At 36.4% G+C, this 144,179-nt stretch overlaps 4 protein-coding genes across 16 annotated transcripts; 2 read left to right on the forward strand and 2 right to left on the reverse strand.

Annotated features, from left to right (window-relative positions):
• The first annotated feature begins 1,203 nt into the window (after nucleotides 1–1,203).
• LOC128242817 (WD repeat and FYVE domain-containing protein 3-like) lies at nucleotides 1,204–66,604 on the forward strand. 12 transcript variants are annotated; one of them, XM_052960164.1, is made up of 71 exons: nucleotides 1,204–1,325; nucleotides 8,359–8,610; nucleotides 9,227–9,350; nucleotides 10,496–10,770; nucleotides 11,596–11,788; nucleotides 13,596–13,782; nucleotides 14,621–14,787; nucleotides 15,650–15,682; nucleotides 16,953–17,008; nucleotides 18,229–18,375; nucleotides 26,669–26,766; nucleotides 27,142–27,302; nucleotides 27,557–27,664; nucleotides 29,201–29,394; nucleotides 29,594–29,732; nucleotides 29,930–30,030; nucleotides 30,284–30,429; nucleotides 31,575–31,655; nucleotides 31,762–32,202; nucleotides 33,184–33,575; nucleotides 33,798–34,019; nucleotides 34,335–34,513; nucleotides 34,799–35,027; nucleotides 35,855–35,994; nucleotides 36,169–36,280; nucleotides 36,507–36,712; nucleotides 36,951–37,103; nucleotides 37,432–37,505; nucleotides 38,581–38,742; nucleotides 39,114–39,217; nucleotides 39,494–39,608; nucleotides 39,871–40,097; nucleotides 40,407–40,591; nucleotides 41,263–41,406; nucleotides 42,411–42,638; nucleotides 42,794–42,851; nucleotides 43,072–43,193; nucleotides 43,545–43,746; nucleotides 43,936–44,007; nucleotides 44,209–44,434; nucleotides 47,162–47,188; nucleotides 48,026–48,212; nucleotides 48,450–48,538; nucleotides 50,706–50,808; nucleotides 51,423–51,524; nucleotides 51,753–51,963; nucleotides 52,945–53,027; nucleotides 53,251–53,407; nucleotides 53,597–53,814; nucleotides 54,003–54,151; nucleotides 54,323–54,376; nucleotides 54,603–54,749; nucleotides 55,124–55,207; nucleotides 55,432–55,486; nucleotides 55,678–55,797; nucleotides 56,061–56,178; nucleotides 56,366–56,472; nucleotides 56,715–56,868; nucleotides 56,997–57,088; nucleotides 57,508–57,720; nucleotides 57,853–57,979; nucleotides 58,291–58,445; nucleotides 58,628–58,720; nucleotides 58,977–59,210; nucleotides 60,797–60,919; nucleotides 61,408–61,467; nucleotides 61,737–62,282; nucleotides 62,445–62,622; nucleotides 63,043–63,154; nucleotides 63,779–63,973; nucleotides 64,407–66,604. In XM_052960164.1, exons 2-71 carry the CDS (start codon nucleotides 8,413–8,415, stop codon nucleotides 64,525–64,527), a joined length of 10,815 nt encoding a protein of 3,604 aa, XP_052816124.1. In that variant the 5' UTR covers nucleotides 1,204–1,325; nucleotides 8,359–8,412; the 3' UTR covers nucleotides 64,528–66,604. The 12 variants fall into 12 exon arrangements, with proteins under 12 accessions (XP_052816124.1, XP_052816157.1, XP_052816131.1 ...); XM_052960197.1 differs by having other exon boundaries at nucleotides 42,411–42,614; XM_052960171.1 differs by having other exon boundaries at nucleotides 39,506–39,608.
• A 1,961-nt stretch (nucleotides 66,605–68,565) lies between these two features.
• Nucleotides 68,566–71,493, reverse strand: LOC128220938 (protein BUD31 homolog). Its single transcript, XM_052929400.1, has 4 exons — nucleotides 71,301–71,493; nucleotides 70,131–70,253; nucleotides 69,547–69,713; nucleotides 68,566–69,094 (listed from the first exon to the last, which is right to left on the reverse strand). The coding sequence occupies exons 1-4, from the start codon at nucleotides 71,392–71,394 to the stop codon at nucleotides 69,044–69,046; spliced, it is 435 nt and encodes a 144-aa protein (XP_052785360.1). The 5' UTR covers nucleotides 71,395–71,493; the 3' UTR covers nucleotides 68,566–69,043.
• Nucleotides 71,494–71,633: 140 nt separating this feature from the next.
• On the forward strand, nucleotides 71,634–84,551 carry LOC128220922 (28 kDa heat- and acid-stable phosphoprotein-like). The gene is made up of 6 exons (XM_052929399.1): nucleotides 71,634–71,781; nucleotides 78,545–78,654; nucleotides 78,925–79,059; nucleotides 79,961–80,085; nucleotides 81,529–81,680; nucleotides 83,889–84,551. Exons 1-6 carry the CDS (start codon nucleotides 71,772–71,774, stop codon nucleotides 83,906–83,908), a joined length of 552 nt encoding a protein of 183 aa, XP_052785359.1. The 5' UTR covers nucleotides 71,634–71,771; the 3' UTR covers nucleotides 83,909–84,551.
• Nucleotides 84,552–124,359: 39,808 nt separating this feature from the next.
• On the reverse strand, nucleotides 124,360–132,157 carry LOC128242503 (serine/threonine-protein kinase SBK1-like). 2 transcript variants are annotated; one of them, XM_052959675.1, is made up of 2 exons: nucleotides 131,851–132,157; nucleotides 124,360–127,526 (listed from the first exon to the last, which is right to left on the reverse strand). In XM_052959675.1, the coding sequence occupies exon 2, from the start codon at nucleotides 127,444–127,446 to the stop codon at nucleotides 126,412–126,414; it is 1,035 nt and encodes a 344-aa protein (XP_052815635.1). In that variant the 5' UTR covers nucleotides 127,447–127,526; nucleotides 131,851–132,157; the 3' UTR covers nucleotides 124,360–126,411. The 2 variants fall into 2 exon arrangements, with proteins under 2 accessions (XP_052815635.1, XP_052815643.1); XM_052959683.1 differs by having other exon boundaries at nucleotides 131,745–131,861.
• Between the last annotated feature and the right edge of the window lie 12,022 nt (nucleotides 132,158–144,179).

Here is a 144,179-nt window from a genome sequence, read left to right on the forward strand (position 1 = left end):
CATACAGACCTAGTGCAAATGACCTGTTGACGGCTTCAGCATCGATCGGCAGTCGTTCATGTACACAGCCTAAGCAACACAGATGTTTTAAAAAAAATAATTGTAAATATGCCCTATACGATAAGAGGCTTTGACCGCTTTGATGGCGTCACTTACCTGCGATGCTCTTATGTCCTAGGCAGTATCGAAGTAGAAGTAGAAGTTAATTTATAATCCAAGTGATATAATAACATAAGCTGTCACACTACCATAGAAAAATGGCTATTTCAATGGACGTTTCATTTTTTTTTATCTTATTTTCGCCAAAAAATATACTTTCTCGAAAGTAACCTTATTTGCGTAGTTTGGTAATTAATTTTGTTTATTGGCCAAAACAACCTTACAGGGGCTGTACTCCGTATGATAAAATAGCGAAAATAAAAGAATATTGTCGTAAACTGACAAACTTAGCATCGATGTGTACAATGCATTGAAAATTACTAACTACCACATAGTTTACACTTTATTCAAGTTTAGCAGTTATTTCGTATTTTTCCATTAAAAAAGATTACTGGGTATGTCTACCAGGTAGAATTCATTCCTTATGCGTGATTGGCTAGTCGGTGTTATCACGTGATATTACCGAGGTAGGTGTATAGTAATTATGTCACTTTTTAGAGTAAGCCGTCATAGCTTAGTGGATACGACGCTGGACTGCAATTTTGGCGACCCATTTTTAATTACGGACACTACGGACCATGGACATTACGGACCAGACATTACGGACCAGATTTAGGGACACTACGGACCAGATTTAGGGACATTACGGACCATCTTCGGAATCTTACGGACCATGATTTAAACATTTTTTTTTTAAAATTAATCACTCATTAGTTTATATCTGGTCCGTAATGTCTGGTCCGTAATGTCCATGGTCCGTAGTGTCCGTGACCCATTTTGGCGACACGGGTTCGTACCCGGTCTCCGGCACAATTTGTTTTTTACATTTTGATACTTTTTTTTACAATTATGATATCAAAGCGTAACACCTTCTATTAGATAATTGTCCTGAGATTCGTTACAGAAAAAACATTTTTTTGGTACCAATCTGGGGTACAGTCTCTTTAAATTTAATATTCTCACCAAAAATAAAATTATTTTCGCATGTTAGTAAAAATATTATTTTCGTGTTTGAGTCATACCGTTTATAGGGTATGCATCTATTGAGAACTAGCTCTACCAAATAAGAGGGCGCTGCAAGTAGGAAGTGAGCGATCGAAGAAACATAAATTTATTTTGTATTTAGAAATATATATTATTGTGGAATCCTTTACATCTTTATGCAGGTAAGGTACATGCTGTTAAAGATTTGTATTTGCTGTTATCTAGTATCAGACTGTACATACGTCACTCCGAGACAGATGGTAACGGTGCTATGTGGTTACAAATTAAATGCTTTCACTCATTCATGCTTGTCAAACGGTTGTCAAACTCCACTGCTTTCATTTTGCGTCTTTCAATATTTTGCTTGGAATGTAACAATTTTCAAGGTCTGTTTCTTCATTTGCATTTCATATCGCCAAGACTTTTGGAACTGTTGGCCACAGCCTAATGTAGTCTAAAGTTATAGATGTTCCTTAAATGTTCGTAAACATCTAAACGGGTTTGTCAAAAAACAAAAAGGTTTTTGGATTAGATAGAGGGAAGCACATATTACATATGTAAAACTGTTGTCTGAACCGTAATGCTTTGACAGTAAGCAATGAAGAATATTTTAACTCATATTTGTGAATTTGATATTTACTTTTTATGCAAGAAACTGATATAAAAATAGCCCTGAAGCAGTGGTCCAAATTAACACAAGCCTGCAGGCCCTGCACTGGTAAATTGACTTTTAGGCTTGCTCAAATTCCGAATATGGTATAGCAGGGCTTGTTAAAAAATTTGATGCCAAGCAATAGTGTAAGAATTCGGGCTTGTCAATTCAAAAACTTATTTCAATGATTGCTTTAGGTTAATTAAGCTCATTATTAAGCTCTTTTATAGACATAATATGCTATTACCCAATGTTTGGCCGAAATAAGCATCAAAACAAACTGAACGTGAAGTATTTGCCATACCATAGTATACTATGTATAGGACGCTAGCATAGATAGGACGCAGACAAAAAAAATGGTGAGAAAACGCGTAAAAACACAAAAGATAGGATGTAGCGGAAAATTTAGGTTGGTGAGGCATTTACAACATACTGGTTGAGAAGCAGTTTCCGACAGTTTTTAAACTTTTTTATTGAATTATTTATACGTGTTTAAATATCTACTAAAAGTGTTCACATTTTATATAACTACAGCTCAAGCTGCTATTGTCGATATATTTTTAACATGTGTGACGTCACATACAGTGTATCTAATAGGGGCGCAAAGAGGGTACTTACATTGTTTTGATTAGCTTGTGATGAGAAGCAGTTTCCGACAATTTGAATGCGGGGCATATTTGAAGTGCCTGTTGTGTCTTTTTATTATCCGTTTATTTAATAAACTAAATATAAGACTGTAATAAGAGAAATGATATTTAATTTTTTAGCATTTACGAAAAATTTAAACCTTAAAATTTACGACATTCAATTCATACTCGAAATCAGGCAGAGACTGTATATCAATGATTTTTTTTATTTCTGATGGAAACTTGTGTTTGTATACATTTAAGTGAATGTGGATGCGAAACAAACATGACACCGGTGTTCACAAATATGTACACAATGATCATCGTTTGTATAAGTCAATTAAGGAAAACCTTGTAGCTATTCAAAGATATGCAAATTAGGTTCACACGCATGCGCAATACGCTGCGCGTGCAGATCCCCCACGTGCAAGTTTGTGTACAAAATGAAAAATAAACATTAAACATTAAATAATAATAAAAGTTTCTTACGTGTCTCGGTAAGAATTTCAACTTTTGATTGCCTAGTTACCATATAGCTGAATTGTAGTACCTTCTTTATGAAGATCTAAGGAAGGTACGCGAAAAAGCGATTTGTCGGAAACTGCTTTCCGTCGGAAACTGCTTCTCAACCAGTATATGAAATCAAAAACAATAAATGTGTTTGAATATTGGGCGTATTTTGATATCTTTCTTTTTTTGGGATCGTATTGAATGTTTAATTTAAAATGATTCATTGAGAAATAAACTGAAAACAAACAAGAGTGCTTGCTTTTTTATAAAAAGGGACGCTACTCACAGAAACTCGAAGTGAGTCAAGCGCTTTAACTGGATTGAGTTATAACGGCAACGGAAATTGGAATATTAGGTAAACATCAATTAAACGTTGTTCACAATTTTCACGTTTCGATATTTTTCAAAATATTTTGTTGTAAATTACTGTTTTAAGATAATAATAAAGGAATGTGCATACCGCAACGAAGCATTATTGTCACTTTTTAACCTTTTCATAGTGCGAAGGTGTGTAAAACACCTGCTGTCTTTCATTAGAAAAACATCAATAGAACAAACTATTGCGATGTTATGGTTGTTTGTTCACACTTTACCATGTGTTTTAAATACTTAGCTGAGGGTTTTGACATTTTAAGAACATACATGCCCACTATATGATTTATATCATTGTTTTTTATGATACACCATCAGATGACGACGAATTTGAATTTGAGGGATAAATTTACATGAATTAAACAACGAAACACAAATGAGTTCGCTATTTCATAAGATATAAAATATACTGACGCTGCATCGAAACCTAAATAAGTCGAGTAGTCCAGCAATTTAGCCGGTCCCAAATACACAAATCATGCACAAACCTATATGGCTCCCTCGAGGTCATAATTTCACACTTGATCCCAAATGCGTGTTCCAAAATTAACAAACAATTGCTAGTTGTAAATGACAGTTTAAAGGAAATTTGATAAGGTGTGAAAAACCATTTATAAGTGTTTATGCATGACCGATGATAGTTGATAAGGATATTTGAAAAGATAATTATGAGTTTGAACAGTTTTGCGAGACAGACAGTATGCGCCAATCATTTATCCTTGATTTTGAGAAAACTTAAGTCTGACTAAGGCCATAATATGTACTGTCATATTTAAATGTTGCTTGTTTAGAAAATGTGCTTTTTGTAAAAATAAACATAACTATTTATTCATTTATAATTTTTTATTTTTTTTTACATTTCGTAACCTTTGAACATATGAGATTTCAACAACGCAACACATAATCGGTATCATAGTAAACAGTCGGTTTGACAATTTTAAACTTAAAAGACACTGAAAGATATTTCATAACAGACAGTCTGGCTGGAAAAATGAAACTCAGGTTGTTCGAAACATCGGTTCCCTCCAGGTTTCAGCTCGGACCCCAGCGTCCTCAAGCGATCGCAGTTTTACTGTATTAAGGGTTTTTACACATTTTCTCACCATTTTCTTGTCTGTGTCCTATCAATGCTAGCGTCCTATTCATAGTATAATACGGTATATCTAATATAAACTACAGCTGCTTAGTTTTCACTGGTAGATTCACGAGTTCCATGGTCATTTCTGCAGCACACCTCATGACAATCTGATCTATTTGTAGATTAATTTGTTAAAAAGTTATGGGCAATAAGCTTTAACTATTTAATTTAATTTATGAAGAAAAAGGTATCTGGATAAATCATATTAGAGCTTCAAAAACTTGTTTCTGTGAATTATGTTTTTTGTGAACACCTTGAAAATTTAGCATCCAGTCATAATGAAATTTGGTGATAGTGTTTATATTAAGTAGCACCAGCGATATGCCCATTTATATTGAAATATAATTGGCTTTTTTCTAGTTTTGGTATAATAATCGGACAAAGTTTTAATTATAACATGGTTTTGCTCCTTTTTTATCACAATAAGTATTATATTATTTTCTAGATGATGCATGCTTCCAGCAGGTGAACCATCCACTTTTGCAGAATTGTAGTAAAACAGAATCATTAAATTTACCAATGTGACTGCCAGCAACTTATGTTGATATCAATTTTTGATGCAAAAGCTTTATAATTACCATTTAAACATGAAACATTCCAGTAGTAGGGCTTTAGCAAGGATTTAAAAAGAGATGATGCTGAAAAATACCGCAGTGGGATAAGGACACATTATTTCAGGATATGAATAACTTAAACATTATGAATTTGACAAAAAATGCTAGGAATTGTGTTTAATTGAAGTAATATCATGTTTCAACTGCAAATATTTGAAGTTTGTATGTTTTTAATCATATCATGAGTTTTAATCAAAACCAAAGAAATATTTGACAGTCTTGGAACATTTCATTCTATGAGGGCAGAAAGGTGCATACACATGGTGGTCTCTATGGGGGCAGAATGGTGCATACACATATTGGTCTCTATGGGGGCAGAAAGGCGCATACACATGCTGGTCTATATGAGGGCAGAAAGGTGCAATGCTGGTCTCTATGGGGGTAGAAAAGTGCATACACATGCTGGTCTCTATGGGGGCAGAAAGGTGCATGTACACATGCTGGGCTCTATTGGGGCAGAAAAGTGCATACACATGCTGGTCTGTATGTGGGCAGAATGGTGCATACACATCCTGGTCTCTATGTGGGCAGAATGGTGCATATACATGCTGGTCTCTATGGGGGCAGAATGGTGTATGCACACACTGGTCTCTATGGGGGCAGAATGGTGCATACACAAGCTGGTCTCTATGGGGGCAGAAAGGTGCATACACACGATGGTCTCTATGGGGGCAGAATGGTGCATACACATGCTGGTCTCTATTGGGGCAGAATGGTGCATACACACGCTGGTCTCTATGGGGGCAGAATGGTGCATACGCATTCTTATCTCTATGGGGGCAGAATGGTGCATACACATTCTTATCTCTATGGGGGCAGAATGGTGCATACACATTCTTATCTCTATGGGGGCAGAATGGTGCATACACATTCTTATCTCTATGGGGGCAGAATGGTGCATATGCATTCTTATCTCTATGGGGGCAGAATGGTGCATACACATTCTTATCTCTATGGGGGCAGAATGGTGCATACACATTCTTATCTCTATGGGGGCAGAATGGTGCATACGCATTCTTATCTCTATGGGGGCAGAATGGTGCATACGCATTCTTATCTCTATGGGGGCAGAATGGTGCATACACATTCTTATCTCTATGGGGGCAGAAGTGTGCCACCAAATAGTACAGGGTGCAGTTCTCTTCCATAACTATTGAATTTACACAGTCCCTCTACAGTTATGGCTTTTGAACCTAATTCAATGCATGTGTCTGTTCCTGGGGATGAAAGTTAGCAATCATATATTTTAGATTCAGCTGATAAATTCATTAATTGTCACTTGATAATACACCAACTAGTGCAATCTCGTTCTGGGAAATTTGTTTGCTATGTACAAATCTCTTGGCTTTAGGTGAGAACTTGATACAAAGAGACAGAACATGTTTTAAACCAGTTTAAAGTCTGATATAAAACATCATTGCTTTGATAGCTTGTTTTTCTGTTCTATAAGATGGCTTTGCTGTATTGATTTTGTATATTTCCTTTCGGAGTCTTATAGTATTTCCTATATTGGAAAATAGATGGAAGTTATGTCACTTACGGAGATCTTGGTTAAATCTTTAGAGTTTGAGAGTGGAAAATTATCCGAAGTGTATTATCTGAAGCGTTTTAATCACAATTGTTTTAAGCTTAACTTGTTTTATTACATTCTTTTCGGTAACTTTATAAATCTCATATATACATGGTGTTTGTGATTGTTCTTGTTTTAGAATATAAATAATTTTTATTTGATTGTACACGGACAACATAAATATTGTCGTTGGAATAGAGATACTGTGTTCCTTTGAGATAGATGATAGTGCGTAATATTTTGACAGGTTTGTTTTCTCCCTCCTGATAGTATAGATTAGGTGTTGTAAGTCCATCTTTCCTTCTGACTGTCCATTCAGCCAACAACTAGGGTTAGGTGCTTTTTTGTATTGTTTCTTATAAAGCTCACAGAAACACCAGCTTAGGAGTTATTTTTACAGACAGAAAAACCTCATAAACCATTATATTAAATGTTTGTTCATCTGTCATTCTCTCCATCCAGAGCCATTACTATGTAAGTTCTTGACAGAAATGGATGCAAATTTAGTGGGAATAACCATAGTGTGTTGGTGAATGCCTAAGATTCATCGGGATCAGGTCAGTAACACAAGAGTTATTGCCCTTAAATGAATGAAAAAAGCTAAAATTTTCTGCCCAGAGCCATGTGTATTGTATGTACCAAATTGGCTAAAATGAATGAAACTTATTTGATGAGCATGTAACTACAGGCAGTGGTGCACATTCAAGATTTGTCTTGATTAGGACAGTAGTAATAGAGTTATTGGCCTTTAACTAATAACAAACATAAGTAACATTTACATGACAGTCAGTATTCTTTGTAAAATAGAAAACAACGTAAGATCCATGAATTATCACCTTTGTTCTTGTCTTGGATGGTCATTAATCACCATTACCCTAATACAAATTTTCATGTACTGTTCATTTCTGCATTATTCCATCAATTGGAAGTTGAATTATGATATTCACATTTAGTTTCTGCTATATTTAATGTTCTCCTATTGAATTGCAACTTTGAAATATTTGGTTCTTCGACAATGCATTATCTAGTGGGGGATATCAATTGTCAAATTTGCCTTTTCAATCAACCTTTATGGTAGTTTTAGTGTGAAATATTTTGTTTTCCGTAATGTTTTGTGAAATTTGCTTAAGGCTAGCTTCAAATTTTATAGTGAAAACTTAAACTTGCTTCTGAATTATAATCTATTCATGATTTTTACTCTAAAGCACATTATGATAGTAGAGAAGAATGTTGCGCAAAACTCATTATCTGAAGTATTGATTGATAAAATGCTGCATTTAATAGGTTCATTAACATTGTATTGATCATGATTCGCAAGCCAGCTTTTGATTGCCAGCTATATGTATGTAGATCACTTCCTTTATTCTCTGGATAATTCAGCAGAAATAATTCTCGTGTAAGTAACACTGATAGGCATAGATGGTGAATTGACTTTGGGTGTAAACTTTTTCCGTAATAGTGAAATGTAGGGGCATTAGTTATTACTAACTTATAACTATTGGTAAGGTTTGATGAACCAGTGATGTAACATTTTTCCATTTGTTGTCTTGAGATTCACACTTGTTAAGATCAATGAATTAGTTGCATTTTAGTTTTGTATGGTTAAGCATTTGTTTGAAGAAGTCCAGCCATCATGTCCTTATGGTCTTATCATTTGTAAAACTTACTTGTGACATCTGTTTTTTCTGACAGTTGCTTGAATGACTAACATGGGTAAATGTATTTACTTTCAGCATGATGTAGCTGCTAGTCTGCTTTTTCCTCCTCACTGATAGAGAGAGAGAGATATGAGTTTTATGCAGCGGTTGATAGGAAGTCGGGGCGGAGGTGCAGCCCAGACTGACCCCAACTCCCGGCCCCAGGACACCAGCCTCGGTCTGATGCACCTACGCAAACTGTTCACAGAGTTCAAGCATCCAGCCACAGAATACACTCAGAAAGACCAAGAGGAGAAGCTGTACAAGATGCTGCCCATCTTCTGCAAGGTCAGGGACAAACTGATCTTAAAGCCCATTTCATAATTGTAACAAAAATATGTTTTCAATACAGTGTGCTCATGGTCTTTTCAATAGCAGTTCAAGTGACATGATGATATTACACTGATAACTGAGAGATGTTTTTCATTAATTGAGAGATGTTTTTCATTAATTGTCGCGACTATTTTTAAATAAAACTCTCTCCTGAAAGACGAGTAGTCTATGCATTGAATAGCTAAGTGAAAAGAACTCATAGTACTGTATCCTGCAGGGATAACAGCTGTACTTGTGTGATGACAGAAATGGGTTGAAGAACAGCTGCTGCTTGGTGACAAGAATTTGAATGTTCATATGTTACATCATATTGTACGCATGTCATAACTGTCCTGAATCAGTCCAGGACTCCTGATTATATGGTATATCATACTACCGGTTATATTTATATACTGATAAATAGTGTTTTATGTTTGGCATATATTTAGCTGTATTTTTTTCATGGAGGAATTTATTGTTAAAAATGGAAATGAAGGTTGCTTGTGCCAACTTTCCGAAGACCGATGATAATAAAAGCTGTAATTTTATCCTTGCTGTATACCATTAACGTCATTTGGGCCTATTTTTGCAGATATTTGGTAATGTGCCAGCAAACTCAATGCAGGAGAAGTTTAGTGACATTCTGCAGTTCTGTTCTCATGTGTCCAAGCTGATGGTGACTGAAGTCAGGAGACGGGCCTCTAACCAGTCCACAGGTAAAGCAAATTCTGTAAGATAAAAAATTTATGAATCTATTTGCATGTCATAGTCCAACCTAGTGCTCTTTTATGAAAGAAGTTAAAAACAAAGAAAAAAAGGGAAAATATATTAGAGGTATCAGAACAATCCATACTCCGATTTTATATACTTACAACAGTGTTCTGCCAAGAATTGAAAAGGTGGGGCCGAATGGCCCAGCAGTCATGAAAATAAGGGGCCATTTTCAAAAGTGAAGGGCCATGACCTTTGCCAGGGGAAAAATGAAAACTTATAAATGAAAGTGTTTTATTTACCCATTATATACATGGTGTAACATCCACATGCATGTCTTGTTAATGTACTGGTTTTAAAGTTTTTACATTCAAAAGTAGTGAGTGCATTACTTTTCTTATGTTTTAAACAATTAGTGCATTTCATAGATTGAGTTTGTTCATCAAACAACAACCAGGAAAAGTCGGAGAGCCATCTTTTCTGGAATGACCTTGTTTCACTTTTTTTTGTCAGATGGATTTGCAGACGTTTTAGCATCGCAGTTATCTACCGGCAATGTATTAGAATTTTCTGCTAATATGCAGTCACTTTCGTTAATTGAACTGTTTGGGGGATTAATGTCTTTCGCGGTATTATTATTGCCGTCCAATATATTTGCTTTGTGTTTCTTATTGCCCAAATGGAGAAACAGAGTCTTCAGGAACCGTGAAGAAATCAAACATAGTTCGAGTTGTTTTCTTTTTCTCAGCCATGATGATGACATTGAATTTAGTAAAAAAAAACATACTACCCCTCGCGATTGGATAGTTACACGTATACGGACCAATGAAAATCGTTGTTTTATCGAATGAACGCTGTGCTGTAAAACTTCTGAAAAAGAAATCGATTAAGTCAAAACGGCTTTTCGATGAGTCATCACGATTTTTTCTGCGCCAATGGCGCAAGGGCGCGTCCTTGGCAGAACACTGCTTACAATGATATGTTGGTTTGTCAGAAAGACTTACTGAATTATCCATAAAAATTGACTTGCTAGACTGAGAAACCTGTGAAGATGTGAGCTCATCTTTCCACTGCCATTTATCCTGACATAAACCTTCAATTAAGTCATTCTATGACATTTGGTTCTTTAATGTTGTACTCTCTATTGTAGAGGAGGCGAGCTGTGCCATTGTGAAGTTCCTGGAGATAGAGTCTACGGAGGAGTCGAGTGCGGGCTGGATGCTGCTCACCTCCATTAACCTACTGTCTGTTGGTACCCAGGCCCTCATTGACTGTATGACGGCGGCCTCCCTCCCATCCACACTGGTCAAGTGTCTCTACCTGTTTTTTGACCTTCCTGAACTCGTTAACGCTGAAGCCCTGGAGGAAGGGTGTGAGTTTACACCTCAGGAGAGAAGGGTTCTGCTACAGAAAGTCTTTGTACAGGTGAGAACTGTAAAACATAGATGGAGATTGTTCTATGGATAATTCAAGAATCTGGATTTCGCTAATAATGTGTTATTCGATAAAATATTCTAAAAATCACTTACAGGTTATGGCTGTGTTATGATTAAGTTTTGTAAGCACAGATGTTGCATTATATAGAATGAATAAAATAATATCCCACTTCCTACATAAATGATTTCATCCAATTGGTTTAGAGCTGTGACATGATCATGGTGTTTATTCCATACACTCCAAATAAATTTCAAAACCCCAACATGGCAGACATTCCAGATTTCATGGGTAAAAATGTTTCATACCATCAAATGGATACTGGTATGTGTCTATTTCTCCTTAACAAGTGTAAAAGCCTTGAAAACAACAACATGAAGTATGGATATGTTCAAAAAATCCGGAGAGGGAAATCAAAATTCCATGCATAATTAAGACCGCATGAGCTTTGTAACAAAATTCTGGATTTATCTTACTTAAAGAAAGATGGTATTGCCAAAACATTCCTGAACCAAAGCTCATTAGTTTTTATCATTTAACATAGCAAACATGCTATTGTAAAACAAATATTCATAAAAAATTCATCCACGGTTCATCCGAAAAATCTAGCATTTATGAATTGGATGGTGAAAACTCGGCCAAGTGTATGTGAGACATATTTCTTGCACAGTAACTGAAAATGTATGAGATATACACGCCAAGTGGCTTTACACCACACTCAAGCTTCAAGCTTCTAACATTGTAACTAATAGTAGTCATGCACATGGACTGTCACTGTTAACATGCAAGTATATGACAATGCCAATGTGTTGTCAGGTGCTTGTTCGACTGTGCAACCAGCCATCCCCAGCGGAAGAGCTAGCGAGGAAGGATGACCTGAGCCTACTTTTTAGTGCTATCACAAGCTGGTGCCCTACCCACAATGTTGTGTGGAGGACTAGTGCAGGGGAGGTCCTTGTCACCCTCTCGAGACACGGCCTAACTAACAGTGTTACCAAGTACATACATGGTAGGTGATAATATGTTCATGTGTTATTAGTAGGTCTACGTCAAAAACTTGGCTATAAGAATGAACAAGTCATTTGGCTGGTGGACCTCTTGGTTGACTGGTGGGTGCCAAACTGGCGTTTTCCATCCAAGAACTTCAGCTAGGATTAACATAAAGGGATGATACTTTGTGTATTGAAAGCTCACGTGGAAATGTACCTAGGGATTGCATTTGTGGGGTCAAGGTCAAGGTTGCTGTAACAAAAAAACATGTTCTGCTTATTATTGAGTTAAGATGACGTATAGTGGGGAATTTAGTTTATTGCAATTTTATGGGTAGATATACCTTTGGGATGCATTTTTAGTCGATAGGGTCATAGGTCACTGCTACTAGAGTAGAAAAAAGGTCCTGCTCAATAACTTGATTTAGTAATGATGTATAGAAATAAAACTTTGTGTATAGCAAGCTCATGTGATTGCATTTTCGATTGGTGGGGTCAGGGTCAAAGTCACTGTTGCTTCAAATAAGTAGACATATCTTTATAGTTTTAATTAGGTATGGTGTTTAGTTATGAAACTTATAGTATAGGAACCTCATGAGATGAACCATTTGATGACTATGTGGTTGGTTAAGTTTAGGTCAAGGTCTCTTAAATAGGAAAATAGTGTTCAATCAATATGAAACCTGGTTTGTGAAAACTTACCTTGGGTAAGTTAGGGTCAAGGTCATTGTTCCAAACTTCAGTTCAATAACTTCAGTTAAAAAGACGTATAAAGATGGAATAAACTGAAGTTACAATCTAATGCAGATAATTTATGTTTGGTTTGCATTTTGGGTTGGTAGAAACAAATTAACAGTCAAAGCTACTGCTTGTGTTTCAAGCACCCAAAACTTAAATTTGCCAAATTTATCTTATTGCCCAAATGGAGAAACAGAGTCTTCTTAATGCATTGTTATGTTGTTACACCAGTTGATTTGTTTGCAGACTTTTAAGTTGCTTTGAAGGCATGCATTCAAATATGTAAGAAAAAGTCATTTTAATCAGCATTACTTTTGTTGTGTGTAATTTGTACGTCTTGAACACAGGCACTTTGACATTGTAAGATATCTATAGTCAAATGTCTACAATTCAGCAGTGCTAGACATGAGAAATGCCAGTTTCCATTAACCTAAAATGTGTTAAAGTAGATGGGTCGCCTGTAATCTTGGTAGTTTATGGGAGTCTTCAAGCCAATTGGACAATAAATCCCTGGATTTGATGAGCAGTTCTTGTAGTTCACTGATTTGGTACCTTTTTGAACATTGTTTTATTGATATTGACTCCAGTCAAGAATTCTTTTGTCTTTGGGATGTCTTGCCAGGAGAATGTTTCAGAAAGAATGGTGTTAGTTTCAGGGAAATCATGTTGTTTTTGGCATTTTAGTTTTAAAAATGAAGATTTGATATTGGGTTTAATTTCTCTTGCTGTATTAAAGTTAATGAGTTTTCTGATGTTATATCTCCCCCCCATGACATGTGTACACATAAAAAGGAAACTAAACAGAATTTTTTACCGGGATTTTTGAGCAAAGAGTGTCTATTGTTAATTTTCATTTATAATAATTGGACTTATTAAGTTCTATAAACCAAAGAAACATTGTATTCTAAACATGTCTCAAGCCAACACAGTTTTAAAATAAGTTGAATATTAAAGCAGTTTTCAAGATCATTTGTTGAAAAAGAATGTATACAAGCGCTTACAAATAATTTGTGCTCGTATATTGTTATTCATCTTAAAGTAATCTGTTATTTTATCTCCTTGACCGTTTTCCCCGTTCAATCTCTGCAGACAAGGGTTGTGTGCGTCACTGTGTGGAGAACATGCAGCGAGCGCAGGATTTATCTCCCCTGGACCTGGTGGAAATGTTTGTGACTGTGTTCTGCTTCCTGAAGGATTCCAGCGAGGTGTCACATGTTCTCCTTGACGACTTCAAGTCCTGCCAGGGATACACTTACCTGTCAGAGTTTATACTCAGGTATGGAATCCCATAAACATCATGAACAAGAAAGCATATTGATTAATTCTGTTAGGTAGTGAAGGTCTGACAACATGACTTTTCTTGCAAAGTTTTGCATTTAATTGTAAACATCTGCATTCAGTATGTACATACATGTACATGTAGACTCAAAGTGTGTATCTACATCATAGTTTAAATATAAATGTAATGGATCCCAAACTCCTGACCAAGCAGGCACGATCTTGATAAATCTTGTGTTGCATGTTCCTTCAAAAGGATTGTACTGTCACGCATGAAACTTCGTAAGGTAAGATGGTGAGCTTGGGCTGTTACGTAGAAAAGTAGTTGGTATTGAATAAATTAAGGTAGGGTTGACATATTGTAACCAAACTTGGTATATAAGAAGAGTTTATGGTCAAGGTCAAGGTTACTGTTAAATATTTAAATATAGAAAAATGGTTAGTACTGAATAACTTTAGTTAGGGTTGGCATATTGTAACCAAACTTGGTTTATAGGAAGAGTTTATAGAGACCTTTTATGGGATTGTGTTTTGGGCTCCGACAGTCATGGTCAAGGTAACTGTTAAATATGTCAATATAGAAAAATGGGTAGTACTGTTAATAAAAATAGAAACAAAACAACAAAACTGAATCACACAACAAAGGCTGAAGTTCTACTGTCAATTATTGAAAACTTGGTTTTGTTGCATTGCGACGACTTGTGTTTACATTTTAATTTGTAGTTTTTTATTGCTTTTGACAGGCACATATTACATCATAATTGTATTCATTTCTATGACAACTCTTGAATAACATTGACATACATGTACATGGATTTGTATGTTCTGGGTCCCAGATTGGAGTTAGATGTGAGTGAGGAGTCTGTGCAGGCACTACGGAACCTTGTGCTGCTGGTGGGCTCCCTCACAACCTGCGGATACGCTGAAATCAAACCATCCACCGCTGCCACTGGCTCCATCTACCAGATACCTGGCTTCACTCTCCCACAGCCTGCTGGTAAAGGTGAGCACAATTGGTGTACATTATCTGTTTTGAGAGACCATGTGTTTATAGTGTGCAAGCACCCTTGTAATGTGTGATTGAAAGTTTGGTTTACATGTTCAAAGAAATAATATGCTTGTTTTAGAGTTTGTTTTGGCTGTAATCATTTGAATTTTATTTCATTAGGAAATAGAACTTAGATGACATGCAGTAACATTTTAATGATAAAAATGGGTGGAGTGGGCACAGCAAATGAGCCCTTCTTAATCATTAAAATATCACTTTAGGTCATCTAAATGTTTAAGAATACAACCACATTGTTAATGCAAATTCTGACGGAGGGATTGTGTATTAATTGAGTGGCAGAAGGCAGACCTATAAATACCTGTGAAAGTTGAAAATTTTAATGATTAAGCCTAGTACTTGATTAATGATTTCCTTTCTGCAATTTCATTGGCTGAAATTGTAGGTTGTGTTCTCATTGCAATTTATTGAATTGTGTAAATGATTGTGAAAAGGGCAGTCCTGTACTAAAGAAGAAAGGATAATTTTGATTAAAAATGCATCATGATTTTATCGTTTTAATAATTGTCTGCATGTTGTAAATAATCAGTAGTCTCCCATTTTCTATTACAGTTGTGAGAATGTTTTGTAAGCAACAGTGGAAGCCCAGGTTAACTTATGGCTCCAAAAATCACTCCAGACAGTCTTATATTTCAAATAGTTCATATCCAACTTGTTTTAAAACCGTGTCATTTCCAAATATGGTGTATACTTACAGAATGCATCTTAAATCTGGGCTTACACTACTTTTTTATATAAATGTTCTGTGTATTAATTCTCTTTCTCCATGTTCAGCTGTTCATTGATATATATTTCACAGAAGTTGTTCATGTGAATGCTAGCCCAAGTTCCAGTTGAGTGAACGTACTTTTCCTTTATTCTAGTTTTCGCAGGTGAAGGTTTGCTTTCTTTCTGAGAAGGTTTTTGTGTGAAATGTAGGCCTTGTGCACATATCAATACCCCCCCCCCCCCCCCATGGAATGGAGTGGGATGGTGTGGGGGTTGAGGGCAGGGGATGATTTTCCAACTGTTTTGATTTTGACAGACCCAGATGGACTGCCTATCAGGGGATGGTATTTACAATTTAAGTTTTTTAATGGCTGGAACTTTGTCAATTGGAAGCATTTTGACAAAGCCACTGCCCCGGGGGTTATATTGAGACAGCAACTTTGGCTTTTTGTCTAAGTCTCATGTGTGTGCCTGATGGGGGGAAACATTGATGTGTGCAGTAGGGTTATGTAGTACTAGTTATTACATGGCTCTATCAGCCTCCCATCACTAGATTGTCTCATGCAGTGTCCAGGGGTGGTTGCTCTAACTGGTTGCCTCATACAAGGTCTGAGGGTGTTTGTTTTAACTTTACCTATTAACTTTACCTAACTTTTCCTGATGATTTTGTATCTAATCTGATCTTATTGAAATTGTCAAATTAGGGCTAGAACGTTTCATGTCTCATTTCAAATCAACAAGTATAGCATGAATACACATATTAATAATAATCTTGAATACTGTTTTTTGTGTAAACAAATACATATAGCTCATACTTAATTTAATATCTGCTAGTATTTAGTCAACATTTGTGCATAAACTATATTTCTGTAGAATTTATAACTGGGTGTTTGTAAATATCCGTAGAAGTAGGATTGGTAGCTTGGGTTATACTTCTGTATATTCATTTACATTTGAAAACTTAAAACAAGTTTTGTTTTGTTTGAAGACTCTGCTAAATCTTAAAGTGGTATTTTTCTTCGATATCTAAAACAACTTCAATTATAAATTTCAAAATGTAACACAAATAATTTAACTTGACATTTGTCATTTGATAATTTCATTTTTCTTTGTAAAACTGGTAGTTTAGTTATTTGGTGTTTGTGCAGAGATGAAATCATCTGAGTGCTGTTATGAAGCCTAACTTTTACAGTTGATACCTCAATATCATTGTTAACAAAATGTTTCTCAGTAAAACAGTGTCATTGTTAATTTACAGAAAGCTAAGCTAGTTTATGTCTTTAATGATAAATTAATTTGAAAGAATCTTGATAAATGTTCATTAATTAAGAAAAAGACTAACTTACTTCCAATATGAACAGTAACAAAAACCTTTTATATGATGTATTTTGCAGGTGTGAGTGTTCGCAATATACAGGCTTTTCAAGTTCTTCAAAATGTGTTCCTTAAGGTGAGAAATGATGTACTTATTTCTAACTTTAAAATTAGGTTGTTTTTTTGTGTTTATAAGGTCCTGAAAATAAAAAAATCTGACATTGAGAGATTTGAACAAATTTTATATGGAGCGGACCATATTGATGTTGGGTTTCAAAGTTAATGGCATGTTTTTGTTACATTTGAAGCTAACCTTGACCCAAGTTATAGGACCTGAATTTCCCTGAATACCATTCTAAATTTCCCTGAATACAATCCTCCTATAGAAAACAACAAAATCAATACCATTTTAATGTTATTATTTGGGAAGTCTCAGAGAAGCACTTGGGAATCCAATAAACGTAAACAGCATGAACTTGCAACATGAGCTATGTCTAGTAACACCTTGCTTGACAGAAAATGGAACTTACAGACATGATCGACTGGCTATGTCAATAGGCAAATGTAAGGAATTTTATTGCACTGTATGTGTACAGTATGGTATGTTTTTTCTTACATGCATGACATCAGCTCCTAAATCGCAGCTGTAGGGATGCTTTTCATCCGAATAAATTGCATTTTTTGAAGTATAGGGTTAAGGCGATTAGTTCATGTCAAAGAATTGGAAAAATAGACCCAAGAAAAAAACAAATGGCATGTCTGTAAGGGCATGCATGTTTCATAGGATATTTATGGTAGTTCAACTTGACAACTAAGATGTGAAATAAATGTGTCTGTGTAGAAAAATAATTTAATTTACAAGATGGGAATTGTTTTGTTCCAGAGATTAAAATTGTTTTTTATCTGTTAAATTGAACGTAATTGTATTTTCTTTAAACCAGTGTCAGCAATTTTGGCTCAATAATGCATTAACTTGTACTTTAACTGATGAAGGGTTAAATGAAGCTGAACAATTCATAGAACTGGGCCTTTCATTACTGACATTAGCAGACAAGTTTTATGAAACATAAGATAAAAGTCTGTTATGAAATATGTGATTTACATCACAGTTGATGATACTTGTGGAACTTCAAAATAATTATTTTCTTGCGCAAAACAACGGAATTGTACAGTTAATCTGCTGGCTTGTTAAGGAGAAAAGTGTTACATAACATTTTTTTAGTAATCTAGTTCTAGTGTTTGTCTAGTATTATGTATAATTCACTTTGTTATAATATGAAACTATGTTTATGAGTGTACACAATGTTTCTATATAAGCTATGTTATAGTATGTACCTTATGTGCTCTTTGTTTCAGGCACAGTCGAGTGCCCTGTGCAATACAATCCTAGACGTGATGAACAGCATTTATCACCAGGACAACGCCAACTACTTTATCCTCGTCCCACAGAACACACTCTCACAGTTCGCGGAAAAGATACACACCAAGTCAACAGACGTACAGGTAACATTCTGTAGAATTTTACATGTTTGAGTAAAAGTCACTTGAGAATATTTTTACCACACTGAGTAGAAGTACATTATCTACAAGTTTTACACTATTTAGAAGATCTACGCTATGTAGAAGCTATACACTAATTACACTTGGTAGAAGTCATACACTAAGTACACTTTGTACACTAGGTAGAAGCTATACACTAAGTACACTAGGTAGAAGTCATACACTAAGTACACTAGGTAGAAGTCGTACACTAAGTACACTATGTAGAAGTCGTACACTAAGTACACTATGTAGAAGTCATACACTAAGTACACTTTGTACACTAGGTAGAAGTTTTACATTATCTAGAAGTTTTACACTATTTAGAAGATCTACACTCTGTAGAAGTAGTATACTAAGTACACTAGGTAGAAGTCGTACACTAGGTGGAATTCGTACACTAAGTTCACTAGGTAGAATTGGTACGCTAAGTACACTATGTAGAAGTGCTACACTAAGTATGCGAGGTATAAGTCGTACACTAAGTACACTATGTAGAAGTCGTACACTTAGTACACTAGGTAGAAGTCGTACACTAAGTACACTATGTAGAAGTTGTACACTTAGTACACTGTGTAGAAGTTGTACACTATGTAGAAGTTGTACACTAAGTACACTAGGTAGAAGTTGTACACTAAGTACACTAGGTAGAAGTCGTACACTAAGTACACAATGTAGAAGTTGTACACTAAGTACTATAGGTAGAAGTCATACACTGAGTACACTAGGTAGAAGTCGTACACTAAGTACACTAGGTAGAAGTTGTACACTAAGTACACTAGGTAGAAGTTGTACACTAAGTACACTTTGTAGAAGTTGTACACTAGGTAGAAGTCGTACACTAAGTACACTATGTAGAAGTTGTACACTAGGTAGAAGTCGTACACTAAGTACACAATGCAGAACTCGTACACTAAGTACACAATGTAGAAGTTGTACACTAGGTAGAAGTCATACACTAAGTACACAATGCAGAACTCGTACACTAAGTACACAATGTAGAAGTTGTACACTAAGTACTATAGGTAGAAGTCATACACTGAGTACACTATGTAGAAGTTGTACACTAAGTACACTATGTAGAAGTTGTACACTAGGTAGAAGTCGTACACTAAGTACACTATGTAGAAGTTGTACACTAAGTACACAATGCAGAACTCGTACACTAAGTACACTATGTAGAAGTTGTACACTAGGTAGAAGTCGTACACTAAGTACACAATGCAGAACTCGTACACTAAGTACACAATGTAGAAGTCGTACACTAAGTACACTAGGTAGAAGTTGTACACTAAGAACACTAGGTAGAAGTTGTACACTAAGTACACTTTGTAGAAGTTGTACACTAGGTAGAAGTCGTACACTAAGTACACTATGTAGAAGTTGTACACTAGGTAGAAGTCGTACACTAAGTACACAATGCAGAACTCGTACACTAAGTACACAATGTAGAAGTTGTACACTAGGTAGAAGTCGTACACTAAGTACACAATGCAGAACTCGTACACTAAGTACACAATGTAGAAGTTGTACACTAAGTACTATAGGTAGAAGTCATACACTGAGTACACTAGGTAGAAGTTGTACACTAAGTACACTATGCAGAACTCGTACACTAAGTACACTATGTAGAAGTTGTACACTAGGTAGAAGTCGTACACTAAGTACACAATGCAGAACTCGTACACTAAGTACACAATGTAGAAGTTGTACACTAAGTACACAATGTAGAAGTCATACACTGAGTACACTAGGTAGAAGTTGTACACTAAGTACACTATGTAGAAGTTGTACACTATGTAGAAGTTGTACACTATGTAGAAGTTGTACACTAAGTACACTAGGTAGAAGTCATACACTAAGTACACTATGTAGAAGTTGTACACTAGGTAGAAGTCGTACACTAAGTACACAATGCAGAACTCGTACACTAAGTACACAATGTAGAAGTTGTACACTAAGTACTATAGGTAGAAGTCATACACTGAATACACTAGGTAGAAGTTGTACACTAAGTACACTATGTAGAAGTCGTTCACTAAGTACACTATGTAGAAGTTGTACACTAAGTACACTATGTAGAAGTCATACACTAAGTACACTATGTAGAAGTCGTTCACTAAGTACACTTTGTAGAAGTCGTTCACTAAGTACACAATGTAGAAGTCGTTCACTAAGTACACTATGTAGAAGTCGTACACTAAGTACACTATGTAGAAGTTGTACACTAAGTACACTAGATAGAAGTCGTTCACTAAGTACACTATGTAGAAGTCATACACTAAGTACACTATGTAGAAGTCATACACTAAGTACACTATGTAGAAGTTGTAGAAGTCATACACTAAGTACACTATGTAGAAGTCGTTCACTAAGTACACTATGTAGAAGTCGTACACTAAGTACACTAGATAGAAGTCGTTCACTAAGTACACTATGTAGAAGTCGTACACTAAGTACACTAGATAGAAGTCGTTCACTAAGTACACTATGTAGAAGTCGTACACTAAGTACACTAGATAGAAGTCGTTCACTAAGTACACTTTGTAGAAGTCGTTCACTAAGTACACAATGTAGAAGTCGTTCACTAAGTACACTATGTAGAAGTCGTACACTAAGTACACTATGTAGAAGTTGTACACTAAGTACACTAGATAGAAGTCGTTCACTAAGTACACTATGTAGAAGTTGTACGCTAAGTACACTATGTAGAAGTCATACACTAAGTACACTATGTAGAAGTCATACACTAAGTACACTATGTAGAAGTTGTAGAAGTCGTTCACTAAGTACACTATGTAGAAGTTGTAGAAGTCGTTCACTAAGTACACTATGTAGAAGTTGTAGAAGTCGTACACTAAGTACACTATGTAGAAGTCGTACACTAAGTACACTATTTAGAAGTCGTACATTAAGTACACTATTTAGAAGTCATACACTAAGTACACTATGTAGAAGTCGTTCACTAAGTACACTTTGTACACTAGGTAGAAGTTGTAGAAGTCGTACACTAAGTACACTATGTAGAAGTCGTACACTAAGTACACTATTTAGAAGTCGTACATTAAGTACACTATTTAGAAGTCATACACTAAGTACACTATGTAGAAGTCATACACTTAGTACACTATTTAGAAGTCGTACACTAAGTACACTATGTAGAAGTCATACACTAAGTACACTATGTAGAAGTCATACACTAAGTACACTATGTAGAAGTTGTACACTAAGTACACTATGTAGAAGTTGTACGCTAAGTACACTATGTAGAAGTCGTACACTAAGTACACTATTTAGAAGTCGTACACTAAGTACACTATGTAGAAGTCGTACACTAAGTACACTATTTAGAAGTTGTACACTAAGTACACTATGTAGAAGTCGTACACTAAGTACACTATGTAGAAGTTGTACACTAAGTACACTATGTAGAAGTTGTACGCTAAGTACACTATGTAGAAGTCGTACACTAAGTACACTATTTAGAAGTCGTACACTAAGTACACTATGTAGAAGTCATACACTAAGTACACTATTTAGAAGTTGTACACTAAGTACACTATGTAGAAGTCGTACACTAAGTACACTATGTAGAAGTTGTACACTAAGTACACTATGTAGAAGTTGTACACTAAGTACACTATGTAGAAGTCGTACACTAAGTACACTATGTAGAAGTCGTACACTAAGTACACTATTTAGAAGTCGTACACTAAGTACACTATGTAGAAGTTGTACACTAAGTACACTATGTAGAAGTCGTTCACTAAGTACACTTTGTAGAAGTCGTACACTAAGTACACTATGTAGAAGTCGTTCACTAAGTACACTATGTAGAAGTCATACACTAAGTACACTATGTAGAAGTCATACACTAAGTACACTATGTAGAAGTTGTACACTAAGTACACTATGTAGAAGTCGTGCACTAAGTACACTATGTAGAAGTCGTACACTAAGTACACTATTTAGAAGTCGTACACTAAGTACACTATGTAGAAGTCGTACACTAAGTACACTATTTAGAAGTCGTACACTAAGTACACTATGTAGAAGTCATACACTTAGTACACTATGTAGAAGTCGTTCACTAAGTACACTATGTAGAAGTCGTACACTAAGTACACTATTTAGAAGTCGTACACTAAGTACACTATGTAGAAGTCGTACACTAAGTACACTATGTAGAAGTTGTACACTAAGTACACTATGTAGAAGTCATACACTAAGTACACTATGTAGAAGTCGTTCACTAAGTACACTATGTAGAAGTCATACACTAAGTACACTATGTAGAAGTCGTGCACTAAGTACACTATGTAGAAGTCGTGCACTAAGTACACTATGTAGGGCCAACCTTAAAAAATTTCTTGTTTGGAGTAACCCTACCCAGATTTTTTAAGGTGGGTAGGTAGGTAGGTTTTTTTTTTTTTTTTTTTTTTTTTCTCCCCAACGACAACTGGATCTTGTGTACAGTACATTCACTACATAACACTAGTTATTCAAGGCTAGACCATGAACTATAAAATCACCAGGGCATTCATGCTTCTTTAGATGCATGCTATTATAAATTATAAGCAAAAATCTAACGATAAACTGTACTTTATATGGTGCAGGCTATGACTGAAAATCCACTTGACTACTTTAAAACAAACCTGTAAACTGTTCTTTATCCACTAAGATTTTGCTCGGTGGCCTCTTTTGCAGCCTATTGTTCATCATCATGGTGAATACATCAGCATATGGTGAATACATCAGCATGAGCAGTTTGGCTGTCTGTCTCAGTCTGTGATTGGTTACTACTAGATGGGTGTTCAATGTCAATTGTTACATATTTTAAAGTTTTATCAAAGTCAATTAAGACTGAAATCCTGTCATATGAATGTGGACTAAATTTTTCTGTTGCAGTCTCTGAGGGCTTTGACGAGACCGTTATTTTTGACATTTTTTCGAAGTTGTCGTAGTAGCTCTCCGGGATTGTTTCATCATTCTCCATTAAAATATCAAATACATCGTACCATGTGTAGTCGACATTGAATTTTCTTACAAAGTTGTTTTTAATTTTTTTATTTAAGTAATTTATTGTCACACAAAACGTAATTTCGTTCGGTTCACGTTCGACAAACTTGCAGTCAGCCATGTTTTTGAAACGCTCATTGCGATCAGCGATAAAAACCGAAGCTCTACGAGTGTGTCTACAAATCGAAAAGAACCGAAACAGAAGAAAAGAGCAGAAACAGAAAATAGTGGCGGAAAGGCGTTGAAAAAAAAAATTCGCGGATCAAAATGCCAAAAATAAATTTGAGTCGGCAACGATTTTTATGGGTCGGTCGCGTAACTCCAAACAAGAATTTTTTTATTTTAGGCCTAGAAGTCATACACTAAGTACACTATGTAGAAGTCATACACTAAGTACACTATGTAGAAGTCGTACACTAAGTACACTATGTAGAAGTCATACACTAAGTACACTATGTAGAAGTTGTACACTAAGTACACTATTTAGAAGTCGTACACTAAGTACACTATGTAGAAGTCATACACTAAGTACACTATGTAGAAGTCATACACTAAGTACACTATGTAGAAGTCATACACTAAGTACACTAGGTAGAAGTCGTACACTAAGTACACTATGTAGAAGTTGTACACTAAGTACACTATGTAGAAGTCATACACTAAGTACACTATGTAGAAGTCATACACTAAGTACACTATGTAGAAGTCATACACTAAGTACACTATTTAGAAGTCGTACACTAAGTACACTATGTAGAAGTCATACACTAAGTACACTATGTAGAAGTCGTACACTAAGTACACTAGGTAGAAGTCGTACACTAAGTACACTATGTAGAAGTCATACACTAAGTACACTATGTAGAAGTCATACACTAAGTACACTATGTAGAAGTCATACACTAAGTACACTATGTAGAAGTCGTACACTAAGTACACTATGTAGAAGTTGTACACTAAGTACACTATGTAGATGTTGTACACTAAGTACACTATGTAGAAGTCATACACTAAGTACACTATGTAGAAGTCATACACTAAGTACACTATGTAGAAGTCATACACTAAGTACACTATGTAGAAGTCATACACTAAGTACACTATTTAGAAGTCGTACACTAAGTACACTATGTAGAAGTCATACACTAAGTACACTATGTAGAAGTTGTACACTAAGTACACTATGTAGATGTTGTACACTAAGTACACTATGTAGAAGTCGTGCACTAAGTACACTATGTAGAAGTCATACACTAAGTACACTATGTAGAAGTTGTACACTAAGTACACTATGTAGAAGTCGTACACTAAGTACACTATTTAGAAGTCGTTCACTAAGTACACTATGTAGAAGTCGTTCACTAAGTACACTATGTAGAAGTCATACACTAAGTACACTATGTAGAAGTCATACACTAAGTACACTATGTAGAAGTCGTACACTAAGTACACTATGTAGAAGTTGTACACTAAGTACACTATGTAGATGTTGTACACTAAGTACACTATGTAGAAGTCGTGCACTAAGTACACTATGTAGAAGTCATACACTAAGTACACTATGTAGAAGTTGTACACTAAGTACACTATGTAGAAGTCGTACACTAAGTACACTATTTAGAAGTCGTTCACTAAGTACACTATGTAGAAGTCGTTCACTAAGTACACTATGTAGAAGTCATACACTAAGTACACTATGTAGAAGTCATACACTAAGTACACAAGGTAGAAGTCATACACTAAGTACACTATGTAGAAGTTGTTCGCTAAGTACACTATGTAGAAGTCATACACTAAGTACACTATGTAGAAGTTGTTCGCTAAGTACACTATGTAGAAGTCGTGCACTAAGTACACTATGTAGAAGTTGTAGAAGTTGTTCGCTAAGTACACTATGTAGAAGTCATACACTAAGTACACTATGTAGAAGTTGTTCGCTAAGTACACTATGTAGAAGTCGTGCACTAAGTACACTATGTAGAAGTTGTTCACTAAGTACACTATGTAGAAGTCGTGCACTAAGTACACTATGTAGAAGTTGTTCACTAAGTACACTATGTAGAAGTCATACACTAAGTACACTATTTAGAAGTCGTACACTAAGTACACTATGTAGAAGTCATACACTAAGTACACTATGTAGAAGTCGTGCACTAAGTACACTATGTAGAAGTTGTTCACTAAGTACACTATGTAGAAGTCGTGCACTAAGTACACTATGTAGAAGTTGTTCACTAAGTACACTATGTAGAAGTCGTGCACTAAGTACACTATGTAGAAGTTGTTCACTAAGTACACTATGTAGAAGTCGTTCACTAAGTACACTAGGTAGAAGTTGTTCACTAAGTACACTATGTAGAAGTCGTTCACTAAGTACACTATGTAGAAGTTGTTCACTAAGTACACTATGTAGAAGTCGTGCCCTAAGTACACTATGTAGAAGTCGTACACTAAGTACACTATGTAGAAGTCGTGCACTAAGTACACTATTTAGAAGTCATACACTAAGTACACTATGTAGAAGTCATACACTAAGTACACTATGTAGAAGTCATACACTAAGTACACTATGTAGAAGTCGTACACTAAGTACACTAGGTAGAAGTCGTACACTAAGTACACTATGTAGAAGTCGTACACTAAGTACACTATGTAGAAGTCGTGCACTAAGTACACTATTTAGAAGTCATACACTAAGTACACTATGTAGAAGTCATACACTAAGTACACTATGTAGAAGTCGTACACTAAGTACACTATGTAGAAGTCATACACTAAGTACACTATGTAGAAGTCGTGCACTAAGTACACTATGTAGAAGTCGTACACTAAGTACACTATGTAGAAGTCGTGCACTAAGTACACTATGTTAAAGATACCCATGCACTGAGATTGAAATGTTTTTATAATGAAAAAAGAGTACATATAATATAATACAATATAGGTCTTAAAATCAGTCTTCATTCATTTTTTTTTGATACAGTCAATGCATCTAGGTACATGATTTATATAGAAGCACTCTTCAGCTAGTTAAACAAGAATATGCAAAATGTAAAGCTGGCAGTAAATAACGCTGATTTTATTGATGGAACATATACAAAGATAGATAAACTATATAATCCATGCAAAACATATGAAGTTAACAGGGTCATTGCTATCCTGAGGTAACTTTTATAGATGAATCCAAAATCTGAAGTCAAAGAAATGATAAAGATCATAACTTGGCATTTCTTTTCAGGAGAAGTTTTTTGAGCTGTTTGAGTTCATTGTGTTTGACCTGACCTTTGTGCCCTGTAAGGAACTCATCAGTCTCAGTTTGGTGCTAAAAACACAACAGTAAGTTGGTTATTTATGCTGATATATTTGAGATCAGTTATGAAAACAGTTATATGCTGAATCATCATGAACCTTTAAGCTGCTGTGTTAGAGGTATACATCTAAACCACTAGACAATTACAGTAAGTTGTTGTGAACATTTAAGCTGCTGTGTTAGAGGTATGCATCTATACCACTAGACCAGACTTACAGTAAGCTGTTTCATGAATGTATTCTGATATTGAACCTCAAGAAATCTTCTTTACAAAAACCTGCATTTTTATCCCTGCTTTTTCTTCATAAATGTTTGATACAAGGATAGTGTGCCATAAAGGTATTATGAATGTCCCTTGGGTGAGAAAACATGGTTGACACACTCATTTTTGTTCCTTGCAGTTCTGTTGCGAGCAGTATCCTGATCATCAGGAGCCTGCAGAAGATAGCCCAGTTCCATGTTGTGTTCAAGGACGTGTACCGAGAGGTTGGTATGCTCGAGGTCCTCGTCACATGTCTACACAGGTTTGCGGCCCTCCTCAAGGACCCACAGGCAGACGGAGGTAGATAGCCACTCAGAGTTACTCAGAGTTTTGTATAGAAGACAATGAGAGAGTTTATAATATTAGTTTTTACATCTTGGCATTTGAAGAAAAGAAGTTGTGGTATTGCCATAGTCTTGATGATGTCATCAGCGCCATTGTTCAAAAACATAAAACTTGGCAATTATTGAAGATTATCATGTGAGAGAACTCATACCTTTTATGATGAATATGTGTTATTTTTGTTTATTGTTCATATTGGTATAGTCCCGTAGTGTCCGATGTTTCAGATACAACCCGGATGACAAAGGAACAACGGGAGCTTGGATTCCTGGTCATGGAGGTGCTTGCCATGCTACTTAGCAACAACAACCAAAACACTAGTAAGTGCAACTACTTTATTTTAGTAAGCAGTCAGTGTAATTACGGGTGAAAAGGAGATTCAAGCTATGTTTTACTTGAAAATAATGTTGTCATATTAAATACAAAATTGGAAGACTTGCTCATTGGATCTTGTTAGCTCTACTGGCCAAAGGCCAGAAGAGCTTATGCGATGGTAATGTGTACGTAGTCCGTGCGTCCGTACGTCTGTAAACAATTGCTTGTGAACACGATACAGTCTTCAGTTTTGATTGTATCTTATTATACTTATTCAGTATTTAGATATCCATTAGAGCTCGGTTCCTTTTGAAAACCAGCCAGATCCGCCCATGCATGCCTAGATTATGGCCCTTGATAGTATAAAAAAATGCTATTGTGTAAACACTAGCTTGTGAACATGATACAGTCTTCAGTTTTGATTGTATCTCGATGAAACTTGTACAGTATTTAGATATCCAGTAGAGCTTGGTTCCTTTCGAAAACCAGCCAGATCTGACCATGCATGCCTGGCTTATGGGTCTTGAAAGTATAAAAAATGCTATTTTAAGCTAAGTCTATTTTTAGCCAAGTCTACATGAGCGAAGTCTATTTTTAGCCAAGTTTACATGTAAAGTCACAATTGCTTGTGAAGGTTTGTTCAAATTATGCCCCCCCCCCCCACGGGACTAGTGCGGCAAATGCAAACGACCTCGGCGACGTTGGCTGAGGTCCAGGGAAGAGTTCTCTTTTCTTTGTAAGGGACGGACTCCCCCCCCCCCCCCCCTTAAATTGGGAAATATTAAAAACCTTTTTGTCTGAAACCACTATGCAAATCCTTGCTATTTTGAACAAGGCTTAATTTAGTGGTCCACTACCATGGTTGTTCAAATTATGCCCGTTGGGTCAAAACTGGCACTGCCCTGGGTGTCACAATTTTCCTAGAGACTTATTTTCAAAATCTTCTTGTTTCAAACCACAAGGCCCATACCTTTGATATTTGTTGTGGAGCATCATATGATGCAATTGAAAACATTTGAAATAATGCCCCTTGGGCAAAAGCTGGCTCCACCCCTTTTGACTTACTTATAAATTGTTAAAGCTTCAGTAATGAAATTTTGACCTTGTGAACAGTTTTGCAAACAAGCATTAATGTTGTCCTCGGATGTCCTTGACTTTGACCGACTTTATTTTTTTAAAGCTACAGAAATGAAATTTTGACGATGAGTACAGTTTTGAAAGCAAATATTTTTTACCCTCAGATTACCTTTACTTGGCACATATTAAAATAGTTCATGCAAGTAATCTGCTTACAACAATTCCTGTCCTCAGATGTTGAACGTGCAGTGTTTTCAGCTAACCCAAACACTGAAAGTGAACTATATATTTGTTGCCTATTACTCAAACATACATAATCTGGATTGAAAATGACCACTAGAGCCATGCCAGTAGAGCATAGGCCCTTTTGGGCCTCTTTTTTTGATAATATTTGTGCTATTTTTATAATGTGTGAGCTCATTTAAAACACATTATAATATGCAATCTCCCGTCCCTGTATATAGGTGTGTTTCGTGAGTGTGGCGGGGCTCGATGTGCCCACAACATGGTGCCGTTTGTTGAATGTCGCCAGCAAGCCCTTAGCATTGTTCAGCAACTGGTGTTGTCCCCGGGTGGCGACGACGACATGGGAACACTCCTGGGGCTCATGAACACTGCCGAAGTCACAGACCTCGAACTCAAAACTGCAATACTTAAGGTAGGGTTTGTTATGTGCTGCAGGCTCAAATGCTTTTGGAAGTAACTGAGCTGTCTTTAATATTAAATTCTTAAAAAAAACATCTACAAAAATGTTTGTCCAATTGGAACAATTTTTAAATCCACATATCTCAAATTAAATTAAGATGTAATTCCTGGAATCAAAAATATTGGTGACCATCATCTACATGTTGTTTCAGTCGTTATTGAACGTGCTACGAGAGAGCCACCGTACGCGTACTGTGTTCAGGAAGGTTGGAGGGTTTGTGTATGTCATGTCCGTCCTTGTGATCATGGAAGGATGTCTTGCTGACCCGCCCAGGCAGCCATGGGATAAAGGTAAGCAGGGTTGAAAGAATTACTTGTTTGAAGTTGAAAAAAATTATATTAAATTATTGAGAAGATTTCGGAGTTAATGTGTAGAAAATGGTTTGTTAATCAAAAAATGAAATCAAAGTCTATTTTGGCATACATGGAAAACATAACAAACTAGAAGTATGTAGTTTGAACATTGATAATGTGATTGTTCTTTGCAGTTGATCATCAGGAAGTGTTGTTGATGCTGAAGGCTGTGTTCAGCAGCCTCACCGTTGCCATGAGATATGAACCAGCCAATGCCAAGTTTTTTTCCACAGACGTATGTCAGCATTTATTTTGAACAAACAATCTTTTGAACAAACATTTTTCTTTTTCAAATATATATATCAAAGCTTTGAATGAACAAAACATTTTATAAGTGGCAAACACTTCATTAACAATTCTTTGCTATGGATTGTGCTAGCCAATATTTGAGTGGATTTGTGATTTTAGATGCTAAATTGTGTACAATCTAACATGGGAAAGGTATGACGCTTGGAAAGAATGATAACAGTTTCCTGTTTCCCTGACAGGTGAGGTATGACAGCCTGACTGAGGCCGTGAGACTGCTCGGCTGTTTCTCCACCAACCCTGATATTACCGTTGACGATGATGACCTGGACACATCACAGGCTGAATACTTGTTTGAAGATACCTTTATACACAGCAAAGAACCAAGGTTAGTTCAGGGTAATGAGTATTTCACTATGCTGGTGGTGTTTGTGTCTTAAAAGTTTTGATAATTTATTGCCAAAAGTGTTTGTGACTGTAAATCAGGATTTTATAGAATTTTGTATAATTTTCTAAATGCTTTGTACCATATTTTCTCGACTATAAGACGGGGAAATTTGGTCCTGATTTTGAACCTTAAAGTAAGAGGCACGTCTTATAGGCGAGTCTATAAGAATTTCATAAAGAATAGAGTCATAATCAGGAATATTCAACATAATGTATTCAACTGACTGATTTATTGTCTGTGGATGACACCCCAATAAAAGTGACACGATCACACCCATCGGATTAAGACGACCATAGATAGATCTGCTTTGTTTCGTTACGATGAACACTCAATATAACACATGTTATCGGTCCAAACACGTTGTTTTTCACAGGAGACATATTTTGTTACCTTTAAAATAAAAATATTTTGACCATTATTGTTTTTTAAAATGCATTGTTATTTTTTCTATGCACATGCATGTAACTAGCAGATTTCAATACATATTTCATTAATCGTTACATTAATTTATCCGCAATCATCAATGGTTATTTATTACTCAAAATTTAAGTCCCATCAACTGCAATCCAAACAAACACTTGCGAAAATATAACTCATTAACACACATGTAATGGAATTTGTTCTGTTTGTCGGCTGCAGATCAAACAGTACAATTTGTGATGTCACAGCACGAGCTGTATAAAGATCAAAGATGCACTGCAATGGTTTGTATTTAAATAGGTCAATCAAATACCGTATGAACCCACTTAAATCCCAAAATTGCTTCTAGGCTGGTTCAAACATACCATACCATCGGAAAATAAAAATCAATAATCCAAGCAAATGACCAAATTTAGTTGATATTTGACTGTTAAGCTTGAACATTATCACAGACTTGGAGAATGTCAAGTGCTGGATTTGCTTTAAAAATCTACCCCGTCTTATAAACGAGTCAAGACAAAAACGCCAGATTTCATGGGCAAAGTAGGGGGGTCGTCTTGTAAGCGGATCGCCTTATAGTTGGGGAAAATACGGTAATTGATACGTATATAACGATCTAAAGACACCTATCAGTTTACTACATATAGCATATTGTATCATTGCAGTATGAATGTTCCAGTTGTTCTGTCATCTGCATGTCACATGATCAGATACCTGTATGACATGGGCCTCGACGCCTTTGAAAGGTGAGTGACTAACAAGTGTTACATTTTAATGCATTGGTTTAGTTGTTATCCTTATAAATCTTCTTGTAAGAGGTTGGATAGGGTTTTAAAATTATATCTGTTTCAGGCCTTACATGTTGGCCAGCCACAAGTCAATAGACTCACCGGCCACTAAGAGGCACACAATGATTCAGGAGAAGACTTCTCCATCCACCTCCCCGAAACTAAAGCGAGCGAGCACAGGAAGTCTGAGCCTGCCCCTGACGTCGCCCCACCCAGACCACATCATCCACGCAGGGGCCATCATGTCCATATTCCACCTGCTGCCTGCCGTAACATGTGAGGATGAAACTCTGGTCAAAGAACTGAAAGTGTTTGTGGCAGGACTACTGAAGAATTTGTTACGTAAAGAGCACAACCAGCAGGTGATGTGTGATGCCGGGTTCCCACATCAGCTACTTGTGCATGGCAACATTGCGCTGGCAGATGAGTCTCACTCCCTTCACCCGTCCCTGCAGTACATGTTTGAGAGGCTGGCCTCCCAGTCACTCACACCCAGAGATCTCAGGTAGTTACCATGGTCCTTGTTTCAAACAGTAAAAGAGTTATATTTTAATAAGGTCTCTTTTCTGAAGAAATCCTAACAAAACTGCTGTTTTATAGTTGCTTAAGTGTTATTAGTTCATTTTGATAAAGTACCGTGAATGACTGGGTATTAGACACACTTTTTTCCCTCAGATTTCGATGTAAAAAAATGCCTGCGTCTAATAACCAGTAACAAGCTTTTGAACTTTTTTTCCGAGGTCGATTTCAGGCTGAGCGTTTGTTTAGATTTATGTAGAAAGGGATGTTACTCGCGTCATATCGATCAAGTATACTCAGTATACGGGTTAAAACGGCAGTTGAAGATTGGGATTGGTACATCATAAGATGTTTATAATTTAAAAAAAAAAAATTGTACGATTAAAATTATTCAATATTATTTTGAATATAACAATAATTTAACATGCATATAAAGAAGCAAAGCTGTGCACTGTCAACATATTTTTTGTCTGTTGTACGATAAGGTGTGAAAAACTGCTTTTAAAGCTGTTTAACATACCAATACTACAAAGTTTTGTGATAATGGTCTTGTTTTTTCGCACTTTGCTACGTTCTTTACTCTTTTCTGTAGGTGTTGACATTTTGACAACAAACCAGTACAATATAAAGTTTTTGCATAACTAAACTTTTCATTCTCGACACTGACGACAGGTTATAGTTTACGATATATTGTCAGAAAAAAATCTTACAAATTGTCATAAAAGATACTTAGTGCCATTAAGCTACAAATTTTAAATAATTTGTTAAGTTTTATATCACATGAAACGAATAAACAATGAAACATATTTTGCGTCCTTCAACCCAAAACATAAATTAAAAGTTTTTTCTCAGATTTTTTTGCCTGCGTCTTATACCCAGTCATTTACGGTACAATGTGGATCTGTATGTACATGTGAAGTTATTGTGATGGAAAGCTATATTTTGACATTGAATGTTTTTATTTCAGAGATTTTCTAAGGCTTGGCTCCCCGTTGAACTGTCAGCCAGCAGACGAGGACATTGCCCACTCAGAGAAACTGAGAACCTGCTGGCCATTGTCACGCCACTCGAGCGTAGAGGAGAAACGCATGCCCTGGGAGCTTGAGAAGAAACTGAAGACCCAGGGCTGCCCCGTGCCTCTCACCAGGGTGAAATGTCTCGTCTCTATGACAACTCCAAAGGATGCTCGCATGCATGGGTCAAGCGTGACTCCAGCATTTGTGGAGTTCAACATGAATGCAGAAGGTTTTGGATGCCTGTATCTGCCCAGCATAGCGCCACAGGGCCCACCCACCCCGAGTGTGGTCAGTGGGGTGGTGGGAGTTGCAGACCCGTCCGTTATAGGAGGGATTGGCACAGGTATGTGTCTTTTGTTTACTCTGTGCAAGATAATAATAGCCATTGTGAGTTCTGCTATAGGCTCAAACATAGACAAGTGACAAAGTTTGCAGGTGATTATGTACATGAATCGTATGCATAATTTTCATAGTCTTTTATTAGATATATTAACGAATAAAAAATTATTTTGAGATAAAAGTCACTTTATGCCATACAGTCATTGATCCTATTTTTTCCATGCAGGAGAGCGCGTATTCCCGCCCCAGTCAGGTCTCACCTTCTCTTCCTGGTTCTGTGTGGACAAGTTCAGTGTGTCAACGGTCGACCCCCACCCCGTGCGCCTCTTTACAATTGTGAGGAACCTGCAAGGAAGAGAAGAGAACCTCATCTGCCTCAGTATCACCCTGTCTCCCCGTGACCGCTGTCTCTATGTCTGCACACAGGAAGTCCTCATGCCATCATCTGGTAAGGGAAATGAGAAACATACCGTCTTTAAACTGCCTTTATGTTTGTGATTGGTATGTTTTGATGCAAATCTACACATCATTTTTGGCAAATTCAGAGTTGCTGTTGGTGATAATGGATATCAAAATTGCTGATGTAACTGCACTCTTATTTTGATAAAGATTGTTTTTGATTTACAATTAATAATCGCTACTGCTTTTGAGACATAAATCTACCTCTCTGTCATTGCCAAAGGTTCACATGTTTGACAATTATGGAAGTTTTCTCTAAAACCAAGCAATTGGAAATAACTCCTTAGTATTGTTGTTATTGCAGCTCCTCCAGATGACCTTGGTGAGCCCCGTCTTTCGGACAACCTGGTAAAGTTCTGGCATCAGGATCTTGATCTGGAAGGCCAGTGGCACCATGTCCTCCTCATCTTCAACCGGGCAGGAATCATGAAAAATAGCAGTGTCTCGCTGTTCATTGATGGTGACCTGGTCAAAACACAAAAGGTTAGTATCCATTGAATTCAATGTTTTGCAAGCTTTTTCTCAGAAAGTTCAAGGTTAGTGGTATTGTGAGATATTTCTGTTGCTTTTGGTTCTACAATAGTATGTGTTAAGATGAGATACTGAACAATATACTGACCTACATACTAAACATTATACTGACATACATTGGTTGCTTGTAACATTTTATAATTCACAGCGTCACAACTGTTTATGTTCAGGACTGGCACTTCACTGTCATACCATTTCTGCAAATACTGTTTTAACATGTTCATGATATCTCCCTAGCTGCACTACATCTCCCCTAACCTGGGTGTGGGAGGGTCAGCCAGTCCAACAGCGTTCACCTCTGTGTTTGGCTACATTGGGACCCCACCCTCCCTCCGTCGCCAGTCTCGTCTCGCCTGGAGACAGGGACCGTGCCACCTGTTTGAAGATGTCGTCTCCCAGGCAACGGTGAAGAACATCTACACACTTGGTCCCACATACATCGGCAGCTTCCAGTCGCCATACCTAGGTTATTATATGTGCATGTACATGTATTGTATAAATTAAAGTTATCAGTCCTTATATTAACCAGGTTTACAACGATTAACTGAAGCTAGCATTGATGAATAGTGATGGAAGTTGGTGTGTAGGTAGCTTATTCAAAGAGCTAACTTGGGCTTGCTTTTGAGAGGGTGGGGGTCAAGGTCACTGTTTCTAAAAAAAGAAAAATGCTTTCCGCCCAATAACTGTAGTTGGAATTGATGGATAGTGAGGGGGTCAGGGCCAATGTGAAGATCACTGTAACTAAAAATAGACAAATGGTGACGACAAATGGTTTCTGCCCAACAACCTTTGTTAGAATTGATGGATAGTGATGAATTCTAGTGAGAATATAGCTTATATGAATCTGCAGATTGGACTTGCTTTTGAGTATTTATAATCAGATTAGACATTCTGCTTTGTTAAAAAAGGTTTCATTGGTATTTAGCTCTTCAAAAGTTTAACCATTGTCATATGCCAAAAAATAGGTAAAAGATATTCACATGAGACTTAGAACAAATGTTGCAGTGAAACTTACCACATAAGATACTTATTTTAGGTACTTAGATACAATTTTTAATTATGGCTGTTTTTGATAAAAGTAAAGATAAAGGCTGCTACTTCTTTCTTACTCATAGCAGAAATTATTTGGCTATAATTTCTAATTTCCCATATTGAAAGCCTGCTTTCGTCGCATTGCGGCTCTTCTAGTTTCATAAGGGAAATAGGGCTTGATCCTGTTTGATTACTTCTTGGTTAAAAAATGTAAGGTCAGAAGAAGTGATGTTGAAAAAGTCCCCTCTCTTCTTTTTACAGAGGACAGAGATATGCAAGGCCCATTTATCTCGGAGGAGAAGGTTGTGTTTGGGGTCCACGCGCATGCAATGTCCCAGCTGACCATTGCCAAGATGAGAAAAATATACAACAAGGTGGACAGCAAGTCCATTGCCAAACAGGTAGGTTCATTAGAACCAGGAAGTTTCTTTTGGTTAATTTATGTTTGTCTACTTTAGCCCTGTAAGTTTGAAATGTTACCTTTTAATGACTGTGTATAATGCTATGTATGTAGAATACAAGCAACATACATTATATTTGTGTGTGTGTTACTATGAGTGTTTACTGTGTTTCAGTTGGCGATGTCGTCACATGACAATGCTACACCAATCAGAGTCCTACACAATTCAGCAGGCCATCTTGGTGGCTATGCCAGGTGCCTTGGCGCCATTCTTATGGGATACCTAGGTATGTTACTGGGGATGTCGGGTATCATAAGGTACATGGATATTGTTTGGTATTCATATTAATTTTTAACAGAATTTATTTTTAGAAATACATATAGGTGAAATTTTTGATAGATGTAAATGAAAATAGTGATTATTTCGATAGTTGCTGCTTACTGTATAGTGTGTTGAAAGGTCAAATGAAAACATAAGTGGAGATTGTAATGTTGGGATTGTCCAATACACAGACGTATGGTCTACAGGTGTTCGCACGTTCTGCCCGATGCCAGTCGCCAAGATGCTTCAGAATGTTGGTGGAACAAAGACCCTGCTGGGTCTGGTTGCCATGGCAACAGATGTGGAGGGGCTGTACGCAGCAGTGAAAGCCCTCGTCTGTGTCGTCAAGAGTAACAAGCAGGCTCAGCATGATCTCGACAGGATTGCAGGATACCAGGTGGGGATGATAAATATTGCATTGAAAAAAGTTGTAATTACCTCACTCAAAGAATAGATAAATAAAAAGAAAGAAACAAAAGAGGTTTCAGTGACTTTGTTTCAAAAGAGAAAAAATAAGAAATCAACTCAGTAGATCTTTTCATCTATGTTTGGAATAAATAACTATTCAAATGGCCTTGCAGCTTTGGAATATATTGCTTATTAATCTCTGTTGCAAATCCTGTTTTATATTGAAGATGTTGGCAATGCTGTACAAGCGGAAACAGTCATTGTTGAACAGCCATATTCTGCACCTGACATTTTCCCTCGTGGGCACAATTGACTCAGGCAAGGAGTCGTCACTCATACCGAACAGGAAGGCATTCGAGGACATACTCTGTGACCTTGAGGTAAGGGCAGGCTGCTGCTTGACCAATTCAGATTTTACAGTGTCAAATTGAAATGGAAAACAAGGTGTGGGGGTACTTTTTCATGACTTTTCAAAAAAGGACAGCAGTACTGGTTTCAACCCAGGAAGTGAACTCAAGAATGATTCATACCAGTTTTCAGCTGTCCTCACAGTGGTGATATGATAAATGGTATAAACCAGAAGTGTTTTGTTGATCAGTTCATCTGAAATTTGAAAAGAAGAAATGTGCATGGAATGCACATGAATTTTTCAGAATTTTACACCAAATTTGGATGTATTTTTTGATGTATGTCATTTCTGTCCATCAGGTGTGGCATGAGGCCCCTGGAGAGCTACAGAGGTCTCTGTATGAACACTTCTATGAGCTTCTCACTGACTCAAGGTATCAGTCAACATATACATGTACTCCTGTTAATGATTTCAATGAAAGTAATCGTTATATAATTTTTAGTGTTCAAAATTCCCTGGAACCATATCAGTAATATTTGTGACGTATATCTTCAATTTCAAATGCTGTTACACGGGTCCTCAGACGACAATTATTGATTATTATTTTTCTGATTGTATTGTATTTTCTTACCAGCCCAGTATTTTTACTAGCAAGTTTATTGTCTGTTGATGCAGGAAGTATGGGGCGATTAAATAAACAACATTTAAACCTATATAAATATTCCATAATCTCTACACTGCACGTGCTCTGACATCACACTGTTTACCATTTCATCTGCAGCAAACAAACACAGGGCGGTGTCTGTCATCAAAATACGACACATTTCAATGCGTGTGTAAATGGGTTAAACTCTTGATGTGTTTGTTTGGATTGCACTTGATGGGACTAACATTAGGTGTAATAAACAACCATTGATAAATGTGGATTAATTAATGTTAGTATTAATGAAATGTGTATTGAAACCTGCCATTTAGCAGGTATAAACGCAAAACTGGATCATAAATAAAATAAAAAACAAACATTCGTCATGGATTATTTTAATTCTAAAAAGTAACGTCATGTCACCTTGACTGCGTTACCTTGTTCTTATCAATAACCTACCTCCGCATAAGAGCTCACAGTTGATAAGAAACTCTGTGTATTCATCTAAAAAAAAGCGATTTTCTTCAAGCAACTCATCAAATTTAGTTGATATTTTGATTTGTTAAGCTGGAATATAATTTCAGAATTGAAGAAATTAAAGTGCTGTATTTGCCTTAAAAATCGACCAGTCTTGTCAATTAGTCTACACTTAGAGTTTAGGGGCAAAGTTAGGGAGTCATCTTATAAGTGATCACCTTATTGGCAGGAAAATACGATATTTCAAGTTCAATTGGCCTAAATTTCTATTTTTCTACATATTGTGAATGCCTTTAAAATAAGGCAAATTGCAAAGATTATTACATATCACAAACATGTCCAAGAAGCCTTGTTTGTATGTTTATTGGTGAAATTGTTGTGGTTGCAGTGAGCAGGGTAACAATCTGCGCCTGATGCGAGAGATTGGGCTCACGGTGCGACTGCTGCATGTGATGCGGGACCCACGCCTGCCCCAGTCTACACTGGATACCATGGCAACTGTGGTTGGCCTTCTTCTAGAGGGACACCCAGACACACACTCTCTACTCAAGTATGCTTACATGTTGTTATCAAACTGTGAAATCATCGTCTGTTAAACAGATTGAAGAAAACATTAAATGGCGGAAATTTGCTTGTTTCTATTGTAAGAAAAGTGAGTAAGATCATTCTTCATTGAGAATACATAAAATAATGCTATCTCTGTATCAAAGGATTCAGGAGCCCCTGCTTGCTTGTCAGGTACTCCAGTTGAGCGATCCAGCGTGGATTACTTGCATACTTTCTAAACAATGAGAGTCACTACCTTGCCATGTTCAAATATAGCTATTCCTAAAAGGAACTTTTGCAACTCGAATAAATGGCATTTCGCAGGACTGGTGAATTTTTTTGTGAATTTTAAGTAAATGCTTGTACTGGTTTAAGGGTTGGTCAGTTCCTGGTCAACACCATCCCAGAATCTCACTCAGAGAAGTTGCTAGTTGTTGAAAACCCTGCTGGACCCAGTGGAAACTTCATCATTGTGGAAGGTACTTTAACCGCTTGTCTGTCTCAACCAATTCACTTAAAACATTTCTTTTTATGCAATGCTCAGTAGCTTTTAGTTACGTGAAAAGTAATGACGATTACACATTTTATAAAAGATTTCTCAACAAACATATTATATAGAGTTAAAAGTTTGTGTAAGAATATTTAATATGTAACGAGTAACTTCTGTATATCAACAGAGAGTCCAAATCCTGAACTTTTTTCGATATCATGTAAATTAAGACTCCAGCTGTTTCCAAACATTTACTTTAAATTAGCTGATGATCCAGGTGGTCCGTCCATCCATATGGTTCGCCTACGGAACACCCTGCTAGATGTCATATACCGCCTCCTCAGTCAGTCAGTGCTGCCCCCTACACAGCAGGCTAGCAGGTATTTGGTGGAAGTGGTTGTTTGTCTCATTATTAATTACTGAATGAATTCCTGCAAAACATTTGAGATACTTTTTTTTTATAAATATATTGTTTGTAAAACACACAGATATTTAGTTGTTTGTATATTATGTTATGAAATGCATGTTGATATTTTAAGGGTTAAATTTTAAAATAAAATTCATTATTGTTTGTTTCATACCAAGTTAGATTGCTGAAAATGTTATTTCAAAGCCTTTTGAGTTCATTTTGCTGTATTCCAGCTTCTGTGAGGAGCTACAGCGTGTGCTTGGGTTTGACTGGATCCTGATGTTCCTGCAGAGCCATGTGCACGCGACCACAGTGATCCGTGCCCTCAAGATACTCCTTGTCATGTTCCGCAACCCAACTGTGTGTGCCAGGTTCCGGGATGGGCAGGTCCAATATGGGGGAGGCTGGCTCAAGGACACAGAACTCATCCTCAAACAACAGATAGGGGCCAGCATGCTAGGTAAATGAGCTGTGATATATGACACAACTCAATTGTAGGGTTGTTTTAAGCTGGTGTAATGTATAAGTGGTATGTATGTAAATGTATGTCAAGTGGTTATTTTTGCTGTTTTAACATATATCTCTAATCATCAACTCTACTTTTTGTACAGAATACAATATAATTTATTAAATTAAGTTTCGGTGCAGTTTTGTGAACATTTTGATGGTCAAAGGTTCAGGTTTTGTAGGTATTTCTGATCAAGCTATGACTAAATGTTAGTGAAATGTCCAGTTAGTCCAGTAACCCTCCTTGTATTTTTTTCTTCAGGGTTTAACCTACATCATGGTCATGGTGGTGAGACACGTGAGGTGAACACGGAAATCTGTACAGCCCCGGGGTTCACAGTTCTAGGTTGGCTCCTCCCAAAACACAATGGCATCCCAGAGGTTTACCTCCTCCTAATGGCCATGCTCCTGGGACAACACATCTCGAACATTCCACAGGACATACAGGTAAGGCAATGGCTGCCAGACCAAGATTTCTGTCTGGAGAGAATGACTTATACTCTTTTATGTATGGCAAGTATGGTTGTTTACATTGTCAGGAACCATGGTTCTTTATTCTGTTACACTTCATATACTGTGTGACAATTGACTAACAAAATCTCCTTTTAATGAATATTCATGAGACAAGGAAGACAACTCTTCTTTCAATGAATTTGCATGTAACAAATAAATACTGGTGTAGACTTGTGTCAAAAATAATTGTATAAAAAAACTGGATCAAGAACAATTCCAGAATATATACCTATGGGAAAATATAACTATGATTGTCTGTGCATTCTTTCGCATTTGGTTTCTTGTGGAACCAATGAAACTGCCTCATTAATTATCAATGAGTTGAGATTTTCTTAGCCAAATCTTCTACTTTACACAACAAAGCATAGAGTAGTAGTGTATTGGAGATATCCGATGATGCGTTAGTGTTAGAAAACAAAATCTTTAAAGTATCATGATATGATTGATTCGCTAGAAACTTTTAACAAGGATTGAACAGTTATACTGTAGAGCTAGTAATTTCATAATTATGATGATAAAAAGTCAGAAGCCTTAATGTTTGTATTTTTTCATTTTAAATATGATTCTAAACATGCATATATGTTCTTGGTTTTGTTTGTTTGCAGCTGAACCTGGACAGTGTATGGATGGTGTTGTTTGGATCGCCGGTCAGTGTTCCAGGAGTCAGTCTGACCAGTAACAAGGACATCCAGCTGTGTCCGGACGCCGCCATCCTTCTCCTTACCATGGTCAGATCCATGCTCAACCCGGTATGTGCACAATGGTGACATTGGTGGTTTCAGTGTAGTAAAGTAATTGTGTTGCAAATATGAGGTTGAATGGCATATTGTTTTATACTATTTCTGACCAGACAAAGACTGTTGCTGTTCATTTCTGGTTTAATGGAATTCATATCATTAATTTCAAGAGTAAACTTACTGGTAAGTAAATGTTGGAAGCAATTATTTACAAACAAAATGTTATGAATAGCTTTTAGCCAATATAATGAAAATGGATTATACATACATGCCATATTTCTGAGATGCTTCTGAGGGGATTGTGGTTTGAATTCCAGGGAATTTTGATATTAGACCAGTGGATTTTTACACTGAAATTCAGCGCTATGTTGACATTTATAATATAAGACTAAAGGCAAAAATCTGAACGAGTATTTACTTACATTTATTTAATGCTTTAATATAAGAATAAATAATATATTTATAAAATCATCATTAGTCAATTCATAGCATTAATATATAATACATCAGCATTATGTAAAGAAAAAGAAGACATTGTGAATTTACAGCACTGGAATGTTTATAGACTTTACTTAGCATTCACATGAGTCATTTCTTATAGCAAGATAATAAAATATTTTCACTACTATTTTTACCATTCATGAAATAATTCCAGCAACACGCTGCACATTTTTTTTTACTTTTATAGCACATTTTTTTTACTTTTATAGCACATTTTTTTTACTTTTATAGCACATTTTTTTTACTTTTATATTCAACATGTTATTTTGTGGTACAAAAAAGCTACAGATTGTGTGTTCATTGAATTTTACACTCATATGATTATGGATGCTTTCCACTGTCAACCTTGAGCTAGTTGTTTGGGAACAGGGATTGGGTCGAAATTCCTTGGGGATTTTTTCCCTCCGCCAGGGGATATGGCATGTATGATTATATAAGCTCTTGATGCAAACAAAATAAAAAAGTATTTTGAAACCTAGATTAATAAAGCCATTCAATACCCCTATCTTCACCAGATGTTGAACCTGTCATCTGACAGCTGGCTACGTGAGTACCCAGTGACTCTGGTGCAGTTTCTACTCTTCCTGTACCACAACCAGTCAGACTTCATCCAGCTGTCCATCCAGCCTGATTTCATTGCTGCCCTCGCTGCCACGCTGTTCCCGTACTTCTCCCCAGATGCAGACGAGATTGTTACCACCCCCGAGGAGGAATTCAAAGTAGCCCAGCTTTTGTCAAATTTGGTAGTAGTTATATGCATTTAAATCAATGCCTGTGTTTCAAATGATCACATTGCTATATTATTTCTGACAATTGTGGTATTGAACAAATAGATGGATGCATACTCAGACCTCATTATCTAAATGTCAGCATAGGTTGTGATCATTGTCTATTTCAGCCATTCCCAGACAGTGATCCAGTGGTATATGTAAGGTCTCCGGAAAGGGACAAATCAAGTAAGTTCATACTCCTCTAGATTACAGATTTCTTAAAACAGGAAGCAATGGCAGACAGTCCTTGCAGCTTCTTGGTTGAAAGTGTTATAACTGTTATACACTTTTTCTTAGATAGTTAGTTTCAACTGTTGGCAGTTTTTAAGAAAAAAGTAAATCTCTTTTAAAATGAGAAACCCATTCCATTATTCATTATTCCAACTCATCGAATGTTCTGCTGCAGGTTACCTGACGAATCACCCAGCGAGGAAGTATGTTATAGAGTTTCTGCGGACCATTGTCATTGACAGCATGTCTCAGCCCGTCGTGGCCAAGTCTGCGTCAGTCATCGATATCATGCTAGAGGTAGGCGACAATTCTCAGAGATATTTCATGTATAAAACTTTTGTGATGACTTTTGTTTACTGTATTCACAATTGTCCTTAAGTCATGTACACTATTTGAATGTTTATATATCATTAGGATTCTGTAAAAAATAGTGTCTTGTTCAATAAAATAACCTTTGTATATTGTTTAATATTAAGACTCCGATTATTCAAATTAAGACTCAGATTATTCAATAGAATCATCAGTAAAGTCAGAGTGATAGGATTTCATCCATCTTTCCTATATATTATCTCCTTACCCAGTTCGGGTGAACCTTAAATCAGCTTCATTTAGACCTTGAGATATATTTGTTTTGGTTTTGTGTTTCAGGCATCCCCCGAGCATGCAACCCGGGCCCAGCACAAGGAGTACCAGACAGGGATGCTGAAAACCATTATGGACCATCTGGTTGCTGTGGATGTGTTGCTAGGTGACCAGGCTGCCCTCCCCATCATGGCTGGGGGCAGCCATTCCAACATGGCTGCCAATGTGTTTTATTTTACATCCAGAGTAGTGGACAAACTCATACAGGGTGGGTTATTATTGGTTGATGGATGGCATCATTATTTATAATGTAAATTGCTACTTGCAGCATAAATAGTCTTACTCTTTAGTTTAAAGAAAACACTGACAGGAACTTTTGAGAACAAATTGTTTTTCCATTTGATGGTGTAAATGGAAAGGCACAGGAGAAACAATGATACTTTTTTATTGATTTCAGGGACATACACCAGAGAATCAAAAGAAATATTTGACTTCATCTGCAAGCTAATATCCCAGGCAAAACGGAAGTGTAAGTAATTGAGACTTAATTTGTGGGCTTAATATCTATCACCCACTAACTAATGTATTTCCCCAGATACTAGGCTTGTGGGGTGTTGATATTTGTTAAATTTGGCTTAATAACCAAACCCTTTTCCCAAATACTGTTATATTTGTTACATTTGAAGATGTGATTTTGCTGTATTTTCACAACAATGTTATCCATCTCTAGCCTCCGGGATCTCTGTGGACTCGATCTACAAGTCCTTGAACCGGACAATCCTGTTCCAGCTGTCTCGGAAGGTGGACAGTGTGTCAGGGCAGACCCAGGTCCTGGACTCCCTCCACAAGTTAACAAGCCATCGTGGCCTTGTGTTTGCCCCCAGTAACCCAGACTCAGAGTTCCTCGCCTGTCTCTGCTACTGTCTCCTCAATCTCACAGACGACACTGCCAACAGGTACGGGGAGGTCATGGAAAAGCATGTTGTATGGCATAAAAAGAGGTTTTAAAAATAAAGATATTCTTTAAGCATAACCCTCTATACTCATGATAGTTAATAGGAATATTCTATGTGCTTTGAAATGAATGTTCCATGTACTTCGCTAGGAATAATCTATGTACTTCGCTAGGAATAATCTATGTACTTCAATAGGAATATTCTATGCAGGGCTTTTTCTGCCCATTTTGGGAAAAAGACCCTAGACATTTTGGGAAATTTTGCGTCGTGAAAATGCCGAATTTGGGAAATTTTACAGTTAAAAGAAAAAGCTGTCTAGTCTCCTGCAAAATAGGAATTAATTTAATGCTAGTTTATTTTCCCTTTAAAAGACCCAAAATGGCTGAAATACCAATCCTTGAGGTGTAAATATCTATTGCAATAAATCATGACAGATAATATTTCATACTGATCTCTGAATGTGATGAAAATCAATGATTTCGAAGTTCAATTATAAAAAAAACCGTAACATTACATAATTTATTAGGATGTTGAAAATGAACCAGTACAGGTAAAAAGACTTTCTAAAAAGAAAAAAAATTCTTTTATTTTTGATTGGGATTTTTTTCTAAAGATTGGGAAAAATATCTTATACTTCGCTTTGGGAATGGGTCCGATAGTCGGACCCGTGGGTACTATAGAAAAAGCCCTGCTATGTACTTTGATAGGAATAATCTATGTACTTCGCTAAGAATATTCTATGTACTTCGATAGGAATAATCTATGTACTTGGATAGGAATAATCTATGTACTTCGATAGGAATATTCCATGTACTTCTCTAGGAATAATCTATGTACTTCGCAATGAATAATCTATGTACAGTAAAACTGCGACCGCTCGAGGTCGCCGGGGACCGAGCCTAAACCTCGAGGGAACCGATGTTTCAAACGACCCGATTTTCAATTCTCCAGTCTGTTATGAAATATATTTCAGTGTATTTAAAGTATGAAGTAGTCTGTTTACTAAGACACCGATTATGTTTTGTGACGTGGAAATCGCTCATATGTTCAAAGGCTGTCGTTTGCTCTATGTTTACTAGATATAAAATGTAAAAAAAATATCAATTAATCAATAAATCGATTTTATTTTACAAATTGGCCATATTGCAAAGCAAAGTGACAAAAAGGAATTCTTTTCAGAGATTCCGATGTTGGATCGATATGGAAGTCTTTATTCATATTTTTATTACTCATGTGTATTTCTCACAATTAACTTCTCAAAATTATCTTCTAAAATGCCCATATCAACTAATATCGGTCATGCGTTAACAGTGTTAAATGGGTTTTCACACCTTATCAATTGCCTTCAACTGTCATTGCAATTTTTTCAATTGTTTGATAATTTTGGTCCACGGGTTCGGAAAAAAATATGAAATTATGACCTCGAGGGAGCAATAAGGTTTTGTGCATGATTTGTGTACTTGGGGCCGAGAATATTGCTCGACTCCTCTACATAATTAGGTTTCGATGCAGCGTAGGTATATTTTATATGAAAATAGAAGGAAAAAACTTCGGGACCAAGCTCCGACCTCGAGGGAACGCCGGCCCTCGAACGACCGCTTGTTCAAACGACTGCAGTTTTACTGTACTTCAATAGGAATATTCTATGTACTTCGATAGGAATAATCTATGTACTTCAATAGGAATAATCTATGTACTTTGACAGAAATATTCCATATACTTTGATAGGAATATTCCATGTATTTCAATAGGAATATTCCAGGTGCTTTGATAAGAATATTCCATGTACTTTGATAGGAATATTTCATGTACTTTGATAGGAATATTATGTGTTTTACATTAATTTGAAGATCATTATTCTATAAACTGCATCATTTAAATCTTTGTTTGTCTTGAAGTTTTCTTATATTCATAAATACGGTGAAATCATTCATTTGTGGGCTTGAATTTTCGCTGTTTTTCCAAAAAGGACAATTTTGTTGGTACTTAAATTTGTGGGTTTTCATTTCTTTGAAAAAATAAAATAATAATAACTACGATCCTAAATCATCTGCAAATTCACCATGGGCTGAACTCATGATATGTATCTTATATGTCAACATCATGGATATTAAATAGTGAAGTCATTGAATGTCAATGAAGTATGTTTGCAAACTGTGAAAACACAGTTAGGGTGTTTAATTTTGAATAAACAATCATAGAAGTAATGTTTTCCTTGACATTTCAATATTTATTTCATCCTTATTTCGTTCAATAAATTATTATTTTATGTTCACTCATTATCTGTGCATTATTAATGCAACTCAGAAAGAAACAAAATGAAGTGGCAATGCTTAAACACAGGAGGTTTATAATCAGCATGTTTTACATGTGCCACACAGGAGGTTGATAATCAGCTTGTTTTAATGTTCCTGCACTGTCATAAAAAAAACTGAATGAAAGTACTAATGATATATTTAATTGTCATTCATGTTACATTATATAAACATTTCAATAGTAAAATAAACAATGATTTAGGTACTTATAATTTATATAACGCGACCATGTATATGTGAATATATGTATACACTTTTACATAGACAATATGATTTCTAATGTAAAGGTCAAATTTTCATTAGGATCTTGAATTCAGGGATAAGGCAACGCACGAAATCCACGAAAATTTTCCATGAACTGTATTGCATGAGTATACATGAGTATGCATCAGTGTGCATGCTTGTATTTCAGGGCTCCTCAAGCAGTTGTCTCATCAAGGTTGCTACATTGTTATAACCCTTTCTATCTATCTTAAATCATCTGTTTTTCAAAGAGACTTTTGCACTTAGCTTGACAAGCAAGTTTAAAATCCTAGTGTCTGCACTGACCTTTCCTTATGTATTACAGTCTTTTTGAATCATTTTCTTTCTCTTAATGCTTAAAAGGATATGTATTGGTGATTTTGGATTCATGGCTTTCCAAACTCAGATTTTTCAAATTCTGTTTCTAAGCTTAAAGTGACACTCTTATTCAAAATCAATACATCACATGTATAACAAACATAAATTTTGACTGGTAAACCGTTAACTACTTACTTATATGGAAAATAACAAGATTGTAACCATGTATTTAATAGCAGAAAGTGCAAAAATACTAAATGATTAGTGAATGCTAAAAGATTGACTGCACAGTCTACTATAGTTTTATAAGGTAGAAATACCTTGTTTTATGCTCATTTCTTTCAAATTCAACTCGGTATCCTTCATAAGACGCATTGTTTTCGACATTTAATCATCCTTATTGGAATATTAAAACAATATATTGAATGTGGTCAATCTTATTTGGGAGTAAGAGTGCATCTTTAATAATATTTCTGTGCTACATGTGTGTAAGTCTGCTTTTAAACTCCATTCAATATAAAGGTGTTAAAATTTTGAAAGACATGTTGTTTTCTTATAATGGTCATTTCCTGTATCTGTAGTACATTGTTTGCATTATCAAATCATATTTGTGTTTTACATTGGGCCTTAATTGTATATTGTATACATGAATTAATGTTAAGACTTGACAGTTTTGCCAGTTGATCCAGTAGTCCTCTAATGCCTAACATTGCAGCCATACAAACCTAAATGAGAGTCAGCCCATCCAGACGACCTGGCATCTGCCCCTAGAACATTCCCCTACCCCTGGGTCACCTTCATGGAGCTCCCCTTCACGCTCCCGGGCAGAGACACAAGGGCTCGGGCTAGTGGCCAAAGCTGCCAAGAGAGTCTGGGAGGAGCTGTATGTCCACAAGAAACCAGTAAGCTACAGAGATTGTTAGATTTTTTTGACATCAAATGACTGTTAGCATTGATCTGTGTGATTTACTACCATTGAAGGTGCCAAAAAGCAGCCAAACTGGCTTTGTATGAATTACTTTTGGTATCTTAATATAATGATAAAAGTTCTGTTAGTTATGCAATTTCAATTAAACTGTATTACAAATTGCATTCAGTTACCCATAATGTATGTGGTCTTTTTAACTCTAACCCTTCAGGCCTTGGAGGAGATATTCCGGACCCAGATGAACAACCGAGACCTTGCTAAAACTGCAGACTTCACAGCTCCAGACCTTTATACTGTCAGGTGAGGCAGTCACTTGTGCTCCAAGTATAACACCAAATTTTCATGATTGAGGACAGGGCTTTGATATTTTTTAAGTGCTAAATAAATTCAAGCATCCTTAGCATGTGAAATGCTATATGAAATATATACTATAATTATGTCTCCCCCTCTCTGGGGGAGACATATTGTTTTTGCCCTGTCCGTCAGTCCGGTAGTCCGTCAGTCCGTCAGTCCGTACGTCACACTTCGTTTCCGATCGATAACTGGAAAACCGCATGACCTAGGATCACCAAACTTGGTAGGGAGGTTGGTCGTGAGGTGTAGAGGATCCCTATTGTTTTTGGGGTCACTAGGTCAAAGGTCAAGGTCGCGGCGACCCCCAATATAAAAAACATTTCTGCTCAAAATCTTGAGAACGGTTTGACCTAGGTTCACCAAACTTGGTAGGGAGGTTGGTCATGAGGTGTAGAAGATCCCTATTGTTTTTGGGGTCACTAGGTCAAAGGTCAAGGTCACGGCGACCCCCAATATAAAAAACATTTCTGCTCAAAATCTTGAGAACGGTTTGACCTAGGTTCACCAAACTTGGTAGGGAGGTTGGTCATGAGGTGTAGAAGATCCCTATTGTTTTTGGGGTCACTAGGTCAAAGGTCAAGGTCGCGGCGACCCCCAATGTAAAAAACATTTCCGCTCAATATCTTGAGAATGGTTTGACCTAGGTTCACCAAACTTGGTAGGGAGGTTGATCATGAGGTTTAGAAAACTCCTATATTTTGGGGGGTCACAAGGTCAAAGGTCAACGTCGCTGTGACCTCTAATGTAAAAAAATATTTCCGTGCAATATCAGGAGAATGCTTTGTTCGTTTCCGATCGATAACTTGAAAACCGCATGACCTAGGATCACCAAACTTGGTAGGGAGGTTGGTCGTGAGGTGTAGAGGATCCCTATTGTTTTTGGGGTCACTAGGTCAAAGGTCAAGGTCGCGGCGACCCCCAATATAAAAAACATTTCTGCTCAAAATCTTGAGAACGGTTTGACCTAGGTTCACCAAACTTGGTAGGGAGGTTGGTCGTGAGGTGTAGAAGATCCCTATTGTTTTTGGGGTCACTAGGTCAAAGGTCAAGGTCACGGCGACCCCCAATATAAAAAACATTTCTGCTCAAAATCTTGAGAACGGTTTGACCTAGGTTCACCAAACTTGGTAGGGAGGTTGGTCATGAGGTGTAGAAGATCCCTATTGTTTTTGGGGTCACTAGGTCAAAGGTCAAGGTCGCGGCGACCCCCAATGTAAAAAACATTTCCGCTCAATATCTTGAGAATGGTTTGACCTAGGTTCACCAAACTTGGTAGGGAGGTTGATCATGAGGTTTAGAAAACTCCTATATTTTGGGGGGTCACAAGGTCAAAGGTCAACGTCGCTGTGACCTCTAATGTAAAAAAATATTTCCGTGCAATATCAGGAGAATGCTTTGTTCGTTTCCGATCGATAACTTGAAAACCGCATGACCTAGGATCACCAAACTTGGTAGGGAGGTTGGTCGTGAGGTGTAGAGGATCCCTATTGTTTTTGGGGTCACTAGGTCAAAGGTCAAGGTCGCGGCGACCCCCAATATAAAAAACATTTCTGCTCAAAATCTTGAGAACGGTTTGACCTAGGTTCACCAAACTTGGTAGGGAGGTTGGTCGTGAGGTGTAGAGGATCCCTATTGTTTTTGGGGTCACTAGGTCAAAGGTCAAGGTCGCGGCGACCCCCAATATAAAAAACATTTCTGCTCAAAATCTTGAGAACGGTTTGACCTAGGTTCACCAAACTTGGTAGGGAGGTTGGTCATGAGGTGTAGAAGATCCCTATTGTTTTTGGGGTCACTAGGTCAAAGGTCAAGGTCGCGGCGACCCCCAATGTAAAAAACATTTCCGCTCAATATCTTGAGAATGGTTTGACCTAGGTTCACCAAACTTGGTAGGGAGGAAGTACAAATTTCATGTCCATCATTGATTATTTCTCACCTACGACCACACAATGGGGGAGACATGCGCTTTTTCAAAAAAGCAATCTCTAGTTATAATAGTATTTGATATTTGAAAAAAGTAAGATTTTAAGTCATGGTATGAAATACAAAACTTGGTTCAGTACATGTTTTCGTTTCTGAGCGTATGTGGAAAACATGCCCTTTTTTGTGTCTTCAGGCCCCTTATACAGGAGATGGCTTCCCGGATCTGGGTAAACTATGCCGAGAATGAAAGGAAAGGCAACTTCACCACGACAGAGAGAATACCTCCACAGATCAAGGTCAACAAACATTTACTGGGTTAATTCAGAGTAATTCTTTAATTTGGCTTTGACAAAGAACCCCTCATTAAAAAAAAACTTAAAAAGAATGGGTAAGATTGATGACACTTTTACAAGATACAAGAATCTTTATTTAAAGTTGGGTATGTGTTAACAAGAAACATTAGCTCAATGAGCTATTTTCCGACATGAATAACAGACATACATAACATATCAAATAAAAATAACAATGGCCTTGTGACCTGGAAATAAAAGTATATATGATAAAATGAACACATATTGGAGCATGCATACATGCATACAAATAGGAAAATTGGATTAGAGCATCAAGAACAGTGATAACATCATCAAGTTTTCCAAGCTGTACGGCCAGTCCACACGCGCACGGTTCCACTAGTTGATAAACCACTGTAAAATGGTTAGATGTTTCAAACGCATAACTTAGAGGGTAATCATATACATTGAAGTAGCAAAATTTTTAGCTGTGGAGGCCCAGGCTTGGAGTGTTTGGAGGACTTTCCTATGAGGCAGCAAATTAAGTGCATTATGTAAGCTTTTATCTCAGTTAGTTATCATCTTACAAACGATTCAAATCTGTTTGTATTGTCTTGCAGACGATCCAGATGGTGGGTAGTAAGGTGTTGAACCTGGCACGCGGAAAGAGCAAGCGGGAATTGCCCCTCAAGACGTCTCCGTCCACATCTATACATCAACATGTGAGTGAATATAACTCTGGCTCATAAAGTACGCCTTTCCTGAACAAAGCTTAGTCTGACTAAACACTTTAGACTAACTTAGCCTTTCCCACAAAGATTTGCTATAAAGAATCACTGTTATAAATTGTTGCATTATGGTCAAATGTTTGTATATCTGATAATTGTAAAATGTATGTATTGTTATATGATAAAACAATGATGTGTTAGACTTGTCTGTCTTGTCTGTAGGAGTACATGATGTGTTCCCTAGACCACATGTTGCTGGTGAAGGATCTGGTGGAGATCCAGGCCCGGCAACGAGAGCAGACTGCAGAGTATATGGGGCGCTACCTGCAGGAGCAATGGGACACCGTGGAACACGAGCTGCTGAGGGAACGAGGACTCTGGGGACCCATTGTTGGCTCCAGACTGGACAAGTGGATGCTGGATATGACTGAAGGTCAGCAATCATAGTGAAATGGTGATGAAACAAAACAGTTATTGAGATGATAAGGGTAGTCCAGATTTTCCATTTGCAATGAGAACAAAGGGCTTTATTTAAGCCACATTTTCATGATGATGCCAGAAAGCTCCTCTGAAACATTGCCTTTCTAAAGTTTGCAAATATATTTTCTGAAAATATATATATATAAGTTGTATTAAAATGTCATAATTTCATAATTTAATTTTAATATCAAGTGGCGCCTTTTTGATCATGTCTTATCAGGCATTGGGGGTGTGGAATGTGATTTTCCAGCGCTGAGATTCATAGAAAATTTCATTCTGATGTTCAAGAAAAGATTTGTTCCTTATTTTGACACACTTTTTGTGTTGCCTAACTAGGCGATTTATAAGGATTACTTTTGTCGTCAGCGGCGCGGCGGTGGCAGTCGCATCCCATTTTCACTTGTCCGGGGCATATCTCATAAACTATTAGTGATATCAACTTGAAATTTCATGTGTAGATAGATCACATTGAGGGCGAGTGCAGTGCAAAAGTGCAGTGTTATTCTTGCTTCCATATTTTCAGAGTTATTGCCCTTTGTTAATTTTCATGCTTAAAGTTTTGTCCAGGGCATATCTTGTAGAATATAAGAGGTATCAACTTGAAACTTCATAGCTAGATAGATCTCATTGAGGGCAAGTGCAGTGCCCAAGAACCGTAACTCTTGCTTTCTTATTTTTAGAGTTATTGTGCTTTCATATTTTTAGAGTTATTGCCCTTTTGATAATTTTCGTTGTTAATTTTTGTCCGGCTTAACGTTGTTACCTTCAGTTCAAATGCCATCTACACTTGAAAGTTAAATGGCAACATCATTGTCTATAAATGAATAAAATGCCAATCTAACAGCTATAATGTTGACAATAAATAATTCGTCAGGCGACACATCAGACTTGCGGAGTTCTAGTTTTAAATTCTGTTGCTGATATCTGATTTCAGGTCCATTCCGAATGCGTAAGAAGATGGTAAAGAATGACCTCTTCTATGTCCACTATCCATACAGACCGGATATGGCCAACAGTGTAAGTTTGCTACCTACATAGGGAAAGTTCTTCCTATTGTCAATTGTAAGCAACACATTATCTTTAATAATTGTCTAAAAAGAAAAGTAGCATTATAAAACGATTACAGTTTGTAATAGGATGTGTGTTTTTTGGAAATATTTTGTGTATGCAGCATTGCAATATACTTGATAAATCCTTCCCATGTTATTTATAAAATTCACAATGATATTGTAAACTGCAGCCCCTGAAATACAAGGTGCCAATGAGCAATGACAGCAAGGCCTACTACCTGCAGTACCGACCTCAGAGCCTGTTTGGGGAGTCAGCCCCTATCATCAAACTGGGAATGGAGGAACTGCCTGCCATTGAGGCTGAGGTTGAGGAAAGGTCACCAGAAGGTCAGCATCAACATGATTATATTTGCATTTGTTTAGATTAATGGTTTTGTAGATACACCAACTTAAAAGAAGTGTATGTTAGAATATAAGGGCCATATGAATAAAGACTACCAACAATATAGTTAAAACATCTTCATTCATTGGTTATAGAAGAATACGTAAAACATGTATATTTGTGTTGACCCTCAGACATCATGAAGATCCCGAAGCTGCTGCACAAGAAGGCAGGTGGTTCCCAGCAGGAGAGTAATGATGATGATGAGGACCTTGATGGGGAGAAGGGGGACCAGTCAGACTCCCAGGATGTGCCTGACACTACAGAGGCACCAGCAGAGACGACCCCCGACACTGCCCAGAAGAAGGCAGACAACCAGGCCATACTGCAGCTGCTAGGAGAAGGAGAGAAGGTAACTGCAATTTTCCATGGTTTGACTAGCATCATTCAGATTTTGCGCATGCATTTTTTTCCAATGTAAAATGAGCCTGACATGAATGTTTTTCTTTGACAAATTGACAAGCAGGATATAATGCCTAACTAATGGTTATTCCTTAAAGTTGAATTTCATACAAGTGTGTTTGTAACTGTTTTACACAGATCTCACACATGTTCCGATGTGCCCGTATCCAAGGCCTGGAGAATGCGGAGGGCCTCTTGCTGTTTGGACGGGAACACTTCCACATTATCGACGGTGTCACCATCCTTGCCACCAAGGAGATCAAGGATATAGACACACTGCCACCAGAGTAAGCTCTCTTTTCCTTTATCAGATGTGTTCTTATTTAACACATATTGCATATGATCTTCATTGTAACCACCTTATCTATTTTAAGAAAGAGCAGAATAAAGTTTTTTGACGACATTTTATAGTTTCCTAATTATCGCTGAAGTAACTTATGTTTTTCCTATTTTTGCAGGTTGCACGAATCGATCATTCCAAAATCGTCCCAAAAATCTAATCAGAAGAAACAGTAAGTTCCTTAAAACAAATTATCAAGTTTTTAGTTTTGAACTACGTTTGTAACAAAATAACCAGTTTTTCCTTAAATATTCTTATGATTAACTTTAATACCAAGTGTACTATCATTATACAGCTACATATAAATTTATAAATTAATAATCCTTTTTTTAATAAGATGCAGTGAAAAATGCAGTATGGTAATGTATTGATCTTCATGCAATCCTTGTCATTCACAGGTACAACAAGTTTGCGTACGAGGATATTCGGGAGGTCCACAAGCGCCGCTACCTGCTCCAGCCAATAGCTATCGAGGTGTTCTCCTCTGATGGGAGGAATTACCTCCTGGCATTCCCAAAACGCACCAGGAACAAGGTGTACCAGAAGTGAGTCATGTCTATTTTGTGGTTCAGGGTCCGTATTTACTAATGTCTTGAGTGTAAGTTTGAAACATTATATTCTGCAATTGTTATTAGAATACCAATAATGGTAAAACTGGCCATATCTGTTGCAAATATCATGCTTAGCAATTATTTACACATTTCAGGAAAAAAACTACAATAAATATTAATTAAGACCTTTTAGAATTCACTTTTCTGAGCCTGAGTTTCAAACTCAAAGACGGGCCAAGACATATTGCAATGAAGATGTCAGTGCAACATGAGCAGTCAATGGTTTGAAAATGAAAACTCTTGTAATGTCCCTGAGATGTTTAACTGTCACTCTTGGCTGTACTAACTGTTATTTTGTTGTATCGCAGGTTTTTCAATGTGGCAACAGCCATAACGGACAATGCCCAGTTGTCTGTGTCAGGACAGAAGCAGAATGCTAGAATAGAGGCAGGGTATGTTAAATCTTTGTTGAATTTGGTGTTTAATAGATAAATTTTATAAACAATGCTTAGCTTAGAGTTTTCATGTGTTTTACAGTACTAGACTCATTGGAAAATGTTTCTGTGAGATGCAATATATAAATTGAATGTGTCAAATATATTTTGTACATTCATTGGTTAGTCCACTACAAAGTATGTTATGATCAGCATGAACAACGTGATTTTCTTCTTTTCAGAACTGGCTTCATCAGCACACTTATGGGGGAAAAATCTGTCACTCAAAGATGGGAGGTGAGTGCAGTTTTAAAACAAAAACAATTACACCTTCCATGATAGTTTTGTCATCCTACTGTATTTTGTATGTGAAAAAATACCAATTGTATAAATGACTGCCAAATATAACATGAATGTGAATTCCAATTTCCATCGAAATTAATTTATTTTTGGTAGTACTATTTAAATACTATTCTTTCCCCATTCAGCGCGGAGAGATCAATAACTTCCAGTACTTGATGCATCTCAACACGCTGGCTGGCCGCTCCTACAATGATCTTATGCAGTACCCTGTGTTTCCATGGATACTGGCAGACTATGACTCAGAGGTGATCTAGTCATATTGAGACATTTACTTTACATTATGTAGTTTTTTGTATCTTTTTCTTGATGCAAAATGTAAATAGAATTAATCTTACTGGTCTTCAATGAACAAATCAAAGCATTGTTCAAAATGCTTATGCCTCTAGTTCATTAATCAAAATGCTTAGTTATGTTTCAAATAGAAAAAAAAACAACCTTGAGTTTGAAATCAATTTTTGCCGAATACATGGCATCATGGATTATGACATTGAACTTATTTTTTTATCAGGAGTTGGACCTGTTTAGATCTGAGACATTCCGTGACTTGTCTAAGCCTATGGGAGCCCAGACCCCTGATAGGCTGAAACACTTTAACAAACGCTTCCACGACTGGGACGACCCACAAGGTAGCATAACTAATGATTTTTTAAAACATTCATACTTACGTAGTCTGTTTTATTATGAAATTATTTTTGGTCATAACATGACCATTTTAACAGTGGTCAAGATTATTGCAATTGTTAACATGTGATGGCTTACCTAATGTGTGATATGTGTAAGTGCAATGTATACCCAGTGATCCATGTACTGCAGGTGAGACACCGCCGTACCACTACGGGACCCACTACTCCTCCGCCATGATTGTGGCCTCCTACCTCCTCAGACTAGAGCCCTTCACTCAGACATTCCTTAACCTACAGGTATACAACAGGTGTAAAGTTGGAAAATGTTCATAACTATTTAGATTTAGAGATACCAATATTTTAGTCTTTAAACTATCAAGGAATCAGAATGAGTCAGAAAATATGAGGATTTGTTGTAAAAAAATGGCCTTTAAATAATTTTGAGATTATTTAATATTTAACTTCTGGTACCTTCTTTAACTTAAAGAACAATAAGTATATCAATGAAGCACATTTCAATATACTTTATGTAACCTCAGGGTGGCCATTTTGACCTTGCGGACCGTATGTTCCACAGTGTGAAGGAGAATTGGATGTCTGCCTCCAAAAATAACATGGCTGATGTGAAGGAACTCATTCCTGAGTTCTTCTACCTACCAGAGTTCCTCCTCAATGCCAACAGTTTCGACCTTGGTATAACATTGCTTTAAGGTTTTGTTAGCTTTGCTTTGTATTCATACAATCTTAAATTTAAGCTTTTGCCAGGATTGAAAATTATATGTGATGGTTCGTTTTTACATGTAAATTATAAAACCTTTCAGGATGTAAGCAGAGTGGAGTGCACCTTGATGATGTGGTTCTGCCTCCGTGGGCAAAGGAAGATCCCCGCGAGTTCATCAGGGCACACAGAGAGGTACAGCGATAGTTACTGAAGTGCTTGCTTGAATCAGATCAGTGTGTCTAATGGTTTATGAAATGCATAACCAAATTTACTAAGATATAGATCAGTAAATGTTTAATACACATTGAAGAAAGAATGTCATCTCTTCAGTCTTAGCATTATTGTTTACATCCTTCTTCCTGGCTGACATCCATCCAGTAGTCGAATTTAACATAAACCCTGCATTGGTAAAATATCTTCCAGACTTGCTCAAATTCTGAATTTTATATAGCTAGGCTTTATTAAAAAAAATATTGCCAGGCAATAGTATACCTAAGAATTCAGGCCTGTTCATCCAAAAGTCTAATTTTGACGATTGTCCTTCATTTGAATACATGATACAGCCATTTAGACCCCTGAGTTTGACTGTGACACTCTGTATTGCCCTTCAGGCCCTGGAGTCAGACTATGTGTCTGCTCACCTTCATGAGTGGATCGACTTGATCTTCGGCTTCAGGCAGCAGGGCCAACCCGCAATTGATGCCGTCAATGTATTTCACCACCTGTTCTACGAGGGAAATGTCGACATTGACAGCATTGATGACCCACTGAAGAAAAATGCAACCATTGGCTTCATCAACAACTTTGGACAGATACCAAAACAGGTTTGTAAACCCATAATAGTTCAAGTATACTTTGATGAGTTCTACACATGCTTGAACATTTGAAGTAGTTTGACTGGAACAATAGACAAAATTGATAAGAGTTTACTAAATCTCATATGTTTGTGTCTACAGTTATTTCGTCGTCCCCACCCACAGAAGAAGCTGAATGTTCGAGGCCTGGAGCTTTCTGCCTCAATGGCGGACAGACTCTTCTTCCACAATGTAGACAATTTGAAGCCTTGCTTCACTCCCATTAAAGGTAGGATGGCTCTCAAAATGTATAAAGAGCTACCGGTAGTTTTCTTGGTTTTGACATCTTTACAAAATGGCTATGAGTAAATTAATACTTTAACATACATTTATTTAATAATGAAGTGTGTGTAGATTGAATAGTGTTAATTCTACTTTGTGACAGTCTGTTATTGATCTTCTCACAAACATGTTAGTAGAAGAACTCCTTTGTTTTCATCACATACATTATTACCCAATGTGAAAAACAGTATTAAAATGGAATACAATGAACCATTCTAGATGAATTTACTATCTAAGCTTTATAACAACTACTTGTAGAGTTGAAGAGTGCTGTTGGTCAGATAATGCACGGGGAGCGGTATGTTCTGGCAGTGGAGCAGAACAAGGTCCTCGTGCCGACCTCCTACAACAAATACCTCGCCTGGGGATTCTCAGACCTCTCGGTTAGGATTGGCAACTACGAGTCAGACAAGGTCAGTGTGACATTGAAAACTAGAAGATCCTGTGAACATGATCAAAGAAGACATTAGATGTTGATGTGGTATCATTGCTTGAACAACAGTTATTCAATACTATTTGTAAATTTAATCCATGATTAAATCTGTAAACCTTTTCTGTAAATCATAAAAAAATAATAATGCCATTTCCACATCAGGCCAGCCTGATCTACGAGGGTCTGGACAATGGTGAGATTCTGTGTGCTGCTTGTCCCAACTCCAAGATCTTCATCACTGGAGGAACCAGCTGTGTAAGTACATGTCCTTCATAAGAGATACAACACATACGCAGAAAAGCCATTTTATGCGCATCAAAAGTTATCATGTGTCTTAATGACATTATGAGCACATTTCTCATTTAATAATATCAATCTGTTAGAATTTCTTTTTGTGATAATGCTTGAATGAATGAACATGATGTATGCTTTTGGAAGAATAGTACTAAAATAGAAATGTACATGTACTTGTGTTTGTTACTTTGGGATCTTACTTACTCCCATGCTGCAGGTTGTGAATGTGTGGCAGCAGAATGTGAAGGAGAAGCGAGTGGACGTGTTACAGCCACTCTACGGTCACACCGAGCCCGTCACGTGTGTGGCCGTCTCCCCGGGGTACAACTTCATCGTGAGTGGTTCCCGGGACAGGACGTGTATAATCTGGGACCTTAACCAGCTTGTGTTTGTCCGCCAGTTGAGGGGGCATACTGCCCCAGTTGCTGCTGTCTGCATCAATGAACTCACTGTATGTTTATAAAATAATAGTTAATAAAGTCACAGTACTGTAGATCTCTAAACCTTTAGTTTACACTTTGATACTTCAAAGAGGACACTTGTTTCTCAGTTTCAACGTCAGGATTTGGTCTGTACTCAGAGATTTTGTAAATACATGAATGTAACCTTTCAGTTGTGTTTTTTTAGTAGATGGAGAGTCAAGTAGCATACATTCCATGTTAAAAAACCAGATGACAAATTTTATTTCAAAAGCATCCTATTTAAACGTTTCCTTTTAACTGTAAAGCACAGTATTGAATATTGATGATGTAAAACAATTGTTGTACTAAGCAGTGTATTTTTCATTTTCCCCCAATCACACATACCGTATTATATCATGCATAGGACGCACTTTTTTACCCCCAATTCACGCCTTAAAAATTGCCTGCGTCCTTTCTATGCTATTAGAATATCATCTGTTTTTTTCCAAGTCCATTTCAGGTCGAAAATATCGGACCGGGGAAGAACGCGGTAATAGTAAGTATCTGTACTGCGTCACCGAAGAGAACAACTAACGTAGGTAAAATCACGCAAGTTAACACACGCAGAAATATATTGAATGTTTACTTTAAAATGATTTATTGAGAAATAAATTGAAAAAAAAACACGAGTGTTTACTTTTTTATAAAAGGGACGCTACTCACAAAAACTCGATGTGAGTGCACTTTAACTGGATTGAGTTATAACGGCAACGGAAATCGGGAAAGGGGGTAAATTTCAATTAATCGTTGATTATGCTTTTAATGTTTCGATATTTTACAAAACATTTTGTTGTATGTTACTGTTTTAAAAAATTGATAAATGAATGTGCATAACGCAAAGTAGCATTATTGTCACTATCAAATCTTTTCAAATGTGCGAAGGTGTGAAAAACCCCGCTGTCTGTTATTAGAAAAACATCAATAGAACAAACTATTGTGATGGTAATATCTTATGGTTGTTTGTTCGCACTTTACCCGATGTGCCTTCCGCTGTCAAGGCTAATTACTGACAATTATGCCGACATGCTTTAATCCGCACAGCGACAAGCCTTATCAAAACAATCATCAGTTTTGACAATACACAGTTTTGTTGCGATTGCAACGGTTGCAACGGTTGACTGTCATTCAGAAGGCATGTCGAGACTATTGCAACGGTTGCAACGGTTGACTGTCAGTCGGGACTATTACGGCATTTGTATAAGTCTTATAATATGCGTAAATGTTCTCAAAATGTCAAGACATATATCATTGTTGTGTACGCTAAATTACCAAAATATGACAATAATAATCAAAATATACAAGACAGTTACCAAAATATGCCTTATATACAATTTTTTGTTTGTTTTTTACTTCAATATATATGTTATAAATACTTGACCAACCTCAATTTTTCGGCTCCGATTTTGATATTTTTCCGCTGCGTCCTATCTTACATATTAGGGGTTTTTACCCGTTTTCTCAACTATTTTTTTGCCTGCGTCCTATCTATGCTAGCGTCCTATACATGATATAATACGGTATTAAAATAAATGTGGCATTTATGAACTAGCATAAATATGAGTGGTGATATTTTCAGGGAGACATAGCCTCATGTGCAGGCACATACCTACATGTGTGGTCAATCAACGGAGATGAAATAGCTTGTGTTAACACTGCCTCCCTTCGTAACCACCAGATACTCTGTGTAGCCATGTCACAGGTAAGCGCTAGCAAACTAACTTGTAGATGGAATTCTTTCATAAAGATAACAGATGGAATTCTTTCATAATAATTACATTGATAACATATTACTGCCCCTCCTTATTCCTATATCCATGTTTTTTTTCTGAGGACCCATTACTCTTAGACATATGTATCAGATTGATGCATTAATAAAATATACGCAAAAATAGGCTTGTGACTCTCAGATTATTGTTCAGGACTCTGTACTCTGAAATATAAATCCTATGAGTCCAAAAAATGCATTAAGCCCATGCGAAAATTTATCACTGAAGTGTAATTATTAATTAATGCGAAAATTTATCACTGAAGTGTAATTATTAATTAATAAGTATTGACAATATTTGTGTTTACCTATTATTTTTTGCATACTTAAATACAAATTTGCTTTTCAGGATGATTATTCAATAAAAAAGTATTGAAATGAAAAAGATTTCATTTGTTCAAGTGCTGAAAATTGTATTTCAGATTATGGAGTGGGACAGTGGCAATGTTATCCTTACTGGTAGCAGTGATGGTGTAGTCAGGGTGAGTGAAAAATATCTTGTACATATTGTACCTAATGTTACGTTTCACCTTTGGATTATGCTGCAGATTGCAGATTGTGAACTTTAATTTGATATAATTTAATTTTAATTCATTTATGGGGGTGGGGGAAATGATTTGTCCTTGTTTCTTTTTAAAATGGTGACACACATGTAATCTACAGTTTATATATAAAAACTAACTTGGAAACCGATAACATTTATTGGTTCTTTTAACTTCTTATGTTGCTATATGTGCTTCTGTTTTTTCAGATGTGGAGTATAGATTATGTGCAAGTACCAGAAGAGACCAAACTTGTCGTGCCAACCAAGTCAGACACCAAGGAAGAAACATCAGCAGCGGACACTGCGGATAGTGCTAAAACAGACTCCAATAAGCCTCGAGCATCTGGTGCTCGGAAACGCAGTGTGTCTTGTGACAGCTATGAGGAGGGTAGCCAGAGTGTTGTAAATAGGCTAAAAGAATTCAAAGACCCAGACTCAATGACATCTAAATATGTGGAACTGGGTTCATCAGTGGATAGTAACAGTCACTTCATGTCTAAAGTGCTTGAAAAACTTGAAGGTGTAGGTGGAGGCCGGGACTCAAGTGCAATATCTGGTGAGATGGGTGAGGGGTTGAGTCGGGGGAGCAGTCTGAGTGACCTGTATGGTGGTGAGGAGGGTGGTGAAGAGGGTGTGGGGGCGGCCGATGGGGAGGTGCAGAGTCTCAAGTCAGCTGGGAGCATGTCCCTGGCCTCCGCCACCGAGGCCCTGGATCATGAACACCTGTCCACAGACAGACCAGCACAACAACAGGTGAGGGATAATCCTGGTTAAGGCAGTGGAGTTTTTAACAAAGATTTTGTAATTTATAATAAATGTAATCTAACTGTTGCAGTTTTATTTACACATACTTTTTATGCCTGCACCAATGCAATATAAAAATGAAAAATGTCATCTGAAATCTGTAATCCACAGGCTGTGTTGGACCAGAGCCTCAGTACCCCAGAGGTGAAGTCCGAGTCTGATTTGGACAGTAAACGTTCCCTTTCATCAGAATTTGAAGTGATCACTGACTCTGAGATTAAACCTGATGCCTCTGCTGAGGACATCCTCCGGAAATACAAGAAGAGAACCAAAAACACTCTAAGAGAAGGTATGGCATTCTGTTGAATCATTCTTGTTTTATGAAAACTAGTATCAAAGCAAACATTTTATGTACCGTAACATATGGCTTGTTAGTTCTTCTTGTTTTTTAAAGACAAAAGTTCAGGTAAAATGAAACTTTGTACACATGTTGCCAGGGACATTCATGTACATTCATGTACAGCAAGACATATCACTCTGGCTTAAATGATATTTGACTTATACCCCTTTTTTGTCTTAGAGAAAACAGACATGTGTTGGCAATCGCTTTATTACTCTTTTTTTATTATTATTTAAGACAATAAAATAAGTGGTCAAACCACAATAAAGTAAAAACAACAAAAATTTCCTTTTCGTTTACCCATGCTCAGTCCCGAGATTAAGCATGAAGTAGATGTTTAACTGTTGAAGTGTATTTGTGTACCTGCAGGATTCATATGGCAACGTCAGTTGGTTTTCCGGAGCAAGCTTACAATGCACACAGCCTTCGAGAGAAAGGACAACAAGGATCCAGCTGCTGTCACTGCCATTGCCATCTCACGGTACACATAGTTACACAATGATTGAATTAGCAGAATCAGTTTCATTACCTGTGTTAATAACCAGGATTTCAACGAAAACCTTGTTTCCGCCAAATAACTTGAGCTAGCATTGATGGATAGAAGGCTAGCGAAGGATGGCTAGTGGAGATAGCTTATGTGAAGAGCTAGCTTGAGATTGCTCTTAAGGGGAGTGGGGTCAAGATCAAGGTCACTGTTCCAAAAAATGGAAAAATGGTTTCTGCCCAATAACTTAAGTAAGAACTGATGGATAGTGATGAAAGTTGGTGTGTTGGTTTCACCTAACAAATTTGGTTAGAATTGATGGAAACTAAACACATAAGATACTTAACTAGAGTATTTTTCAGTTACATCTCTTTTTGATAAAAGTAAAGATAGACTTCTCCTTTTTCCATACTAGTACAAGGAAGTAATTGGCTAAAATTTCTGATTGCCCATATAAAAAACCTGGTTTCATCGCATTGCAACATTTCTAATTATTTATCAAGGTTACTGTAGGATGAAATCTTGTAATATTATACTGGTATGAAGTGTGATAAATACCCATGCCATCCATGGTCACTAATTTGGCAGTGGTATATTTTATGTTCACTCATTTACTTGAAGGGACCACAAGACTGTGTATGTAGGAGATGCAAAGGGTCGTATCTTCAGTTGGACGGTGACAGACCAGCCCGGCCGCGTGGTCGACCACTGGGTACGGGATGACGTGGCTGAGACGTGCATGCAGTGTGGTATACGCTTTTCACTCACTGAGCGCAGGCACCACTGTCGCAACTGTGGCCAGGTCTTCTGCTCAAAGTAAGTCTTGGATGTACATTGTACTTCCTTTGAAAGGCTGGGCATAAATGGGCTGGGTTAAATTAAGCTAAATGCATGTATTTGTATTTAAATGTAAATAATCTGACTTAAAACATGTTTATGTTCCATAAAGCAGTATATGTAGTTTTACCCTTTAAGGCTGCCCTCCCACAGATTGACAGTTTTAACACTTTTTAGATTTTGTCTCAGAAGCAGCTGATTTGACTATCAATGCCTTTAATTGAGTCATATAAGATTACTCGCGATTGAACAGATTTTTTTCTGAACATAAATATGAAAAACTGTGGTCTGATCTTTTGTCAACATTCTTGTATCACCTGTTTCCAGACAGTCATGCAAAGATTGCGCTAACATACAATTCCTTTATGTTTGAACAATTTTAATCAGAAAATGTTGACTGTTTCCTCCTCAGATGCAGTAGATATGAGACAGAGATTCGTAGACTGCGTATCCGTAAACCAGTCCGAGTGTGTCTGCCCTGTTATAACATGATCAAATCCCAGCATTCCTTCATGGGGGATAACAGGAAGTAGCAGTCAGCAGGAAATGAAGGAGTACTCAACAGTAACTGAAGGATCACTCAACAGTAAATGAAGGAGCACTCGACAGTAAATGAAGGAGCACACAACAATAAATGACTGAGTACTCGACAATAAATAAAGGAGTAATCGACAGTAAATGAAGGAACACTCAACAATTCAATGTTTTTGTCCGTTAGTAGACTGGAAATTCACTTTGGATAATCTGTTGAAGGCTTTTGTACATGTTTCATATCACAGAGTGACGTGAAAAAATAAGGTTTAGAAATCAAATGCAAATTTATTGATTTGTTTGTGACTGGTTTTAAACTTTTTTGTCTTAAGGAAACTTGAGTCCAAAACCGATTCTTGTTTATTCTGATGTTGAAGTCAGCTTGACTTATCATATGAATTGAAATCATGAATGGAAACTGTCTTAGACTATCATTATGTAAAGAAAACTCTGTTGTATTCCTTAAAGCCATGGAATTCCATAACTGTCTTTCATATTCTGTTGTATATAAATGTGATTATAAAGCAGTTAATGTGCTATTGAATAAGTGTTCAAATAAGTGTTCTATTGTAATCATATATGTTGATAGAAAAGTCAGATACTAAAAGTCAGTAAATGGAAAACAGATATAATAAAAAATATAGATTAAAGTGTGCTATACAATGATAGATAGAGGTCAAGTCACCAATGTTGTAAGTCTAGTCATTTTACTGGCCAGTTGAATAACTGGTTAATAGGAAACCCGGTTCTACCGGTAGATGAGAGATTATGATTCAGATATAATACCAAAATTTGTCCATGTGTTCTCCTGTTGATATGTGTAACAGGTTTACTTTCAAATAACTGGTAAATATTAAATCCGGTTATACCTGTATATGAGAGATTATGATTCAGGCATAATAAGGAATTGGTCCATGTGTTCTACTATTGATATGTGTAAAAGGTTTACTTTCAAATTTTGAAAGCATTTCTTACATCAACTCTTGGTTGTTCATTGCTCTGGTTGTAGGAATAGTTTTGCTTTGCATTCCATTATGTAAAATATCTTTTAGTTGTACATATCGCAACATTTCCTGTAAATTCTGATAACTGTAGCGTTTATATAGTGTGCAATAGAAATACACCTCGGGTATGAAGGACTATCTCGGCATTTATTCCTGGGCATTGAACACACTGGAAAGAAAACTTATTAAACTGTTTATGATTAGTTGCGTCGCCACTAAAATCCATTGTAAGACACAAACTTTTGAACAAAATAACTTGCTTATTTTAAAGTATTTTTTCAAAGCATAAATAGCTGTGATTTATTTATTTCAATATTTGTTGCCATAAACATTTTAATGAGATTTGAGGTGGCAGTTTTAACGTAACCGTTGAAGTAGAAATTCTTTAGTCATAGTTCTATTTGTGCAATTTTTCTGAAGATGTTCCCCATTGTTTGAGGATGTTCATAGAATGGCTGTGTACACTTGTAGTGCTGGAAGATTCCCATAGCTTTGCTGTGCTCTCTTGGATATTTGGAAGATGTCCATAGCTTTGTTGTGAACACTCTGAGTGCTGGAAGATGTCGATAGCATTGTTGTGAACACTCTGAGTGCTTGAAGATGCCCATACCATTGTTGTGAACACTCTGAGTGCTTGAAGATGTCCATAGCATTGTTGTGAACACTCTGAGTGGTGGAAGATGTCCACAGCATTGTTGTGAACACTCTGAGTGCTGGAAGATGTCCACAGCATTGTTGTGAACACTCTTGAGTGCTGGAAGATGTCCATAGCATTGTTGTGAACACTCTGAGTGCAGGACCTTATTGCACATCCATTTGTAAACAAAAAACATGGACACTTTCAATCAGATTTGTAAAATTATCTGTAATAATGGTGTTTCTCTCAATGCTTGGAATATTGCTAATTAAAATCAAGAATGCAATAACTCCAAGATAAATTATCTGTGTTAACTTTGTCAACATAACAATGTACTTGTATATGAATTGTTTGTTATTATGTTATACTGTTATTGTAAACAAATGTTGTTTAATATAGATGAAATTCAAATTTGTATCAGTAAACAGTTGTACTGTGGACTTGTTTTGTTTTGTTTTATGTAATTTCACAAACAATGTTGCCATATTATGCTGTTATACGTTACCTAACTGTTGGGAACCAAAATTAGATATAACATGGCACAAATGTTCACAACAGGACGACAATATGATGTGAACTTCTCATAGACTCTAGCCATGACAACACATAGACTCTAGCCATGACATTGATTTAAAACTTCATTGGTGTAATCTTGGGTATTAAAGGAAGGTTGAAACAATATACCGTAAATGTTGTATTAAATGTGCCTGCCCTAATAAAAGTCACATGATAATCATTAGGTCATGCAATGCGTTGTTTGGCAGAAAAAAGGGTGACAACTGTTCAAAGTTGTATTGAGGGCAAGAGTGGTCAAGTGGAAAAGGTCTCCACCTCTCACCCAAGAGGTTGTGGGTTCAATCCCCTCTTCTCATCAAAATGAACCCTAGAACTGGTTTTTGCCCAGGAAACGATATTGCGAGTGATTCTATACGCTGTCCTCACAAGTGAGCTTAAAGTTATTAGTATGTATACACTAAAGTGGTAATCGTTGTTGTGCCATTGATCGCAGTTCATAAGGAATAAATTTGAGTCCGTTTTGTATTAAAAAGAAATTAAAAGTGTAAACTTGAATGTTTTGCACAATTTTTTCCATGATCATTAAATAAAACTATGCTTTTATGCATATCAAAATCATTATGTCCATCCGTCTCTATGTCAGCTTTTCACTGCTGTTACTTTGCTATGCAGTATAGGGTTTTAAAATTACTTGGCATCTGTGTTTGGTACATAGAGGTGATATATTGCATGGAATATCAACAACCCTACCCTAAAGGTCAATGCCACACAGGTTTATCATTATGGAACGCTGTACATGTGTACATATGCAGAGCTGTGAAATGCCTGATAGCATCTTTATAATAATAGTTTTTGTCTCCGCTGATAATTTGTTGCTTTCAATCGGAATTTGATCTAACTTCACAGAAACATTGGATGGTGTCATGCTTAGCAATTTTGCGCTCCCTGTATAAAGGCCATGGTAACACAATAGACTGATAGGCATTTCTTTGAAATAATCTGTGTCTCAACTTTGTCAAAATTCATAAAAGTGAACATTCTGACCAAGTGTTCTCAAGATTGCACCAAATATGGCCTCATTTAGAGTGTAAACAAGATTTTTTAAGGTGACCAAGTGTTGATCTATTGAGACATTTAATTCAATCATTTTGAAAGCTTCATTACAACTGAACCAGAATCTCAGAAGCCTCAATTTATTATAAGTATCTTTCATGTGTTTCCGGTACAGATAGAAAAATCCAACCAGAGGGCACCCGCGTAAGCCGGTAACGAGTTACCGGCTTACACGCGTGTCTGGGCGTCGGATTTTTCGATCCGGACCGGAAAAAACATGATTTGATATTTTTTCTTGCATATCTTAAATAATAAATTTGTGGAAATATTGACGTAGAAAACACCCTTTTGTACATTTCACCAAAAAGCGTGTGGCCTTGTTTACTGATGTAATACAGCACAGTAAGTTTAAATCACTATTGACGTCAAATAGTTCATCTAAAAATAGCGTTTTTATGATTATTTATTTTGATTAAAAGTCTTGCCTACTAACATATTTGATTGTGCTTTATTGAAATGGCATAATATACTGGTCATAAACCATACAATTAAAGAATTAAGAAGTGGCGCGTTGTTGCACGTGACTCATTTTACATGGGGGGTGTAAGACGGGTTTTTCCAGCATTGGTCACATGACCCGAAACACACATCCGGTATGCAAGAAAAATTATAGTGAAAGCATTTACACTATCAGCTATATCTATGTGGTCTATCCAATATCATAATTGAATAAGCATCATAAACTTAAAATATGTTACAATATACCAGATAATACTGGAACAGCATCAGAAAAAGCAACCTTTCATTTTGGACATAAACAGACAAAGGAATTACAATGTTGACTTTATTTTAAACAATATTACGAGACGTTGTTAACTGTTTTAAAAAAAACCTTCAATAGCATGATTAGCATATATACATATGGAGTATGACATTTATTTAATTATAAAAGTGATCCTGTATTACAACATGCTCCAAAGGATATAAAGTCAAAAAGACGCAAATGCTTTTATAAAGAGAAGTAAAATAATGTTGTCAAATGTGTTATCATTTCCAGAAAAGATTTGACCCAATGTTTCCCTTCTCCAGAGTACTAATGATGAAGATCAATTACAATATGTTCAAAATGATACTTAGACAAGAAAGGATAAAAAACATATGATCATCATGTTTCATGTTTGATAGTTGTGTGCATCAGTGAATCTACAATCAGTACACATTGTCAATCACTTCTGTCGAACTTCTTGAGTCGAGGTTCAAGTCCCAACATGAAAAGAAAACCCTCCCCAACCTGTCCAGACATCTGTGCTATCCAGAGCAACCACGACATCCACAATGAATACACTCCACAATCTTGCCCTGCAAATGAAAACACAGCAAGGTTATCATATACATATTGTACTTGGTAGATGTATTTAAATTACATTTTATATTCAACTATTTAAAGCAAGCTGAGATCTATCATCCCTGCCAAATAAAAAACACAGCAAGGTTATCATATAGATGTATTTAAATTACTTTTTATATTCAACTATTCAATGCAAGGGGAGATCATGCCTGCCAAATACAGCCACCTATGGCACATCTTTAAAAAAACATGAATTTTACCACAGAATAATAGTGTTTTAAAACTGATCAAAATTTCAAATGTGCCTGCCAGAAGCACAGCAGACATTTTAAACACTTTTTAAGTGAAGGTAATCACAAATATATGCCATATTTGATAATTTACTGATAATGTTTTTATGCCCCCTACAGGTGGGCATATTAATTATGCCCCTGAATGTATTTCAAGATTAACGGTGACTTACAGCCTCCAGTTTGCTCTTGGGAACCCTGCAGATGCAGTTTGTGGCAAAGTTTGTGTCTCGGACCTGGATACAGCGGAGACAGCACAGGTTCTCATACCCCTGCTTCTTCCACTTGGCAATCAGATTTTTGTCTGCGATGTTCTCCTTCAGGCAGTACTCATACAGCTCTGAAATAACAATTAACAATTCTATATTAGTGCTGTTCTGATGATTATAACTGAAAATGATTGAAAAGGTCAACAAAGGTGACTTTTGGTAGTGATTTCGTTAATTATTACCGATTATTGACAATATATTTGAAAATTACATAATAGACAAGTCCAAAAATATCTAAGAATTATGTCTTAGTTATGAAATAATGAGGCCAAAATGCAAATTATATGTGTTTATATACACATGAATATAGTTGATTATTAATCGACCAATGACCAGTTTCCCTTTAACCAATATTGAAATTTGGTCTGATTCCTAACACTAGCTGATATTAATTTTAAACAAGTTAAAAACTTGAAACAGTTGTACTGAATCTATAGTTGACCTCAGCATTAATGAATCCCTTTGACAACAAGGTCACCTGAACTCACCTCTACTGATTGCTTTCCTCCTGTAGAATAGGTCGTAGATATATCTGGACCTCTGGTGGTGGATGCGGAAGATTGGCCACAGGGCTTCAACCTTCCTCTTCCCCTCATGTGGATCTGTTCCAGCTGAAACATTCAAGTAAATAAGGATCACTTTTATTGAAAAGCTTCTTTAGTCAATTCAATTGGTTCATGAGATTCCAAAACAAATAATTACAAACGAATCCCAAAGATAAGTAAGAGTATTTTAGTGGTATAGCTGTCTGCCTTTCATCCATGAGGTTGTGGGTTCCATCCCCACCAAGGGTTATGGCACCAGATCTTTTTTCTGCCCAGGAAACAGACTCTCAAGTAATTCATATCAGCTCTTAGTTGTGTTGATAATCAAGGTAAAACAAATTAGTTTAAACAACCCGGTAAAATAATGGTATGAACTTGCAAAGTGAAACCTTTAGTTATAAATATTACAGGTATTACTTTTGAGACATCTGTGAGCACTTAACCCTAAAATTGAGTATTTTTTATATTATTTATATGTAACTTGCCCTTACACAGTGTAAGAAGTCATATTCAACATATATCCAGTCTGAGACATGTATCTAACATTCTAAAACTTAAGGATTGGGTGTTTGTGGAAATGTGCATCAAAAAGAGCTTTATGTCAGAAGATTGTTTGCATCAAGTTGCAAAATTTTCAAAAGATTGTGAGCTGTATGGAACATGGTTTGGTGTATGAACACTACGGATCGAACCCAATATTGAGACAATATGGCCCAAACTGGCAACAGAACAAAGTGTAAATATCAGACTTCTCAAACTAAATGGTACACAACATGATTCATAGACAATACGGACTAAATAATAGGCTATTGGCCAACGATATGATATGGACTAGATCAGATAAGTTTAATATGGTTACAGATTGAATCGAAAAAAACAATTCCCCTAAGATTCAGATAAAGGACCACTAACTTTACTAAGGCCAATGCATTATGCAATTCAGGATTCTTTCAATCTGCGGCGCATCATCTTAGCCGTCCCGTCTACTATTGCATGTTATAAATTAACCAAAAGAATAAAGGGCACAATGATACCCTAACTGTTAAATAATTATGAGGACCATCCTTAATTTGGTGCTGATTGATGAACATTAAGATTCCAGGGTTACACTACCTTCACGCATTTTTGCCTCCAATTCATCCAGGGTCGGTTCTATCAGTTCCCAACCATCTGGGGGTGGTTTTCTACTTCTCTTTACTTTCGGCATTGTGGAATGATGACAAACCTACGGAGTATTGGTTTGATTTATTTGTGTGTGTATTTACGTATTTGCTGATTTCACAATGCAATGAAATGTTTGCATTACAGGGAGAAGCTATTAATCCCTGTGTAAAAATAAATAACTGAACCAATTTAACGATTAAGTTATTGTGTTTTGTTTTTACTTTGTCCATAAAATATAGATTACATTATTGATAACTCAAACTCTTATCATATTTTGAACATTCAGATTTATTGTATAAAAATAATTTAAGAATTTAAATACTGCATAACCTGATCCCTTTCAGAGGCAACTCACCACGATATTTTCTTTCAATATTTTCTAGTTTTTTTAGCGTTTACGCGAAACAGACAACAACAACGATGCCAAGAGGTATTATTCATATTGCCTAAACTTTAACTGAACTGTAAATTGGTTTTGTTATTGTTTAAAACTTGAACAGTTAAAACCCTGCTATCCTCAATCCACGTTCTAAAGTGAAAGCATAGACACCAGAATGTAATACCTGTAATACCTGTAATCTTCAGGCCGTAAATTTAGCTTTCGCTATCGTGGCCCCTCTGGTAAATGTCTTCTTTAGTGGTTTCTCAACTGAGTGCGGTTATGTTAACATAAAAACTTTTTTCTATTCCAATGTTCAATATTAAGCATTGATTTAAACTGGTTTATGGACTTGGCAGAAACATGATTCAGAGCCACATTTTTGGCTGTTTATAACGATATGGTACACATTACAACAACTTCTCTTGATTCAACGACAATACTTTTACATAATTGATAAGCTAATTATCCTTGAGGCTTATTTAGTTATTAAATGGGGTTCATTACTATAACTTTAGACTCGGGCTAGTGTACCTCAATGGTAGTCTAAAATAATAGACGTGTTATACGGGATTCTTCCAATCCCTAACGTCTAAACGGGAATGTGCAAAAAACGGGGGTGTTTTAAAAATATTGAAATTGTTTTAAGTGAAGTATTTTATGGTTGAAATTGATCATAAAGAGTTATTTTCATATTTTACCATGTAAGTGAATTGTTATTTTGCACTAAACAAGCATTTAATGCATTAAAACAAGTTGTTTACCTTTCCAATAAAACGAAAGTTGACTGACACAGATAACAATTATGCGAAGGGGAACAACTCGATACAACCGTAATAACTCGGCCTCCTCCGACAAAGCTTCGAGATAGACCTCGTTATACAATCGTAACAACTCGGCCATGGCCGAAATGTTCCGAGCGATTTAAAACTGTGCCCTGAAGCCTTGCAGGTGCCCTTCATGTATATATCGTTATGTTTTGACAGAATGAAATGAAGAAAAGCCGTCAAATTCATAATTATAAGTTGGATAAAAAAAAATTGTGTATGGAACTAATATAAAATAACATTATCTGGTAATATTTCTTGCTTTTATGATATTTTATAGACGCTATATGCTTTAACCCGGAATCCTGATCGGAACAACTACCCACTTTTGATACTAAACAATTTGTACGTGAAGGATTTGCCATATCAAAAATCTAAAAAAAATCCGTCAACGTACAATTATTTGGACTAACCTCAATGGCCGTTAATGGGAGTCTTTTTTTTCTTTCTTTTTTTTTACTATGGCAGACGCGTGGCGTCAACATCCCAGCAAAAAGTAGCCAATGGTCCTTGCGCAGAGAATCCTCGCGGCCACAATTTTGAAATCATCTCCGTTATAGATTCAAATTTCTGCGAAAATATTAACTATACTACTATCAGACACATACTGTATTTATTTATGTCATTATGCCAAAAACATGTTCAGATATCTTAAAACACTTACATGTGTCGATTGTTTATCAAGTATCCCGATATCTATAAATATGGGACAAATCTGACAGGTTTTGTACATGTATAAAAAGGTGTTCCTGACCCAGAATAAATATATATATGTGAAAATAACGAATCTTATGACAAATTCGATCCAGTTTAGATCACTGTCTGTATATATTGAACAATTTTGGCATTATTATTCAACATTGATGCAAAATATTACTATATATTCTTTCGCCCAGTGTTAAATGGTAGAGAGTTGTAACGTTAGGCCTAAAAAAAAAATATGTCTGTTTCCTGTAACCCGACCGACCGTAATTTTTTACCACCGACCGCAATTTTTTTATGCCCCAAAATTCGAAAAGTCAGATTTTTAGCAATCTCTGGCCTATGATGACAACGATAATTTAAATATTTTGGTAGTGTCCGAATCGTTGCATAGTTACAAACGTTTCCGGTTTGACAAGTTGAAACAATGGCAAAAACCTTAATGGCTGTTACATTAAACTGCAGGGATTTCAATTGAGCTCCCAGGTTTTGACGCACAGGAATCGTAAATGACCCGAAATCAACGCATCATCCATTTGTAATATGCATCTGTTTTGACACGGGATATTTCGGTGTGAGAGTCGGTATCATCTGAAAGGAGCCTCAATGCATGATCTGAATGTTTGTTTAACCCGCAAGAACAATTTACACCCGAAGTGACAAGTGATTATCGATCTGGAATCTGATTGGTAACCTTGTCAATTAGCAGCACTCAAACTCAATGACGTAATATTAACTCCGCCCATTATGCAAATTAACGGATACCTTCCGCTTTTTCGCTAAGTGCAATGGTTTTGAAAAACAACAATGCTAGGATATATTTTGTTCATTTATTTTAAGTTTTTTTTTATTATATCTCCAGTTAATTAAAAAATATTCTTATAAGTTTTTAATGAGTTAACAGAAAAATAAACATTTTTCCTACCACATGGTCTAAAAAGCACGGAAAACAGGTGCACGCTAACTTCCTGTCAATTTTAATGAAAGTGAAAGGAGAACTAGTTATAGTCATAGTTTAGTTCTATCACGGACCTGGTTTATATAACAAACTGTTATGGTTTTGCCATTTATGAAAAATACGATGTTGCAATACTGGCAATAGGAACGTTAAATGTTTTTGTTTACTTCCGGAAAAAAAGATAAACCTGAGAGTGAGAGTTAAAGTAAGAAAGACGTCGTTGCAACTAAACAATCGCTGGTGCATATTGGAATTTGACAAGGATGCACTGGGTTACATAACAAAGATGCATTAACTAAATAATATGTTCGTCAGAGTCAGAACATATTTTACCAAGTTTTGACTCTGGGAATGTTTTAACCCCCGTAGTCCAGTCAAGTCCAGAAAAGGAAAAAAACAACAAGGTACTCTTTTGAAAGTTACATTGATTATCGTGCTTGAGATTTTTACAGAATGAACAGTGGATCTAATACAGCAGATCTTTTTAAAACACTGAAAATTGTTAAAAAAAATAAGTTGTGGAAACTATTTAAGGTACTGTACGTGTACTAGTTTTGCTGTTTTACTGTTTAAAAAAGAAAATGGTATTACTTTTTTATTAGGCAGTCTAAGCTTTTTTGATACTGATTCTAGTCTATTTAAACATATTCCAGTCCAATCTGTTATTTTACACTGTTCGCTGTCGAGTCAGCAGGTAAGGTTTAAGTGTCCAAGCAGTGAACAGTGTAGACCCATGGTCTACACTGGTCCCAAAGATCTGTACAATTCTGACAGCCTCTAAGAGTTAAATGGTTTAGTCATTGATTCTAGTCATTTATCAATAGAAGTATTGATTTATATAAAATTATGTTTTGTGGAGATTCTTGCCTGTTCTTGTTGTAACAGCATTTTATTTTATAATAGTTGTCATGTACATTTAATTGTAATACAACTTGATATTATTACACAGACTATCTTAAAATAGTCTGTGCAAGAATATCATGTTTTATTATTAGAAAATGTATGCATTTTGAAAGTTTTGTTTAAAACAATTGCCAAAAATAAATTATCTAAATGTTCTTTGATTCACTCTTTCACTGGGTTATATTTGCAAAGTGTAAAGATGAACTGCTTCCCTGGTGAACATACTGACAATGCTCAAAATTTCACATAATGTTGCCACTGCTGGGAGTCGAACCCATGGCTTGCCCTTTTAAAAGGATGCATTCTACAACTGAAATACATGTACCATGGCTAAAAATAACTGATAAACAATGCTGTTTCTTTGTCAAGCTTCACCTATATATAGATGTGAAAAAAACCACTTAGTCTTGATTTATTACAATGATGATGTATTTTATGTTTTGATGGCTGTCAAGCTAGCAGTTTTAGCTTATAAGTGACAGAAAGATTGAATCTATATATCACACTGAATTCTTATTAAAATAATTCACCTGAAATAAACTTGAATATTGGATCATTCTGACATTTAAAAAAAAAAAAAAAAAAAAAAAAAAAATCCCTACCTACCGACCCATCTTTTTTTCAGCATGTTACAGGAAACAGACATATTTTTTTTTTAGGCCTTACAGGGATACATAAGAAATGTCAAAATAATAAATAGAGTATCCCTGATCGCTCATTATTGTAGCTAAGACTCAGGCTAGAGGATATTTAGCTTTCCTACTGTAGTATATAAATAGAACCAACATTTCCAAAATAGGAATAATCAAGAAGATGTGGGACTCCTACTCAAAACATTTCAACCATATGCAGAACTTACTGCTGTCTAAAATGGACGGTTCAAATGGCAATTGTGCCAAATTTTGAAAAATAAGTGAATTTAAAGTTAAAAAATAGTATCTGATGGGTTACTTTGACACGGCTCCACCGAAACTTACTGCGAACCCATATGATAAATTCTAAGCTTTTTGTGAAATGCTTAAAGCAGGTCTATATACAGTTTGATATACTAAGCAGAAGCATTTTAAGAGCCTTTCTACTCCATACATCAGGTGGAATTCTTTGTGAAACAGGCATATGAAAGCCTGCACTAACACATAGGACTTAGACTAATTTTCAAAAGGATACCTGACTTTAGGTAAGGACATTATATTTCATCTGGTGGTAATCCTTAATGATCCCTTGAAAAACGTTGTGCCAGCCCCTGTATTAGCATTAAATAAAGCATAGTTATAATGAAGACTCAAATAATTAACTATAATCAAAAATTAATCTGACTGGTAAATATACACATCTATCAATATTGACTTTGTTATAATCCATCTTGATATGCTTGTTCATAGAATGGGACGTATTACAGTTTACCTGCAGCATACAGGCAGTGGTTTGGCAGGCGGTCAGACTCAATAACCTCCGTTAGTCCGTCACTCAGATGTAGCCTCAGTTGCTCCAGAGTTACGACCATTGAATTGGCAAAAACTGTATTTACAGCGTTTGCTACCTTAATTTTAATTTGGCTTTAATCACTTATGACTAAACTTGGTGTCCATAAATTAGGATGGGCTGTCTTGTGACAGTTCCTGATTTTTTTATTATGGCCCAACAAAAAGGGGGAGGGCATATAAATTTACACTAAATTGTCTGTCCATGCGTCATTCTGTCAGTAAGTATTACGCGAAATTGTGTTGCTCTAACCTCAAAAACTATTTCACCTACAGTCAAACCTAAGAAGAATGATTATGTTATTTAAGTGTTGAAGTTTTGTACCTTGGGTTTAGTTTCCCACTGCACTTAGTAAAACAAAAGTTATGGTCCTTGAATTAGCAAAAATTTGCATCTCTCGACTTGTCACACTCAATGCTAAAACTATTCCCTAGAATCATGATAACAAAAAGGACTGTTATAGGGGATGATGGAAGTTGTGCACCAGGGGTTTCATTTCCTGCTGTATTTAGTAAAAGCAGAGTGAATTAGCAAAAATTGGTATATATATATGTAGACTTTTGTCACTCAAAACTCCAAAACTTTATTACCTAGAGTCATGAAACCTTAGAGTCAATGGGGTGAGGAAGTTGTGCACCTGGGGGTTTCGTTTCCCGCTGCAGTAAGTTAGACTAGAGTTATGGCCGTAGAATAAGCAAAAATTTGCAGTTCTGGACTTGTGTCGTTTAAAACACCAAGACTATATTACCTACAATGTAGAGTCATGAAAACATTCCGCAATGTTGATGGGGTGATGTTGTTTTGCACCTGGGTTAAGTTTCCTGCTGCACTTAGTAAAACTGAGTTATGCCCCTTGAAATAGTAAAAATTGGCATTTCCAGACTTGTCGCTCAAAAATTAAATTTATTACTCCAAAAGTCATGAAACCTCGGCGGAATGTTATAAAGGTGATGAAGTTGTGCACATGGAATTTCATTTCTCGCTGCACTTAGCTTGTGGAACTCATAAATTTGATGCCCATTTATGGAGAACGGACAAAATAATGGCCCATGCTTTTGTGACTAATATAGCATATTTGGGCTTGGACAAATTTCTTGTAGTCATTGCAATAAGTGATAATGTCAAAACAGGCAAGCCAGCAAAAGCATGAGAATTTTGTAGTTATATGTATTTTGTAGTTAATGCAACATAGAAGTGTCTTTAAAAGCATAAAACTAATGTTAATAGACTTTCAATTGTTAAGTCAAACACTCATGGACTTACTCTAAATGTCCTAATATTACCCTTTTACTTGAAAAAGCAACTTCATAGACTTTGCAATTAGTTTAACCAGTCATCAAAATTAAACTTTTGGAAGAACAAGCCCGAATTCTTATAATATTGTTTGGCATCAAGTTTTTGAATAAGCCCTGCTATATAAAATTTAGAAACTGAGCAAGCCCGGAAGACATTTGACCAGTTCAGGGCTTGTGGGCTTGTGCTAATTTCGACCACTGTAGTTTAGAAGAAGTCAATGTCGTTGTTTCACACCATTGATCTTTTATTACACTGTAGATAACCGCTATTGATTTAAGAGTCAGTAGGCCTTGGGTGACGGTCGACAGTGTTATAAATACTTTGTACGCATAATAAACCAAGAAAAATTAGACCTAGGACCAAATAATTTTCTTTAAAACTCATATAACTGGATTCTAGTGTCTTAACAGTCAGATAAAAGCTGCATGATTTATCTCTGTCTATGTCGTCAATGCTTTACATTGAGTAATTTTGAATGTCAACAGTAGAAAAATGTGAAATACATTGATATTGTTAACTAAGAATCAAAATTTGTATTCGAAAAAAAATATTTGCATATATTTCACGTAATGCACTACTCTAATAATTGTTTATAAATCATTATATGAATTCATGCAAAGTAATCTTTCATATTGTTTATCATCAGGTGGTGGAAGAGGTCCCAAGAAGAACTATAAAGGACGTAGTCGTCACTTCACTGATGAAGAAACCCTGAAGCAGGATCGACAGAAGGAGGAGAGAGAAAGACAATGGCGGGTATGTTACTTGTCGGATTGGATAGTGGTGGGATACCTACACTTTGGTGTGTCAAGAAATAAGAGTGTAAAAACTTTAAACCCCTTTGGCCCTTCAATCTCATTTCTTTTTTTGCTTCATTGGGACAATACACACAGGCCAGGCAAGTTAGTCCTAAAACTCAGGCTTCAATGCGGTATTTGATAACCCTAGATTCACCAAGACAAAGGGACAAACATGGTATTTTTTTGTATGAAAAAGTAATAAGGCCTTTGTATGCTGTTGTTTCAGAAACAAAAAGGAGAGGATGATGATGATGTGGTGGGGGAGGAGGCTGAAGGAGCAGAAGGAGCAAAGGGCGGGGATGCCAAGGAGGGCGGATCAGGTTCAGAATCCGAGAGCAGCTCAGACTCGGATGATGAAGAGGTATGGCTGGCAAATAAACATTGATTGAATGATTGGGCCTGTACATGTAGCAAGGCATAGGTTGCAGGGGCAATTTGGGACTTGAGAAACCTTAACATGTGTACAATGATTTGCTCATTGCTATTTGACCCCTTTAAGAAATTATAACACAATTCTGCAAACATTCCTGACAACCCTAAATGACATTTGTGACAAGTTCAATCAGTAATGCAGAGATATTTCTTGCCTTTGACATAAGCCCTGTTATCGACAAATAAAACAGACAACAAGGATTTTTCCTGAAATCAGGATTGAGAGCTTTCAATTTCAGACATTTGTATAGTTGTTAAATTTGTTTTTTTTGCCTGGACATTTACAAAGTACCATTATTTGAATATAAATGGCTTTGGAAACAATTTCAAATGGGGGTATAAGCCCCTTTACCTTGTTTTGGGCATGAAACCGTCATACTCAAACAGACCTGGCTATTCCCTGGATTGACAGTTGTCAGCTGTCAGAATCCTTGAGACAAGCTGGAAGCAACATGTAGTGCTTAGACCTTACATTAAGGCCTGGCATTGTGTAATCAATTTATTATTTGGTTGTTTGCCATGTTTCCCCTTGCTTACCAGCAACTCGGTGTAAACTCAATGCATGATGGTTCTTAGGAATATTATACTAAAGCTTCTTTGGTCTTTGTTTCCTTATGCAATACACATCATTGAATCTTATCTGCTGTAATCATAGTTTTTTGTAATATATGTGAAAAGAACTGCATAAGGAAATCTTTCTGTATTTTATAGTTGTTTATGGATTACAGGATATAATTATTTTGTTGAAATCTCTACTTCTGTGCAGAGTAATCTTGAGTTTATGTGTGGAAAGATGGGTCTTCATATTTGTTTTTTTTTTTCATTTTTAGGTTGGACACAAAGGTGTTTCTCATTTGATAGAAATAGAAAATCCAAACAGGGCTTTAAAGAAAAATAAAAAAGTGGATGATTTAGATGCGGTTACATCAGGCCCCCAGCTGAGTCGCAAGGAAAGGTTGGTCATGCATTTATTGCCCTTTTTTAGTCATAAATTGAGGAAATCAGTCAATCCCAAGTATTTAAGAAATAGAATACCCTAGATTAAATGTCTCGCCTAGTTTTACGAGAAAAAAAAATCCAAATGAATACGTGGTGTGATTTCAAGGAAGAAACTGTGAAACATAATGAGAACGCTTTTTAAGGAAGATATTGTAGTGATAATTTTTACCTTCCCATGAAATATTATAAATTACCTCCAGCTCAATACATTACATTGATATGTCATGTAATGTCTAGCTAACAAATCACCATGTCTCTTCCACTTTTCATTGTGAATATAGCATCAATTTCCTCATTATTATTTTATGAAAACAACTGAATGGTTTACAATAGCTTCAATAAGATATAGCTTTGTTAATGGCCATTGTATTCACTTCTTATACATGTACCCTCATGATGTACAGTATATGGTGACCTATTTAGCTTCACTATTCATCTATGTTGTGTTTTAGGTACATGGTAGCATAAAGTTGGTACTTGCATCAGGTTATAACTGATTAAATTTGTAATTTGATAGTACATGAAATAAAATGATATTCTTATCACACATCTCAACATCTCACTTATTTTCCAGCCATTTATTGTACAACCAGAATGTTTCAAGTGCAAACGAAAAAAGATGGTTTCATCACCGTTTCAAAATGTTCCGTAATGCCAAAATGTAGCAACCTCTGTTATGTTAAATTGATTGAGAGTGTGGTCTAATGGAGTAATAGACCACCTCTAAACAGATATGTTATACTTAAAGCTTTAGGCTCACAAGGGGCAGATATGTTGTAGGTTTTTAGACTCACTAGGGGCAGATATGTTATAGGGTTTAGACTCACTAGGGGCAGATATGTTATAGGTTTTAGACTCACAAGGGGCAGATATGTTATAGGTTTTTAGACTCACTAGGGGCAGATATGTTATAGGGTTTAGACTCACAAGGGGCAGATATGTTATAGGGTTTAGACTCACAAGGGGCAGGTATGTTATAGGGTTTAGACTCACTAGGGGCAGATATGTTATAGGGTTTAGACTCACTAGGGGCAGATATGTTAAAGGGTTTAGACTCACAAGGGGCAGATATGTCACCAGGGGCAGATATGTTACAGAGTTTAGACTCACCAGGGGCTGATATGTTATAGGTTTTAGACTCACTAGTGGCAGATATGTTATAGGGTTGCAGACTCACTAGGGGCAGATATGTTATAGGTTTTAGACTCACTAGGGGCAGATATGTTAAAGGTTTTAGACTCACTTGGGCATTTTTAGATCCTCTCAAATCTCTAGTGATGGTTACTACCAAGAATATGGACTTGAGTGTGATTAACATCAGTCTACAGCTTTTCACAATTGAGCCTAACCTAGTTTAAAATTAAAAGATGAAAATCTTTCCCTGTTGGCTGGTTTTCAGGGAAGAGGTGGAGAAGCAGCAGGCCAAGGAACGTTATGCCAAGATGCACCAGGAGGGCAAGACAGACGAGGCCCGGGCTGATCTTGCCCGCCTCGCCCTCATACGCAAACAACGCGAGGACGCTGCCAAGAAACGAGAGGAGGAGAGATTGGGTAGGCTGGTGTAGAGAGTGTGTATTTGGATACATGAAACCATTCATGCCATACTCATACTTTGAAACATACACGTTTGTTTATAATCAAATTCCCTTTTAAGCTCACCTGAGCACAATGTGCTCAAGGTGAGCTTTTGTGATCGGTCTATGTCCGGCGTCTGTCGTCCGGCGTCCGTCATCAACAATTGGTTATAATCATCTTCTTCTCCTAAACCACTTGGACAATTTTGATGAAACTTCATAGGAATGATCCTTGGTTGGTGCTTTTTCAAAATAATTAAAGAAATGAATTCCATGCAGAACTCTGGTTGCCATGGCAACCTTAAGGAAAATGTCAACAATAGGTTATTATCATCTTCTTCTCCTAAACCGTTTGGACAATTTTAATGAAACTTCATAGGAATGATCCTTGGTTGGTGCTTTTTAAAATTATTTAAAGAAATGAATTCCTTGCAGAACTCTGGTTGCCATGGCAACCTTAAGGAAAATGTCAACAATTGGTTAAAATCATCTTCTTCTCCTAAACCGCTTGGACAATTTTGATAAAACTTCATAGGAATGATCCTTGGTTGGTGCTTTTTCAAAATTGTTCAAAGGAATTATTTCCATGCAGAACTCTGGTTGCCATGGCAACCGAAATGAAAATGTCAACAATTGGTTATAATCATCTTCTTCTCCTTAGCCGCTTGGACAATTTTGATGAAACTTCATAGGAATGATCCTTGGTTGGTGCTTTTTCAAAATTGTTCAAAGAAATGAATTCCATGCAGAACTCTGTATGCCATGGCAACCTAAAGGAAAATGTCAACAATAGGTTATAATCATCTTCTTCTCCTAAACCGCTTGGACAGTTTTCATGAAACTTCATAGGAATGAACCTTGGTTGGTGCTTTTTCAGGCAACTGTGACAAGTCCTTTCAGTGATTATTCAGGCAACATGTGTATAACTTGCCATATGTATTTGACACATAAAGGCAAGATCAACTTTTTATGTACTTGTTCATAGGTCAAAGTCACATTCGGAGGCATTTGTCACATACTGTGACAGCTCTTGTTCAATATTCTTTGAGAAACAAGCTATATTGATAACAAAGGTTAAACTCTTTTACTCAGGTGAGCGATTTAGGGCCATCATGGCCCTCTTGTTTAATCTTCACATATGGTTAGTTTATTTTAAATAAAAACTTTTTAGAACAATATTATTCAACATAAGTTAAAAAATGTTTATGATCTGAGAGAAACATTTTTCTGTATGGCCCATTATTGCATAGTTCTCATAGTTGGCTTTCTTCATACAATCAAATGGTCAAATATGCTGTAAGCCAAGGCCTTTGAGACTTTCTGTGATGACTCTAGTAAACCTTTAGCAAGAGCAGAACTGAAGCTGCAAGAGGAGGGACTATGATGCAATTGCTGGAATTATGTTGCAAGAGCAGGAATTATGTTGCATGAGCAGAAAATATGTTACATGAGCAGAACTTATGTTACAAGAGCAGAAATTATGTTACAAGAGCAGGAATTATGTTGCAAGACCAGGAATTATGTTGCAAGAGCAAATATTGTGTTATATGTATTGTAATGATTCTTATTTTTATCAATGGAAAATTTTTGTTGTCTGCAATACCAGAGAGTAAATTTAAACAAAATTAACTGGACAAGGATATTCATTATTATTATTTTGAATGTTTTGGTACACATGTTAAACACCATGAAATACAGGTCAAGTTCAACTTTGGTTACCAACCAATATTTTTTTATGGAGTTGTGGCTCTTTTCAACTAAGAATTTATCCAAAACATATGGTAGTGGAACAATAACCCATGAACAGATTAAAAAACAATGGTACACATGTTCAACACCATAAAATACAGGTCAAGATCGACGTTGATTACAAACCACCAATATTTGGCAGAGTTATGGCCCCTTATAAACTTTGCCCAAATATACTGTGTCCAAACAATTACTTTTCAAAGGGTTGACAGATTATCATTTTATAAAAGTTTTGTTTCACATGTTTACAACATTGAATATAATGTCCTGATGATAACTTACAGATTTGAATTGTTTTTGGTACATAAATATTTCTGTGTCAGTTCGGTGTGTTCAGACTCATGTGACAACTTTGTTATGCTCGACATTCATGTATAAGAATTAAATAGCCCACATGTACGTACATGTATGTACATTTTCATTTCATGTCGAGAAGCTGCAGCAAAGAAGTCCTGATACCTGCCCCTGCGTGCGTGTTCATGTGACGACACAATATACTCTTACCTCCCTTCTATTGGTGTCGTGAATTCAAACATTCATTGGTGGTATTTCTGTAATACAAGTGCTTCAATTCATTTTCTTTACTGACAATAGGATGCAGAACAGCAGAAAATAATGATGTATTCTTATCTGAAAGTAGTTGTATGTTAAGTCAAGGTCATCCAAGTCTTAACATGTATGTTGTCTATTAATTATTATTTGGATGAAAAAAGGAATTTTTATTTATGGTTAAGGATTAGTCTTCATATACATCAAAGGGAAGGGTGTGTTTGCCATTGTGTACATGGCATAATATTTATGTTATATTAGTATGAATTATATCTGTGCAATTGATCATCTAAGTGCTCGAAAATATCATCTAGTAAAAGACAACCAGAAAATGTCTTGCAATGTATTTATTTTTAGAAGCTTCAATACAAAAAGAGTCTACCTATTATCATTTATGGTATCTGAATCGTTTCTTTGAATTGATTTCCATTACAATAATAAATTTGTTTGATTTACTATTAGTTATTTTGGTATCAAACTTAATGAATGCTTGCTATCATTGTTTGGATCTATAGCTTGTATAATTTTGAATTAAAAGTTTTATATGCTAGTGGTTTTTCTATTCATCTTGTTTAAGCGATCAAGTTCCGCACAGTGTAATGAATGGTTCATGTTGGCCTCAACCTGAGGGAACTTTTACATGCTATACTAAGACCCTTATCACAAATATCAGGGCCACACCTTTGGAGTCGGGCAGCATTCAGTTATATATGAAAATCCATATGTTTAGTTTATACCAATAGTGTTTGCAGAATTTTAAAAAGAATGTTCTTGCATGTAATTTTTTTTTTTAAATGCGCTGGTTTCATTCCAGCACATTGATAGCAGAATGAAACCAGCGCATTTAAAAAAAAAAATTACATGCAAGAACATTCTTTTTGTCTAAGGTATTCTTTTATGTCCAACACTAGCAAAATGTGCAATAACTTGACATAAGACCTTTAACAGCAATTTAGCATTGCACATTTTGCTAGTGTTGGACATAAAAGAATACCTCAGTGAATGGTATGTTTCTATTTTGTACAGTGCGTCATGCCGACATATATAACTGACATATTCAAGGTCAAGGTCTTTAAAAGGTCAAAATGCAAAATACTAAAAAAATGAATGTCCTTTTTTTATTTTATGTTTTTATAGAACTGGTTAGCATGAATATACTATTTAATAATAAGTCAGCTATCAGATTTTTCTGTTCGGGACAGATTGAGTGACAAAATTGGCATTTGCATGCATGAGGCTTTTATGTCCAGTAGCAGGTATGATTCACACTACAAAATGTAATATTTATTGAATACTTCTTATACAATTATTTGATTGCCTTAAGCTTGTACAAGAATGTTGAGAAGGTTCATAGTTTTAATTTTGAAAGAGTGTCTTCCCTTTGTTCCAAATCAGCCATTGAATTCTTACAGACCGCAAATGCATCCTGGATATACCGATTAACGGTGTATAAAGAAACCATCCAATGGAATTTATGCCAGGTTGTATGCAATCCTATATATAACAGGGAACACCATTACAGATTACTATGTGCCTTTTGTTTACCAACCATAGCTGCCAGCTTGGTGCATATGCGATGGTAATGTGTACGTAGTATATGCGTCCGTGCGTCTGTAAACAATTGTTTGTGAACACGATACAGTCTTCAGTTTTGATTGTATCTCGATGAAACTTGTACAATATTTAGATATCCATTAAAGCTCGGTTCCTTATGAAAACCAGCAAGATCCGCCCATGCATGCCTAGATTATGGGTCTTGAAAGTAAAAAAATAGCTAAGTCTAATTTTAGCCAAGTCTACATGAGCGAAGTCTATTTTTAGCCAAGTTTACATGTAAAGTCACAATTGCTTGTGAATGTTTGTTCAAAGTAAGCCCCTGGGGTCATTATTGGCCACGCCCCCGGGTTCACAGGTTTGGTATACTTAAATTGGGAAATGTTAAAAACCTTTTTGTCTGAAACTGCTATGCAGATCCTTGCTATTTTGAACATGGCTTAATTTAGTGGTCCACTACCATGGTTGTTCAAATTATGCCCGTTGGGTCAAAACTGGCACTGCCCCGGGGGTCACAAGTTTCCTAGAGACTTACTTAAGAAATATTTTCAAAATCTTCTTGATTCAAACCACAAGACCCATACATTTGATATTTGTTGTGGAGCATCATATGAAGACCGTCTAGCAAAACATTTGAAATTATGCCCGTGGGCAGAAGCAAATTTTTAAAGCTACAGCAATGAAATTTTGACCAAGTGTACAGTTTTGCAAACGAGCATCAATGTTGTCCTCGGATGTCCTTGACTTTGACCTTTTGACCAACTTTTATTTTTAAAGCTACAGAAATGAAATTTTGACCACGAGTACAGTTTTGAAAGCATATATTTTATACCATCAAAGTACCTTTACTTGGCACATATCAAAATAGTTCATGCAACTAATCTCCTTTCTCTCCTCAGATGTTGAACGTGCAGCGTTTTCCGCTAACCCAAACACAAAAAGTGAACTATATATTTGTTGCCTATTACTCATATGTACATGCTCTGGATTGAAAATGACCACAAGAGCCATGCCAGTATAGCATAGGCCCCCTTGGGCCTCTTGTTTTGGAAATATACCAGTTTTCTGGAATGCACTTATAAATCAGGTTTTCAGCACAGACTCCCTTGATGTAGGCCTAGCTTGATATATTAGCGATGTTTTAGCGGTTTATCTGCATCCCTGGATTTCACCGCATGTATCGCTGTTGTAGATGTTCTTGAGAGGCACAAAACAACCAACATCAAGGGATTGTGTTACATGCGAATTATGTAGTGGAAGAACAAGAATACGTTGGTTGCTTCTCCCAATTCAGATACAGTCAGGTTGACATGCGATTTGTGACCATCAAACATGATCATGACAGGGTGGTCCTTTGTTGTAACGTGCTGTATGCAGTGTTGCTTCAAATACTCAATGAATACAAGTGTGTTCGTCCAACTCGACTCTGTCATGGTACCGACGAACCAGGACTAGCCATTGCAAATATATTTCTGTCTGTTATAAATAGAATGGTTTTGTCAGATATCATCTTGATTCTTCACTTTATCAATCATGAATATACTCGATTACATAATATGTAGCAGCATATGTGATATCAACAATCATGCAACCCACTGTTCCGTATACATTATTGACAACATTATTTATGTATTTTGTTTAAATAAAGTAACGTGATCCGTTTGGTTGATCCTGTAAAACTTTTCCCAACAAGTTACTCAGGGCATTGTTTACGATTTTGAATCTTGAAGGTTATGAAATCCAAGGGTATTTACATATTTGTTATATTCTCCAATAACAAGTTCCGTGACAAACTCTGGCCAACCGTGCTACAGCACATGTTACGACAAATTTTCAGGGTCCTTAGTGAAAAATGACCGTCTTGGTCGAAGGAGCATGAACCACTGGGATATTGGACATATTGCATATGCTACTTGAGGGGAAACTGTGTTTAGAGGAGTTATTTTAAGTCTTACCTGGTTGTCCCTTTTAGTGACGCGCCCCTATCTTACACAGTTATTATTAATTTTGTCATAGAAATGGTTACGGATACCTCCATTTAAAAGGCGATGTATATTTTCAGCTACTGGGCTTGTCCTTTCATTGTAAACAATGTCGTCATCACCTTTCGTCACGCAAAATACCTTAATAAAACATACACTTAAAATATAAATGATTTATCAACTGTGTTTAATCACATTTTACATGACAAATTCATGCTTCTTGACATGTGACTGGCGCTCTTGGTTTATAGCTGAAATCAGATATTGAAATCTTAATTAAAAGGCGTGTTTGCAGCGGTAACTGGTACCTTATATCTGAGAGAAACATTTCTAAAAATATTGTCCAAGCAAATATGAAATAATAAATTCACATTAAAGCTAACCTCATACATACATAGTTTACACTGAACTAGATTCTGATTGAAATTCCAGTAAAGCAATTTAAGGACATTTTTTGTTCTGAATTCTGACAGAAGAGATATCAGACCTAGGTAAATAAAATCAATTTAAACATATACCAAATTAAACAGTTATTTTTATAGTTTGTCATATATAGTTCCCCTTTATGCAAATGCGGCTATTGCGATAATTTGAAGAGAGGTGAGGATGTTCAAGCCATTTTTTCCAGTCAGCGTAAAATGTTTGTTGTAGGCGTCGGATACTTCCCTCCGGTTCTCAATTCCGTTTAGTTTCTTAATCATGTGATAACGGAGCGTGTACCAGGAGTGCCGGCGATGACAACATAAGACTGACACAATAAATTATCATTTTAGGTTGGCAAGAAATTATCCCACATGAATTCATATTTAAAACATTGTACTCGCCAGGAAATGGAGAAAATAAAGTTATATACGTATATTAGGATGATTTTACGTATATATTAATGATTTTAAGCACGCTGTTTAATTGTACTTTGTTTGAGCATAATTGAGAACTCATTAACAAGCTAGATTATTTGATCGTGGACTTCTTTCGACCCATCAAATAAGTAATAGGATACATTTTTTATGATCTATTTATATTGTCAGTGAAGTGTATAATTGCAAAAATAATTAAGATTCCTATAAGAGTTAAGTTATAAAGTTTTACTGCTAAATAAAATTACTACGCGATCTACTTGCAGCGGACTTAAACTACCACTTTTTGAGTATGTAAACCGTCCAAATACATCCGAGGTTGTTTTCGATAAAAATGGTCATGGAGTTCCGAATGGATTATTTTATCGCTCTATCACTGGCACCGGATTTTCAAACTCAAACATTTTTTTTAAAAAATCAAAAAAATCTTATAATTCCTCTTCTTTTTTTAAATATGCACTTTGTACTGTATATTATACTAACAGTACAAAGTGAATATTTAAAAAAAAAATCAGTATTTTTTCACATATTCGGTATTATAATTTTTAGTGAGGAATTATAAGATTTTTTTTGATTTTTTTTTAAAAAATGATTGAGTTTGAAAATCCGGTGCCAGTGCGCTCTATATAACTGTGAGGTAAACCCGTTGCAAGAAATCTCCTGGTTTAAATCGATTTAACATGATATTTTGGTAATCGTAGTAATATTAACATGAAAATCAGGTAAGCTAAGTAATATTGACATGAGAATCGGGTAAGCTTAGTTTTATCAACATCAGAAGAAAATTGGGTAGGCTATGTAATATTAACATGGAAAGCGGGTAAATAAGTGTCTAAAATAAGCAAAGTAATATTAACGACATGAATATTCCTTTAAAACGCAAATGAAATATTTATTTTTATCCGAATCTTATGATCCGTTCACCATATTTCGACACGAAAACAATCGTAACTAATTATCGACTTATGGCGAACTTCAGAGCTCAGTTAGTTCGACAGTCACCCATTCTTGTAAATCAAGGTATACGTCATACCAGAAACGCTGAAAAAGTGTTGTAAAATCAGAAACGACAAAGATGCAAGACTGACAAAGATTTTTTATGTTTATTTGTGTTAGCCTTTTATTTTTCATCGACGTTAGAACCATTATGTTTGAATAACAAAGACAAAGTATAAATGTCCGAAGCTGTTTGAAAGGCACATAGCATACGTGTACGAGCCAATGTATGAGGGGAGATCATGATGTGTGATGTAAATAACAATGAATCAGAATGGCTGATATATGCTTAAACTATTCAGATTGTGACGGAATCAAAAGAATGTTAAAAGCTTATATGCGATACATTATTTTATTAGTCCTTGAAGTGCTTATGAATATTGAAAATATGGTGGAATTTAATGAACACTGTACAATGTTTTTAGGAATGTATACACATCCATAAATACGTGTAGACATAACACAATAAATCGAGAGGTCTGTGAATCCAAAATATGTCGGTTTGCTTAATGTAATTCTGGACATGTTTAACGATGGTATTAAGACGGTTTAGACACTAAAAGGCAGACAACTGATCGAAAAGGCTAAGTCGTATATCGTGGTGGAGCAGATAAGAAACACTAACTGGCATGTATCACACGGAAAATATGGTCTGTTAACTATGAATTTAGAAAGCAAATGTCGATTAAGACCGCTAGTATGCAGGCACAAACTTTCATGCGTTTTCGACACCTGGTCACCTTCAAAGTATTACTGTTGAACGGTTTCCGTATTTAGATTATGTTTAAAAATTGGCAGAGATGGAGAAGACTGAATATCGTCCTGGTAATCACTCCACAAAATATGAATTTGATAAGAGCTGATACTTGCACACGATGTCTTTGAGATAATTCCAATGCCGGAGGTTGAACAAAGTCGTTACGACGTAAGAAAAGAAACGTTGGAGTCACATTGTAGTTTCATTATAAAGATTGCTGACGGACACAAGTCCGGCTGAGTTGTACCAGGTATAAGTCTTGCTGCCTCGTGTTAGTCTGCTTGTAAAACATTTTCCAATGGAATGTCGGCGTATTCCAGAAGGATTCTTATTAAAAATGTATAAATTGTTCATTGCTCAAGTACTTAAAAGAAAAAAAAACGCACTGCATCAATACGCTGCCAGGCCTTTTGTTTGACAGAAGAAACGTGATAATGTCATCAAGGTATATGAAAGCGTGACGCTAGGATGTGTTTCTGTAATTACTTTGTGTATTTGATCGGTTGAGTCGTTCAGCCCAGGCATGGATCTGACTAATGTCGGTTTTAAGATGATACGTGGCAGAAATGGGGTCGCTTACAATTTTATACAAAGCCATGTCATCAGCAGAGTCCTATTGGTGAATATTTTACGAACAATGTCGTTAATGTAGACTAAGAAGCCGAACATACAACCTTGCGGTGCACGCACTTCCCAGGAAGTTTCTGAAAACGGTGTCGCAGAATGGCATGCTGCTTTATGTAGCTAAGATAGTCTGTATAGACAAGTGCTCCCATTATGCAAGTAAATATGAATCTAATACTGATACTTATTGACGTATGTTGGTGAGAATTAAGATCTTCAAGCAATATGGCTTGCACTTACTTCTTCACTATTGTCCAGAACTACACAAAGAGATAGATAGATATACATAAAATTGGTTTAAGTAGATTGTTTGGAATAAAAACCGGAATGCAATGAAGTCAGAAAATACGTCATACGTAGGACGTTTAGCATGTATTAATGGGAAATTATTTCTAGAATTTTGCTGACAACGCTAAGTAGAGATTATTTACGAAGTACATACACGTACTTAAGGTTTCTGATGAACAATAATGTGAATTTTGAATGTCTGGTGACCCATGTTATTTTGGTATCATTTGAAAGGGTTTTATAAGTAGAAAAAAGTGTAAAACTTATACCGATTTTTGGTTTTAAGAGATTGCATCATTGTAAAGTTTGGGCCCAATTTTAGTTAAAAATATTAAAAAAAATACAGTCTGCAATGATTGTTTTCTGTAATGCGTTTTCAGTCATTAAGTTCAATAATAATAATCAGCATCATTTGAAATGATACCAAAATTGTATGTGCTAAACAAGCATCAACATTTACCATTATCGCCTATTGCACGATTAAACAACGAGTTTAATTGTACAAGGGATACCTGAATTTCAAATGAAATAGTCTTGCCACACGCACTGCACGTCGACCTCAGTGTCTTGAAGTATCAGGTTTTTGTTCTTACCATTGCATATTAGAGCCTCATAGTGTCTTCCTTTGCTTCGAGAACATGGAGCATATAATACATCAATTTTTAATCCCAGTATTAGTGTGTGTCAGCCTTTGGTTCCGTCTCATTCCTAGGAATACATAATATGGAGGAAGTTTGCTGCCTGTCGCACTTCCATATGCTATAGTCAAGTCTTCCCCCTGTTTGATGTTATGGCCTGCGGAGTCATGCCTTTTACACACAGAACATGGCTGGGAATTTGTTCCATCATCAATCCTTCCTCTATGTTCCAGATGAACTCCGGATTATTATCCAGATCATGTTTCCTCATCTACAGCTATCCAAAGTACTTATTCATGGTTCCTTTGATGTGCACTTGACTTTTAGTACCAGTTGACAGCTTTTGTAGATTGGCTTAAGTTACATCAGGGCTTCTCCGCTTGAATCCAGTAACCATGAAGATGAAAACTGTGGGCCACTCTGTTTCTTTCGACGAAGTGTAATTGCCCAGTCAGTGGCGAGGTACCGAAGCTCTGATCGGGTGTAACCGTAGCCTATGTTCGCCATATAACTGATGTGGTCTTCCAACTACCTCTCTTTCTTTGTGGTAAATGTGTGTTGGTGACACCAGCTTGGTAGGTTTTCCTTATCAACTGTCACTGGCTGCAACTCAAGATCATGCAGATTTGGCACAACGAAGCCAATGCAGTGCAATGGCTGCCTTGTACGCATTATGCGAATACATCACTTACTCAATCACATCCTTGTATGCCTTAGCTATGCGCCATACAATCGCTTCTTCTTACTAGCCTTGCCAATAGTGTGTAACTGAAATGACACAAAAAATATTCACAAAATTGTGTCACAATTTAATTCAATATTTGTTTTTTTTAACAGAAAGGGGTCAGAAGTTTAGTACATAAACAAATAAAATAAATGAGACTTCACTAGCATTGAGCTGCATATTTCACACACAATTCCTAGTAAGGTAAGGATATTTATTTCAATATCACTATTTAATTAGAAAATAATTATATTGAGTTTAGTTACAATTATTGTAATTGATTTTTAATTATTTTGATTAATATTCGGATAGTGCTGATTCTGATGACAAATGGTTTTGTGAATTACTGTTATAGTTATTGCTCTGAGTTACTGTTAGTTAATCACATCAATCCTTAAAAGGATGTTGCCACATTGTTTCCTATCTATATACAAAATTTTATATCCAAATGATACCATTTTTACAGAAATAACCAACAGAATGGATTTCATAAATTATCCTGGATAGGATTTACAGCAACATGTTCGACAATTGACGACCGCGTATGCATTAATCATTGCTGATGATATCAACTTAGTGATGGAGTAAACGCAGCAACGATAAACAGTTTTGGAGTCAGTTTAATAAAGGCCAGTAACACTATAAACTATACAGCTGTTTTCACACAGCTCTACTAATATTCATTTTACGACAAAAGTACAACATCGGATGTGTAATTTGCACTCTATAAACAATATTGATGTATTATCTTGTACTTCGGCAGTTGTGAGATGACTCTAGATGAGCTCGTAACTGTTATGAAATCTAAAATGGATGCTAGTTCTTAACCATATTCTAGTAAGGATATGAAACGGCGGTTAATAGAACACTTTGGTGGGAGAATATTTATTTCTGCATCTTGATATCGCATAAATATATCTTTGTGTGTTTAAAAAAATTGCAGTTACTAAACGGTCATAATAACTTAATAACAGCCAATTATAAACAAAATTGCATGTTCTCCAGTTATTAGCCCTATCACATGTAAAACAATGTGATGAAGACGATGAATACAGAATACAGAAAATTGCAAAACATCCAGCATGTATTCTTTGCAAGTATATGGTGATAAAGAAATCATTTATCTTGGGGACAATGCTTGTGGTTTATTATCTGCAAATCAGTGAAAAATTCAGAGATAACTTAAAGCAAACTGTTGACCAGACAGTGCATATACTATGTAGTAAAAACTAATTGCTTGGAAGAAATGTGCTCAAGCATTTATCAGAGACCAATATTCAGAAAGTAAGGCTAAGGTCTGACACTAACTTTCACATAGACTGTCCGTTTTGTGGCGAAACTATTGAGAAAGACCTGTCAGAAGAAAAACATTTTAAAAAGTTATATAAGGAAGAGTTGTTGAAACTATGATATCTTGGGCCTAGCTACTCTTGCATGAGTACAATACTCGCAAGATGGCACCAGCTGCATTGTACCACCAAAACGAAACTAATGTTAAACGCCAAAAGGTTGGTCGAAAAGTGTCACAACATAGCGAAATAGCTTTTCAAAAGTTGTGACATATGACTCTAGATGAGCTTGTAACTGTTATGAAACCTAAAACGGACTACTTCTGAGCCATATTCTAATAAGAATATGAAATGGCGGTTAATAGAACACTTTGATTGAAGAACATTTATTTCTAAAACTTGTGGAAAATCAACCGTTGTAACTTTACGCAGTGAAGCATCTTTATTGATTGAAAAATGCTATAAAGTATAAACAATCAACTAGTGACAATTACGAAACGCAGAAGGAAACGATAATCTAAACTGCAGCTAAGCTTATCAAAAATGACATTGCCGAAAATTAACGTAACCCAGACAGTAATGGCTATGTTATTTACCAGACTTCGTATGTTACTGGATGTTCTGATAACTGGTAAGGATATATTCATTAAAAAGGCAAATCTCTAAAACAATAGTCATCATACTATGAAATACAGAAGTATGAGAAGTGTGCTGCTGTTATGCAAACGTATAGCATATATTGACTTTGAACTTGTCCTACAGGTAGAATATGTCTGCGATCAACGCCGACAATGTGGACAATGTGGACAATGATGTCCATATCACCACTGATAAAAATGCACAGGCCAGTTCCTAGAATCAATGTGACACCAGCCGACATTGCAGCTATTGGGGAAATAACATAGTTTACCAACACAATTTGAAAACTGCCCGTCAATTGTTGTTGACCAGAGTTACAACAATGGCATGCTATGGAAATTGTCTAAGTAAGTTCGACCAAGGACACCGCATTGGTATGCAATGATACAAGTGGTTCATACTGGATCACACACTGGAGTCTCAACATTTATGTTCCTGCCAATGATAAACAAGGATCCCAGAAATGATCATTTTTTTTACTCCACATCGTCTTTTGGCATATATTTGGCATCAATCTACAATGTAGATCCTATTATAACATTTGATCAGCCCTTCTGGTACAAAACACATATGATTGTAGATACACAGCCTACTAGCAGTGTGATGTTGCGGATCGTTTTCTGTCTCGGTGGACTGCATAAACATAGGAGTTTCTTGGTACCATTGGGATGATTATGACTAAGTCAGATCTAAAGAAATTACTAGAGACTGTGTACACCTAAAATGCAGTTCCACACGAGTTCAGTGGAAAGGCAATCAGTAGAGCCTTAAGAGGGCATTTACTAGCAGAGCGGGATTAAATTCCCTGATAGGAATGAAGGTTTTCCCGATTTATATTCCTGAAAATTTGAGTGAAAATAAAGAAAATGCAACAACTTGAAAATGAAAATCTACCTTATATGACCAATGCCGGTGATAATGTCGGTGAAGATTATGGTATTTCATTTTATGTAGTTGATACTGAAGACATGACCAAAGATTGGAGTGACAGTGGTTTAATGGTAAACAGCCAAGCATCAAATAACACAAATAGCGCTTCAAGTGAAGACACAGTTATACAGTAGCTGGCCCTAAGTGAGGCATCAAAATGTCTGCCTAAACAAGAACCTGTTTTGTAACACCGAACTTTAAAACAACTGTATGAACATTGTTTTTAGTAAACTATGATAGCTGAATAATATTTAGTTATATGGCCTCTACTGAGTATCACTTGTCTAATAATTCGTTGAATGGAGGCATACAGACTTTGTATATAGTATACTTGGAAGTTATGATGTATGCACTTGGTCATTATCCTCCTGAGCCATATGGTCACCATCTTGAAAGTTCTTGGCAATAAGACTCCTGGCAAGGCAGTATATTTACATTGTGAAAAGATGTCCGATTTTATTGAAATAGCAGTCGGTTTGAAGCAGGGGGATGTGTGTTCTCCGATTTTTTACTCATTATTTGTAGAAGATATGGAACTTTATATTGAAACACTTCCTACAAGTGGAATTTTAATCAAGGAATTGACTTTACTTCTGCTTATGTATGCAGATGATATGGCTTTGATAGCTGAATCTCCGGAAGATCTACAGGAAAGATTGAATGCGCTTAAAAACTATTGCGATAAATGAGGATTACAAGTCAATATCGACAAAACAAAGGTCATCGTTTTTAAAAAGAGAGGTCGTTTGAGACAAGGTGAAAAATGGACATATGACAATGTAAACTTAGATACAGTAAATGAATTCAATTATCTAGGAATGGTGTTCAGCTCGAGTGGATCGTTCGCTTTAAATCAGAATATGCTAACGGGAAAAGGCCTTAAGGCTATGAACACGCTTATGTCAAATTTAAAATCATTTAACTTTACACCCAAAACATGTTGTCAACTTTTTGATGCTTTTGTTAGCTCAATATTGAATTATTCATGGGAAGTTTGGGGTTATGTGAAGTCTCAGGAAGAAGAGAGGCTGCATTTAAGATTTTGTAAACGACTACTAAACGTTAAACTTTCCACAAGTAACTGTAGCGTTTACGGAGAATTTGGTCGATACCCATTGCATATAAATCGATATATACGGCTAATTAAATACTGGCTTAAGGTCGTCGATACAGACAATTGTATTATTAAATCTTTGTACGATCTATCATATATCGACTTTGTTAATGGAAAACATAATTGGTGTAGCAATATTAAGAATATTCTCGACAAATCTGGTTTCACTTATGTATGGAATAATCCAGACATTGTTATTACTAAGCAGTTTATACCTATGTTAAAGCAGACAGTTATAGACAAGAATGGCGAGAGAGTCTACAAAATAATGGTGTGTTGACAGTGTACAAACATTTAAAACATAACCTTGAATACGAACAATATCTGGACATTGTTACAAACAAATCACTGCGTAGCTGTTTAACGAGGATGCGTGTATCTGGTCACAAATTACGTGTGGAAACTGGACGATATGGACCGCAACGTGTCAATAGAGAAGATAGACAATGCGTATTATGTGCTTTAAGAGACATTGAAGATGAGTTTCATTTTATTTTAAAATGTGATTGTTACAAAGACATTAGGAAACGTTATATAAGCAAGTATTACACTAGAAACACGAGCATGTGGAAATTGATTGAGTTGTTTTCATCAAATAAAAGATCGGTGTTAAATCGATTGTGTACATATATAAGCAAAGCTAATGAAATAAGAAATTCGCTTATAAATACTATCCTTTAATTACACTTGTTTGTATTAATATGTTTTGTTTCTGTATTATTTGTATTTATTTACCATCAGTTTGTGTTCTAGTTATTTGTATGGATGAGAAGCAATATGTTTAAATCCAAATAAATCATCTTTCTGTTCTGTTCTGTTCTATAAACTTCTCTGAGTATATGTTTCCCTCAGCTGCTGTTTTCCACACCACTGTAATCAGACAACCCAAAAACAAAGCTGACACACAGCTGCATCCACGCTGACCTAAGTACCCTTGACGCCATAATTCATCTGCTTTTCCCTAAACACTGAGTCTTTTTTAGCTTTCAAGTTTTACCTGTGTATCATCTCTAAATATCACCATTTCCATTGTTTTTGTTCATGGTCCGATGTAATTTCTGTTTACACCAAGAAACACGCCTTTTAAGGTTAATGGTGTTGATAGTTAGTGCCCTTTTTACTATCGACGTCGAACGGTTCAAGTTGATATTTGTTTAGGCAAAGTTTCATTCACTAGTCCCGTCAATTCCGCAGTGGGAGTTCTTCTATAACTTATGGCCACTCTCAAAATCTGACAGTCACCCGTATTTCCACCCGTCAAAGGTCTCACACTTCGTGGTGCAATTTCCCTTGCACTATGCCTCTTCCGAAATTTTCTCACACCAGATTGACTTATTTGGAATATCCCCAGCAATTTTCCTTTGAGGAAATCCATCATTTGCCAAAGAAATTTCAATTTCCGTCTGCTCAGTGTCATTTCTTTCCTTTTGGCAGACATTTTTGTTGCAGACGATTTGCTGTTACATTGAAGAGCATTTCTTGTTTTAAAACATGTTTAAGAAACCAAATGATGCCAAAGAAAAGGATTAGCACAAAAGAATATACCAAGAAAAACAACAACTCAAAATTGACCACCAAAGACAAGTAAGCAGTAAACTCCCTGTGCAGGCAGCCATTTTGATAGTTCACTTATGGCCAGCCAGTGGTAATGTTATTATCATCTAAAATAATTAATGGTTTAATTATATGTGAATCTATTCAACATTATTCACAACATTTATTTCATGGTGTACATTCCCTTTGACAGGTAATGTACATTTTGACCTTCACATTCAATGTATTAATTTTTTTTTTGACCTGTAAGAAGTGTTTTGGTCATATATGTCTCGCGTCAAGTTTATATGAATCGTTAAACCGTAAAAACCCATCAATCAAACGCATTACTTATAATGTGGTCATTAATTGGGATTGCTTCCATTTATCACATCTGACCTGTGCATCCGTGTATTAGGGGACCCGGTTATTATATGCATCACATACAATTGTAACAATGGACTGTAATTATAAATATTTGGAAATCCAACAATTAATGTAATGATCACTAGAATGGGAGTCCTTCTCGTTTTGACCTTCGACCTCGAAAATTGACCGTGACCTTTGTAACAGCATGACTAGTGTTTAAATAATTCCATCAGACAATTATGGACAAATGTGTTAAATTCAAATAATTCGAGCCAATGCTAAGAATGGTTTGCACTGATTCCAAATACATAAATACAAAAAAAAATGCACAACGGGAAAGCTTTGAGAATTTTATTTTTCTTGGTTAAGTAAGTAGCTCAACAGCCTGGGCTTTATATAAGCTTATCTAATATCAGTATACAATTTACATTTAAGAGCGAAATTATATTCATCATCTAGTACGCTACTTAAATGACATTTTATTTTCGAATAAGGTATTGCAGTTGCTTTATTCCATCTACAAGTCTCTATCATATAGCAGATGTTGTATTTGAGTGGGTGTTATTAGTGTTTTAGTAAAAATTTCAACTATTAAAAATTAAAAACAATACTATTTTATAATGATTTATGTTTATATTTCAAATCAAAAGGTGTTTATAGGCGATGACAAGATCAATTTTTAAAAAAAAATGACAATACAGTTCTGGAAAAAAACAGCTAAACATGCGTTAAAATGTGAAATTTAATAAATTGTTCAGAACAATTTTTTTTAATACTAGATAGAGAAAATAAATTCGGGCCCTAAACAGGACACCTACTGTATCCCAATCCGCCGCCCCAAAACTACCACGTGCCGGCGCATCTGTGTACTTTGTGCAGGAAAACAATAAAACACCGTTTAAGAAGAGACCATGATTGTGGATTGATAAATGTTATTATAACGTTTTGTTTCTCACTTTGAACCTTTTAGGGACTTTAGCTAGTTTAACCAATGCTAATATTTTAACCGCATTTTATATTTGAGAATAATATCCCCACAAATGTTTTTTCAAACCGTGAAGAAATTGTCAGAGTTTTCTAAATATGAACACATCAGAAATAACAATTTTGTTTTAAATCCAAATATAGGTCGTAGACCGTTTAGCTTTGCGCGAAAATGGGACAGCCATGTGTCATGAATCTATTTTAGGCTGTAGGTCATTGTGCCTGCAAACTTTTATAACCGTTTTTCTGAATTTACCAACTGCAGATCGATATAACATTTTTACTTTTGACAAATTGCTGTTAGAACCGGAATGGTCGTTGACCTAATTTGCATTAACATTTACATCTACATTACCTAGTTACCGATCTGCTTAATAGTTGCGGACTGCGTTCTGCATATTAAGCAGCTTGCTAAAAGTAGCGCTGTAATGAACATTCAATTTGATATTATGTTATGAGGTTAATATAGTGCGAATAAGTTGCGTTTTTCGCGTAATTACGCAGATAAGTTTGTCTGTCACTGCAGAAAAAAAACTCTAAACATAAACTTACTTTACATGTCCAATACATTTTGTTGGATGCATTTGGTACAGCCATACCCTGGTGATTAACTTAGTTCAACTCAGTCATGTTTAACGTGTAGAGTAGATGCCTAAATGCTTTATCCGTGGTAGTGCATAGTTTATGAAACCAAAGTTCCAGACAAGGTTTCATATGCAATTGAGGATTACTCCGTTCTGGTACCTTAGTAATTACTATTATTATTCCACATATTAAATGCGTATTGCAAGTGACTGATACTACATGGTTTTGATTTAGTTGAGTATCAGCATAAAAAATCTAAAAGTATTGCGAAGGAATTCATGAGCAAGCATATAGTATCATAAGATGTTCATTATGCTAATTTGTTTAACAATTACATGATTTTACTCACAAAACGTAGCAGTCCAAAAGCATTTCAGCGCTTTAAGCACTTTGACAAGAGCGCATGATCGGTAAGAATTGATATTGCTATCAGACGTAACATATTTTTAAGCCTTACGTTCATACGACCCATTTGTACCCAAAACTTACAACTGTTTGTTTTACAGATATTATTCAAACACGTTTCAGTCTCTTCCAAATACAAAAACTTTACGCTCCAAGCAACCATGTTCTTGAATTTGATTACCGCACTCGATGATCTCTTTCTGCAGCGCACTAGCAGCACGCGTTGTTAACAACCCAGCTCGGCTTTAGATTGTCAGACATGGCAATCACGATCTATGATTTATTCAGTGTAATTCTTGGGAAATCACTTTCACATATTTCTAAACGTGCCTCATAAATCACAGAGGACAAAGTATTTCACAATAATGTGCATAGACAGGAAACTATCATTATCACATGGCGTTCCTTGTTTGGAGTGTTATTCAACCATTTGGTAATTTCATTTTATTGCACTAGTAAGTGTATATAACTTGACACTGATGTCTTTTCGCTCTATTAATTTAGCGCCAAACGTTTTATATATACATGTATATCAAAAAGCGTGAAAAAATTCTTCATATTTGGAGACGAGTGTGTTATGTTAAAAAGAATGTTTTATTCTGTTCCTAAACTCGTATATTGTTTTTGAATTAAATGGCAACTCGTGTAAGACCCAATGCATAAGACTCGTTTTATATTTACTTTTCGTGAATAAAAATATCAATAAAATACTGTTGGGATGGTCGTGAGGAATGCACTTGTTATTTGGCCCAGGTTGATTGAAAGCTTATATATACTCGCACACGGAACTGGTCCATTCGGCGATAAGATGATAAGTCATTTAAGAGTGTTGGAGTATAGTGCACAGACAGAATGTAGCCGTGGTTAGAACTTCCCTGGTTCTTTAACGTGCATCAGTGTATAGCACTGTCACACGGAACCCCCATTTAACATCCTCCCGGAGGACGATAAGTATTGTTTTAGTGGTGCCGTAAGGAACCGGAACTGCGAGCCCTGGATTGACTGTCAAGTGTGTTACCATTAGACCACGGATCCGCAAGAAAGATCTCTATGGACTGACAACGCCTTTAAATTACCAAAGCTGACGATAGTGCGTTAAAATCCACCGAAAAAGACAATTTGGTTTCTATTTGAGGCATAAAGTACTTGATCATTAATCATATATGGAATATTGAAATGATATATTACACGATTCGTTAAATGACGTTTATTTTTATAGACGTCAAATTCCTAATTTTAGATTATGTTTTGATGTTGTAATGCTACTACATTCTCGAATTACTACAACTATGACATAATCAATATACTACTATCCACAGTACACTATTTCTAGTGTCTCTAGTATACGGTCATACCCAGTGTACAATACTACTATGCCCAGTCCATATAATGTGAACATATCTCAATAATGAGCAAATATTCACAGACAAAAAATTGGAACAGTAAAGAAATCGACATATCCGTGTGATGATACGGATTTTTCAATACGGCGTGCTGTACTTTCACTGTTGGATATGGAAAAGGAAATTGATAGGCATATGATAAAGTAAGACATTTAACTGTTAATGTATATGAACAAATTCACCAATAATACTTTCCTTTCCTACATTTGTAAATAATATAAGACCATCAAAAGATTTCGGCCAAAAAATAACAAATCATTTAGGAAAATAATAAAATAACAGTAGCTATTAGAAAGGTAAGCACTCCATTTTGATAATTATAAATAATACCAAAAAGCTTTACGTAAAAACAACAGTGAAATGTGACTAACACATTAGAATACTACATATCAGTCTCCTTTTAGTAACGATTTACTGAGTAATTTCGACAAAGTTTGTAAAGAAGAAATAGTTATTTATTTTACTATTCTTTTCCCTGTATTGCCTCGAATATTTTTCCTGGTAACCCCTGTCAAAAAAGAAACATGAACATGGAAACTATTTAGGTTGTCCAAATGTTCACCGTACTTGAAAAATAACGCTTCCCCAACGAGAGAGGAAATTAGTGATTATGTCGAATATTTACTGACGAACCCTGCCGAAAACGAACTACCCACTGGGACGGTCCAGACATCGGACAAATTTATCACCGAAAGTAAATTTAGTAAATTAACCCAACTGGGTATTTGTGTTTATTTGCACACATTTGTCTATTGGGTCAATTTGGCCACGCAGCAAAAGTGACCTGTCAGCACAGTCCTGCAATTTGCAAGCTGTCAAGAACAAATGATACGTCTTGTCTTTATTTCAGAAATACGACTTCTTTCTGTTTGTGACTTTACGGCGTCCTCCTATTGCGTTCCCTCATGTTTCTGAGAGATACTAAATGTGACAGGAATTCAAAAGAACCAATACCAGTAGAAATGACGCAAGCATGCAAGCAGGCACCATATATAGAAACTCTTATGACAAAGACATGCGTTGTATATAGAAACTATTTACAAACGATTGCGTGTTCTTCAAACTGAATAAACGGTAAATACATTGGATATGAATTCATCAACAAAACTGTGCTTAGAAATTGACACACTGTTAGTATTTTGTATTCTCTCACGCATTGAAACACATGCACTGACACTAAATTGAATGGAAATACACTTTAAGTGGTCAGCAGAACATGCATGGTTAATGCATTAACACTTTAGTTTGTCTGATAGTTTCGGTACGCCTCCGTATACGCTAATTTATTTACCTTTTTAGGAATACATATATATACAAATTATATACTTGATGTATATATAAAAACTGAAAAAAATGAATGATAAATAACTGGAGTAAACTCGTTCCATGATTCGAAAATAAGTTTCTTGACCTATAAATACATGTTACACAGCAATAATTCAGTTTTGGCCAATTATATCAAGTCAATACTTGATTCAACGGGTTATTCATACGCTTGACTTAACCAAACACAAGAGTATCTGCAAAACATGTTAGTAAATCATCTTGTAGATCAATTCAGCAAACTTGTTTTGAACAATTTAATATTTTGTCTATGTGTAGAATGTATTCTCTGTTTAAGTCCGAAGTTCTGATAACTTACTTAATGCTAAACATGAAAAACAGTTTAGTTTAGTTTAAAGAATTTTTCGGACTCCACACACTTTGACCAACCCAATTGCGTTCATACCCCGATAATGACATCAACTCCGCAATTCATTCCTTAACTATTTAGAAAGCTTTGACTATATACCATATGCCAGTAAAACCAAATTCACATAAATTAGTAGACTTAATATGTTCAATCCAGACAGATTTTACCAAACGTTTTGAAACCAAGTCATTTAGAAGTAAATACATAGAGTGTAACATGGTAGTAGTTTCATTGTCATTTATATTTTATATTAAACTTGTCTAGAATCAAATGAGTCTGGCTTTTTTTATAAACATACAAAGAAAAAAAATATCATTATTAATAAAGCTCATCAGATATCATGTACGATGGTGACACTTTTTCCGAATATACATATTTATCAAATTTGAATCTAGTTTAACTCGTATTTCTTAAATGGCAATATTACCATACCCCATATTTCACTTCCGTTACGTAAAATTGGTAAAACTGTTTTATAAAATAAATCAATTTGATATCATACGATGTTGAAAGTCTCGTTATTTTCTTTGAGAGTCAACTTTGTTTGCAAATCTCAAACTGTATGTAGGTGTTTTATTAAATTTAACAAGATCATGTAAATATTCTGGTGAAATAATGTAAGCAATTGTTTTAATCTTACAGCCTGAAAGGTAGACAAGTCACAGCGATTTTATAGATCTTCATTAGATGAGTTAAAATCATTATAAACTATTCTAAGGGCGCTGTATGGATTTCTTTTTCTAATTTTCAGAGATGTTCTTACCTTTTCTTTCTGAGAGGACCATATGATAAATCTGTGAGACCATTATACTGGAGTTTGTGAATGATGAGGTCGCGCGGAAGACAGTCTAAAGCCTTCGACAACTTGTATGGCCCCTACATAATGATTGTTATCAAGAGCTAACTTCCAGTCCTCCACATGCCTTAAAAGTGTATTGTGACATCCAAAGTTTGACCTAAAAGCAACAAGGTACGGGTTGAAAATGTTGTCAAAGTAGGTTAACAAACGATCTTGTTTGACTCGTTCAAATATTCTTGATAGTGTGGGGATGATGCCGACAGGTCTATAATTCTTTTCAATAAATTGGTCATCTTTCTTGTAAAATCGTGTCAGTTGTGCAAACTTGAGGTTTTCCAGGAAGTCTTATCATTGTGTTTGCCATGTTGCGAATGGGTGTAGATAGTGATTGTTTTCCCTGCAATAATAGCATTTCGTGTTATTCGGTCGATCCCAGTAGCATTTTGGGTGTTGAGATTGCTGATTATCTTTTTGAGAGCGTTTTCATTGACAGGCTGAAACTCAAATTTTGATATGTTTCAGTATCATATGCTTGTAAACTTGTGTGCTTATCGTTAACCTGGACATAACTGTGGATACCAATATCTTGCAAAAATGGTATATATTCTGATTGTTTTGACACATTAAAAGTTGTTCTTAATTTCCTGGAACATACTTTGTACATTTGAAAACAGGTAATATGTCAGTTTGAGTCGTTCATTTTCAATTAATCTTTCTGTGAGAATACTTTTTATGAGTCCATGTTTGACACATTTCACATTTGTGTATTCTTTGGTTTTTGTTCAACATGTTTATAGCAAACGCTGCATTGATTTTCATGCAGGTGGGCTGGTCAAGGGTTTTGCTAAATGTCACCACTTAGTAATAGAAGAGTTAATGCAAGTTTAAAGCAGTTGTTGTTTTCGTGTAAAGACTTTTCTCCTTTTTACCCCACCCACTCCTCTTACAGGCTCATCTTCTGGTGAAGTGAAAAGGTGTCGTCAGCAGATGTTTGGTCACCGTGTAAAGTATGATATTAAAATCACAATTGTAGGGTCTTGTTTGATTAAAACTGTTCATAAAACTTAATAAAAAGCCATAGAAAATCAGAGCATAGAAAAAGCCACTATCTTGTTACGGAGCACTCAACACATCACCTATATATTAAAGCATTTGGTCAGTGCACGGTTTATAAAATCAGAAGGATTTCACGATTTTCCGTGAGGCGTGAACTGACCAAATATTTTCAATTATATATGAACCGCAATTTCAAATATTCAATGCTACTTTTATACTCATTATTTGCTAATTTTATCTGCGATAATCCACCTAATATGATGAAAAGTAACGCCTTTGAGTCCATCACGTCACTTGCTTCATCGACTTCAAATACATTTTAAAATCAAAACAACATCGGATGTATATGGACGGTTTAAAATGTCAGAAATCTTAACATTTAACATTTTTTCTACGCTGAAAGTTATTCACGTAGTAAGTCAATTACAGAATACACCTGGCTTTGCTATGTTTTGATGTTTTCAATGAAAAAACATTCAACCCTCTGTCACTTAGCATAAGATAAATGCACACATTGACTTTGTAGGCGTCACCGCCATTTCAATTTTACAATGCACTGCCATACTTTGAGGCTCGTCGTATGGCGGAGATTGCCGAGCTATTCCGATCGATGCATATAACCACACTAATGCACCAGTCAATTGTAACCACGCCCCTCCTCCAGGTCCGGGGAATAGCGGGGACTTTGACTTTCGGTCCAACCAACCCCGGCTAAAATCCCCGCCCTGCCTGTACGAACAAATGGTAAAATTCCTGCCAAATGCCCCCGCACTCCAGGGACCCTAGGTAATGCCGATTCCCCGCTATATTTAAAGCGAAAACAAAACCACCGCATTCACTCGGCACTGCGGGGCTACCTGAAAGGTAAAAACACGGCCCATTTCCCCGGCTAACCCCGGTATACCCCCGGACCTGGGGGGGGGGGGGGGGAGCGTGATTACAATTGACTGGTGCATAAAACGACATTTGGCCAATCATAATCGTCGTATTTGTAAGATCAGAGGTGTACCGAAAAAATCAAGAGAACGTGAATGCATTTTAACTGCTTATGAGGAAGCGCAGATAAGTTCAAAGCCCTCTTGTTTATTTATGATATATTTGTGTTACAGATGAGAGTTATCAATAAATATGAACGTAAGGTCAGTGTATTAGTGAACCTACAAAACAAAGAGCCATGGATCCAAAAAGAGTTCTCCAATTGTTGTTAAAATATTTATTTTAAAAGGATCATGTTAACTAACACGTACATCGTGACGTCAAGCTTAGATCAAAATTAATGTAAAAGAACTAGTTCATCGTGACGTAAAACTATTGTTTGTTTATTGCAGTTGTTTTCTGAAACACAACTCGCGGTACTAAACATGTTATATTACACGTGGATAAAAAGTAAACCATCGTATGAAGGTTGACAGTGACGTGAACAACACAAGTCCATTAGCACAATCCCTAGGAGTCCACTAGGAAAAAAAACTAAAACCATCAACTACACATTTAAATTGGGAGATGGCATGAAATGTAGATGTACATGTTGTCTGATTGCAGTGATTTCTTTATGGGTTTAACTATAAAATAAAGCATTCATAATCAATTCATAGCAGTAGCGGACTCTGGTTCAGGACTATCAATACGCTTATATAGGCACTGTTTTCCGCTTGCGAGATGGTTTAATTATCGTTTAAATATTTAATGTTTTGAACTTAGAATATAAAGCTTGTTGTTTCATGTAAATGAATTATGGTAATAAACATGATGCTTTGGCTCCGCAGTTTATTCTCTTGGAAGCTAAGCGTGTCCGAGAATGTAAAGATTTCAAGCAACCGATACCATCTTTAGATTAGTTGTCTTCAACGCAAAGTTTATTTTCATTAAAAACCGGTAAACATTTATAAACTATAAAAAGGTTACAGCATCTTGTTTTACTATAAGACACTCCTGGTATGTGCCAAACAATAATACAATGAAAACAACAAGGACAAGAACAGTAGCTAACCATTTAAAGGGTCATCTGGCAGTTCACTACGACCTTACAGAAACTAGACACGAACAAACACACCTGAAGCAATATATCTCCATTAACGAAGACCCTGTTAAAGGGTCATCTGGCAGTTTACTACGACCTTACATAAAGAAGACACACACAACCACACCTGAAGCAATACATCTCCATTAACAAAGACCCTGTTAAAGGGTCATCTGGCAGTTTACTACGACCTTATCGAAACTAGACACACACAACCACACCTGAAGCAATACATCTCAATTAACGAAGACCCTGTTAAAGTGTCATCTGGCAGTTCACTACGACCTTACAGAAACTAGACACACACAACCACACCTGAAGCAATACATCTCCATTAACAAAGACCCTGTTAAAGGGTCATCTGGCAGTTCACTACGACCTTACAGAAACTAGATACACACAACCACACCTGAAGCAATACATCTCCATTAACGAAGACCATGTTAAAGGGTCATATGGCAGTTCACTACGACCTTACAGAAAGAAGACACACACACAACCACACCTGAAGCAATACATCTCTATTAACGAAGACCCTGTTAAAGGGTCATCTGGTAGTTTACTACGACCTGACATAAAGAAGACACACACAACCACAACTGAAGCAATACATCTCCATTAACGAAGACCATGTTAAAGGGTCATATGGCAGTTCACTACGACCTTACAGAAACTAGATACACACAACCACACCTGAAGCAATACATCTCCATTAACAAAGACCCTGTTAAAGGGTCATCTGGTAGTTTACTACGACCTGACATAAAGAAGACACACACAACCACACCTGAAGCAATACATCTCCATTAACGAAGACCATGTTAAAGGGTCATCTGGTAGTTTACTACGACCTTACATAAAGAAGACACACACAACCACACCTGAAGCAATACATCTCCATTAACGAAGACCATGTTAAAGGGTCATATGGCAGTTCACTACGACCTTACATAAAGAAGACACACACACAACCACACCTGAAGCAATACATCTCTATTAACGAAGACCCTGTTAAAGGGTCATCTGGTAGTTTACTACGACCTGACATAAAGAAGACACACACAACCACAACTGAAGCAATACATCTCCATTAACGAAGACCATGTTAAAGGGTCATATGGCAGTTCACTACGACCTTACAGAAACTAGATACACACAACCACACCTGAAGCAATACATCTCCATTAACAAAGACCCTGTTAAAGGGTCATCTGGTAGTTTACTACGACCTGACATAAAGAAGACACACACAACCACACCTGAAGCAATACATCTCCATTAACGAAGACCATGTTAAAGGGTCATCTGGTAGTTTACTACGACCTTACATAAAGAAGACACACACAACCACACCTGAAGCAATACATCTCCATTAACAAAGACCCTGTTAAAGGGTCATATGGCAGTTTACTACGACCTTACAGAAACTAGACACACACAACCACACCTGAAGCAATACATCTCCATTAACGAAGACCCTGTTAAAGGGTCATCTGGTAGTTTACCACGACCTGACATAAAGAAGACACACACAACCACACCTGAAGCAATACATCTCCATTAACGAAGACCATGTTAAAGGGTCATCTGGTAGTTTACTACGACCTGACATAAAGAAGACACACACAACCACACCTGAAGCAATACATATCCATTAACGAAGACCCTGTTAAAGGGTCATCTGGCAGTTCACTACGACCTGACATAAACTAGACACGAACAACCACACCTGAAGCAATACATCTCTATTAACGAAGACCCTGTTAAAGGGTCATCTGGTAGTTTACTACGACCTGACATAAAGAAGACACACACAACCACACCTGAAGCAATACATCTCCATTAACAAAGACCCTGTTAAAGGGTCATCTGGCAGTTTACTACGACCTTACAGAAACTAGACACGAACAACCACACCTGAAGCAATACATCTCCATTAACAAAGACCCTGTTAAAGGGTCATCTGGCAGTTCACTACGACCTGACATAAAGAAGACACACACAACCACACCTGAAGCAATACATCTCTATTAACGAAGACCCTGTTAAAGGGTCATCTGGCAGTTCACTACGACCTGACATAAAGAAGACACGAACAACCACACCTGAAGCAATACATCTCCATTAACAAAGACCCTGTTAAAGGGTCATCTGGCAGTTCACTACGACCTGACATAAAGAAGACACACACAACCACACCTGAAGCAATACATCTCCATTAACAAAGACCCTGTTAAAGGGTCTTCTGGAAGTTTACTACGACCTTACAGAAACTAGACACACACAACCACACCTGAAGCAATACATCTCCATTAACAAAGACCCTGTTAAAGGGTCATCTGGCAGTTTACTACGACCTTACAGAAACCAGACACGAACAACCACACCTGAAGCAATACATCTCCATTAACGAAGACCCTGTTAAAGGGTCATCTGGCAGTTTACTACGACCTTACAGAAACTAGACACGAACTACAACACCTGAACCAATACATCTCCATTAACGAAGACCCTGTTAAAGGGTCATCTGGCAGTTCACTACGACCTTACAGAAACTAACTACGAACAACCACACCTGAAGCAATACATCTCTATTAACGAAGACCCTGTTAAAGGGTCATCTGATAGTTTACTACGACCTTACAGAAACTAGACACGAACAACCACACCTGAAGCAATTCATCTCTATTAACAAAGACCCTGTTAAAGGGTCATCTGGTAGTTTACCACGACCTGACATAAAGAAGACACACACAACCACCCCTGAAGCAATACATCTCTATTAACGAAGACCCTGTTAAAGGGTCATCTGGCAGTTCACTACGACCTTACAGAAACTAGACACGAACAACCACACCTGAAGCAATACATCTCCATTAACGAAGACCCTGTTAAAGGGTCATCTGGCAGTTTACTACGACCTGACATAAAGAAGACACACACAACCACACCTGAAGCAATACATCTCTATTAACGAAGACCCTGTTAAAGGGTCATCTGGTAGTTTACTACGACCTGACATAAAGAAGACACACACAACCACACCTGAAGCAATACATCTCTATTAACGAAGACCATGTTAAAGGGTCATCTGGTAGTTTACTACGACCTGACATAAAGAAGACACACACAACCACACCTGAAGCAATACATCTCCATTAACAAAGACCCTGTTAAAGGGTCATCTGGCAGTTTACTACGACCTTACAGAAACTAGACACGAACAACCACACCTGAAGCAATACATCTCCATGAACGAAGACCCTGTTAAAGGGTCATCTGGCAGTTCACTACGACCTGACATAAAGAAGACACACACACAACCACACCTGAAGCAATACATCTCCATTAACAAAGACCCTGTTAAAGGGTCATCTGGCAGTTCACTACGACCTGACATAAAGAAGACACACACAACCACACCTGAAGCAATACATCTCCATTAACAAAGACCCTGTTAAAGGGTCTTCTGGCAGTTTACTACGACCTTACAGAAACTAGACACACACAACCACACCTGAAGCAATACATCTCCATTAACAAAGACCCTGTTAAAGGGTCATCTGGCAGTTTACTACGACCTTACAGAAACTAGACACGAACAACCACACCTGAAGCAATACATCTCCATTAACGAAGACCCTGTTAAAGGGTCATCTGGCAGTTTACTACGACCTTACAGAAACTAGACACGAACAACAACACCTGAAGCAATACATCTCCATTAACGAAGACCCTGTTAAAGGGTCATCTGGCAGTTCACTACGACCTTACATAAACTAGAAACGAACAACCACACCTGAAGCAATACATCTCTATTAACGAAGACCCTGTTAAAGGGTCATCTGATAGTTTACTACGACCTTACAGAAACTTGACACGAACAACCACACCTGAAGCAATTCATCTCTATTAACAAAGACCCTGTTAAAGGGTCATCTGGTAGTTTACCACGACCTGACATAAAGAAGACACACACAACCACCCCTGAAGCAATACATCTCTATTAACGAAGACCCTGTTAAAGGGTCATCTGGCAGTTCACTACGACCTTACAGAAACTAGACACGAACAACCACACCTGAAGCAATACATCTCCATTAACGAAGACCCTGTTAAAGGGTCATCTGGCAGTTTACTACGACCTGACATAAAGAAGACACACACAACCACACCTGAAGCAATACATCTCTATTAACGAAGACCCTGTTAAAGGGTCATCTGGTAGTTTACTACGACCTTACATAAAGAAGACACACACAACCACACCTGAAGCAATACATCTCTATTAACGAAGACCATGTTAAAGGGTCATCTGGTAGTTTACTACGACCTGACATAAAGAAGACACACACAACCACACCTGAAGCAATACATCTCCATTAACAAAGACCCTGTTAAAGGGTCATCTGGCAGTTTACTACGACCTTACAGAAACTAGACACGAACAACCACACCTGGAGCAATACATCTCCATTAACGAAGACCCTGTTAAAGGGTCATCTGGCAGTTTACTACGACCTTACAGAAACTAGACACGAACAACCACACCTGGAGCAATACATATCCATTAACGAAGACCCTGTTAAAGGGTCATCTGGCAGTTTACTACGACCTTACAGAAACTAGACACGAACAACCACACCTGAAGCAATACATCTCTATTAACGAAGACCATGTTAAAGGGTCATCTGGCAGTTCACTACGACCTTACAGAAACTAGACACGAACAACCACACCTGAAGCAATACATCTCAATTAACAAAGACCATGTTAAAGGGTCATCTGGCAGTTCACTACGACCTTACAGAAACTAGACACGAACAACCACACCTGAAGCAATACATCTCCATTAACGAAGACCCTGTTAAAGGGTCATTTGGCAGTTCACTACGACCTTACAGAAACTAGACACACACAACTACACCTGAAGCAATACATCTCTATTAACAAAGACCCTGTTAAAGGGTCATCTGGCAGTTCACTACGACCTTACATAAACTAGACACACACAACCACACCTGAAGCAATACATCTCTATTAACAAAGACCCTGTTAAAGGGTCATCTGGTAGTTTACTACGACCTGACATAAAGAAGACACGAACAACCACACCTGAAGCAATACATCTCCATTAACAAAGACCCTGTTAAAGAGTCATCTGGTAGTTTACTACGACCTGACATAAAGAAGACACACACAACCACACCTGAACCAATACATCTCCATTAACAAAGACCCCGTTAAAGGGTCATCTGGCAGTTTACCACGACCTGACATAAAGAAGACACACACAACCACACCTGAAGCAAAACATCTAAATTAACAAAGACCCTGTTAAAGGGTCATCTGGTAGTTTACTACGACCTGACATAAAGAAGACACAAACAACCACCCCTGAAGCAATACATCTCCATTAACGAAGACCCTGTTAAAGGGTCATCTGGTAGTTTACTACGACCTGACATAAAGAAGACACACACAACCACCCCTGAAGCAATACATCTCTATTAACGAAGACCCTGTTAAAGGGTCATCTGGCAGTTCACTACGACCTGACATAAAGAAGACACGAACAACCACACCTGAAGCAATACATCTCCATTAACAAAGACCCTGTTAAAGGGTCATCTGGCAGTTCACTACGACCTGACATAAAGAAGACACACACAACCACACCTGAAGCAATACATCTCCATTAACAAAGACCCTGTTAAAGGGTCTTCTGGCAGTTCACTACGACCTTACAGAAACTAGACACGAACAACCACACCTGGAGCAATACATCTCATTTAACAAAGACCCTGTTAAAGGGTCATTTGGCAGTTTACTACGACCTTACAGAAACTAGACACGAACAACCACACCTGAAGCAATACATCTCCATTAACGAAGACCCTGTTAAAGGGTCATCTGGTAGTTTACTACGACCTGACATAAAGAAGACACACACAACCACACCTGAAGCAATACATCTCCATTAACAAAGACCCTGTTAAAGGGTCATCTGGCAGTTTACTACGACCTTACATAAAGAAGACACACACAACCACACCTGAAGCAATACATCTCTATTAACAAAGACCATGTTAAAGGGTCATCTGGCAGTTCACTACGACCTTACAGAAACTAGACACGAACAACCACACCTGGAGCAATACATCTCATTTAACAAAGACCCTGTTAAAGGGTCATTTGGCAGTTTACTACGACCTTACAGAAACTAGACACACACAACTACACCTGAAGCAATACATCTCCATTAACGAAGACCCTGTTAAAGGGTCATCTGGCAGTTTACTACGACCTGACATAAAGAAGACACACACAACTACACCTGAAGCAATACATCTCCATTAACAAAGACCCTGTTAAAGGGTCATCTGGCAGTTTACTACGACCTTACATAAAGAAGACACACACAACCACACCTGAAGCAATACATCTCTATTAACGAAGACCATGTTAAAGGGTCATCTGGCAGTTCACTACGACCTTACAGAAACTAGACACGAACAACCACACCTGAAGCAATACATCTCTATTAACAAAGACCCTGTTAAAGGGTCATCTGGTAGTTTACTACGACCTGACATAAAGAAGACACGAACAACCACACCTGAAGCAATACATCTCCATTAACAAAGACCATGTTAAAGGGTCATCTGGCAGTTCACTACGACCTGACATAAAGAAGACACACACAACCACCCCTGAAGCAATACATCTCTATTAACAAAGACCCTGTTAAAGGGTCATCTGGTAGTTTACTACGACCTGACATAAAGAAGACACGAACAACCACACCTGAAGCAATACATCTCCATTAACAAAGACCCTGTTAAAGGGTCATCTGGTAGTTTACTACGACCTGACATAAAGAAGACACACACAACCACCCCTGAAGCAATACATCTCCATTAACAAAGACCATGTTAAAGGGTCATCTGGCAGTTCACTACGACCTGACATAAAGAAGACACACACAACCACCCCTGAAGCAATACATCTCCATTAACGAAGACCCTGTTAAAGGGTCATCTGGCAGTTTACTACGACCTGACATAAAGAAGACACACACAACCACCCCTGAAAAAATACATCTCCATTAACGAAGACCCTGTTAAAGGGTCATCTGGCAGTTTACTACGACCTTACAGAAACTAGACACACACAACCACACCTGAAGCAATACATCTCCATTAACGAAGACCCTGTTAAAGGGTCATCTGGCAGTTCACTACGACCTGACATAAAGAAGACACACACAACCACACCTGAAGCAATACATCTCCATTAACAAAGACCCCGTTAAAGGGTCATCTGGCAGTTCACTACGACCTGACATAAAGAAGACACACACAACCACACCTGAAGCAATACATCTCCATTAACGAAGACCCTGTTAAAGGGTCATCTGGCAATTTACCACGACCTGACATAAAGAAGACACACACAACCACCTCTGAAGCAATACATCTCCATTAACGAAAACCCTGTTAAAGGGTCATCTGGCAGTTCACTACGACCTGACATAAAGAAGACACACACAACCACCCCTGAAGCAATACATCTCCATTAACGAAGACCCTGTTAAATGGTCATCTGGCAGTTCACTACGACCTGACATAAAGAAGACACACACAACACCCCTGAAGCAATACATCTAAATTAACAAAGACCCTGTTAAAGGGTCATCTGGCAGTTTACTACGACCTTACATAAACTAGACACGAACAACCACACCTGAAGCAATACATCTCCATTAACAAAGACCCTGTTAAAGGGTCATCTGGCAATTTACTACGACCTTACAGAAACTAGACACACACAACCACACCTGAAGCAATTCCTCTCTATTAACGAAGACCCTGTTAATGGTTCATCTGGCAATTTACCATGACCTGACAGAAAGAAGACACACACAACCACCCCTGAAACAATACATCTCCATTAACGAAGACCCTGTTAAAGGGTCATCTGGCAGTTTACTACGACCTTACAGAAACTAGACACGAACAACCACACCTGAAGCAATATATATCCATAAAAAATACTGGGTTTTAGCCTTGGATCGGTCAGCGATGCAGAAGTTCACAAGAGAAGGGTTCCCAACCTCATTAGCCTTCGCAAACCTCTGGGTACTGATTATAGCATTATTTTACTTTATTTGCTTTACTTGCTTAGTAAAGCTGAATTTTTCATCAAACTCACGTTTAGTTAAGGATTGATCGCATTCTTTCTTGCGTTTATGCTGTATGAACGCAGTAGGGCATGCGAGCAAGTACCATGAGGAGCAAGAAAAATGCAAACAATACATATATTTGCATTTTGAATAACCATTCATTACGATTAAAAATAGCAGTATCTCCTGCAATTGAGTATTTGTTCTACTAGAAATGTAACCGACAGAATACAGTTGTATAAAAGAATAGTTGACTTTTTAGCATTGATCGGGTGAGTCGAAGGCTAGTCTAGTCTTTTAAACTAATTTTGATCGAACTAAAAGACAAAAGTCATATAAGATTCATATAATATGTGTTTATACAATACGTCAATGTTCATTTAATAAAACATTTTTCATATAATTAAAACTTCGAAAATAAATAAAATAATCAGTATGGTACGAAATGACTATCCAAAGGGTACGAAATAAACAAAAGTCGGAGGGTACGAAATGGTCAGGATACGAACTAACTAGTTCCCCATTTCTCAATTCTATACTGCTATTAGACACACAAACTATTGTGCGGCAAAGCACGTACACATACTTAAATGATCGCTCTTTGACATACTGATACATAATATTTCACAGTCAATTAATACATTTCGCATTGAAATATTCGCACCTTCTCTTCATCCGCCATTATTATCGCCATATTAACATACTTGAACGGTTACATCATCCTATGATTGATATTGTTTACACAACTCCTTAATTACTCTTTTGTTAAGAATAAATACGCATACGGGAAATACGACTAGTTTTAATGGTTTTATTAAAGCATATAAATATTCCCTTCTGACAGAAGCAATAAACCAAATTTTATTTTTACTATGAGTCATAACAGGAACTTTCATTATTTATGAACATGGACATCATTTAGGATGTTCAGATGATCAACGTACTAGACAAAGAACGCTTCTCCCACGAAAGCGGAAACGGGAGAAGATACAATTGCACCAATCGAAATGATTTTCTTTGCACCTAACATTTCCTGAACATTTTCCAAATAATTACTGTTTATTCTAATACATTGTAATAATAATTATGCTTATTACTTCGTATATGGGTAATGAACATGTGAAAATAGTACTATTTATGGGTAAAGTCGTTTTAATTATTTTATATTGCACGTTATATTTACACTAGTGGTATAAAGTAATGGTGTGTTTGCAAACATAGGATCTCCTTAATACTTGTCAAAACGCAACGTTAACAAAGGATTAATTATTAAGATTTGTCGTACTTGTTGTACAACGCTCCTCAGAACTCCTCGGTCATTTTCCATCGAAAACAACCTCGGGTGTATTTGGACGGTTTACAATGTCAAAATCTTAACATTTTAACTACGCTGCAAATAGATCGCGATCTATTTGCAGTGCAGTAATTTCAATTTATCAGATAAACTAATGACTTTACTCTTGGGAATCTTAATTATTTATGCAATAATTCACTTCACTAGAAATCAATTTAAACTTATACAAAATAATCGTTAAAACACTACAATTAATTAATACTATTATTTAGAAGTTCACGAACTACTTCTACTGATGTGCCAGCATATATCCGAGGTTGTTTTCGATGGAAAATGGCCGCGGGGTTTCCAATGGTATAGATGCATTCGCAAGGCAGGTTTTTTTTAACACTAAGCAAGTTGGCAATTTTGGTCTTCTAAACGGTAAGTCGGAGCTCGGCGATGCCGAACCTGCCGGCTCTTCCGTTTAGAACCAAAAACAAACACTACTTAAGGTACCACACCCCTACTGGGCACCAAGTATGTACAAGTTTATCGAACTAATGTTATCAAAAAACGTAAGCATACTAAGTAGCTTAAGTAAATTTATAAATCAAGCATTTACGTTAAGAAATTCCTAAATAAATAACACCGTTTAGATCTTTCAAGTATTATGACATTTGTGAATAGCCTCCCATAATACTTCATTACTGTATTTAATATATATCACACAGTTTGATTTTGGTATGTATCTTGTTTCCCTTTTTTGATACCTTATTTTTTTTTTGTTCTTTAATTTAACTCACTTATAGTATTCTCTTTTCTTTGTATTTAGGCCATGCATCGTTGTGGCCATACTGAATATTTATATGTGTGTTTATATTTTCTATATTTTGTCAAGAAACTGTTACATAACATGTTTACGACAATAAACATTTCTGTCTGTCTGTCTGTCCTGTTCTTTATTAATAATTATCTTTAATCTTTTGGGAACATTATGCCAAAATATCAGCCGTGCATGCAAGTTATACAATCTTCACAGAAGCTAATATTTATGTGTATAAATGTATTTAATTACTTTTTAATGAAAAATACAATTATTATTTTTTTGTAAAAAAAGTTAGCTTATGAAAACAAAGAAGAAACATATTTGTGCTTCTGGCTGGATTCGAACCACTACCTCGAAACTCTCAAAAGATTTGTAGTCCTGTGATTAACAACATAGGTTAAAGCATTAAAATTGAAGAGTTTCAAGTGGAAGTTTTCATTAGGGGTGTGCTACCTTAAAAACAAGTATCTTAACATATTCTCCTTTCCTAAAATAAGTAAAATCGATATCCTGGTAAAGAAACATTGCAATGGTATAAAACCGTCCTTTATCATGGAGAAGAGGTCAATTTAACGATTGAGATCAATAGCTGAGGATAAAAAGAAATTTATTCCAAGCATTACCCTGTATTGTAACAATTCTTAGTCTTACTAATGCTGAACATGTTGAGATCACACACACACACACACACACACACACACACACACACACACACACACACACACATATATATATATATATATATATATATATATATATATATATATATATATATATATATATATATATATATATATATATATATATATATATATGCCCTGTGTGCACAGTCATACAGTAAAACACGTCTTAATTTAGACAGAATATACGAACATGGACAGCGGTTTTCAGTATAAGTATGCTGTTGCATAGAGCACGTGTGTGCAGACCTGCGAAAATCTCGGTAATTACAGAGGGCGAGAAATATCTGCCACAGGCCCATCATTAACACCATCCGTGCATTATTGGTTCTTCAGTCCTCACGTCATCGAGGTCTCTGTAATGAAGAACCAGCGCAAACTTAATCGCATCATCGATATATTACTGCTAAACTGGGCACATCTAAAGCTCAGACAGAAAAAGACGTCAAAGGATACGACAAGTACATGTATAACTATATAAATAGAACTGTCAAGGAATTAACAAGTACGCACGCATTTTCCCTCCTGTTTGATACGTATGGTACCAAACAATGGAAGTTTATCGATGTAAAGGCAAAGTTGTCATACTGATACTAATAGCACATACTAATAGCACAGGCTAAACACGCTTGCATTTGTATGGTGTGCGTGCCAACCTTATTAAGTATATAATAACATTTAAGGGCACACGGCAAACAGTACATTAAGCGTTGTTATAAAAAGCTATGTCTGTACGTGCAGTATTAAATGTCTCATTTGCAAGACAATTCACGCGCTATAAAATATAATCCTGGGCGTGAAACTTCTGCAAATGTTAAAACGAAGGCAAATCTAATTATACCATATTTAGAATTCTCTTGAATTGATTAAATCCCATACTCCAAGATCTGTACTTTTAATATAACAGTCACGCGCAATTACCAGTCGTCGCCGCTCTCTTGATGCCAGCAGGTCCTCATATACTTCAAACCATTAACGCTTCCCCGTGTACGTGAATGCTTCATCAACCAGATCACGTTCACAGTGGCTTACCGTTCAACATCGAGCAAGAGAGAAGTACGTTCTGAACGTGCTTTAGTGCACAGACGATTATGAATGTATCGTAAACGAACATTTCCTCGAAGTTAAAAGGCTGCTTAAAATATCTCATGACGTTCTCTACAAAATCTCGAAATTTAGTTTTGCTGTAAAAGGCACGTGACAAAATCATTATTTTTCAACCAGGCAAATCTAAACATTTATGACAATACGTTGGACCAATTAAAAAAATGAAGACGTTAAATTGATGATAACAACACCACGTCAAAAAAGATTTATGAGCACATCATCCCCGTACGGGGTTTGTGAACGTCACGGTACCTCTCCAGGCATTCGAGAATAATCTAAAACCATTTCCTTTCATGTTTAATAAAAGTATAGATTTGATTGTTGAGTGACGCAAAACAATATATAAATATTGACTGCCTTGAGGGTGACAGTGCATATTGTCAACCTGAGGTAAATACTGTCGACCGAGGCGAAGCCTAGGTTGACAGTGTTTTCCGAAGGTTGACAATATGCACTGTCACCCTCAAGGCAGTCAATATCTATTTTATTATACCGAACAAAAACTGTAGTATTTTAAAGATTAAAAATACCATTTTCACTGACAGCTGCGAATCTTGCTGCCATTTTGGCAAGAATTGTCGGCTGGTAAACAAAGCGCTCATTAAGTAAAATACTATCAGTAAATCCCGTATTCGCACCGTATTGCCAATTTCATATGTTCTATAGAAGTGAGGTTTTATAATTAGTGCATTTTAAGGTTGCAATGCCAGTTTTATATTAATCATAATTTTTCACATACAAATCCAACACGGCGGCGTATTTGTAGCGTATTTTCAATTTCATGACGTCAGAGGGTGACAGTGCGGCAGAGGGTGATAGTGCGGGGTGATAGTCGAAAATATTGCCCTGGCGTTTTTACCATATGTTCTATAGAAGTAAGGTATAATAAAATATTTTATTGGTTTTACATAATCTCTAAATCGGACTTTTGCTGTCCTTTTTTAAGAGGCTTTCTTAATAATGAAAGCAGAATAAGTCCGGCAAACCCATTGGAGAAATAATGAGCTTAACACTTAACAGTGGCTTGAACATTTATATCATTGGTCGTCTTCGTTTATTTAGTCTTGTATTTTCTTGAGAGATTTGATCCAAAGACGTATGATTCCACTGATATAGTTTATAGTTTATTTAGAAATACATGTAGACATACTATCCATGTGTCTACATTTGAGAAAATAATATATATATATATTGTCAAGTGATCAATGCAATATCTAGTGCTTATATATACAATGATGTAATAGAAAAACAATACATTTAAAGGAACTGTCTCGTTTTCATTTGTTTAAATCTTGTTTGGTGACCACCTACATATGTTACAAAGAAGACAGATATTACCATAATCCAGGTTGGTCTCACAGTCCCTTCACTTTATTCGATTATTGGAAAACCTACCTATAAGCTCGAAGCTCGATCAACTCCTAGAGCAACGTAAATGCAACAAGACCGTACGACCATCAGACAAGATCACGTGACCATCATACAAGATATCATGCCCATCAGACAAGACGAAAGGTAAAACAAAAAATATTCAGAACAGCACATTAACATTTAGGTAAAGCACTGGCTGTTTCAAGAAATTTATACGGCTCCAATTATTCTTATGTCTATAAGTTTGTAATATTACCACACAATGTTAGGTTAGTGTGAGGTTGAAAACTCATATACATCAAGTTGTTCTTGAGAGATCTTCTCTTTAACTGTTTGTTCAATAAATGCATTTCGATGCATGTGTGGAATATAAAAATTATGTGGTGTTTGGTATGTTATGTGTCTGTGTTGTTTTGTACGTTTTGTTTCTCCTACTTAGCTTCTATTCACATTGTGCCACGTCCACGTAAATTGTTTGGCTACTAGGCTTGTCCCTGTAGTTTCTACTACCACTATTATTATTATTATTATTATTATTACTATTATTATTATTATTATTATTGTTGTTGTTGTTGTTGTTGTTGTTGTTGTTGTTGTTGTTGTTGTTTATTTTTTACAAGGATGATATCTGTTATTTTCTATTAATCGAGCAATTTCATCTAAACAGGGTATTGAGGAAAGCATTACTTTTCCAAGGACCGATAATGTACTCATTAGTCCATGTAAATTACCTATAATTACTGAACCACGCCGAAATCTGCGGATGAAACGTTATAATGCTTCACAAGTCAGATCATTACAAGTCAAACCTTTTACAAAACGCTACTTCCCGCAGCTGCTAATAATGAAGCACGTCATAAACATTGCTTATATTATAGTATTTTTTTTTCGCAAGAGATATCAGTAAAAAAAATCCATTCTTTTCTTCTCTTTCGTGGAAATGCTGAAGTTTGATCTATATATTATAAATTTGTTTCTTAAATGTTCCTATGAAGCGGACGTATATTGGAGAACATTGTCTTCCTTCAGTTTCTTTTGCTTTGAAACGAAGTTTTTTCTGCTTTGTAAAAATGATAGAAATTTTTAACAGTTTCTGATAAAAGTCAGAGTTTGCTTGGTGATCTACATGTACGTCATTGCCAGTTTTCAGCATTGGTACTATCGATGCCTCTAATAGATAATTGATGCACTGAGAATCGTTGTCAGCTTCCACTATTTGTATGAAATAAAATAAAAAATACACGATAGTTTAAACATAAACCCCTTTCAAAAACACAGGACCAAAACTAAAAACACAAACCAACAACACAAACAGCATTCAACATTTTTTTGTACAAACGATGCCTTTCTTAGATCAATGGTGCAATATACATCATTGCAATCTTCGAACCGTAGTACTAACGATGCCTTTCTTAGATCAGTGTCGCACTATACATATCATTGCCATCTGCAAACCTTGGTACAAACGATGCCTTTCTTAGATCAGTGTTGCACTATACATATCATTGCCATCTGTAAACCTTGGTACAAACGATGCCTTTCTTAGATCAATGGTGCAATATACATCATTGTAATATTCGAACCGTAGTACTAACGATGCCTTTCTTAGATCAGTGTTGCAATATACATATCATTGCCATCTGCGAACCTTGGTACAAACGATGCCTTTCTTAGATCAGTGTTGCAATATACATATCATTGCCATCTGTAAACCTTGGTAAAAACGATGCCTTTCTTAGATCAGTGTTGCACTATACATATCATTGCCATCTGCAAACCTTGGTACAAACGATGCCTTTCTTAGATCAGTGTTGCACTATACATATCATTGCCATCTGCAAACCTTGGTACAAACGATGCCTTTCTTAGATCAGTGTTGCAATATACATATCATTGCCATCTGCAAACCTTGGTACAAACGATGCCTTTCTTAGATCAGTGTTGCACTATACATATCATTGCCATCTGCAAACCTTGGTACACACGATGCTTTTCTTAGATCAGTGTTGCACTATACATATCATTGCCTTCTTCAAACCTTGATACTAACGATGCCTTTCTTAGATCAGTGTTGCACTACCCATATCATTGCCATCTGTAAACCTTGGTACAAACGATGCCTTTCTTAGATCAATGGTGCAATATACATCATTGCAATCTTCGAACCGTAGTACTAACGATGCCTTTTTTAGATCAGTGTTGCAATATACATATCATTGCCATCTTTGAACCTTGGTTCAAACGATGCCTTTCTTAGATCAGTGTTGCACTTTACATATCATTGCCATCTGTAAACCTTGGTACAAACGATGCCTTTCTTAGATCAGTGTTGCACTTTACATATCATTGCCATCTGTAAACCTTGGTACAAACGATGCCTTTCTTAGATCAGTGTTGCACTATACATATCATTGCCATCTGTAAACCTTGATACTAACGATGCCTTTCTTAGATCAGTGTTGCACTTTACATATCATTGCCATCTGTAAACCTTGGTACAAACGATGCCTTTCTTAGATCAGTGTTGCACTTTACATATCATTGCCATCTGTAAACCTTGGTACAAACGATGCCTTTCTTAGATCAGTGTTGCACTTTACATATCATTGCCATCTGCAAACCTTGGTACAAACGATGCCTTTCTTAGATCAGTGTTGCACTATACATATCATTGCCATCTTCAACCTTGATACTAACGATGCCTTTCTTAGATCAATGGTGCAATATTCATCATTGTAATATTCGAACCGTAGTACTAACGATGCCTTTCTTAGATCAGTGTTGCAATATACATATCATTGCCATCTGCGAACCTTGGTACAAACGATGCCTTTCTTAGATCAGTGTTGCAATATACATATCATTGCCATCTTCAAACCTTGATACTAACGATGCCTTTCTTAGATCAGTGTTGCACTATACATATCATTGCCATCTTCAAACCTTGATACTAACGATGCCTTTCTTAGATCAATGGTGCAATATTCATCATTGTAATATTCGAACCGTAGTACTGACGATGCCTTTCTTAGATCAGTGTTGCAATATACATATCATTGCCATCTGCGAACCTTGGTACAAACGATGCCTTTCTTAGATCAGTGTTGCAATATACATATCATTGCCATCTGCGAACCTTGGTTCAAACGATGCCTTTCTTAGATCAGTGTTGCAATATACATATCATTGCCATCTTCGAACCTTGGTTCAAACGATGTTTCTTAGATCAGTGTTGCACTACACATATCATTGCCATCTGTAAACCTTGGTACAAACGATGCCTTTCTTAGATCAGTGTTGCACTATACATACCATTGCCATCTGTAAACCTTGGTTCTCACATCCTCGGCACCCAGTGTATTATAACCTGTACGTCATTGCCATCTTCGAACCTTGTACTAGCGATGCCTTTCTTAGAAGATTTTTGAACTATGAGTCAATGATCAAACCCATTTGTTTTGTAATATTTGTCTGGCTTTGCATGGCTATGTTTTTCGTGGGGAACACATGTCGCAAGAAGTTTAGCATCGATTTATATATTTGATTACCAAGTGCTCTGAATATTCTAGGTTTATGGAATGAGGACTTATGTTGCTTATTTTGTGTAGCATTCAGCATATCGTCTTTCCCCGACAATAAACTAATAGTGTTTTATAGTAAACAAAGAACATGTATTAGTTGTAGTCTTATTTATTCCACCGTACTCGCACCATCAAAATATACATCTATAACAATAGTATTATAACAGGTGTGTGTACCTTTCCTGTAAACAACAGCTAAATTGCAATGTAACAAGCAAACATTTCAAAAAGTTCAGACTTTACATCGAAATGAACAATAAATAAAGATAAAGTAGTATGGATATCGTCACCTTACAGCAAGAACTCACTAATTTTATATCATAATTAGAACAGATATTGAGGTTTTGCATTAAGGTGACGATATAATGATAAAACATAAGTTTATGTATTAATTAAAGGAAGACGAAAACAACACAAACAAAACAAAACAAATTTGCCGATGATTAAACACAGTCACCACCATCAGCCACTGTAGCACCCTCACATGGACAACAAACATATATAGCTCAATATATGACTTATTGCTTTTCATTAATTAATCATTTTGACGATTCTCGACTCGAGAATTTAAATACATTTCATATCAAACCTAGCTGGAAAAAATGTCATATCGCCCACCTTAGTACAATAACTCAATAATTGCATATAGAAATTAAAGCAGATATTGAGTTCTTGCACTAAAGTGATGATATGAATCAGCTTCTGGCCATGGCAGTACTGGAACTTGTTCTCTCTTTGCTAAGCTCCCATCTTTCGTCCTCACTTTTATAATAAATTATGTATATAACACTATTTTTTGTTTAAAATGGCAAGCATAGCTCTGCAATATCGCGTATATTTAAATACTTAAAGCTCTTTACGACAAAACTATTAGCTCAACACATTAATTTCAAATATTGATTTCCTATGAAAGTGGCCTGACCCTGAGGCCGTTTCATCCGGAATTCTAGGAGAAATGTCGTACATGTGACAAACAGAATACAGATTGAACTTTTTTTATTTTTTGACTTGGAACGAGTCAATTTTTGCGAAAATCCATGGAAACCAATTATATAAGACTGCTGAAAAAATCCGATCGCAGAATTTTATATATAAGTTCAAAAATTGATATTTTATGCACTTTCCTTAAACCGTTTAAGCCATAAAATATTAATTTTCGAACGGAAGTATGAAAATCTACGATCTGATTTTTAGTCAGCAATCTTATATCATTGGTTTGCAGATATTTTCGCAAAAATTTGCTGTTTCCAAGACAAAAAAAAGTTGTTAAAATGGTCTGTAAGAGTGCAGCTTTAAGGTATTAGTTGAACAATAATGTGAAATGAGGATGCCTGGTGACCCTGTATCAATCTGGCGTCATTTGAAAGGGTTTAACAGACAGAGGACGAACATGTTAATATCAGCCGTTTAAAAGACTGCACAAGGGCTGTATTGACCTTGAAAAAACAGTGAGTGATTTCACTCTGATTATTGTTGAAATAAAAACAAAATAATAACTGCCATAACTTTAAATGCAATGTATTTTTGGTCATGTATTTTACATAGGTAAAATCAATTATCGAAACCCTTCAGTGTGTTTAAAATTAAACGGGGTCGCAGGCATCGCAATTTATATTACAAATCGCATTATTCAGGGAAAATATTATTCGAACATCCGATACTTAAACATATATTGACGTATTCTGGCTGCACCACAGTTGATTTGTTACAAACAACATATATTTATAAAATATTTTGACAGCATGATGGAGACTGGGACACTAGTTCTATTGAACTCAATGAACAGAATGTAAAAGATAAGTGTTTGTATGACACGATCTACGGAATGTACGAGTGCTCTCTTATGTATTTCCTTCAACAGCCTATATAGAATTACAAGTACATACAACCAAATTGTGTCCTTAGATTGTTAATATCATTTAAAATACCAAAAATATAAATACTTGATGATCATAAGAATTCAAAGGAATATATTTACGTACATAACAGCGTACAAATTGAGACATATGAAATATCCTTTCATTGAAATATCATCACAAGAATGCTTATAAACGTTATCATCACAAACACAAGGCGCATCATAGAACCTCCGCACCGCAGCGCTCCGACATCCTGATAGAGGATGCGGCGCGTCTCCCTAACTAGTCACAAAGACAGGAGCCACTCTGATATCCGGACGTCCCTCAAGTGCTTGTCTACCTTTGTGTCGATCCCATGGTTTTGCAGGATCGACGCCAGGTTGTCACCCTGGTCACTCTCCGACTCACACTCTTCTTCCTCTTCCGAAGAATCGCCTGATCCCCTACAAGGGAGCAGCCAACTGTCACAAATATACTTGTTGATCTCTTTCATTTCACAACGCTTCTCCGGCTTGATATCAAGAGCTTTTCTAAAGTATCTGAGAAATTTTGGCGTAAATCGCTTCCACTGCGATGGAATCTTTGAAGTCTTCCTTCTTTGCCATGTCACAAATTCACTGAAGTATATATCACCGATGTCGGCATTCTCCCAGGGGAAATTACCGGTAAGCATACAAAATAAGAGTACTCCGAAAGCCCACACGTCGCCGCTAGTTGACACCGTGATGTTTTCGTTTCGGACAGCTTCACATATTTCAGGGGGCGTGTATGGGATACTACCGTTCGTCTTTCGTATCACAGTACCATCCTTTCGTGTCATACCGAAATCCATAAGTTTAACTTTGCTAAACTCATCTTCGAAAATGAGAACGTTTTCAGGCTTAATATCACGATGTACGAGTTGTTTGCTATGCATAAACTCGAGAGCAGATGCAATTTGTTTCACAACCAATTTCACATCTTTTTCCTTCATGCCTACTTGGGGCGGAATGGCGTCGAACAGATCCCCTACAGGCGCATACTCCTGCGCGAAAACAAACGAGCCCCTTGTCTCAAACGCGACATTGTATGTGTCAACAATGTTTGTATGAGGAGAAAGAAAGTAACTGTACTGAAATTCACGCTGAAACTCCTTTAACTTGGTGGAACTTTTTGGTAGAACCTTTAAAGCGACGTTTGTACCGGTCTCTAGACACTTTGCGAGAACAACCTTGCCGTACGTCCCCCGGCCCAGATCCTTGAGGAGCTGATAATGATCTTTTAGGTTTAACTGGAGCAGATTCTCCGACGTACTGGAGCGTGGCGACCGAGGCATGCTCATACTGGGGTCCACAACCACTGCCAGGAACACCTCACATCCGGGAAAGTCTACACGACCTTCGCCACCCTGATTGACGTCATCTGTGGGATAAACAAGATAAGAATTGAAATCTAAGTTAATATCGGCAATTTATTAGCCATGAGATCAATGTTGATTCTCATCAGATAAAGTAATTTAAACATCGGCACCTGGCGAGGGGCAAATGTGCTTGATAAATATAGTTGCATGGCAGAATAAAACTGGGCACCATCTCGGAGAGAATAAATTGCGTTTATGACTTTATGTAAGAGTTTATCAAACTTCTTTCATCACCGACTACATCATTCGATTTTTATCATTATGTAGCCTGTGAATGTTAACACTTTATCTTTTCTTTCATATATTCCGCAATATTTTATTGATATCACCTAAAGACATCTTCGTCCTCATTAGCCTTAATGGTCGTCGGGGTAATGATATACAATCGCTTCTGTATCCAACATTTTGATATAACTTATATCATGATAAGTAGTTTGGTACGCTCATATATTCTTACATTAACCCAGCGCTATCATAATTGGAGCCCAGTTGATTTAGCATTAACTCAAGCTTTCTTTTACTATCTAGACAAACAATAGTCGTTATTAGTGATGTTATTGTTATTATCCGCTATTCATCATCATTTGAATTAGATTTACTACAAAGCAGCAGACGGTACAATTGTTTTAGTAACGTATACGCGTCCGGCGTGTTTATGTTTGTAATATATACTTTATAAGAGTGATTTACTTCCGATAATGACTAAAAGAAGTATAATACTTCAATAATATTTAACTGAGACATTATTAAAACGGTTAAGCTTGTAGTTCAATCAGTTCCCGTCCACCGTCGATACGCCCGAGCGCCACGAGCATCGCATGTTGTTACCTGTATATTTTATTATCAAGATGAGTAATAGCGCAGTGCATCGTTAAAGTCTGTATAGTAAATTACGTATAATGTTCCAAATAGTTCCATTTTCAAGACCAAAACGTGCTTCACACTGAGGCAAATAATCTCTTAATAATAATAAAAATCAACGGGTCGAATTAGCAATAAAGCCAGAATTATGTCAGAAAAGCATTGTTGCAATATGTCATGACCCACTCTTGATCAACTCAAACGCGGATAACCCCGATATGCACTCGATAAGAAACAACAACAGCCAACGTCCTACAATCAATGGGGTGGTCAAATGATTCATCTAAGTGCTGGTTTCCAGGTGTAAAGCGATTAGGAAATCTTGCTGGCTTATCACATCAAGGGAAGATTGTGTTAGCCACTAGATTCTTGACTGTGCAAGGAAGTGGCACTCGCCCAAACCCCGGTTTCTTGTTCACATGGTTAGTTTGTTTGTTATTATATTATGAGAATATTTTGACTATATACTCAAGGACCTAAACGTTTGAATATCCATACAGCAAATCAGTATCATTACCAATCAGTGAACTCGTATGAAAATGTATCGTTAGAAATAAATTCAAATTGATTTTAAAAAAATCCATAAGACGTTAAATGATTTCAAAAGGCGACAAGATCTTTATTAGAATTTTATCACCGTGATTTTAATACGAAATATCGACCGAGATGTGTTTCTCTGAAGAATCATCCTTGAGGCTGCAGTCTCAACAGGCCGTTAAATCCTTCTTACAATCAATCAAGATCTGATTTTCTGTCTCCCTCTGGGCTTTCATTAAACATATTCTTTACGACATCTTACAGTGTTAACATGAAGACCCTGGTAGCATATTTTCTTTTCAAATCAATTGCCATTTCCGCAGATGAATAATGTATTAAAGCATAAGCGAAAGTAAACTAAACAATCAAATAGAATGTGATGTTTGTACGTTGTGTGTCTCTTGTTCAGGGTCTGTCAGGGTTGTTTGTACGTCGCGTGTCTCTTGGTTCATTGTCAGTGTTATTTGTACGCTGTGTGTCGCTTATTCAGCGTTTGTGTTGTTTGTACGCTGTGTGTCGCTTGTTCAGTGTCAGAGTTATTTGTACGTTGTGTGTCGCTTGTTCAGGGTCTGTGTTTTTGTACGGTGTGTGTCGCTTGTTTAGGGTCTGTGTTTTTTGTACGGTTTGTGTCGCTTGTTCAGGGTCTGTGTTTTTTGTACGGTGTGTGTCGCTTATTCAGTGTCAGTGTTGTTTGTACGCTGTGTGTCGCTTGTTCAGGGTCTGTGTTGTTTGTACGCTGTGTGTCGCTTGTTCAGGGTCTGTGTTGTTTGTACGCTGTGTGTCGATTGTTCAGGGTCTGTGTTTTTGTACGATGTGTGTCCCTTGTTAAGTGTCAGTGTTGTTTGTACGTTGTGTGTCACTTGTTCAGTGCCTGTGTTGTTTGTACGTTATATGTCCCTTGTTCAGTGCCTGTGTTGTTTGTACGGTGTGTGTCGCTTGTTCAGTGTCAGTGTTGTTTGTGCGTTGTGTGTTGCTTGTTTAGTGTCTGTGTTGTTTGTACGTAGTATATCGCTTGTTCAGTGTGTTTGCTGTTTGAGTGTTTAGTGTCGCTTGTTCAGTGTCAGTGTTGTTTGTGCGTTGTGTGTTGCTGTTTAGTGCCTGTGTTGTTTGTACGGTGTGTGTCGCTTGTTCAGCGCCTGTGTTTTTTGTACGGTGTGTGTCGCTTGTTCAGTGTCAGTGTTGTTTGTACGTTATGTGTCCCTTGTTCAGTGCCTGTGTTGTTTGTACGGTGAGTGTCGCTTGTTCAGTGTCAGTGTTGTTTGTACGTTATGTGTCCCTTGTTCAGTGCCTGTGTTATTTGTACGGTGTGTGTCGCTTGTTCAGTGTCAGTGTTGTTTGTACGTTATGTGTCCCTTGTTCAGTGCCTGTGTTGTTTGTACGGTGTGTGTCGCTTGTTCAGTGACAGTGTTGTTTGTACGTTATGTGTTCCTTTGTTCAGTGCCTGTGTTGTTTGTACGGAGTGTGTCGCTTGTTCAGTGTCAGTGTTGTTTGAACGTTATGTGTCCCTTGTTCAGTGCCTGTGTTGTTTGTACGGTGTGTGTCGCTTGTTCAGTGTCAGTGTTGTTTGTGCGTTGTGTGTTGCTTGTTTAGTATATGTCTTGTTCGTACGTAGTATGTCGCTTGTTCAGTGTGTTTGCTGTTTGAGCGTTTAGTGTTGCTTGTTCAATGCCTGTGAGGTTTGTACGTTGTATGTCGCTTGTTCAGTGTCTGTGTTGTTTGTAAATTGCGCGTCTCTTGTTCAGGGTCTGTGTTGTTTGTACGGTATGTGCCTCTTGTTCAGCGTCTGTGTTGTTTGTACGATGTGTGCCGCTTGTTCAATGTCTGTGTTGCTTGTAAATTGCGCGTCTCTTGTTCATGGTCTGTGTTGTCTGTAAGTTGCGTGTCTTTTTGTGCCTTAATATGGTTTCTTTAGTCAGGGCTTCGGTTAAATGGTGGGCTTGATGATAACGTTTCCATTGTATATAACGATAACCCGGGTTTCTAGTACGCACCCTATTGCTTAGTTACCACGTTGGCATAGTTAATAAACACACATGGGTTGTATACCGGTGTATGACATTTGGTCACCGCCGTATCTAGTATGTCAGATTTTTATCTTTCACAAGATAACATAATTTAAAAACACAACTCTTGAAATCTAACGAAACACAAACATGGTGCAAGTACAATACAATATTTTTTTTTGGAAAATGAAATTTAATCTTTAGATATAATCATAAAGCTATATATGCCATATTTTAACGCTATCGATCGAGTTTCTATGGGTTTCCAGATACAGTTTTAATTAAATGTAACCATTGCCATACGGTTGCAGAAACGGTAAGCAAACATAATATTTTATGTGACAGGAACAATTCCCGCTCGTTGTTCATTATACAGCCTGTACGCATGCAGCTTGTCTGTTAACAATAAGCATTCACATTAGCCAGATAGAATCAAGTATGATACTTGATCCAAATTTGCTTGCGGAATGTATAATGTTATGTTTGTCTAGAAGAAAATCGAACAAAACAGTATGCGTTGAACGAGATAACTGATAACTTATTATAAGATAACTTATTGATCAGTACTTCTAATTTAAATTTTATTGAACCTTTACAACTACTCAGATTTATCTCTTGTCAACTGTGGAATACCAACATTTACATGCACATTATTACAGCCGATTGCCGTCACACATATTCCTAACGTATTGTTCAATATTTTCAATGACCCACTTGCATTTAGCGAGTATTGATGGCAGCGGTCGCATATTTGAAGAAATAAAGTATATATTTTCTAAGTAGCAAACTATATAAATATTATAAATAAAATTTACATACGAGTATACTTCAGTAGTTAGCCAGCACAAACAATTTCCCTCATTCCGAAATGTATCCTTGTGCATTATTGAATGCCAGTAAAATTAACGTTTCTAACAATACGAACCTATGAGTAACTGTTAATCCAGAGAATGTCTGTACGTGAGAACACACGTTTCTCCTGATGCAGCTTGGTTTCCAGCCAACTCGCTCAGACGGTGGATACCCGACACGAATCAGGCTCACAAAAATATACTCGTCTATAACATCATCAAACTAATGTGTTAGACTGTTAAGCAATATTCTCCGTGCGTCTTGATCGACCAATATCACAACAATGTGGCAACAACAATAGTTCGCCGAGGGTTTTCTGTGGATTCCGGACGAGCCCTAGCGCTTTCAGGCAGTTACAGGCAGCGATATTGACTATGGCGTATCGATCGACCTCGCCACTGGTCGCACTTAGTTCGCTTCTTGCTAAATGACGTGGAAAAACACCAATGTACGTAAGCGACAAGGAAAATCCGGTTTCGCCAGAATACCTATGTTTATAATAAACTTTATTTTACGCGAAATTTGTTAGACTTTGTACCTTCAAAGGTCTTATTCGTACGCTGACTATCACCTCGTAGGTTTGAAAAAAAACAACAACAGGTTATTGCGGGTATTCTAAAACATTTTCAGAAGACTAACACCATTACGTGCAGGCAATCTAAATGATGCAAACACAAACTTACTCTAACTGTACACTCACAGTACTGATTACAAACTTGTACTAATAAACCTTTTGATTTTCAAACAGTATCTCATACCACAGGACAGTAGCGATTCAGAAAGACAAACATAATACAAAAAGACCAATGTCTTGATTTATTGGTTTTAATTTTCATTTAGATGTTCACAGATATCATCGACTGACATGCTTGTTTGTCACAGCCATATAGTACCTCTGTTATTGATGCAGGCCTATTGTTATGTTGGAAAATCACTTTACGGCTAGTTTCGCCGTAAACGCAAGATAGAAAAAAACGTGCAAAAGAAAGCAATTTTTCTATAAAACCTCAACTAAGCAAATATGATCTTGAAAAATGGGAAGTAATCATTTAACAAAAACATATTAAACGTAATTTAAAGTGACACTCTTATTCAAAATCAATACATGCACACGTATAACAAACAAAAAATTTGAGTGATACACCTTTAAAATCTTACTAAATAATGCATTTATGGAACATATTAATTTCTGATAACAAAATTATAACCGTGTATTTAATAGCTGGAAACTCAATAATATTAAATGAGTGGTGAGTGCTTAAATATTTACTGTCATCTAATATAGTCTCATTAGGTAGAAATACCGTGTTTTCTGCATCTGTTTTTCAAATTAAACTCGGTAATCTTCATAAGAACCATTGTTTTCGACATTTATTCATCCTTTTTGGTATATCAAAACAATTGTTTTAATTGTGGTAAATATCATTTGGGAGTAAGAGTATATCTTTAAGGTTATTTCAATATTTAGTACTAGACAAATATCACTGTATACAAGATAACGATATAGAAGTCTAACCAAAATTATATGAAACACAGATCGTCTAAGGTAAACGTATTTGAAATAAAACAGTAATATATAAAATTCATTGACATTTCATATTTCAAAATTGCAATAAACTTTGCAGGTACAGACATTGGTATCTTTGTAATATTTTAGAAAACATGCATCTCAAAATTTTGTTTTTTTCATACAAAACCGAGATATAGCATTTATTAAAGGATCAGGCCTAAAATCCCCGGGTGAGTAATATTCAGACTTAGTCATTAATCACGGTACCAGATCATTGCTGGAGATGGTTCCATACACAATCCATACCCCATAATCTTGGCCGCCTTCCAGCCTTTTGTTTTCTGGTAATAGGTCACCTTCTTCATATTGTAACCTAAAATAGATTTCAGTAATTACCAGCTTTGATTTGTGGTGGCTTTACATCTGTTTCAATAATTCGGTTCGCCTCGAAAATATAACAGACAAGGAGATGGAAAAGTGCTTGTCTGCGAAACATGATGGATTGAATATCATATACCTATCTAACAGATAAGACAATAAAACAGAAAATGCGTCAATGATCTTACATAAAATCTGGCTTTTCGTTAAGTCGAGATAACTGACACTGCAAGAGAACATTTTGCTCAGTGTACTCTTGGGAAGTATTTCTGGAATGGTTTTGTTCCAAATAATACTATCATTGCCATGTCACCATACACATTGAAATTGTCTATGAATGCTTTGAGAACCGTTTATATTTGTTTTAACTACCATCAAACTGACATGCTAAACAATCCTTGTGTAAAAGTACACCCGATGTTCGTCAATTGAAAGCAGAATGTAAATTGTTTAATATAGCAAAGTGTTTATTGTCGGTGTGTATATCAACGTGTTCGGGTTTACGTCAATCTGTCGACTAACATGATGGGCTGGTAGTTGTATGTTGGAGCTTCAAATTTTGTTTTAATCATTGTACGACTGTGTACAATACGTTGTTTGTTTATTCTCCGAGTTCATGTTTTGATACAATCCTCAAGATTCCGTGCCAAAAACAAACCAATGTTTTTCTCTTTTGTTATTTTATATTTCGTTTTATATAAACCTACCGAACCACTTCTCTTGAATTTCAGGATAAGTTTTCATAATGGTTTAAGACTGTTTCTGGTTGGTTCGTGGAAGAAAGATGTCACTAAATAGGTTGTTCACAAATGATTAGAGCTAAGACAAGTCATGTCACGAGCATGCACGTAGATACTCGTATATAAATAACACGCTGTCTTACGTCATCCTTGCACATTTTCTAGAGATTAAGAAATGAATTACGTCACGAGCATTTAAGGAGTGACTTGTATATAAATAACGCGCTGTCTTATGACCACCTTGAACAGCTTATAGAGTTTTAGAAAGGAATGACGTCACGAGCATGTAAGGAGTAACTCGTATAGAAATAACGTTTTGTCTTATGCCATTCTTGCAGTTTCTAGAGTTTAGGAATTGAATGACGTCACGAGCATGCACTGAGTTACTCGTATAGAAATAACGCTCATTCTTATGTCATTCTTGCACAATGTCTAGAGTATAAGAAAGTAATGACATCACGAGCATGCAAGGAGTAACTCGTATATAAATAACGCGCTGTCTTACGTACGTCATCATTGCACACTATTTAGAGTATACGAAATGAGTGACGTAACGAGCATGTAGGAGTAACTCGTATAGAAATAACGCGCTGTCTTACGTCATCCTTGCATGTAGTTTCTAGAGTGCAGGGAAGGAATGTAGTCACGAGTCTGCGAGAAGAAACTTCTACATAAATCACTCGCTATCTACGAGTCACGCGCCTTTTCCACTAAAATGTTCCAATACTCTAGCACGATAGTCAGTGGAACGTGACACGTAAATAAATGGTAGAACAATTTGCAATTCCTGTGCTCAAAATAATGTGCTGAGACATCCAGAACTATTCATGTCGCAAAACGTGCCTTATGATTGCTTCAAATGCTACAAAATACTTCCTTGACCTACAAATGGTCCAGGACATCTTTTGAAATAGTTAAACACATGAACATGATGTATGTCAAGAAGTTTTCAGCTAGTCTTTATTTTAAAAAAACAAATTAACAGTTTTTGTCGGACTTTCATCTGAATTAATCGAAAGCCTTATGTTTATAATGGCTTTGAATTTCAGACTAGAAGCCATATTTGCAATATACTGTCTCATGTGCAAACGATAAAGTAGAGAGAAGATGGCATTTGTAGCAAATGAAACGTAGTCGTGTTGTACAAACTTTTCTTCAAGGAAGCTCACACTGGTCCACTAAGCCTTATCCGACTGTAAATGAAGTATCAAAGAATGCAGTTCTGTGTCTCTAGTTGAGTAAATGAAGAATTAATGCATGCAGTTCTGTGTCCCTCGTTGAGTTAATGAAGAACAAAAAATACAGTTCTGTGTCTCTCCTTGAGTAAATGATGTATGAATGAACGCCGTTCTGTGTCTCTCGTTGAGTAAATGATGAATGAATGAACGCCGTTCTGTGTCTCTCGTTGAGTAAATGATGAATGAATGAACGCCGTTCTGTGTCTCTCGTTGAGTAAATGATGAGTGAATGAACGCCGTTCTGTGTCTCTCGTTTAGTAAATGATGTATGAATGAACGCAGTTCTGTGTCTCTCGTTGAGTAAATGATGTATGAATGAATACAGTTTTGTTTCTCTCGCTGAGTAAATGATGTATGAATGAACGCCGTTCTGTGTCTCTCGTTGAGTAAATGATGAATGAATGAACGCCGTTCTGTGTCTCTCGTTGAGTAAATGATGAATGAATGAACGCCGTTCTGTGTCTCTCGTTGAGTAAATGATGTATTGCATGAACGCCGTTCTGTGTCTCTCGTTGAGTAAATGATGAATGAATGAACGCCGTTCTGTGTCTCTCGTTGAGTAAATGATGTATGAATGAACGCCGTTCTGTGTTTCTCGTTGAGTAAATGATGTATTGCATGGACGCCGTTCTGTGTCTCTCCTTGAGTAAATGAAGTATGAATGAACACCGTTCTGTGTATCTCGTTGAGTAAGTGATGTATGTATGAACGTCGCTCCGTGTCTCTCGTTGAGTAAATGATGTATGAATAAAAGCCGTTCTGTGTCTCTCCTTGAGTAAATGATGTATGAATGAACGCCGTTCTGTGTCTCTCCTTGAGTAAATGATGTATGAATGAACGCCGTTCTGTGTCTCTCGTTGAGTAAATGATGTATGAATTAACGCCGTTCTGTGTCTCTCCTTGAGTAAATGATGTATGAATGAACGCCGTTCTGTGTCTCTCGTTGAGTAAATGATGAATGAATTAACGCCGTTCTGTGTCTCTCGTTGAGTAAATGATGAATGAATGAACGCCGTTCTGTGTCTCTCGTTGAGTAAATGATGTATGAATGAACGCCGTTCTGTGTCTCTCCTTGAGTAAATGATGTATGAATGAACGCCGTTCTGTGTCTCTCGTTGAGTAAATGATGAATGAATGAACGCCGTTCTGTGTCTCTCGTTGAGTAAATGATGTATGAATGAACGCCGTTCTGTGTCTCTCCTTGAGTAAATGATGTATGAATGAACGCCGTTCTGTGTCTCTCGTTGAGTAAATGATGAATGAATTAACGCCGTTCTGTGTCTCTCGTTGAGTAAATGATGTATGAATGAACGCCGTTCTGTGTCTCTCGTTGAGTAAATGAATGAATTAACGCCGTTCTGTGTCTCTCGTTGAGTAAATGATGAATGAATGAACGCCGTTCTGTGTCTCTCCTTGAGTAAATGATGTATGAATGAACGCCGTTCTGTGTCTCTCGTAGAGTAAATGGTGTATGAATAATTACAACTTTGAGCAGGTGCGAGGAAATGCTTAAATCCTATTGGATAAGACAACCCATGTGACATTCATTCATTTCTCCATGAAGCATTCGTGTATGCAAATCAGCTTATTAATATCCATAACCGGGCTACTTTCTATTTACAACCTATGACGTCACGTCACAGTAGGAAGTTGTTTACATGTGTATTTTCCTTCTTAAAAATATTTGGGTTAAAATAAAGAAACAATTGAACAATAAACATTTTAACAATATAGATCATGTATTATTCTTTATTATAAATGACAATAAATTGATTGCGGAGAACTGGAGGCTGAAAGTTTCTCGCAGGCAGCGCAGAGTAAACATGGCGAATGATCTGTCAGATTTCGACTTGTTTTTAAAAATATCTATTTGGTAGTTTTAAGTTGTTTGTGCCGGAATTGAATGAGGAAACTGCTGCTGCTGCTGTGATTTCTCCAGAAACTGAAGAACTGATGAACAGGAATAATCTATATTCTTATTTCTTTTAAATAAAGCTTAATCAAATATTTAAGTTTTCAAGACTTATAATTAAAATTGAACAATAATAATCATCCAAAGCACTTAAAGTGATCATAAATTACTACGCTAACTGACGTCAGTAAACAACGTCGCACATGCCTTTTGGTAAATTGTACAAAAAAGCGTTTTCTACGTCAGTTTTTCAAAATTGATCAATTTAGGTATTTCAGAAAAAATATCAATCATGTTCTCCGGTCCATATTGTCTCAGCATATATTCGATGCCTTATACGACCCATGTACATGTATCTTATGGGCCTTACAACGTAACAGCATCGGTCATTGCACCACTGTCATAATGGCTTCCAACGATGTATGATAAAAGGCGAAACGTGAATAGTCTTCGTCAGTCTCGCATTTTTATGTCGTCTCCAATTTTCATAACTTGTTTTAAGCGTTTCTTTTTGTGTGCAGTTAAAATAATTTGCGTATACATATGTGATATTTGTGGTTGTCATGCATTTGCGCGCAGTGATTCCGATTATGTTAATAGTCAAATCGTTCCTTAAATAGTACTGAGGAGAATGCATCATTAGTTCTTTAATGCAGCGTGAAAACTTTTTTGTATGGTGCCATTTGAAGCGAGAAATAATTAATTTGTATTTTAGGTATTGTCACAAGACAAGGTTTCTAGGATGCTACAGACGACGGTATTAAACAAGGGAAGTTATTGTGTGAATACAATAAAAAAGGACTTCCGCACGTTTACTTGTTTTTTCTTTGCCCGTGGGCAAGATAGGAATTTCCAGCATGGCTACTTTTTGGATCTACTTATCTGAGTTGGGAGAAAACTTTATCAAACTACTGTTGTTCTTCTCACGAATGAACAATTGAAAAAGGCAGACAGAATATAGATAGAGCATAATATCGAGGACGAATTTCATTTTACTTGATTTGCCATAAATACACCAAACTTTTAAGTTGTGTACTTGGAAAACATTGTATTAATGCAATTATTTTTATGATGTATTCTATGAGCTGTTGTCAAGCTCAGCTGAGCAATATAACATTGATATATCTAAATATTTACCAAATGCATTTGCATTGAAAAGCTAGTTTCTGAAATGTTTTAGAACCCTTGTTGGTTAGTTGTTTTCTCAAAATTCTGCTTCCTGTGATATTTTGACATTTTAATTCTAAGATATAAAACTTTTGAATGTAAGTTTATTGTTTAAACTGTTAAACGTACACTATCGCTATTGAATTTGTTTTGACATTTGCGTTTTGGGCAGTAGGCCTATCACTGCAACGAACATATGTAATGTTTCTGTAATATTATTGCTCTTGACGATGTTCGTTTAAGGAAGCAGCCTACAACAGATGAACTGTTGATGCTGTCGAAGTTAATGCACTTCTTTAAATGATCTTTCAAAATACGTACAAAGCATTTCGTGCAGAACATCACTGTGGTATGTATCGTTCAGTTGGCTAATATTCTAACCGAACAAGACAAATAGGAATATGTTTTATATGTCCAAAAAGATAATCGAGAATTTAGCAATGTTTGTGACTATTTGAAGACTTTTCAGGTTACAATTAAATCTGTTTCATTGTCGATAAGACAGCAGGTGACATGACCAAAAAAGGAATGAAAACATTGGCAAAAAATACCGAACTTTGAACTGAAAGCAAGACGGATAGAAAAACATCCCGCCTTACGTCTGATAACGGAGTCTAAAAACTTCTTTTAGATAAATCAAATTATGTCTTAATCAAACAAATAGTTGAAAAGGCAAAGGTAGATACGAAGGACACCATTAATTCAGTGAAAAAAGCTTTGAGTCAACAAGGTGCGATATGCTGACACCGCGGCGAGTAACTAGGAGTAGACGGCTGTTGTCCACATCCACTGGTGGAGCTTGCGCTTTTGGCAATCGTCAGAATTGGGTGAAATACGAGTCAAGTTATTTCAAGAAATAAGTAGAATATAGTGAACATATAATCTGCCGCTGCAACATATTAAATACTATGACAAGTTTGATCCAGGGATGCTATAAAAGTAGGATTGTGCCTGTAGGTGATTACGTTAGGACATTTGGCAAATGTGTACCCTTTCCAGGATTCTGAATTCATGAGTATCTCAACGTTTGGATATGCTATTGATGCCATAATTCGTAGACAGATGTTGCAAGGCTATTTCTTTATCATACAAAGAATATATTTATACAGGGAAATTGTTTCATAATAAACGATGAATAACCATTAACTTATTATCTACATGGTCATAGACGTAGATATTAGACCTATTTTCAGGATAGTTTCTTTAAAATGTCTCATGAAATATTTGCATTGTAGTCTATTACAATATTAATGAGTACAGAGAATGATGTCGCACGATTGTATGATCTTGTTAATAAGTTCTGATACAAAGAATTAAGCCTTCTGATTATGCTCAAATAAAGTATAAAGTGTGTGATTAAAATCGTCCAACTATAAATTTATAAATAACTTACTGTGCAGGAGTGATATAATCTCATGCAATATTTTTCATATATAACTAGTGTAATAACTATGCAGATTAGACACCCGCATCAAAGAAAACATGTTTTCATACGCGTTGTTAAAAAACGTTAACAAACATTAGAAACGATGTTTCAAAAGAAATCCTGTCGGTGTCAATTAACTCAGCACACAGTGTATATTTACCACGTGATAAATTACGTCACAAAGGCTACTTTGGAAGGCAATATTTTGCTTAGAATGATGACTTAAAACAAAGATAATTTTTCTTTTTCTACACCATTATAAATGAAACAAAGTGCAATTTATGCCGCGTTAAGGGCCTGCCTTCGTTTTATTACCGATGTTTGGTTAGGTGATTAGTTTCCTCAAACACTTCGACAAACCTCTTTCCAAAAAATGTTTTGACAGTGCTACATCAGGCGGCGGTTTTGTGAAAGGTCTGTAGAAGTGTTTGAAGAAACTAATTTCTCAATCAATAGTATAAGACCTAAGGTAGGGCTTTGTAATCGGCGTAGACGGTACCATGTTTCGTTTAATATGATGAATAAATAGTAAATTTATATTTGTTTAAAGTCTTCATTTGAAGCAAAATATTGTTCTCCGACGCAGCATTTATGACGTAATTTATCACGTGGTATACATACACTGGACCATGAAAAGATTGATGAAAACGGCTGGTCGTAATCAAAACAAACGACTTCGTTATCACATAGATATAAAAATACCTCGTCCAGAAATAGAATGACAGAAATGCTCCTGCGAACAAGATTATGCAAATACCGGGACCCAAGAATATGCCTCTATAAAAAAGTATAGCCACATACATCCATTTCAACACAGCGAAATATCTACCGTCTACTTCCATGCTAAATGCTCAAACTATGCAGTTCGCAAGCAATGCTCAATTTCACGTAGTCATTTATTCCTCGTCAAATCTTATTTTCTTCTGGTGGATATTACAAAAAAATGTTGGTGCTCCAAATCACGGAGGTAATATCCATGTGATATCCATTAATATAACAGAACTCCATGCTGTAATCCAACAGCTATAGAGCGAATTCGCACTATTGAAAGCGACTGTCACAATACGGAAATATATTGTACGGTCACGTGGTTCAAAAGAGCGTCTACGAATGGACGTATAAATTAGGTATAGAATAAAATAGGGTATTAGTACTGCGTTTTGATCCGGGAGGTTGAATTCGACTCTAGTGGATTTTTGCAGATTCGGATTTCACGAGGCGCAAGCCAAGTGAAATCAAAATCTGCAAAAATACACGAGAGTGGAATACGACATTCCGGATCAAAACGCAGTACTAATAACCCTTTCATTATATACATTGCTGGTTAGATCACTTCATCATGTTTTCATAATAAATGTCATTTTAACGACGTACTATTTTGTTTTATGACGTCATTTTAACATTGCGCAACGGTACTTGTTATGACGTGACGTCAAAAGAGTGGAATGCCCTTAACCTGCTTCACTGGAATTTTAAATAAAATCTAGTTCAATATTTGAACTATATATAAGTAAAGCTTTAAGTTGAAGTTATTATTTTACCACAGCTTGGACGATAATTTTATAAGATATTAGGTACCAGTTTTTCCTACATACTAGCCCTTTAATTAAGATTTCAATATCTGATTTCAGCTATTAACCAAGAGGGCCAATCACATGTCAAGATTAATGGACTCTTCAAATGAATACGTGATTCAATACAGATACATTTTTACCTTTTATGTATGTTTAATCAGAGTATTTTGCGTGTCGAAAGGTAGTTAATCGTGAATACGACCTTGGTTATAATGAAGGGACAAGCAGAGCAGCTGAAAACTTAACATATCACAATGACTAAATAAATAATAACTGTGCAAGATTCCTAGGAACGTCATTTAAAAAAATAGACAGGTAGGTAAGACTTATGATGAAATAACTATCCTTAACACACTTTGCACGTGGCATACAACACGTACTCCAAGCTCCAAGTCGTTCATACATCTTCGATGAACATGTTCATTTTTCATGAAGGACCTTGAATCTGTAGTTACTACGGCGCAAAGGTTGCAATTTCAGTTTAACAAAATTTTCAAATAACCTTTGGTGTTGTTTTTTTAAAACTTCAAGATTCAAGAGATCTTCAAACCGATGCCATGAGCTACTTGTTTGTAAATATCGCAGTGGATAAACCAAACGGACCAGGCTACTTTCTCTTAAAAATAAATAAATAATGTTGTCAAAATTATCTATGGAGCAGAAAGATGTATGGCTGTTCATACTCCATATGCTACAACGTATTATGCAAGCAATCGTATCCATGATAACGAGAAGAGTCAAATCGATATCTGACATCACCATTCTATTTTTAACAGACATAATTATATTTGCAATGCAGATACCGACTGATTATTCGCCAACATTTGAGGAAAACGATATGTTGTTGTCCCAGAAAAAGTCGGAGCGTAAGTACGCAGTTATTATTCGAGGTTAACCCCATTTCCTTCCACTTCATTTAATATATATCGTCTCAAGGATTGGCGTGAGAAATTCTGGCAAAACAGAAACTTTATTATAAGTCCAGAAATGAAGCCTGCCATAGCCACTAATACTTAGCTAATCCCTTCAGTATCAAATTAACTTGCCGGTCAAACATTTAAATTACCGCAATGCCATTTTGCCACTGTAACGTGCGCCGTCAAACAAGCACCAGATAGCCGAGCTTTCTGGCGTAATGAAACAAACACCAACAGATCCCTTCAGGGAAAAGCATACTCGACCCTGAAAGGGGTCCACTGGTCTTTATATACACTAACTTCTCTATTCTCACATAGCACAGGCTTTGCTAATTTGCATATTACCAACCAAGTTTACATCCGGTATGAACGTACTTCCGTTTTATACGGAATATTATTATGAACGCACCTCCGCCGCTGTAGACCTCTGCCGCCTACAGGGGACCGTTACACTTCAACCATCAGGAAAGCAGAGCTTTAAAGATTGATTAAGTTCGAACTTACTATGCCTCACAGTACAGCTGAGCATTCTAGCAAGTGCATAGAAGTGGAGACTATGAACGCACATCCGCCGCATACAGCGGACCGTTACACCACCAAAGAGACAGTCAGTGATACACGTCAAATATACCATATCCCCGTTAAACGTGAAAAACGTCTAAAGGGCTCAAAGGGGACACATTTTCAGGTTTACAAGACATGTTATATTTCAGAAAATATGAGCGCAGTCATTAAAATCGCTTGCTAACAGTGCTCTAGACGTTTGTTGAAAATAAATTCAAAACGGAAATACGAATGCTGCTGAAGTCCGTAGACTTCTTTAATAACTTCTTAGTCTTATGCCGTAAACCGTTTTGACAGTATACTAACTTAATCACCTAGAATACGCAAAATTGCACTGCTATGTTGTATGACAGATGATTGATCAAGCAATGTTACGCTCACTACATATTTATGCTATAAATCATACATGAATGGCTATTTTTCTTCCATATTTTTTACTAGTACACCTATCTTCTACTTTTAGTTTATAAACGCAGTGATACAGCTCAGTTAGAACTGAATATTTTTTTTATGAAAATATTTTTTATTATTTCCCTTTAATGCTACTTTTTCGCGTTAAAATGTAACTTCCTTATCAAATTTGAATTAGGTTGGAACGTTTTGTTACAACGCAATCTTTGAGGGTTTTTTGTACACACTCTATATTAACAGATTAAATCAACGATCGAATAACAAAATAAAAGTCCTAAACCTAAATTACATTTTATTTGCTTGAAAATCATACTAAAACATATATTTTACTCTAAAACTGACAAATATATTGTGCAAGAACCAATGGTCAACGTGTGAAGACATTTTGCTTGACCCCAAAAATTATGCGTTTGATCACAAGAATTCAATGCTACAACAACAAACATCGCTGCGTTCATTTGTAATCAGTGTGGGAAATATGCTTTTGCTCAAGGTTTTTAAAATAAATTTATATATTTTGTGTATAAGTAAAAGCAATTTCGGATGCAATGGTGCGTGTAATGCA

This window comes from Mya arenaria, chromosome 2, assembly GCF_026914265.1.
Source record: "Mya arenaria isolate MELC-2E11 chromosome 2, ASM2691426v1".
Lineage (NCBI taxonomy): Eukaryota > Metazoa > Mollusca > Bivalvia > Myida > Myidae > Mya > Mya arenaria.

Coding starts and splice junctions, on each gene's coding strand:
- LOC128242817 (XM_052960164.1), top strand. CDS start 8,413: ATGAGTTTTATGCAGCGGTTGATAGGAAGTCGGGGCGGAGGTGCAGCC. Junction 9,351..10,495: donor GGCCTCTAACCAGTCCACAG/GTAAAGCAAATT, acceptor TCTCTATTGTAG/AGGAGGCGAGCTGTGCCATT. Junction 11,789..13,595: donor TGTTACCAAGTACATACATG/GTAGGTGATAAT, acceptor CAATCTCTGCAG/ACAAGGGTTGTGTGCGTCAC.
- LOC128220938 (XM_052929400.1), bottom strand. CDS start 71,394: ATGCCGAAAGTAAAGAGAAGTAGAAAACCACCCCCAGATGGTTGGGAA. Junction 69,714..70,130: donor GAGGAAAGCAATCAGTAGAG/GTGAGTTCAGGT, acceptor TTGTTATTTCAG/AGCTGTATGAGTACTGCCTG. Junction 69,095..69,546: donor CCAAGAGCAAACTGGAGGCT/GTAAGTCACCGT, acceptor TTTCATTTGCAG/GGCAAGATTGTGGAGTGTAT.
- LOC128220922 (XM_052929399.1), top strand. Junction 79,060..79,960: donor CAGACTCGGATGATGAAGAG/GTATGGCTGGCA, acceptor TTTCATTTTTAG/GTTGGACACAAAGGTGTTTC. Junction 81,681..83,888: donor ACGAGAGGAGGAGAGATTGG/GTAGGCTGGTGT, acceptor CATGTCGAGAAG/CTGCAGCAAAGAAGTCCTGA.
- LOC128242503 (XM_052959675.1), bottom strand. CDS start 127,446: ATGAGCATGCCTCGGTCGCCACGCTCCAGTACGTCGGAGAATCTGCTC.